A 129006-nucleotide genomic window follows, 5' to 3' on the forward strand; every position below is an offset into this window, starting at 1 on the left:
GCTAGGAGTCCCTTAGAACAGGGTTAAGAACCACTGATCTAGATGGGGCTAGTACCCACAAACATAGACAAATCTCATTTCTATTTGTCTCTACAAAAGAAAATATTCTTAAAAGTATTCCAGTCTTAAAAAATTTTTTTTATGGTGTGTGTGTGGGGGGGGGGGGGGGGAAGGGGAGTGCAGAGGAGATAGCCAGGCATGGCAAAGAAGTTCTCTATTCAGAATTTATTATGAAACCAGCTAGTAACAAATTTAAAAATTAGTACCAAGTAGTGCATTTCTTTTCAAATCTACTAGATCCACTCAAGGTGGATTACTCAAGTTTATTATCTGTAGTTCGCCTTTAACAAGGCAGATTAGGTAGAAGACAGTTCAGGCCAACAGGTTCCAACAAAATTGTCTTTATTCATATCAGTGCGATGACTGGAATTTTCTAATCAAAACACCTGTAATATCCTGAGTATCCAGACAGCATCTATTTATAATTTCACACAAGAGGCAGACAGCTGAAAGGCAGCCCACACGGTGGGGGGCAAATGTTTCTCCTATGCTGTGCTTAACATGAACCATGATGAACAGTTTTGAATGTCATTCACGAAAGGCTTAAAGCAAGGGTGTCAAAGTCCCTCCTCGAGGGCCGCAATCCAGTCAGGTTTTCCCCAATGAATATGCATGAGATCTATTTGCGTGCACTGCTTTCATTTTATGCTAATAGATCTCATGCATATTAATTGGGGAAATCCTGAAAACCCGACTGGATTGCGGCCCTTGAGGAGGGACTTTGACACCCCTGGCTTAAGGGAATTCTCAACAGAAATGAAGTTAAAAAAATCGCACATTTTAGGTTGTTTGCTGACTTTTAATTCTGAAAAGGGACTGGAGCCCGAAAGAGCTTGAACATATCATAAACTTGACCTTACAAGACAAGAAATCCAGGGACAGCCACCGAGAAGGAAGTTCAAAGTGGTCTGCTCTTTATTGCACTAATCTAATATGAGGGAGATTCATAAAGTTAACTGCAAATTGAATATTTTGATATACATCATTTGTATCTCTATTTGATTTTTGTTATTTTTCTAGCTTTTGTGTAGAGCTTTTTTTTTTTTTTTTTTTTTACAACCACACACAAAAACAGTTTACCCAAAAGGTACTTAAAGCATTTTTCCTATCTGTCTTGGTGGTCTCACAATCCATCTAAAGTACCTGGGGCAGTGGAGAATTAAGTAACTTGCCCAGGGCTACAAAGAACAGCGTGTGGTTTGAACCCACAACCTCAGGGTGGTAGCTCTAATCACTGTGCCACCCTTTTTTTCAACACACTTCTCACAAAGCTGCACCTTTTTTTTATTCCTTTGGGGGGGAAAAAAATGTTTTTTGGGTGGTGCCTTTGCCAAGGAATGCACCACTTTTTTGATCCTGTCATCGCTTCCAAATCTTCATCCTCTGAAAGCATCCTTCGAGGGGGTCCAACCACATGATAGATCAAAGGGAGCAAGATCAGGGCTGTACGGAAGATGCTGTAAGATACGACGTCTCAATCTCTGAATTGGTATCAAGAGTTGCAGCGGCCGCGGGAGGGTGTGCGCGCTATCATGAAGGAGAACCAACGCTTTTAGGCCATCATTTTTTTGCCACGGCGCCCTAGTTTTGGCTTGCTCCCTCCGATCATGGGTTTGGACTCCCGAAGGATTTGAGGATGACGACGAAGATTTGGAAGTGATGAGGTCAAAGAAGTGGTGCATTCCTGGCCTATGGCACAACCAAAAACATTCCCCCCCCCCCCCCCCCCCCCCACTGGAATAAAGAAGTTGGTGCCATGGTGTGAGAAGTGTGTTGAAAAAGAGGGCGATGAAGTAGAAAAGTGACATATCGTTTGTATCTCTAACCCCCTCTTTTACTAAGGCGCGCTTGCCGATTTGGCTTTTTAAAGTGTCCTTGTACGTTTGAGTAGCTTTTGAGCGTTAGAAAGGCTTTTAAAAAAAGTTGTATTTGACATCCGTAGCTCTGCCGTTAGAACAGTTAACACTTGCTCCCCAGGTTGGCCAATTGTAAGTCAAAGCAAAAGGTAAAACAGAAAAACTCATTTTATATACGTTGCTCAAACTCTTGAGGATTAGAGTAAACTCGATGTATGGCTGTATTTAAAAAAAAAAAATGATAAAGCATTTCAAGATTTTTTTTTTTTTTTTAAGATAAAAAATAAGGCACAAAATCCCTTTCATTTTTAAGTCATTGCCTAAAATCCATAACTTAAAAAAGTTGCTGGAGGAAGACAATGCACAACAAAGTCGAACAGAAGTTGCCTGCTCAAAAGCATATTGCTAAAAGCTTAAAAATTGCACAGGTATGAAAAATTCAAGGCACTCAATGGATTATTATAAAACGTATTCACATTTTTGTAAGGGAAAATCAGCATAAAATTTTTGGCACGTAATTTGGAAATTATTTCACAATAAACTCCCCCCACCCAAGACCTTATTGCCTAAAACTAAACCCGTATTCCACTTTTACTCTTTATAGTTTTGGTATAGGGGATGCAGCTACGGCTATACTTTCAACGGCACATTCATCAGTACCTCTGCGGATTCTGAAGTAACCTGCTTCACCCCAAGCGGTGCCCCAGCTATTTTTTATCAACCAATAGTTTTCATGTGTGTGTGGTTCACTGCCATATCCTACGAGCAGGACAGCGTGGTTAGTTAACTCAAAGGGGTTGAAGGGGTCCCGCAGACCAGTGCGGTGGTAGATCCCTCCTTTGTAATGCAGGAAGTCGTCGTAAACCTCAAACGCAACGGCCAAGGGCCCGTATTTAACCAGTTCGTGCTTCATGAGGGCCTCATTGCAGCCTCCATAAAACCCTCCAACGTAATGGTATTCCGAAGTGTAGTATCGGTAACAGTCCCTTTTCAGAGTGCATGGAGAATCTGTGCCAAGATATGGGAAGCAATCCTCTTCGACGATGCCAAAGTCTTGAATGTATTTTCCTGCAACAAGGTAGGGAAATCCTCCTTCACAACCTGGAGGAACAAAGATTCATATATAAGTTTATCCATTTATAAATTGATGTAAAAGCAGTGACACAATCATTTCAAAAAGCACCGCTTTCCATGATCCATTTTATTCAATTTTATTTATATTCAGATGGAAATGGGTACTGCAATGCAGTTAACTCTGCAAGAACAAAAGAACATCTATTGAGATACTGATTTGAGAGTCTCTGCTATTAAGACAGCGCTTCTCAATCCCGTCCTGGAAATCGGTTTTCAAAGACCACCACAATGAATGAGAAACATATGCATATATAATATGATATATAATAGAGGCGGTGATCCTAAAACTCTGACCCAGTAAGAAGCGGATTCTTAAAACTTACCGTGCCTTTAATGATGGCAGTGTCAGAGCTTGCTAGAAAGCTGTCTCCCCTCCTCCCAAACAGCAGGAGAGATGCTGATTCTCTCCCGCTGCCACCTCCACCCCACCTGCCTCCGACCCCTCTCCCCTTTACCTTGAATTAGTTGGCTGACCAAAGGGATACCTACTCCCTGTGGTCAGCTGGCCCACCTCTTCAAAATGGGCCTTCCCCTCCCCGATGCATCCCTGAGGCTCTGATTGGCCCAGGTTGTCTAAGACCCCTCCCATAGAAAAAGCTTTTAACAACCTGGGCCAATCAGAGCCTTAGCAAAGCATTTTGAAGAGGCAGGCCAGCTGGCTGCAGGGAGTAGGCATCCCTCCGGTCAGCCAACTAATTCAAGGTAAGGGGGAGAGGGGTCGGAGGGGTGGTTGTTGTTGTGTGGCGGTAGAGAGTGGGCATCTCTCCTGCTGCTGGGGGGTGTTGTTTGTAGTGGGAGAGTGGGCATCTCTCCCGCTGTTGGGGGGTGTCATCTCTCCCATTGATGGGGGGGGGGGGGAAGGTGTTGGTTGGCAGCGGGAGAGATTGAAGTCTCTCCTGCTGTTCTTGTGTTTTGGTTTTTTTTTTTTCCTTTTTGTGCACATGCCCATCGCTTTGATCAGTGATGGGCACATGCAAATTTAGCGAGTCTTTGCTACTCTCCGCCAACCTCATTTGTATGAGCATTTTTGGGAGAATGACTCGCTTTTTTAATTCGTTACCAGAACGGCTGAGGTAGCAGCCCATTTTTTAATGCGTTTTTTTAAAGAATCTAGGCCCGAGTCCCTACTATTAACCCAAACCTTAATATCTGGAGTAAGTCAATCTTGCATTCTCTAGTTTGCAGAACTAAACATACCTTGGGCATACTCGCTACAGGATACAACTTGCTGAGGGCTGAAAACAGGTGTCTGAGTATTGTTGGTCCGGATACGAATTCTAGCCTCCAACATACCCATTGTAGCAAAAGAGTAGCAACTTCCACATGATCCTGGATTTAGGGAAGGGAGAAAAGCAGAGAGAAACAAAATAAATTAATGTACACTAGCATGTATATGTAGTATAATAAAATTACCTGAGTTTGTCCGTCAAGCCCCTTCTCTTATACCTTGTTTAAAAGCAGACTGAAAACCCATATTTTGGATATAGCCTTCAATCCTTAACCCTACTCCTCTGCCCTCCAACCCAGCCAGTTGATTAACCGTTCCCCTTAACTGTATCCATGACATCATGTTTGTCTTTGGGAAGCAGAGCTGAGATTGTGATGTCATAATGCCTCCTTACACCAATAAGAGACAACATCATCAGTGATGTCATAATGGCTCGATTGTCCTGTACTCCCCTCTGTCCTCCAACCCAGCCAGCAGATTAACAATTCCCCTTAACTGTATCCATGACATCCTGTTTGTCTGTCTTGGCTGTTTAGATTGTATGATCTTTCAAGCAGGGACCGTTTTCTTCTTTGTGACTCTGTACAGCGCTGTGTACATCTGGTAACATTACAGAAATAAATAGTAATAGCAGTATATAAGTAAAAAAAAAAAACACACCTCACACATTCCCTATTATTACTATTTCAAGAGCACTACCAGTCACGAAGGACACAGTCCCTGCTCAAAAGAGCTTACAATCTAAACAGACAACAATATAATATAGCTTGGAAATTTGAAAGGGGGGGGGGGTAAACTTTATGCAATTAATAATCATGATTGATTGATGTGCAGCCCTAACCAAAAAAAAAAAATTAGCATGCACAGATTGCTTTGGGGTTATGTTGCAGCTTGGTGAGCGAAGACGAATGGATTCAAGTCAATATCAAGATATCCTAGAAGCTGATGTCTCCAGTAAAGCAGAAACTGAAGTGGAAGTCCAGATTTCAGCAAGACGGTGATCCAAAACATACCTCAAAATCAATCATGGACGAAAGCAGTTTTGAATGACCAACCGTGTGGGGAGACTGCAAGCAAGAAGTACTTGCAAAGAGATACGAATATTCGAGCTGGAAGAGTTCTACAAAAAATTGTGTGGAAAGTAAAAAAAAAAAAAAAAAAAAAAAGACTAGAAAGATTTTTGGCTGGCTACTGGCAATTTTGATGTAACTATTTCTACCAAAATAACCTATCATGATCAGATTAGCTCTACTGTTAAAAAATTGCTTCTTTAAATTAAAAATGATAAGATCTCTAGCAAAAGTACATAAGAACATAGGAATTGCCGCTGCTGGGTCAGACCCGTGGACCATCGTGCCCAGCAGTCTGCTCACACAGCGGCCCTTAGGTCAAAGGCTAGTGTCCTAACTGAGTCCAGCCTCACCTGCATACATTCCGGTTCAGCAGGAATTTGTCTAACTTTGTCTTGAATCCCTGGAGGGTGTTTTCCCCTACAACAGACTCCGGAAGAGCGTTCCAGTTTTCTACCACTCTCTGGGTGAAGAAGAACTTCCTTACGTTTGTACGGCATCCATCCCCTTTTAACTTTAGACAGTGCCCTCTCGTTCTCCCTGCCTTGGAGAAGGTGAACAACCTGTCTTTATCTACTAAGTCTATTCCCTTCATTATCTTGAATGTTTCGATCATGTCCCCTCTCAGTCTCCTCTTTTCAAGGGAGAAGAGGGCCAGTTTCTCTAATCTCTCTCACTGTACAGCAACTCCTCCAGCCCCTTAATCATTTTAGTCGCTCTTCTCTGGACCCTTTTGAGTAGTACCGTGTCCTTCGTCAAGTACAGGACTCAGCATCCCATAATGTGTTAATATACTCTCTGATGCTTTATACAATAGTTTGCCTCAAAAGGAAATACGACGTTTACAAATTATTCAGAGCACAGCAATAAAAATTATTACCAATTCAAAACAGTTTGATCATGTCACACCCCTTCTAAAAAGTGCCCATTGGCTACCAATTCCACACAGGATAACTTATAAATTAGCACTCTTGACATTTAAAATCCGGCAAACTCAACAACCTATCTTCCTTGACAGACTGCTATTGCCCTATGCTCCTTCACGAACACTTAGATCAGTAGAACGGACGGCCACCAGGATGATCTCGGGGCTCAAGGGTCTCTCGTACGAAGAGAGACTGAACAAATTGCAGCTCTATACTCTCGAGGAACGTAGGGAGAGGGGAGACATGATCAAAACATTTAAGTACCTCACGGGACGTGTCGAAGTGGAAGATGGTATTTTCTTTCTCAAGGGACCCTCGGCCACAAGAGGGCACCTGCTCAAACTCAGGGGCGGAAAATTTCATGGCGACACCAGAAAGTATTTCTTCACAGAGAGAGTGGTTGATCATTGGAACAAGCTTCCAGTGCAGATGATCGAGGCAGACAGCGTGCCAGACTTTAAGAATAAATGGGATACCCATGTGGGATCCCTACGAGGGTCAAGATAAGGAACTTGGGTCATTAGGGCATAGACAGGGGGTGGGTAAGCAGAGTGGGCAGACTTGATGGGCTGTAGCCCTTTTCTGCCGTCATCTTCTATGTTTCTATAATCTTTGACAATTCCATCGTTGAAAATTATAAATATGAGAACAGAGATTTTTCTCTATAATAACTCCACAAATTTGGAATCGACTTCCGTTTTTCATAAGGGAAGAAAGACAATTAGATAAATTTAAAACTGCTCTTAAAGCATTTCTATTTAACGATGCTTTTTAGCAATAGGGGCTCCTTTTACTAAGCTGCGTTAGGGCATTAACGCATGGAATACCGCGCACTACGATGCCACGCACGCTAGACACTAACGCCAGTCTAAAAGATATTTGGAGCATCGAGATAAAGCAGATTTCTGCCACTCCGTGGCCACGGATTTGGTCTTGGAGGATGAGACGTACAGCGTCAGCATCTATGAGACAAACTTGGGTTTTTCTGTTACATAGAGTTCTTTGGACCCCAGTTCGTTTGCAGAAGTTAGACAATTCTAAAATCTAATAGATGCTGGCACTGTTAACTTGAAATAGGGACACTGGATCATTTGTTTTATTGTCCTTTTGGAAATCAATATGGGGACAAATGAATTTGATTTTGGAGTCTTCGATTCCGTTATCTTATGAGGTGGTTATCTGTGGTACATTGTTGTCACCTAAACCTCCCTTAGACAGATATAAAAGTAGACTATTTACCCTAATGACTGGGATAGTCATGCAAATGGTTACTAAAAACTGGAAAAATTGGGATAGACTTAGGGCTCCTTTCACTAAGGCGCGCTAGCGGTTTTTAGCGCGCGCTCAGAGCCGGATTTAGATGAAAAGAGGCCCTAGGCTATTCCACTTCTGAGGCCCTTTCACCTCCCATTTTTAAGTTTGTAAATTACATGAGAGATAATAAAATACATCATTACTGTGATATATATCAATATGTTAAATGAAACATGTTGTTATTGGTACTAACCTTTATAAAAAAATGTGGCACGGATAATAAATAAAAAAAAGTCGAGAACACTTTTTGGACATTTATTCTCAGCACCATATATAGTACTTGTAACAATAACTAATCAAACACAACACACAACATTGCCCCCAGTGCATCCTTCCTCACTCTCCCCCCCTCCGATGCCCGCCTGCCTCCCATCCCCCTTCCATTGAACACCCCTCCATGCCATCCTGCCTTCCTTAAACCCCCCCACCCCTCCCCTCCGATGCCAGCCAGCCTGCCTGCCTCCCATCCCCCTTCCACTGAAACACCCCCCCCCCGATGCCAGTTTGGGCCGCCCTGTCCTGACGGATCCACGTTTTGTCTCTCTCCCCGCGGGGCTGGGCTTTGCCCAGCTGTTTCCGGACTGACGTCTTTCCCTCTCCGATCCTCCTCCCAGGGCGAGAAAAAGGGAGAAGCCGAGTCGGCGCCCAGTTGCGGCCGGAGCCGGTTCCAATCCCGAAGCGTAGAATTTCTCCTTATTTTCGGTTCACTGTTTTTAGAATAGTGTAATTTTAATTTTGCTAACAATTTGAATGTAGGCCCCTCTTGATCTTGAGGCCCTAGGCTGAAGCCTAGTTAGCCTATAGGAAAATCCGGCCCTGCGCGCGCTACAATACTGCATGCGCTAATTTTAGTGCGCACTAAAAACGCTAGCGCAACCTGGTACAAGGAGCCCTTTTGGTGGAATTCTTTATGTTTATGCTATAAATATGAAAAAATGAATGCAGAAATTTCATGTAATAATGAGATATTTAAATTAACATGGGGTCCACTGACAAATTTTGCTAACACTGATTAGCTGGATTATCCTATTCGATTTGCGCATCCAGGGAGAGTGGTTGGGGGGGGGAGGGTATTATATTTTATTGTATTAATTGACCAAATGAAAGAGTTTGGGTTCTTGAATAGGAGGGGGGGATGTTTTGTAGTATTTCTTTGAACGATTGAAAGTGCTGTCTGGAAGTCAACTGTATGTATAATTCAATGCACTATTTTCGTACGGAAAATTAATAAAGATTTATAAATAAAAGGAATACTGTGTGTAATTCTGGTCGCTGCCATCTCAGAAAAGATATAGCGGAATTAGAAAAGGTACAGAAACTGGAACTGTTATGACAGACTTAACTACAAAAGTGTGTGTAATACATATAAATATGAAAGAATGAATGCTTGGGTCTTAGCAATACATTTAATAAAGGATGGAGCCCATTGACTGCATTTGTTAACATACAATAATAGAGATATATCTTTTATTTCTTAGATTTCCTTACACATCCAGGGTGGGGGGGAGGGGAAAGTATTTGGAAGAATTTAAAAATATTTAAATATAATATTGTAATAAATAATATGATTTAATATATTAATAATTGGGAGGAGGGGGAAATGGATGTTTTCTTTAATAATGTGTATAATATGGTGTCTTATATGCAATCTGTTAAAGTTATATTCATTGTAATACACTGTCAAAGCTTAAAAATTAAGAAAGAATTATAAAAAAAAAAAAAAAAAAAAAAAGAAAAGGTACAGATTAGGGCAATTAAAGGGATAAAGGGAATGGGATGACTTCTCTACGAGGAAAGGCTAAAGCCTGGAGCCTGGAGAAGAGATGGCTCAGAGTAGTCTATAAAATACCGAGTGGAGTAGAACAGGTAGCTGTAAATCGCTTGTTTACTCTTTCACAAAAATACTAGGACTAGGGGGCATGCAATGAAGCTAATAAGTAGTAGATTTAAAACAAAATAGAGAACGTATTTCTTCACCTAACATGTAATTAAACTTTGAAATTCATTGCAAGAAATGTAGTGAAAGTAGTTAGCTTAGCAGGATTTAAAAAAAAAAAAAAATAAAAAAAAAATATTGAATAATTTCCTAAAAGAAGAGTCTAGAAGCCATTGGACTTGAGAAAATCTACTGTTTATTTCTAGGATAAGCTACATAAAAATTGGCTTTACTCTTTGGGTCTTCATGATAGGCTGAAAACTCTCTGCTCTATGGGCAGCAGCAGCTAAGGAAGCAAATAGAAAGTTAGGCATTATTACGAAAGGAAAGAACAAAACAGATTATAATGCGTATAAACACACCTCAAATACTGTGTGCAATTCTGTTCACCGCATCTCAAAAAAGACCTAGCAGAATTAGAAAATATACAGAGAAGGGTGACAAAAAATATAATAAAGGGGATGCGACAACTTTCCTGTAAGGAAAGGCAAGAGAGGCCAGGACATTTCAGCTTGGAGAAGAGATGGCTGAGGAAAATATGATATAGATCTATAAAATATTGAGTGGAGTGGAATGAGAAGATATGAAATCACTAGTTTACTCCTTCCAAAAATACAAGGATTAGAGGGTACACAAATGAAGCTACTACCTGTAAGTAGTAAATTGAGAACAAATTGGAGAAAACATTTCTCCATGAAATGTTTAAATTATGCTCTTGAATTTGTTGCAAGAATATGTGGAAAAGGCCGTTGGCTTAGCAGGGTTTTAAAAAATGTTTGGATAATTTCCTAAGAGTCCTACAGCTGATTAAGATGGACTTTGGAAAATTCATTACTTACTTCCGGGATAAACTACACAAAATCTGCTTCTCTTTTGAGATCTTGCCAGGTACTTGTGACCTGGATTGGCCACTATTAGAAAAAAAGGATAGTGGTCTTGATGGGATTGATCTGTCCCAGCATGGCAACGCTCAGGTTCTTATGATATTCAGCTTGCTTCTAAGCATTTTTTTTTTGCTTCTTCAGATTGTCTGCGGTGTTCTTTGCTCGCATGTTTAAAGACAATAGACTGTTTTCAGTCCAATTCTTTATATGTGAGTTTGCAAACCATTGGACCCCTGAGGAAGGGCGTGTTCGCCAAAACACGGACCGTATAGGGTCCGGTTGGATTTTTATCACAGTATTTTTTTATCATGGTACTTTTTAAATTGAATTTTCATGGTTTTATATGTCAGCGTTTAATAAATTATCTCCAGAACATCTGTATCCACAGTTTTTGTTTTCATCGGTGGATTGTTTTCATTGTGGATCATTGGGTCTCCCCATTTTTCTTTGTTATTCAGCTTGTACCAATCAGCAGTTTTAAGCCACTAATTGCTGTTGGCTGATCTCACCCAGATATTCATGGACAGGGCCACATGTGTGCTGGCAGCCACACAGCTAAGTAGGCTATCAGGGCCATATAAAAAGCTCTCCTATTTGTAAAATTAGCTACATGGGCACAGGCATCGAATACCAACAGTGACTACCCTTCCCGATTCTGCCCACAGACCACTGCCTTCACTGCATACAAATCTCTCATGAATATTCATTGCGGATATCTGGAAAATCTGAGTGCCTAGGGAGACTCCGGGACCAGGTTTGGAAGCCACTATCTTAATGTGATCCACACAAGAGAATTAAAGACTCTGAAAAACACTTTCCTGGCAGACGAGTAATTAGGGCCGATATGCATGCTCTATCAATCCATATTATTAAATTTTGCATTTGTTATATACCCCCAACATGAACAGAAATATGCTCCTATATAAAGTTGTTTGAACTATTTAAATCACTGCGGCTGATGAACTGTAAATGATTGCTTTACTTTTGACTGGCCCTATAGTGTTTTAGAACAGTTTTATTCACTCTGCAAGTATTAATTGACGCTTATAACCCCTCTACAAAAATAGGTCATATGCTCTTTCCGAAAGGTGAAGTCTAATGAAACATACATTTGAGGTCAGACCTTTCAGGATTGTTGAATAAGAATTCACAACTAGTTGGGCCAGAATAATTGTGAAATCGCACCTTTTCCCCCATAAAAATATGGAGTTGATTGCCATATGAACACACCTGACTGCACATAGCATCCCACACCACAGGTTATTGAACAAGATGGGTTCGATGGGACTGGATTAAACATTAACCGCATGGGTTAGGGACTGGCTTAGAGGTAGACTTCAGAGGGTAGTGGTAAACGGTACCCTCTCCGATACGACGGAGGTGATCAGCGGAGTGCCGCAGGGCGCGGTCTTGGGCCCGATCCTATTTAACATCTTTGTAAGAGACTTGGCTGAGGGGCTTTGAGGTAAAATTACATTATTCGCCGATGACGCCAAACTATGCAACATAGTAGGCAACCGCACAACAGATGAAAGCACAGTGCCCGACAAAAGCTCAATGCCCGACAGTATGACGCAGGACCTACTCCTGCTGGAGCATTGGTCAAAGACTTGGCAACTAAGTTTCAATGCCAAAAAATGCAAGGTCATGCACCTTGACAGCAAAAATCCATGCAGGACTTATACCCTAAATGGTGAGATCCTAGCAAGGACTGTAGCAGAACGTGACTTGGGGGTGATTATTAGCGAAAACATGAAGACTGCCAATCAAGTGGAGAAAGCTTCATCCAGGGCTAGACAAATCATGGGCTGTATCCGTAGAAGTTTTGTCAGCCGTAAGCCCGAGGTCATAATGCAGTTGTACAGATCCATGGTGAGACCCCATCTGGAATATTGTGTACAATTCTGGAGGCCACATTATCAAAAAAGATGTGCGGAGAGTTGAGTCGGTTCAGCGAATGGCCACCAGGATGGTCTCAGGTCTCAAGGATCTCCCGTATGAGGAACGACTGGGTAAGTTGCAGCTGTACTCACTCGAGGAACGCAGAGAGAGGGGAGACATGATCGGGACATTCAAATATGTCACGGGCCGTATCGAGGTGGAAGAGGATCTCTTTTTCCTTAAAGGACCCACGGCAACAAGAGGGCGTCCGTTGAAAATCAGGGGTGGGAAATTTCATGGCGACACCAGAAAATATTTCTTCACTGAAAGGGTGGTTGACCGCTGGAATAATCTTCCACAACAGGTAATTGAGGCCAGCAGCGTGCCAGATTTTAAGAAAAGATGGGATTGGCATGTGGGATCTCTTCATGGAGGTAGTTAGGGGGTGGGCCATTAGTGTGGGCAGACTAGATGGGCCGTGGCCCTTTTCTGCCGTCATTTTCTATGTTTCTATGTCTATGACACGTTATAAAAGAAAGGGGGAAACCCCCCTCCCCACTAACTAGTGCTCTTAGGGCTAGATTCACAAAGCAAACCGATCGGTTTGTGAGCCCTTTGCGACCCGATTTCCCTCCGACCCGATTCACTAACCTGTGTAGTGATCCCATCCCGATCCATGCATGCAAATGAGGGGAATCGGCATGCAAAGCAGGAAGGAAGCAATTCACTAAAATAAAAAAGCAACACCGACTTGGCTGGCCGATCCAAAGTAAGAGACTTCCCTGCCTTCTGCCGCCCTGCTTCTCTGCCCCGTCTCAGCCCTGATCTCCTGCCCTTCCCCGCAATGCGAGCCCGTGGTTTTACCCTGCGGGTTTAAAGCAGGTTAAAACCACAGGCTCGCTGGGCTGTTTAAAAGTAAAAGTTTTTTTTTAAAGTTGCAGCTCTTAGACGCATGCGCAGACCATCTAAAGATGGTCTGCGCATGCGTCAGGATTGCTCTCTAGCGATCCTTGCAGTGGGTGGGGGGGGGGGGGGGGCATGTCAACGATAGTCCCCATTTGCATGCAGGCCTTTTGTGAATTTGTCGGCTTGCATGCAATCGGGCATGGATCGGACACGGAATCGGGGCTTAGTGAATCTAACCCTTAGTTTAGAACCACAAGATTTGTATTGGGACTTTAGCAACAGCTAATCCAAGTTGAAATTTACATATCTAAAAAAGACAGCTGGTTAATGTGGTGAAATCCGTTAGTTTAGCAGGGTTTAAAAAAAAATGGTTGGGATAATTTCCTAAAAGAGAAGTCCATAGGCCACTTTTGAGATGGCTTGGGGAAATCCACTGCTTATTCCTAAGATAAGCAGCATAACATCTGTTTTGCTTCTTGGGATCTAGCTAGGTTCTTGGGACCTGGGTTGGCCGCTGTTGGAACTAGGATACTGGGCTTGATGGACCTTCAGACTGTCTCAGTATGGCAATTCTTAGGTTCTCGGAAATATGTTTTGCCTATTTAGGAGGGCACTTATGCTTCAGAACCCACAAAGCAATCGGTTTCTTTTTCCTTGTTACAGTATATCCTTATAAACTACAGCGAGTACCCAAAACACGGGGGGGGAGGGGTGTAGGGGGGCATCTTCATTTTTGCTAGGGTGAGGTCTTCGGGGGGGGGAGGGGTGTAGGGGGGCATCTTCATTTTTGCTAGGGTGAGGTCTTCGGGGGGGAGGGGTGTAGGGGGGCATCTTCATTTTTGCTAGGGTGAGGTCTTCGGGGGGGGAGGGGTGTAGGGGGGCATCTTCATTTTTGCTAGGGTGAGGTCTTCGGGGGGGGAGGGGTGTAGGGGGGCATCTTCATTTTTGCTTGGGTGAGGTCTTCGGGGGGGGAGGGGTGTAGGGGGGCATCTTCATTTTTGCTAGGGTGAGGTCTTCGGGGGGGGGGGGTGTAGGGGGGCATCTTCATTTTTGCTAGGGTGAGGTCTTCGGGGGGGGAGGGGTGTAGGGGGGCATCTTCATTTTTGCTAGGGTGAGGTCTTCGGGGGGGGAGGGGTGTAGGGGGCATCTTCATTTTTGCTAGGGTGAGGTCTTCGGGGGGGAGGGGTGTAGGGGGGCATCTTCATTTTTGCTTGGGTGAGGTCTTCGGGGGGGAGGGGTGTAGGGGGCATCTTCATTTTTGCTAGGGTGAGGTCTTCGGGGGGGGGGGGGGGAGGGGGGCATCTTCATTTTTGCTTGGGTGAGGTCTTCGGGGGGGGAGGGGTGTAGGGGGGGCATCTTCATTTTTGCTAGGGTGAGGTCTTCGGGGGGAGGGGTGTAGGGGGGCATCTTCATTTTTGCTAGGGTGAGGTCTTCGGGGGGGGAGGGGTGTAGGGGGCATCTTCATTTTTGCTAGGTTGAGGTCTTCGGGGGGGGGGAGGGGTGTAGGGGGGCATCTTCATTTTTGCTAGGGTGAGGTCTTCAGCCACATCCATAGCACCTTTATTCGTGACAAATCCACTCAAAATTCAGGAGGATCAAAGCAGACAGAAAAACATTACATAGGTTCCTCATTGGCCATGTTTTAGTAAACATAACCTCTCAGGACTGTGTTATATAGATTTTTATGAAAAGAGCAATATTTAGCCATGTCTTCTCTTAGATGTTTTTGCACCTTGTGTGGGCAAAGTAATCCTTAATACACAGAACAATCTCACACTGAATACACAATTATCTTGAAGTACAATTGTTTATATCCCAAACCATGCCATTATACAAGCCGTGAACAAAATGTAAAAGAAATATTTTCTATTTCTAAAGATGATGGTTGCTAGCTGAGAACACACAAGTTAGTGAATAGCTTCATTCAGAGAAAGAATTTTGTTCTCTAGTTTATGAAGGCCATGTTTTTAGTTTATATGGTGTCACATACTGACTTAGAGATGAAAAAAACAACAAACTCCTCCATACAAATGGATTCTCACTGAAGGCCCATGACCAGAGCTCTTGCTGCTATATTTCTGATGAGCTTCACAAATTCAATTCTAGGTCAATCAGAAACTAACCTAAATGAGATGTTGCTTGGCAACACAAAGAATCATTGAGAAACATGATTAGGACATGAAAAAACCTTCGGGGGCACTGTTTAATAGTGAGCAGCAGAAAAAAGAAACTGTATTGTGTGTTTAATTTATAATTTCTTATTTTATGTTTTACTTGGATTTTATGTATGCATCTCTGAAACCCACTTAGGTTATTAGGTGGGATATTGGAAGATTAGGTTTTTATCTCATTAATATTCTGTTAGAAGATATAGGATTCTGTACCATAGCAGCTACTTCCCCTTAATCGTGAACTTTGCAAAAGGGTGTCACTCAAATCTTCCAACTCCTCCCCTTCTGCAATGGAAAACAGCATCCTCTTCAGTTCGTACCAAAGCAATCGAACCACACTGAAACAGACAAAAGGAGAAGGAAAGGCATGTGGAACTTCACCAGCAACAAATATATTTTGTCCTGTTCTATAAACTTATAATAAAGAACAATAATTAGCAATAAACAATTAACAGTGAACAACAAATCAAGCAGGAATATCTAGGAAACAACCTGCTAAGTGCAACTATGAGGATCCATAAGAACCCTAAGAATACTGACCTAAGAATGAAGGGAATAAGAGCCCCCAATGCTCCTGTAATTTTGTTACTTCTGAATCTTAAAGACAGGGGAAGTTCTGTGATAGACACTGGCAATGTCCGAGGCAGAAATCAGGCAAATCAAAAGTCTACCCAGGGCGGGCCGTACAGAATCCTATGTCTCAACAGAAAGAAGATTAACGAGGTAAGAACCTAATCTTCCATTCTGTTGCAAAGACATAGGATTCTGTATCATGCTGATTTACCAAGGCAGTGGCAAATGTCTAGGGAGGGACAGATGAGCCTGCTCGCAGCACCAAGAACCTAAAAGCGGTATTCTCTTGAGCTGCCACATCCACTCTGTAGTATCTCATAAAAGTGTAGAGTAGACCAGGTAGCTGCACTGCAGGGAGGGAAACAGCTCAGGACTCCGCCTAGGAAGCAGCCACACTTCTAATCAAATGCGCTGTGATGGAGATAAGAGGTTGTTTACCACAGGCAATGTAGGAAGAAGAAATTGCCATATGAATCCATCTTGATTGACTGGTCAGCTTAAAAAGGTGTCCAGAGAGGCATTCGTGCCAAAAACGGTCAGTGGAAGCTTAACAGAAAAATGTAAAATATTGAAAAAGGGGGTTTTGGAGGTGGGAGAACTTAACCCTACTCCACAAACCCTTGAATCTGCCTTTTTCAGACCCCCTCCCCCCAATTTTCCTGATAGGGAATAATGGGAGTAGAGAATAACACTGGAACACATTTGTACCCGCAGGAACCCATTTTTCCGTCCCCGTGAGTTTTGTCGCTGTCCCTGTCTCTGCCCCATTCCTGTAAGCTCAGCCTTAACTGCACAAACCTCAAACATTTCATGATTTTAAAGTGTTTGAAGCTTGTCAGATGAGAATGGAGCTTGAAGGAATGGGGCAGGGACAGGAAAAGAACTAGCGGGGATGGGATGGGAAAATGAGTTCCCATAGGGACAGAGAAAAATTTGCCCCCGTGTCATTCTCCAAATGGGAGTACTCATTGTGACTTCTGGTGCCTGTAAGCTTGCAGCAGCCTGCCTGCAGGGAAAGGATTTCAGCCTCAGAAAGTATCAGGAATAAGTCAGCCGCTGGAGATCTTCTGGTTGCCGGTCAGGTGGACCCCGACCACCGACTCCAACCCCCAAAAGTCCACACAACACGTTGGTGGGGGGACTTTGCAGCCGGCTCCCTGATACCCGGACAGTTGTTATACAGGAGACACAGCCTGTGCTCAGCTTTTTATAAATCATCAGGCGAGCAAGCTCCCAGGGGAATGGACCCCAAATACCTGAAGAGACACAAAGGCTTGCTCCACAGATACGCTGTGTGAGATTGGCCTGTGAGCAGCAATTCACCCACCGTGTCCTTTCCCCAGCAGAGTAAGCCCAAGAGGACCTCCGAGCATCAAAGTCATGCAGAAAAATTGAAAACCTCAGGATTTCTGTTACAATGCTGCTAAGCAACAATGTTCGCATGGACAACGCGAAGGTGCTGGACTAGGGAACTAGGTCTGACTTAGAACCAAGTGTTAACGTACATGCATATATTTACAGAATACTGCCAAAAGTATTCTATTTAATATGCTGTATTATTTTGGCACTGAAGAGAACAGATCTCCCAAAACCCCAAGAAATGGAACTAGATAAGGGGGAGAGACAATCTGTAGAATGGTTATTCTGCGGACACTCAGAAAACTGAGTAAGATAGTTTCGAATGTTTAAGATTAAGAGAGCCCTCAGTCACACAGCCTCCCTCCGGGAGCCCCCAGAAGTAATGGCTGTCACTGGCTTACACCCAAAAGGGTGTTAACTGTGAAACATCCCCGGGCTCTCTGTGGAATTTTTAGTGATAAATAGCACACATTTTCTGCTCTGCCAAACTGTTGTAGCCTGACAATTTGGGGGCTACAGCTCAGCTCAGCCGTTCCTGAAGAAGGGGGTGTTCACCCCCGAAACGGAGTCCCGTAGGACGAATTAGTTATCTGCTGGCTGCGTTATCCACAGAGAAGCTAAGTACTTCCAGTTGGCTTTTGCACAGTTGGATTTGGACGTTTGAACTTTATGTTCGGGCCCCTTGGATAAGGGGTAGAGACAATTTTATCTGTAGAGTGTGTTTTTGATTAAGTTTTGCACCTTCAGCACTTTTTTGTGTGTTATTTATCACTAAAAATTCCACAGAGAGCCTGGGGATGTTTCACAGTTAACACCCTTTTGGGTGTAAGCCAGTGACAGCCATTACTTCTGGGGGCTCCCGGAGGGAGGCTGTGTGACTGAGGGCTCTCTTAATCTTTTTTTTTTTTTTTAAATCTTTATTTATTGGATTATTCATTACAATGCCTTAGTAACAAACATTCATGAATGAACACAAAAAATGCAAATGTAAATTCCCTACAAGGAACAACAAAATATTTAAGGAAACTAATCAACCATATCCTAGTCCACATTATTGCTAATCGCCAGTATTTTAAAATAAATCATCAAATCAATTCTTTCTATCTACTATCTAGGAACAGGCAATTGGCTTTTATATATATTATACATCATCCTCCAAAAGTAAACTCAATATTAGAAATTAAACTTTTAGCAAAGGTTTCTCTTTTATAAAATCTTCCACCTAGGCTGGATCAAAAAACACATATTTATCACTTCCATATGAAATCAAGCATCTTAAACATTCAAAACTATCTTACTCAGTTTTCTGAGTGTCAACAGAATAACCACTCTACAGATGGTCTCTCCCCCTTATCTAGTTCCATTTCTTGGGGTTTTGGGAGATCTGTTCTCTTCAAGTATTTTTGCATCTCCCATTTTTGGGTTTTGTTACTATTCTGCTGTATTATTTTGGCAGCTACTCTACTGGCCACTAATAATCGTTTATAGTAATCCAGTCTCTGAAATAACCAGTGATATCAACTATTGTGAGTAGTCTGGATATTGCATTTGGAAAAAAAACCTTTTATTCCTGTGTTTAAGACGCCTCAGCCCCACCACTCCACCGCAGAAAAGAATTTTATCACGCGGGAAGCATAGTGTGGTGCTTCATCATTGGCTGTCTATACTTTAAATTGTTGATATTATCTATCGTGTACTATTTACTTTTAACTCTAATAGTGTTAATCTGACATTTGTGATATTAGTACTAAATGGTAAAAATAGTACTTATCTCAGCCAAACCAAGGGAGCCAGACCCGACATGTTTCCCACAGCAATCGTGCTTTATCAAGGGTCTCCCGAGGTCGCCAACGTCATCCGACTCCAAACTTTTAGTAAGTCAAAGATTCTTTTCTGCGGTGGAGTGGTGGGGCTGAGGCGTCTTAAACACAGGAATAAAAGGTTTTTTTTCCAAATGTATTATTTTGGCATGCATCATTTTGGCTTTGTTGGTGCATAATTCTCTAAAGTGTACACAATACCATCGGTAACAGAAGTACTGGGAGAGGCAGCTAATAGACAGTGAAAAGGTCCCTCCCTGCTGTGGTTAAAAGAGCCCCATCGTGTGCTTGAGTATTTGTTTCTACACCCCACATACATATTATGATTAGTGAGCCAGCTCAGCTGCCACTGGTACCCTGTGCAAAATTTTTCGCTACCTCCTACAATTTTTGAATAATTTCAATAAAAGGTTTTTTTGGGCACTGAAAAAAAATTATAATTCTGGCTACATTTACTCATTTTGATTTGATGCTGCGCCTCGTTAACATAAACTGGAAATGGGAGCAGCACGCTTCCAGTCCAAGGACATTCACAGATTTATACAGTATGAAAGATACTGTTGAAAGGAAAAAAGGTTCATGCCTTCCTCTTATTAAAAGGTCTAAAAGCTATTACCGTACTGTGTAGGATAATGAGGTCTGCCAATTTAATTGGTTAAAAGCTTCATAAGAACACATGTTACATGATCAGTGGGATGCCCACATAAAACTCTGCTAAGGATCAGCACAGCAGAATGCCATTTAATTTACACTTCTAATGGCAAGCATGACTAATCATGAAGTGTTATCAAAAGCTTTGATCAGTAATCGCCTGAAAGAAAGTGACAATCGGAATGAAAGGTTGCCATGATTACAAAACAGAATTATATATTTTTTTGCCACCACTGCTGCTTTAAGAGTAATCGGCTCCTGTGAAATTTCTCTTCTTTGTTACAAAATATGTTGGAGAAAGCGTTTGGTGCGACAAAGATTGAGGCTATTTAGGCCTCCGTTCGATAGATCTAAAGAAAAACTGTAAGATAAACTTCTTCAGCGGGTGTTGTGGTTTTCACAGGTAAAATTTTTGTGCCTATAATCCTCCTCCATTTGTGTGTGTAAATGGCTTCACCGAAGCTTTTATGTGCCTCCTGTAGCTTGTGAAAGTCAGTCTGCTTTTATATTCTCTGAGACTGACTTACAAGCAGACTGACTTATATATATGTCAGTCTGCTTGTAAGTCAGTCTCAGAGAATATAAAAGCAGACTGACTTTCACAAGCTGCAGGAGGCACATAAAAGCTTCGGTGAAGCCATTCATGCTCTCTCCGAGATTCTCGGAGACTGACTTATATATCTATCTATCTATCTATATATAAGTCAGTCTGCTTATAAGTCAGTCTCAGAGAATCTCGGAGAGAGCGTGAACTCGCAGGCCTTGAGCATGCGCAGATGCTCAAGGCCCAGCAAAGAAGAGGAGGCAGATCTTCGGGCACTGGCACCAACGCACAGGACATTCCGGTGGCCAGATGGAAGTAAGAAGCCTGTTCGGGTGGGTCTGGGAGATTTCAGATCGCAGGGGGGGGGGGGGGAGGGTTCCGGATCACTTGGGGGGGAGGAAGGGTGGTAGAGCAGTGGCACTGGCCTCGAGGGGTGGGGGTGGGTAGGAATGTATCAAGCGAGTTTCCCTTAGTGCCTATGGGGAAACTCGCTTTGATATACGAGTATTTTGGTTTACGAGCATGCTTCTGGAACAAATTATGCTCGTAAACCAAGGTACCACTGTACTTGGGTGGTCCAGGACCTTGAGCACTTGCGCATTCTCAAAGGTCTGCACTGACTCATATCAGAACCGTCAGTAAAGGTAAGAGGAGGAATACAGTCAATGTATGGGTGTGGGTCATTACTGTAGGAATCTAAATTTGGCTTTTGAAGGTATTAGAGATAATACGGTATAATTTTAAGTATGCATATTACATTACATTTGAGATTTCTATTCCGCCATTACCTTGCAGTTCAAGGTGGATTACAAAAGAGTTATAAATGGTGGGATACAGTAGATCATTGGTGAATTCAAGAGAAGTTGAGAAGAACTGGTAGTATCTGTGGGGCTGGGTGAAGGCAGGAGGATGGAAGGTAATTGATATGTTAAGAGTGATTCAGTGATTTCTTGAAGAGAGTCGTTTTTATTTCTTTTCTGAAGATCTTGTATTCGGGGGTGGTTATCAGTAGGTTGGAGATTTGGTTATCCAGTTTTGCTGCTTGTGTTGCCAGTAGTCCGTCATACAGTTTTTTCCGTTTGACTTCTTTGATTGGAGGGTGTGTGAAAGGGGGGTGTGTTTTTCTATGTCTGGGTGATGTAGTTTATGTAGAGGCGGTTGTTTAGGTAGATTGGGCTGTCTCCGTTTAACGATTTAAATAGCATGCAGTAGAATTTAAATAGTATTCTTTCTTGAATTGGTAGCCAGTGTGAGTCGATGTATGCTTCTGTAATATGGTCATGTTTCTTCAGTGAGTAGATGAGTCTCAGTGCTGTATTTTGGATTGTTTGTAGTTGTTTAGTCATTGATGGGGGGCAGGGGAGGTAGAGGATGTTGCAGTAGTCCAGTAGGCCTAGTATAAGGGATTGAACTATGAGCTGGAATTGTGGTCTTTCGAAGAATTTTCGTACTTGTCTTAAATTTCTCATAAAAAAAAAAATAAATAAAAATAATCTACCCAGATATTTTCCCTTTTGAAACAGGTGCAAAGTCTCAGTACAAGCACTATCCATAAACCTTTAGCTTTTTGAAAAATTTCCCCCGTTTTCTTATGCCAAATTGAATGAAAACGGGCTTGCAGCTGATGAGAGGACAGCTATCTAGGCGGATAAGCATCGGTCCATCAATATTACTTGAAGGACTTTCCTCATCAGTGGCCTAGCCATGGGGGAAGGGCACCCACTTTGGGCTCAGGCCCCTTCCAAAACTGCACCACCGTTGGCAGGGCTTGGGCATCCCCATCGGCCATTCCCATCTGGAGAGATCCATTGCTGCCTGAACGGCAAGAAAGCTGGCGGCATGCTTCAGCTGGTAGTCCCACGCACGCTCAAATCACACGCATTGAGTGCTATGTTGGCGGCTGAGCATGCCATCGGATTCCTAACTGATCAGGCAGCACTAGGGGCTAGGGGAGGCAGTTGGTTTTGGGGGGAGGTTTGGGGGGGAGCAAACAGGAACTGTGTGCTCCACCTGAACCCTCTCACATAATACAAAATATATACTGGGGAAGAAAAAAATAAACTGTTTTGGCATTCTTCCCAATCATAATTTTTCTCCGAGGATGTGAAGCACTCCTGTATTGTAAACCACCTTGTAGACATCTAGAGGGTGAAACCATAGGACATCTGACAAGGCATAAAGTGTCAAACCAGTAGATGCCAAGGGCAGTTCTTTTCTCATAATTATTTAAAATCTCTAGGATAGGCATATACATTTCATACATTTTTCAACTTAGAGCAAGGTATTTAGTGTGTACTGATTAAAACACTATTACCAGATGGAATGCTATTATTATATTAAAGTTACAGCAAACAAAATTGTTTAAAAATAAAAATAAAAAAACCTCTGCCTACACACACCAACTATACACATACTCCTGGTGGAATCCTGCACAGACACTCAAGACCTACCGTCTCCTGCAGTCTCCTGTTCTCCCACTAGGCGGGGGCTGGGCCTTCTGCTCTCCTTCCTACTCCTGACAACCTCCCTCCTTCACATGGGTCTGGCCTCTCACTCTGACCTTGCCCTCCGCCTCCCCCCACACCCCCGCCATGTAGATATGGAACCCTCCTCTACCTACCAGCCCTCTCAAAGCAGCAGTGGTGGTTGGTCAGTAGAGGCAACACTGAACAGGTTGCTTTTAGCTGGCCCCACTGGCTTCCAGCACAGATCGCTCAAAATTGTGTGTATTCTTTTAAAGCTTTTTACGATCAGAATCTTGAAGTTACTTAGTTCTCCATCTGTTAAGGGAGTCCCTTATAAAAGACATTTGCACAACTCTTTCCTTCTTCAAACTATAATCTTTGAAATAGCCTTCCCTTGATCATTAGGCACATAAGAACATAAGAAATGCCTGCACCGGATCAGACCTTGGGTCCATCTAGTTCGGCGATCCGCACACGCGGAGGCCCAACCAGGCCTACCCTTAGTTACTCGTATCCCTCAATGTGTCTTTCAAGAAGATGTGCATCCAACTTGCCCTTAAATCCTTGAATGGTGGTTTCCTCCACAACCTCTTCCGGGAAAGCGTTCCAGGCGTTCACTACTCGCTTTGTGAAGCAGAACTTTCTGACATTTGTCCTGGCCCTGTCCCCCCCACAGCTTCAGTCCATGACCTCTTGTCCGAATCACCTTTGACAATGTGAATAAAGTTGTTTCCTGCTCTATTTTGTCGAATCCTTTCAGTATTTTAAAAGTCTCTATCAGATCCCTCGCAGTCTCCTCTTCTCGAGGGTGAATAATCCTACTTTTCTGAGGCGATCTTTGTAGCTCAAGTTCTCCATACCTTTTACAAGCTTCGTACCTCGCCTCTGCACCCTCTCCAGTAGTATTATATCCTTCTTTAGGTAGGGAGACCAATGTTGGACACAGTATTCCAAGTGTGGTCTTACCATCGCTCTATAAAGCGGCATTATGACATCCTCAGATCTACTCGTGATACTTTATCATGCCCAACATCCTGTTTGCTTTTTTTGCCGCTGCTGCGCATTGAGCCGACGGCTTCAGGGTCCTGTCTATCATTACCCCCAGGTCCTTTTCTTGTTCGCTTTTGCCCAAAGTTACATCAAACAAGGCTCCTTGTTTTTCCTGCCCAGATGCATCACTTTGCATTTTTCTACATTAAACTTCATTTGCCACTTCTCTGCCCATTTCTCTAGTTGTCTCAAATCTCTCTGGAGTTCCTCACTGTCCGTCTGTGACCTGATTGCCCGACATAGCTTTATGTCATCAGCAAACTTGATGATTTCACTGGTCGTTTCTTCTTCCAAGTCATTTATGAAAATATTGAATAAGATGGGCCCAAGAACCGAACCCTAAGGCACTCCGCTAGTTACTTTCTCCCATTCTGAGAACTTCCCATTTACACTCACCCTCTTCTGTCTTCCAGCCATTTTCCTATCCATCTTAGTATGTCCCCTTCTATTCCATGACTTTGTAGTTTTCTGAGAAGTTTCTCATGTGGAACTTTGTCGAACGCCTTCTGGAAGTCCAAGTATATTATATCCACCAGTTCTCCGCTACAAACATGTTTATTTACAGTCTCAAAAAACTGAAGTAAATTCGTCAAACATGACTTCCCCTTCCTGAAGCCATGTTGACTAGCTCTCATTAGGTCATGGGTATCCAGATATTGGACTATGCTATCCTTAATCAATGCTTCAACCATCTTCGCAGGGACCGATGTGAGACTCACAGGTCTATAGTTTCCCGGTTCTCCTCTTGATCCTTTTTTGAAGATTGGGATGAAGTTCGCTATCTTCCAGTCTTCTGGTATCTTTCCAGTTCTAATTGACATGTTAGCGAGGGATTTCAGTAGTTCTCCGATTTCTACCTTTAGCTCATTTAATACTCTCGGGTGAATTCCATCCGGGCCAGGGGATTTGTCGCTTTTTAGTTTTGTCGATCTGATAGTAAATCTGGTCCAGATCCACATTTACTGTGTTGAGGCTCTCCTCTATTACTCCCTTGAATACTTTCACTGTTTCGGGTACAATGTGGTGTCCTCTTTGGTAAAGACCGATGCAAAGAAGGAATTTAATCTATCTGCAATCTGTTTGTCTTCTTTGATGTATCCTTTTCTCCCTTGATCGTCGAGAAGGCCCACTGCCTCCTTGGCAGGTTTCTTCCCTTTTACATATCTAAAGAAAGGTTTGAAGTTTTTGGCCTCCAGCGCTATCCTTTCCTCATAGTTCCTTTTGGCGTCTCTCACTGCCTTGTGACACTTCTTCTGTTCGTCCTTGTGGCTGTTCCAAGCCTCGATTGTTTTCTTGTGTTTCCATTTTTTAAATGAGTTCTTCTTTTCCCTTATTGCATCCTTCACCTCTTTGGTTAGCCAAGCTGGTTCTCCTTTGCCTTTATTTTTCCTTCCCTTGGCTATCTGCGGAATATATAAATTCTGCGCTTCGGTGATAGTATTTTTTAGTAGGGACCATGCCTGCTCTACCGTTTTGATTTCGGCTATCCTTTTCTTGAGCCGTTTTCTTACCATGGCTCTCATGTTGTTGTATCTTCCTTTTTTAAAGTTAAAGGCTGTGGATTGTGTCTTGATTCGCTTTCCTTTCCCAATGTCCAGTTTAAAGTTGATCATGCTGTGATCGCTCGTCCCCAGTGGGACCGTGACTACTACATCTTTTGTCTGTCCAGTTATGCCGTTCAGGACCAAGTCCAATGTGGCGTTCCCTCTTGTCGGTTCCTCTACCATTTGCTCAAGGAAGCAGTCTCCTATCATTTCCAGGAACTTTGTTTCTTTGCCGCAGCTTGTGGTTCCTAGGTTCCAGTCTATCCCCGGGAAGCTGAAGTCTCCCATGATTGTTACATTGCCTGCTTTACATCCTTGCCTTATTTCCTCTGTCATTTCTGTGTCTATTTCCTCCGTCTGTCCTGGGAGTCTACAGTAGAGGCCAATTTTTGTGTCTGCTCTGTTCTATCTGGGAATCCTTATCCAGAGCGACTCCAGTTTCTCTTTCCCCTCTGCGTTCCCTTCTCTGATTGCTTCTACTCCCTCTTGGACGTAAAGGGCGATGCCTCCCCCTTTCTGTCCAATTCTGTCCCTTCTGAATAGCTTGTATCCCTGCAGTACCGTGTCCCATTCATTTTCCTTGTTCCGCCATGTTTCTGTTATGCCAATAATATCTATTTTTTCGCGTCTTTATGAAAACGTTTTTTAGCAACTTGCGGCATGTGTTAGAGAATGACATGGGGACAAATTTTTCCCCATCCCCACGGGAACTCATTTTCTCTTCTCACCCTGGCGAGTTCTTTTCCTATTCCTGCCTCATTCCTGCAAGCTCCGTCCTCATCTGCACAAGCCTCAAACGCTTTAAAATCATAAGTAGCAACATTCTAGAGCTCAGATTGTGATGTCATAATGCCTCATTCCACCAATGCCTAAGCTCCATCCTCATCTGCACTAGCCTCAAACACTTTAAAATCCTAAGTGTCCGAGGCTTGTGTGGTTAAGGCAAAGCGCGGTTAAGTCAGAGTTTACAGGAATGGAGTAGGGACAGCGACAAAACTCGCCAGGACGGGACGGGAAAATTGAGTTCCTGCGGGGATGGGGACAAATTTGTCCCCCGTCATCATTCTCTAACTCATGCCGCAAGTTGCTAAAAAAACGTTTTCATAAATTTTTGTAACCTTAATGTATTCATCATATTTCATTTTTGTTTGTGTTATCTCAGTTGGCTTCTTTTGGTAATATACTGTTCAGGACCTTAGAGGATTAAGTGGTTTGTAAAAATCTAGACTGGATTAGATATCTAAGATTAATAATATTCAGGCCCTGAAAATACGGTTCATAGACAACCCCGCGAAAGACAAAGGCGCGCGCCGAAGAAAATTACAGTTTTAAGGGGCTCCGACGGGGGGTTTTGTTAGGGAGCCCCCCCAGTTTACTTAATAGATATTGCGCCGGCATTGTGGGGGGTTTGGGGGGGTTGTAACCCTCCACATTTTACTGTAAACTTAACTTTTTCACTAAAAACAGGGAAAAAGGTGAAGTTTTCAGTAAAATGTGGGGGGTTACAACCCCCCACAACGCGGCGCGATCTCTATTAAGTAAAGTGGGGGGTTACCCCCACGCCCCCCCCCCCCCCGTCGGAGCAGTAAAAACAGTAATTTTCTGCAGCGCGAGCCTCTGCGCTGTGCTCAATTGACTGCGCGCGCCTTTGTCCCGGCGCGCCTTTGACCTGACACCGAAAATACTATGAAAAGATATTTAATATACCTAGCTTTAAGTAATTTACACAAGTATCTCTAGTTCCTCCAATATTTAACATGGAGGGGATTACAAAGATCCAGAATATAAGAATTGAGCAGTTATTTTTGCAGGATGAATTCAAGCCCATGCTTAAAAAAACAACAACAACTTACAGGATTTATTCCTTATCACAATTATTCACTAAAGCAAATGCAAACTATAGAACATAATTATGAAAGTTGCATGACAAATCAAGAATTGTGAGCAGTCCCAATTCGATGGTTTGTAATTATCATCAAGGAAAGGAAGTCATTACCTGCCTTCTGCAGAATATATTTACCTACTGCTCAATATATTTACCTACCACTTGCGGCAGCCACAGTAGCGCCAACTTCTCACTTACCCGTTTCTAAATACTCTGGACAAGTCTCAGAAGTATTTGTTGGTATTTGTAAGCCTAAAAAGTTCCTAGGTTTAGCTGACTACAGACCGCCGGTTACTCTGACAGTACAAAATCAGTTTTTCCCTTTAATTTTGATGATAAACAAAATCTTCTCTATTACCTTCAATAAGATCATAAATATTTAGGTGAAATGACTATATTGGCATGCATATGCAGTGGCGTAGCAAGGATGAGAGGTGCCTGAAGCTGTGGCGCTCCTCCACAGCCCCCATCCGCTCCTTCCCCACTCACTTACGCCCCTTCCCTTCCCCCCCTAATGTTTGGGGTGCAAGGAGCAACCCCAACTTCTGCTGGAACCAGCGTCTGCTCTTCCTCCGACATCACTACCTAGACGCGGGTACAGGAAGTGATGTCAGAGGAAGAGCTGACACTGGCGTGAGCAGCAGGTTGGGGTTGCTGCTCGTGCCCCGAACGTTAAAGAGGTAGGGGGGAACAGAAGGGGCATGTGCACAGTGGTGGTGGGGGAGGAGGGGGCTGAGAGAAGGATGGGCGCCCGGGTGGGGCACTCCCGCTTAATACGCCACTGTGCCCATGCTACAGTCATTCTATTCTTCATAACATTTTTTCAAATTAACAATCATTGGATAGTGTTTGGAAAGACCCGTACCTTGATTCCTGACGGGGCTTACATAATTGACACCGTTAACGTTTCTCCAGTCCCAACTCTCTGGTATTTCTGAAGGATCAACTTTTTCAGAGGAAATCAAAGGTGAAGGTTTAGGTCTATAAAAAAAATAAAAATAAAAAAAATTTCAATATGTAAAAATATTTAGATTAACGAGATAAATATTTTTGCCTTCAGATACAAACTAAAGTTACTACAGAATTGTAATTCAATTTAAAATGAAAAAATACCATGATAAAATTAATTATACATTTTGGTGGGTGAATGTGTGTACTACATACAGATACGAACGAATTAACGCAGAATGTAGGGGTTTTAGTGAGGTATTTAATAAAATTTGGAGCCCATTGACTAAATTTGTAAAAACATAATAATGTATTTTCATCATATCTCTTCTTTTCTTTGGCTTATTTATCTTTACACATCCAGGGGGGTGGGGAGTTGGAGGGAGGGGAATAAATATTGATAGTGATATTTGGGTAACTTTATTCTTTATTTGTATTATATATTAGGATATATTATGATATTATTATATGCAGGAAAATGAAATTATTGAATGATATTTATGTTACCTGTATAGATAATAGCGGAATATGTGGAATATCTTTTGTTCTTTCATTTGTACGACACTGTTTTTGATTAAAAATCAATAAAGAATTAAAAAAATAAAATGAAATGAAAAAAAAATTCTCTTCATCTGTGATATTTAGTGGCATTTATACTGTTTATTAAATAATCAAGTTTATTTTATCAAAATTAGCATTCAGCTTTTTGATTAGATGAGTTCTAAAAAATACATGTGATTACGCAATGCAGAGCTAAACAAAGTACAGACAGAGGGCTACGGAGTAAGAACCAGTATTTGAGGTCACTTACAACTAGCAAAAAAAAATGAATACATATATTCTTACATTTATAGTAATATGCATGATTTATAGTAATCTGCTTTATATGCTGTTGGAGTGGAGTGTAAAAGGATGTCCTGTGTTTAATATACTCAATCTTCACCTTAATTGCCGACTTATTTCACAGCTGAATTATCCATACTACAAATTTCAGCATATTAACTGGAATTCACTCTTGACTCACGTTGGTGATTCTGTTGCACCAGTAAAATAACTGTGTGACTAAAGCCATCTGGCTCTCTGGTATAACGGAGACATATTTAATAAACCAAAAGATGCCATCAGTAGAAAAGAAAAGAATAACTATGAAAGATTATTTAAAAAAAAAAAAAAAGGGACTGTTTTATGTTCAGACAGTTTCAGTTTTCCCAGATGTGTCCAGACAAACTCGGTGTCGTCATGAAGCCTTTCTCCAGTCGAGACCTCGGACTCCTTTTACAAAGGTGCGCTAGTGGTTTTACGCGCGCGCTAAAATGCCACGCGAGCTAGCTGCTACCACTTCCTTTTAAGCAGGCGGTAGTTTTTCAGCTAGCGCGCGCTAATCGTGTGCGTGCGCTAAAAACGCCAGTGCACCTTCGTAGAAGGAGCCCCTAGAGTCCTGTCCGGAGGAGGTACTTGCAAATGTCTGGTCACCTGGGAAACGAATTCATGCGCGTTTCTGGAACCGATTCATTTAAAAAACATTTCTTTCGGATAAGACTGAAAGTTAATGAAAATGTTTTGTTTTAAATTCTTCCACTGGGTTTAAATGGGATTATGATTATCCTCTGCAGCGGAGGAAATTCTCCCGCTCTCCACAATGTGGGCTTGAAATTGTTGATTTTTCTTATTTTTATTTCTGATTTGCTTTTTGATTTCCCCAATATTTTAATATATGAAGAAATCTCAATAAAAAGAAATAAATAAAAAATAAACAAAAAGATGCACAGGTGGGTCTAATTTTATTCCTGGAAGAATTCTGCAATGCGGAATTCCCCACCTCTGCAGACTGTGCAGCCTGCTTTTGGAGCATCTGTTCTGTGGCGTTTCCGTTTCCCTCCCTGTACACTCACCACTTCAGCCAGCAAGGAGGAGCTGCACTGCTGCAGGATCAGGCTGCTTCCCTCCTCTGCCACCTTGGTCCCTGGTGGTTCCTTTTAAGCTGCACGGCTGTACACAGGCCGGCACAGCTCAAAAGGAACAGTCAGGCCCAGGAAGGCAGAGGAGTAAGAAGCAGTCCAATGTGTGGCTCTGCAGCAGCAAATCTTGCTTTGCTAGAGTGGCGAGTGTGCAGGAGGGAGTGGGGTGGGGGGGCCTGGAAACAACAGATCGGGATGGGAAAGAGTGGGAAAAGGTGTGTGTGGGGGGGAGGGGAAGATGCACATTGTTGAGTGCATGCACCATGGGAGTGGGGTGGAGGAGGAGGGTATTTTATGCCTGGGGCAATGCCAGCATTCACAACGGGGGAAATTATATGAAACTTTCTTTTGCAGAAAATAGAAATATGATGGCAGATAAAGGCCAAATGACCCATCCGCAGCATCCACTCTCTCTTCCTCTCCCTAACAGATCCCACGTGCCTGTCCCACGCTTCCTTGAATTCAAACAGTCTGTCTCTACCACCTCTACCAGAAGACTATTCCACGCATCTACCACCCTTTCTGTAAAATGTATTTTATGCCATATTGGTATTTAAACTACTCTAGCATATCTCCCTCAACAGTATAATTTGTTTTCATTTGGTTGGTTCAAAGTGGTCCGAGAGGATTGCAGATGGGTAGAAGTGGTCCCTCTCCACAAACGCAGAAGCACGAAGAGGTGGAGAGCTACAGGCTAAGAACATAAGAATAGCCTTACTGGGTCAGACTAATGGTCCATCAAGCCCAGTAGACCGTTCGCACAATGGCCAATCCAGGTCACTAGTACCTGGCCAAAACCCAAGGAGTAGCAACATTCCATTCTACCGATACATGGCAAGCAATGGCTACATATATCCAAGCTCGGTGGAAAGCAAAATTAATGGAAATACTTTTAAAACAGAGAATAGTAAAGTTTTTGAAATCCAATGGATTACAGGACCTGAGGCAACATGGCTTTACTTGTCAGACAAAGCTCATTAATTTCTTTGACTGGGTGACTAGAGTTGAATAGAGGGAGTGTACTAGATGTGGTGTATGCAGATTTTAGCAAAGCCTTTGACATAGATTTGCATAAATTAATAAACTGGGCGCCCTCGGTACAGTGAATGGGTTAGGAACTGGTTGAGTTGAAGGCAACAGGCTTGAAGAAAGGGATGTTACCAGTTGTATGCTGCGAGGTTCAATTCTTGGACCGGATCTTTTTAACATTTTTGTAATTAATATTGCTGAAGGGCTGTCTGGTAAAGGTTTAACTTTTTGTGGATGATACCAAAACCTGCCACAGGGTAGACACCCCTGATGGTGTGGATAGCACGAGGAAGGTCCTAGCGAAGCTTGAAGAATGCAGCGTAATCCATTTGAGCTGCAAAATCCGAGGGAATGGTACAGTTTTGTACACAAAAATATGCATGACTTGGGTGTGATCCTATGCGATAATCTTAAGATGACCAAACAGGTAGAAAGATAACATAGTAACATAGTAGATGACGGCAGATAAAGACCCGAATGGTCCATCCAGTCTGCCCAACCTGATTCAATTTAAATTTTTTCTTCTTAGCTATTTCTGGGCAAGAATCCAAAGCTTTACCCGGTACTGTGCTTGGGTTCCAACTGACGAAATCTCTGTTAAGACTTACTCCAGCCCATCTATACCCTCCCCAGCCATTGAAGCCCTCCCCAGCCCATCCTCCATCAAACGGCCATATACAGACACAGACCGTGCAAGTCTGCCCAGTACTGAGCAACGGTAAAAGCTAGAAAGATGTTTGGGTGCATAGAGAGAGGAATGTCCAATAAGAAAAAGGTGGTGATGATAACCCCTGAATCGTGAGGCTTAATTTAGAATATTGTGTACAATTACGGAGACTGCACCTTGAAAGAAGATATAAAAACAGGATGAGTTGGTTCAGAGGGTGGCTACTAAAATGGTCAGTGGTCTTCATCAAAGCACATGGGGAAGACAGGAGAAGAAAGATGGCAGACGTTTAAATACCAACAATAATAACACATAAAGGAACAATAACTACTTCAAACGTCTTTTATCGTAAAGTGGTGCTCAGATTCCAAGATGGAGGATTAAAGAACTCAATAGGGGCAGAAGCCCTCAAGAGACTTTATATGGTATCGATCATTGCACCGAGTTATAAAAGATGTTTCAACGTACTGAATAACTGTAATTTGTAAAGTTCAAAAGTCCATAAAGTGCAAAAATTAATAGTCCAATTTTAAGTAATTACGAATGTTAAAGCTTCAATGAAGTAATGAACTTAGCTGAGATATGAAGAATGCATAGGGGTTACTAGGACCCAGTAACACCTATGCATTCTTCATATCTCAGCTAAGTTCATTACTTCATTGAAGCTTTAACATTCGTAATTACTTAAAATTGGACTATTAATTTTTGCACTTTATGGACTTTTATTCAGTACTTTGAAACATCTTTTATAACTCGGTGCAATGATCGATACCATATAAAGTCTCTTGAGGGCTTCTGCCCCTATTGAGTTCTTTAATCCTCCATCTTGGAATCTGAGCACCACTTTACGATAAAAGACGTTTGAAGTAGTTATTGTTCCTTTATGTGTTATTATTGTTGACATGGCCCCTTAGGAACATTTTTTTGAAATTATACCCAGCTGCTTATATTGAGACGTTTAAATACCTACATAGCATAAATGTAGAGGTGGCAATTCTCTTTCACCTGTAAGGAAGCTCTTGAAGGAGAGGGCATAGACTCAAGAGGTAAACTGGGGCAATAACTTCAGAGAAAGGGTGGTAAATTCATGGGAATGACCTCCCAGTGGATGTGATGAAAGCAAAAACTGTTATCTGAATTCAAGAAAGCTTGGGACAAGCACATAAAATGGAAAGTTAACTTTTGCAAATTTTTTAACAGGCACAGTGGTCTCAGTGCTATGCTGTAGGCAGAGGCCTGTTTGATGTCTTGAAATTCTTCAAATGGAGGTGCCTATTTCCACAAATCTGAAAGCAATCCCTAAAAGCTGGTGTAGACCATGCTATGAATAAGTGGTAGCCAATGTTTCTTGAACTGCTTAATAAGCAGTTTGATGGAAACTAAGTGATTTAATTTTATTTTTTTTTATTCATCCTTGTCTTGATGCAAGCTTCAGCAAAATAAAAAAATTAAAAAAAAACCAAACCCAAAAAAACACCTTTTCAAAAGAGGATAACATACATCTATTTAGAGAATATGATCAACACCATACTTAAATACCTTGGAATCCTAGAGCCAGGACCACCAGCTCTCCGATGCAGTTCCTCAAGAGTGAGTAGCTCATATTCTTTATATTTCTTAGCCGTCCAGGATTTCTGAACTGCATTGATAGCATTCACGAAGTCCGTATTGTACAAATATGGCCTCTTTGATAATCTGTGGAGAGCATAAGCGGACATTTTGTACAAGTTTTGTTATTTTTTGTTCTCACAAGGGATTTCCCCCTTTTTTTAAAAAAAAAGATAGGATAAAGATACACAGTATTTTAATTAAAGGGAAGGGGGGGGTGCATTTAGACTGTCATGTCAGGAAGGGGACAATGGATATGGAACATACACTCTATACCTAAATTAAAATCTATGAAAAAGCTAACCAAGTTGTGTGTGAATTAGGCAGATTTTTCCCCCGTTTTCTTTTTAAAAGTGAATTACTGTCGCGTTACATAACCCTTAATTCTTCCAAAGCAAATAAATATATGTGGCTTAGTAATCATGGAGATTAGATCACTAAGTGCTCCTTTTACTAAGGTGCGCTAGCGTTCTTAGCACACGCAGGATATTACCGCACGCTACGTGGCTAGAACGCCAGCTCAATGCTGGCATAAAGGTCTAGCGTGCGGGGCAATTCAGCACGTGCTATTCCGCGTGTTAATGCCCTAACACACCTTAGTAAAAGGAGCCCTAAATATTTAAAATAGTGTGACATAGTAGAACAAAAATTGAGATTTTCCTTTACAGAAATAATCTTTTTGGAAAAAAATCTGAGATGATATCTGATGAGAGGAATTTTGGTGACAGGTCAAAAGCGCGCGCCGACAACCCAGCGCAAGGCGGAAGCGCGCCGAAGAAAAACAGTATTTTAAAGGGCTCTGACCGGGGTGGGGGCGAACCCCCGCACACACTTTACTTAACAGAGATCGCGCCGCCATTGTGGGGGGTTTGGGGGGTTGTAACCCCCCACATTATACTGAAAACTTCACTTTTTCCCTTTAAAAGAGGGAAAAAGTTAAGTTTCCAGTAAATGAGGGGGGTTACAACCCCTCAAACCACCCACAATGCCGGCACGATCTCTGGAGGGAGGTATGTAGGTCTTGCAGTCGGAGGAGTTCAGAGGGGAGGGAGAGATGGAAGGGTCAGTGGGGGTTCAGCTGTGCAGCGGGGCACAGGTAGGGGGAGCGTTGCGGCCGATGAATCCAGGGACTAAGGCTTATTTTTGGGGTCGTGCTTATATTAAGACCTACCCCGAAAATCACAATAGGACTTATTTTCGGGGAAACACGGTATATGCATTTTTTCCCCCATGAATATGTAACAGCTCCGAGGTTATTAGGAAAAAGTTTGAGAAGCCCTGATCTAGTCCTTTAGCAAACCATAGTAGGGAAAAGAATACTCTGAACCTAAAATAATCCCCTTCTCCAGGAGTCCTACGTGCATATCACAAAAATATCTATGAATTGCATATGCTCACTAGGTGTTCATGTTGGAGGAGAGTTCTCGTCTCCTGCTGTGCCTCTTCAGTTTTGTTAACTCCTACAGCCAGTGTACAATGGACTTGTGAAGAGTTAAGTCTCTTAACTAGGCACCCCTTTTACGCATATAAGCATCTCAAGCACTATTTTTTTTTTTTTTTTTTTTAATAAGGATGCATGTAAGCACTATAGTGAACATGTATGGGGGGGAGTGTGCATGTGTGCGGAGTATGGGCGCCTCCCAGTTACATGTGCAGCTTATAAGGTTCACACACCCTTGTCACATTTAGGCCCATTCAGTTACGCCAGCTCTAAGGCTAGTCTAACAATGGGTGGTACCCTAAAGCACAGTTACTTACCGTAACAGGTGTTATCCAGGGACAGCAGGCAGATATTCTTAACGCATGGGTGACGTCACCGACGGAGCCCTCGGTACGGACCTTTTTAACTAGAAGTTTCTAGTTGGCCGCACCGCGCGTGCGCGAGTGCCTTCCCGCCCGACGGAGGAGTGCGTGGTCCCCAGTTAGGATAAGCCAGCTAAGAAGCCAACCCGGGGAGGTGGGTGGGACGTAAGAATATCTGCCTGCTGTCCCTGGATAACACCTGTTACGGTAAGTAACTGTGCTTTATCCCAGGACAAGCAGGCAGCATATTCTTAACGCATGGGTGACCTCCAAGCTAACAAAGAGGGAGGAGGGATGGTTGGCCATTAGGAAAATAAATTTTGTAACACAGATTGGCCGAAGTGTCCATCCCGTCTGGAGAAGGCATCCAGACAGTAGTGAGTAGTGAACGTGTGAACTGAGGACCAAGTGGCCGCCTTGCAGATTTCCTCGATGGGCGTGGAGCGGAGGAAAGCCACAGAAGCAGCCATAGCTCGGACTCTGTGTGCCGTGACAGCACCTTCCAGTGACAGACCGGCCCGAGCATAGCAGAACGCAATACAGGCAGCAAGCCAATTGGAAAGCGTTCGTTTGGAGACAGGATGACCCATACGGTTAGGGTCGAAAGACAAAAAAAGCTGAGGAGAGGAGCGGTGAGCCCTGGTACGGTCAAGATAGTAGGCTAGGGCACGCTTACAATCCAGTGTGTGCAGCGCCTGTTCCCCAGGATGGGAATGGGGCTTAGGGAAAAAGACAGGCAACACAATGGACTGGTTGAGGTGAAAAGCTGAGACCACCTTAGGAAGAAATTTAGGATGGGTGCGCAGGACCACCTTGTCATGGTGAAAAACAGTGAAAGGTGGATCAGCGACCAGTGCATGCAGCTCACTAACCCTCCTGGCAGAGGTGATGGCAATCAGGAAAAGCACCTTCCAGGTAAGGAATTTGAGCGAAGTTGAGGCAAGAGGCTCAAAAGGAGGTTTCATGAGAGCTGATAAAACCACATTCAGGTCCCAGACGACAGGAGGAGGCTTCAGAGGTGGTTTGACATTGAAGAGACCTCTCATGAACCGGGAAACCAGAGGATGAGCCGTGAGGGGTTTTCCGAGGATAGGCTCGTGAAATGCAGTGATGGCACTGAGGTGGACTCTGATGGAGGTAGATTTGAGACCAGCATTGGACAGAGAGAGCAAATAGTCCAGTACAGATTCCACCGCCAAAGAGGTGGGATCCTGATGATGCCGCAGACACCAGGAGGAGAACCTGGTCCACTTCTGATGGTAACATTGGAGGGTGGCCGGTTTCCTGGAGGCGTCCAAAATGAGACGGACAGGCTGAGATAGATTCTCTGGAGAGGTCAGCCCGAGAGAAACCAAGCTGTCAGGTGGAGCGAAGACAGATTGGGATGTAGTAGAGATTGATGCTGCTGTGTAAGTAGAGTAGGAAACACAGGAAAAGGAATGGGCTCCCTGGAGCTGAGTTGGAGCAGGAGGGAGAACCAGTGTTGTCGTGGCCATCGAGGGGCGATGAGAATCATGGTGGCCCTGTCCCTGCGGAGCTTGAACAAGGTCCGCAACATCAGAGGAAGTGGAGGGAAGGCATACAGGAACCGATCCTTCCAATCGAGCAGGAATGCATCTGGTGCCAGACGATGAGGAGAGAAGAGTCTTGAACAGAATTGGGGCAGCTGATGATTGTGAGGTGCTGCAAAGAGGTCCACCTGCGGAGTGCCCCATCGAGCAAAGATGGAGTGGAGTGTTGGAGGATCCAGTGTCCACTCGTGAGGTTGAAGTATGCGGCTGAGATTGTCGGCCAGGGAGTTCTGTTCGCCCTGGATATAGACCGCCTTGAGGAAAAGATTGCGGGCCGTGGCCCAGGTCCAGATGCGTAGGGCCTCGAGGCAAAGGAGGCGAGATCCGGTGCCGCCTTGTTTGTTTATGTAGTACATGGCGACTTGATTGTCTGTGCACAGGAGAAGAACCTGGGGGCAGAGAAGATGCTGGAACGCTTTGAGAGCGTAGAACATGGCTCTGAGTTCCAGGAAATTGATGTGATGCTGACGCTCTTGTGGGGTCCAAAGACCCTGGGTGCGTAGATCCCCTAGATGGGCTCCCCACGCATAGGGGGAGGCATCTGTGGTGATGGTCATGGAGTGAGGGGGCAGATGAAAGAGTAGACCCCTGGAAAGATTTGAGGAGTTCAACCACCATTGGAGAGATTGCTGAAGAGATGATGTCACAGAGATGGGATGAGAAAGAAGATCCGTCGTTTGTGACCATTGGTTGGCGAGAGTCCATTGAGGTGTCCGGAGATGGAGGCGTGCCAGAGGAAGGACATGAACTGTCGATGCCATGTGGCCCAGGAGGACCATCATTTGTCGGGCAGGAATGGTGGGATGCATGAGGACCTGACGACAGAGATGGAGCAGGGTCCACTGACGATCGGAGGGAAGAAAAGCCCTCATTAGAGTGGTGTCCAGAACAGCTCCGATGAATTGAAGTCGCTGGGTGGGAAGCAGATGCGACTTGGGGTAGTTGATCTCGAACCCCAAGAGATGGAGGAGAGAGATGGTGTGATGAGTAGCCTGTAGCACAAGTTGAGGCGACGGTGCTTTCACCAACCAATCGTCCAAGTAGGGGAACACTTGGAGGTTGTGAGACCGGAGGAAGGCCGCTACCACTATCAGGCACTTGGTGAATACCCTGGGAGATGAGGCGAGGCCAAAGGGAAGCACCTTGTACTGATAGTGATGGTGGTGTACCTGGAAACGCAGGTAGCGGCGAGAAGTCTGATTGATGGAGATGTGAGTGTAGGCCTCCTTGAGGTCCAGGGAACATAGCCAGTCGTGTTGAGAGAGAAGAGGGTAGAGCGTGGCAAGGGAAAGCATTCTGAACTTCTCCTTGACGAGGTGTTTGTTGAGGTTCCTGAGATCGAGAATGGGACGGAGGTCTCCTGTCTTTTTGGGTACCAGGAAGTAGCGGGAGTAGAATCCCTGACCCCTTTGTTCTGGAGGGACCTCTTCGATGGCATTGAAAAGAAGGAGGGATTGAACCTCCCTCAGGAGGAGGGGGATTTGAGATGAATGAGAAGCAGACTCTACGGGAGGGTTGTCCGGTGGAAGAGTCTGGAAGTTGAGAGAGTAGCCGTGGTGGATGATGTTGAGGACCCACTGGTCCGATGTGATGACCTCCCAACGGCTGGAGAAAATGGTGAGACGACCTCCGATTGGTTGTGGAAGAGGTAGCGAAGGTGGAAGACTGGCTATGCCCTGGAGAGAAGAGTCAAAAGGGCTGAGACGGCTTAGCAGAAGGCAGAGGCTTGTTAGGTTGAGTGGATTGAGAACGTGCCTGCGCCTGGTGATGTTGCTGCCGTGGCCGCCGAGACTGTTGGGAAGGCGGGTTGAGTGGTCTGGCTGAGAATCTGCGCTGGTATGAGGTTTGAGGCCTGTAAGGACGTGTAGGCGGAGCCTTCTTTTTTGGTTTAATCAGGGTGTCCCACCTAGTTTCATGCGCAGAGAGTTTTTGGGTGGTGGAATCCAGGGACTCTCCAAACAGTTCATCCCCAAGACAAGGGGCGTTGGCTAGACGATCTTGGTGATTAATGTCCAAGTCTGAGACTCTCAGCCAGGCCAGGCGGCGCATGGCTACAGCCATGGCAGAGGCACGGGAGGTAAGCTCGAAGGAATCATATATCGAGCGGACCAGGAACTTTCTCAATTGGAGGAGACCAGAGATTTGTTGCTGAAAAAGTGGGATCTTCCTCTCTGGGAGATACTTCTGGAGGGCTGACAACTGCTGGACCAAGTGTTTCATGTAGAATGAAAAATGGAAGGAATAGTTGTTCGCCCTGTTGGCCAACATGGCATTCTGATAGAGCCTCTTGCCAAACTTGTCCATGGTTTTACCCTCTCTGCCAGGAGGGGTGGAGGCATAGACACTGGAGCCCTGAGTCTTCTTTAAGGTGGATTCAACCAGGAGGGACTCATGGGGAAGTTGTGACTTATCGAATCCTGGAATAGGGATAACCCTATAAAGGTTATCTAACTTGCGTGGGGCCCCAGGTACTGTAAGGGGGTTTTCCCAATTTTTATAGAAAGTCTCCCGTAGGATGTCATGCACGGGTAGTTTAAGAAACTCCTTGGGAGGTTGCTCAAAATCCAGAGCCTCTAGAAAGGCTTGGGATTTCTTGGAGTCTGATTCCAGAGGGAGGGATAGGGCGGCAGACATCTCCCTGAGAAACTTTGAGAAGGAGGATTGCTCAGGCCTGGAGGTGGCATCAGGAGCTGAGGGATCCTCATCAGAGGAGGAGAGATCTTCCTCGGTACCGGGGGGAGACTCTTCCCACAAGTCTGGGTCCCGGACCTCCGGGTGTGCATGACGCGACACCGGGGTGGAAGGGTCGGTATGGTGAGTCTTGGACAAAGATTTCCCAGAGCGTACCGAAACGGTACCGGGGGAAGAGGACCGGCGTCGGTCCCGGTCCCGGGAAGAATGGTGCTCCGCTCGGTCCCGAGGAGGATCCGCAGTGGCATGTTGGGCCGAGAGAATCGGCATGGAGGTATTAATAGGTACCGATGGGGTGGACACCGGTGGCTCGGTACGGGGCTCGGGCCGGTCTGGTACCGGAAGGAGCGGTGCCAGGATAGTAGGCAACAGTTGCTCGAGCTGACGTTTCAGCTGGTCTTGCAGTTGACCCTGGAGGATGGCCGCAATTCGGTCATCCAGGGGAGGCACCGGAACCGCTTTCTTTTTCTTCGGTTCCTTAGGTGCCGCTCTACGTCCCGGTGATGAGGAGGCCGATGATGAGGCACTCACCGAAATCGGGACGGAGCGCTTTCGGGCTCGGCTCGAGGCCGGCAGGGTCGGTGTCGCCACTGTGGCTGGTGGGCGCTCGAGGGAAGGGGTAGGCTTCTTAGCCGGCTTACCTTGCGCCAGTGGCACCGATGTGGGGTCGGGCGTCGTCGAAGCCGACGGTGCCGATTTCTGTGGTACCGCTGTCGAAGTCGAGGATTCCATGGTCGACCCGGTGCCGAACAACAGATCTTGTTGGATTTTTCGGTTTTTAAGCGTCCGCTTTTTAAGAGTGGCACAGCGGGTGCAGGAGTCCGCCCGATGCTCTGGCCCCAAACACTGTAAACACCAATTGTGTGGGTCAGTGAGGGAGATCGGGCGTGCACACCGCTGGCACTTCTTGAAACCGACCTGCGGGGGCATGAAGGGGAAAACAGCCTCCGCAAAATCGAATCCCGAGGCCTGGATAATGGCAACAGGCCCCGCCGGGGCAAAACGAAAAAAGATAGAAAAAAATCAAAGTTTTTTTTTTTTTTTTTTTTTTTGCAACTAAAAGAAAAGAAACCCGAAGGTGAATACAAATAAAATAAGAAAAAATTCGCGAGCGGGAAGGCAAAAAAGTGAGTTCAACGGCCGTTGAAAAACACACGCGTCTTCTTCGCTCCGCGGAAACGAAAAAACTGGGGACCACGCACTCCTCCGTCGGGCGGGAAGGCACTCGCGCACGCGCGGTGCGGCCAACTAGAAACTTCTAGTTAAAAAGGTCCGTACCGAGGGCTCCGTCGGTGACGTCACCCATGCGTTAAGAATATGCTGCCTGCTTGTCCTGGGATAAATGCAAGATAGGCCGATGCCAGGTTACGCTAGTATTCTAACAGAATCTGCCACCTGAGATGTAATGCTTAAAAAAAAGATGCAGCTTCAACAAGATGGCATTGAACTTGCTTCTTGCTGCAAACATTCCCCCCTAAAAAAAAAAAAGACCCCTCAAAATGCAAAAGTACAAAAAAAAAAGTTGTTCATGATTAATCTCTTTGTACCTTTGGTCCTTCTACAGATCAGCTCTATAAATGGCTCCTAGACTGATGTTAGACAAATTGCATTTGCACCCAACTATTCAGCTTTCCTAAAGAAAAATCAGCAAGTGCTAGAAAGTAAGTTATAAAAGGAAAAAAAAAAAGCTAGCCTTAAAACTTTACAATAGTTCTAGGGCAAACCTAAAAGAATTAAAGTACAGTCAAACCTCGGTTTACGAGTGCTGCGGTTTGCGAGTGTTTCGCAAGACGAGAAAAACATTTGCAAAATCCGCGCCTCAAGAAACCGAGCTTGCCTCAATTTGCGAGCCCCCCCCCCCTGCAAACCGGCATCCTCCCCCCCCACCCACCCAAACACAATTGCTTACCCCGCTCTGGCACCAGCACCAACACACAGGACATGCCGGTGCCCCAAGGATCTTCAGGCACCAGCACCAGCATGTCCTGTGCGTTGGTGTTGGTGCCAGAGCGGGGTAAGCGATTGTGTTTGGGTGGGTGAGTGGGGGATGCCGGATCGCGGGATGCCATATCGCTGGGTGGTGTGGAGCAGCGCAGGTGGCCTCGGGGGGGGAAGGGGGAGGGGAGGTGGAACGAATCAAGCGAGTTTCCCTTACTTCCTATGGGGAAACTCGCTTTGATATACGAGCAATTTGGTTTACGAGCATGCTTCTGGAACGAATTATGTTCGTAATCCAAGGTTCCACTGTACTTTAAACTTTCAATTAAGCTTGGCCATGCTATACTGTTCATCGTGTTCTCCTGTTCCGACGACCTTACCTTTCCTGTTTGTGGAATGATACTGTATTGACACCACCATAAGGGGCCGAGGAAACTTTGTGTCCAACAAAACATGCCCAGTTACGTCCCAGTACATCATGCACCCAACCAGGAAGTGTCTCATGGCAGTAACTCGTCACATTTTCACCATCTTGTTTATACTGCAACAAAACAAAACAGTAGCTTAGTCTTTAAATGATCACAATTCACTTTTTGAAACAAAATTCTAGAGGAATGCATTGTTTGAAATTTAAGTGGGTAAGAAACTGGCTTTATGTACAGTTTGGGCCACTATAAAGAGCGATCAACAACAACTTCGTAACTAATCACCTTTGTGTAACTGCCATAGTCTGCCTTTTTTCTTTTTTTTAAAAAAGGGAGTGGTGTTTAAGAACATAATAGTCTTACTGGGTCAGACCAATGGTCCATCAAACCCAGTAGACAATTCAGGAAACTAGTACCTGGCCAAAACCCAAGGAGTAGCAATATTTCATGCTACCGATCCAGGACAAGCAGTGGCTTCCCCCATGTCTTTCTCAATAACAGACTAAGGACTTTTCCTCCAGGAACTTGTCCAAACGTTTCTTAAAACCAGCTACGCTATCCGCCCTTACAACAAGTTGGCTGCTCCAACAGCAATTGCTACTACATAAGCCTGTTGAGGCTACACCTATCTACTATGACTACAAGGTTAATTGTGTATATTATATGAAGTACCTTCTGTCTTTCGAAGATCATATTGTATGTGACTTATCAAATAATAAAAATGGAATGATCTGTTCTTCTCACAGTCACTTCAACTAAGGCTAACCAAGTATGTAGCTCACCTGTGCTCCTCCGACCATATTCGCACCCATTTTTTTCAGTTTTATCTGAAGTACTGGCGTTAGGTCTTATAGGGGCCAATTCCCATCTTTTGAGCAGGTCAAGATTAAATGGAAGCTTGGACTGTTGTGCTCGGGGGAGGGGTCCCGATTGTACACAGGTACATGTAAGAATCACTGCTCTGTGGAACTTTAAGTACACATTTTCTAAAAGTGCAATAAGGAATGAAGAAGCAACGATCCCTGAACTTTGAGCCGTACTGGTTAATGTGAAACCAAGATTGCCAACAAGTATTACAGAAGCTGCATTCAACCATCTGGAAACTGATTTATTACTAATTTTGCCTATTAGTATAATCTTTAGTTCTGCATCAACTGGACTATTGCAATGTTTTAGACTGCCCTAAATTTATAATTAAAAAAAAAAAAAAAAATGCCAGTGCCGCCAGCAGCACCCTCTCTCTCTCATCCGAGGCAGGCAGCCCCCGGGGCAGTCCCGGCGTCCAGCGCAACGAGGGGGGGGGTCCTTGGAGGCCCTTTAAATCAAGGGAAGCCGAGGTACGCGGCCCGTGGTCGCTTGGCCAAAGGGGCAGGGCACGCCCCCTTTTGAGCCCCTTCGGAGCCCGTGAGGGACTGGGAGCGGACTGTTATCAATTCCTTCCACCATGGGCGAAAATCCATCTACTAGCCTCCGATGTGGGCCCAATGGATCAAGTTTCAAGTTTATTAGAGTTTTTGATTAATCGCTTAATCATACTTCAAAGCGATGAACATACATAAAAAAAACATTAAAAATTACAATATTAAAAAGTAATACAATATTTAACATAAACATAAAAATAAACTAGACTATATACAAACTTAACAAACAAGAGAAAAAGGGTGAAGGGGATTTGAACTACAAATTATTATAGAAAGAATAGTCAGGGAAAAACACAAGGTTGGGGATATAAGATGCATGGTCAAATTCAACATAATTAATAAATCCAAGGTTGAGAATTATTACTCAAAAGCATCTTTGAAAAGGAATGTTTTTAAATTAGTCTTAAATTTATCAATATTATGTTCTTCTCTTAAATAAATTGGGAGAGAGTTCCAGACTTGAGGGGCATTAACAGAAAAAATAAATTGTCGTCTAGTGTTGATGATCTTGAGAGAGGGAATTGTCAATAAATGTTGTTCGTTTGACCATAATGTTCTATTTGAGGAGTAAGGAATTAGTGATTTAAAAATAAATGCGGGTGTTTTAAAGAGTATTGATTTAAAAGTGAGTAGGCATAATTTATAGATTATTCTACGAGATACCGGAAGCCAATGAGCATTCTTAAGAAGTGGTTTCCTCATTGCCACGGTTGGAAGAGCAGGTAACTTTAGGTATACAGTCTGCTTCCCTCTCCTGAGGGGAGCCATCGCCACCTCCCCAGCCATTAAGCTTTGTCGGAAGAGTAGAGACACCCTCCAAGGTAGGAGGATGTAACAAGTGTATTCTGGCTCCCAATACAAGCCAGAATACACTTCAGATTCCTTTGCCTACTTTTCAAAGCCATAAACGGAAACAGCCCTTCGTACTTGAACAATCGACTAACTCGTTCCACCTCATTCAGACGCAGGAGAACCCACACGATCTTCGCACGCCCGCCAACCAAAAAGGTCAAACGGAAAAAAAATATACGACAACCTTCTGGCCACCAGAGCAGCAAAACTAGACTGACAACTCACCAATCTGCTGACTTCAACCACAGACTACAAAACTCTCAAAAAAGAAACAAAGACAACACATCAGAAAACACATAAAACCAATATAACTCTACCAAAGTAGTTCCAAACACCACTGACTTTACCAATCTTCTTCTTAGCAATTTAGAAAATGTTCCTATATAAGCTTATGTATTAAGATCATAACAATTCTTATGTAATCCGCCTTGAACCGCAAGGTAAAAGGCGGAATAGAAGTCACTAATGTAATGTAATGACACTGGACTTAGGGGTCCTTTTATCAAGCCGTGCTAGCGGGGTTAGCCCATCAGACATTTCATCACGCGCCAACCCCCGCGGCTGGCTAAAAAAACTAATGCCTGCTCCATGCAGGCGTTACTGGCTAGCGCGGCAGGCGGTTTAACGCGCGGTATTCTGTGCGTAAAACCCCCCCTTCCGCAGCTTGATAAAAGGACCCCCTTAGTGTTTCAGATCAATCCGGTATGGTGGGAACAAAAGGCTTGACTCCTGTACAAATGGCTGTGGAGCCAAACCTGAAGCCACTTTAAATGATGCCTGGTTGACTGTCAATAGAATTGAGCCTTCACTGCAAAATACAGTTTTGAAATTGTGCCAATTCTCCTCCGATACAGCAGTTCAAATGAGTGAGCATGAAACTCAAATAACAGATCTAGGAAATAAATTGAATAAATCTGTGAATAATTTACAGAGTACTGCCTCTGCTAACATTAAAGATAGCATAACGGTTCATGCCAAGATGGGAAAAAAATGGAGAATTATATGAGAGCTAAAAATCTTCGTCTCTTAAATTTTCCCATCACTCATTACCTATCTCCATTGGAGCTATTAAGAACGTACATGAGGGAGATTTTGCAATATTCTAATGTGGATACCTGAGACTGATAACCTCTTTTACATTCCGAGGACTGCTAAGGAGGCGGTAGATAAGGGGGGAAATAAATAAATGAGTATCGCCAGACAGTTTGGATCCGTCTCATTTTCTTGAGTCCTCTAAGGACCACAATCACAAAACGTGCTACACTCTTGGTAGCTTTCAACACAGAACTAGAGAAACAGGTTATTCTGAAGTTGTACTTTACTAAGAAACAAGCTCTGTTTTGTGGCCAAGGAGTGTTAACATTTCCTGATGTTTCTAAGCAGATTCGGATAAACAGGAAGCAGTTTCTATTGCTTGGGCCTAAGGCCTAAGCGGTGGATGCAACCTTCTTCTTACAATTCCCCTGTAAATGTCTTATTTCATTTGCAAGTGACAAATGTGTGTTTCTGGACCCAGTCCAGTTAGAAGATTTTCTTAGAGATAACCCTTTCCAGATAGTTTCTTAAATTATTTGTTTGCTGGAGAGCGTAATTGATGATTTAAAGAATGTGCCACATCTCTTCGCCTGCCAAGATGTTCAATTTTGTTACTTTACCTTTTTTTTAAGCTTTGGCACTCTCGGCCATCTAATTTGGACTTGATTATTGAAAAACTATTGCCTCTGACGTTATTTGATGAGCATTAATATGCTATGTTTGAACTGGATATACTTGTTTTTGTTATGTAACCATAACAAATCAATCAATTAAAAAAAAAACAAAAAAAACAACTCCAAACGCTACAGAATACAACCCATTAATCTTCAGACTGAAGAAAAATGATAAGATTTCACCTTATTTACGTGAATTACACTGGTTACCTATAGAAGGGAGAATACTTTATAAACTCTATTCTATTTAAAATACAGTTTGGAGAAACTCCCGATTACATTTCACATCTCGTTAAATTTTCTAATAATCCATCTATGAACCTAAGAAATAATGATACTTTTTGGTATCCAGTCATTAGGAATATTAGATACAATAGAACTTTTAACTCCACATGGGCATATCAAGCAGAAAAACTGTGGAAAGCATTACCAACTAACATTAACCAGCAATCTAATTGTAAATGTTTAAAAAAAAAAAAAACCCCAGACCTAATAATTACTAAATATTGTAACACTAGTTTTTAACTTGTATCACCATAATTACTTATGTAAACCACTGTGAACTTCATGGAGGTATTGGCGGTATACAAATAAAGACTGTATTGTATTGATACAAAAAGATTATACTGTGCCATAGATTCACGGCCAAATATTTTGGGTTAATATAAGTGTTGCTCATTATCCACTAGACCAGTGGTCTCAAACTCGCGGCCTGGAGGCCACATGCAGCCCGCCAGGTAATATTTTCAGTTTCTCGCTATGTTTATCATAATCACAAAGGTAAAACAAAACCGTTTCTTGATCCTATGTCTCTTTAGCTATAAATTAGAATATTATTATTAAGACTTAATCAAAAGGAAAGATTTATAAACTATAAAGAGTTTTACCTCATGCAAAATTGTCATTTCTTTAATAAGATATTAACTGTTTTTTTCTGAGGCCCTCCAAGTATCGACAAATCCAAAATGTGGCCCTGCAAAGGGTTTGAGTTTGAGACAACTGGCCTATAGGAAGAGGAGATGCAAATGTTAAGAGCCATAGCCAATAGGGAGAGGAGGAGATAGTGGATGCTGCGGATGGGCCATTTGGCCTTTATTTGCCATCATGTTATTATGTTTCTATAACCATAAAGCTCTATGACCTCACAATGCAGGTGTAAAGAGCCTTAGCCTATAGGAAGAGGAGATGCAAATGTTAAGAGCCTTAGCCAATAGGGAGAGGAGGAGATAGTGGATGCTGCGGATGGGCCATTTGGCCTTTATTTGCCATCATGTTATTATGTTTCTATAACCATAAAGCTCTATGACATCACAATACAGGTGTAAAGAGCCTTAACCTATAGGAAGAGGAGATGCAAATGTTAAGAGCCTTAGCCAATAGGGAGAGGAGGAGATAGTGGATGCTGTGGATGGGCCATTTGGCCTTTATCTGCCATCATGTTACTATGTTTCTTTAACATCACAATGGAGGTGTTAAAGAACCTTAGCCTATAGGAAGAGATGCAAATGTTAAGAGCCTTAGCCTATAGCAGTGGTCTCAAACTTGCAGCCCGCCAGGTACTATTTTGAGGCCCTCGGTATGTTTATCATAATCACAAAAGTAAAATAAAACCATTTCTTGATCATATATGGCTCTTTAGTTATAAATTAGAATATTATTATTAAGACTTAGCTAAAAGGAAAGATTTATAAACTATAAAGAGTTTTACCTCATGCAAAATTGTCATTTCTTTAATAAGACATTAACTATTTTTTTTCTATGGCCCTCAAGTATCGACAAATCCAAAATGTGGCCCTGCACAGGGTTTGGGTTTGAGACCACCGCACTAGACTTAATAATGACTGCACCTTATGTCTGCCCACACTGAACTCATTTCCATCACAAGGGAAAAAAAAAAAACAAACAACCAGTAGGATTTGCCAATATCACTTCTCATATGCACTTTTTTAAAGAGATCATACAGGTCTTATTACCAGCCATCAATAAATTTGGACATTATCTATGGGTAATATGACAGCTAGAAGCAGTTACATGAGTATCTGCCAGCAGGCAAATCCATCCCACTGCAGAGATTTCACTCAACAGTTCTCAAAATTAATCCAGCTCAGTTCTGTGGGTGAGCTCAGGAGCTGGGAAAACTCTATAACAACTTAACTGACAGTAAGCTAGTAAGGTTGATGTTTTTTTAAGTTCAAAAAGTTTATTGTTTTGTAAACAAGAAACACACAACAAGATCAGAACAGCAAAGAAACAAATAACGTCGTAATGTACCACATCCAGTCTGACAAAAGAAAAAAAAAAAAATCAGAAAGTCATATAAACAGTAATACAGTGATAATATCCGAGCGGATGAGCAACAGTCCAATGTGAAACAGTCAAAGAATAGAACATAATTGAGGAGCACATAATAAAACAGAAACGATATCAGCATAAACAATCAAGAGAATATGGTCGCTAATGAGGTCTTAATAATATGCCCCAGATCTCATAAAATTTGTGTAAGGAGCCAAATTTCTCGGCAAAGAGTCTCTCATGCTTTAGGGTAATAATAACAGAAGCCCACCATGCAGAGTAGGTAGCAGCAGAAAAGTTTTCCCAGTTTGTAAGAATCACCTTAATCGTCAAAGTCAGGTAGGCATTCAGAAGCATTGATACTGGTTCAGCAATCGGGCGAGGAATCGCCACTTTGACCCAAAAATGACTATGGCGTAGGTCAAAGGAAGTTTAAAGGATACGAGTTCTTCAATAGTAGTCCAAACATGGTTCCAGAACATCTGGCGGTAAGGGCAGTCAAACAACATGTGTCGAAGGGTACCTGGCATCCCACTACAGGACCAGCAGGGATTGGAGTGAGAGGGGCCCAATTTAGGGACACGAATTGGAGTCCAAAATGCTTTGTGTAACAAAAAGAAAACCGATTGAGTCAAAGAGGAGGAGTGGAGGCCTTTCTACCTCCCACCCAGATAAATGGCCAGCAAGAAAAGGAGGCCGATCTTCGGGCACCGGCACCAACGCACAGGACATGCCGGTGCCGAGGCCCAGATGACAGTAAGAAGCGGGTTCTGGTTGGTCTGGAGGACTTCAGATTGCGGCAGGGGGAGGGGGGTGCCAAATCGCGGGGAGGGTGCCGGATCGCAAATCGAGGCACGCTCGGTTTCAGAGGCGCCGATTTTGCGAATGTTTTGCTCATCTTGCAAAACACTCGCAAACTGGTGCACTCGTAAACCGAGGTACCACTGTATTTGTATGCTGAATGTGCTTTTATTGACTTATTATATGTTATATATTTGTGTCTTGCACTATTGATGTTCGGAAAATCAATAAAGAATTTAAAAAAAAAAACAAAAAAAAAACTGCGATCGAATGAGTGCTAGCATCAAATATGCACAAAAGCCTGAAACTACACCACTTATCACTATCCCCTTGCAGTTCAAGGAATCATCGGCATTCCACACTCTTGTTCAAAAGCAGCAGGTCTGTTAAGCCCATCAGCCAAAAGGAGGAGGTTTTTGAGCCAATGAGCTAGGTCATGAATACAGCCTGCTTGAAAAGTAACGAGCAATGGCGGGCTGGGAGTCTGAGGCTCTTTCCTTATGGTATCCCTTGAGCTGAACATATCATGATCAGGGCTGTGGATTCGGAGTCGAGGAGTCGGAGTCGGAGGAAATTTCGGGTACCTGGAGTCGGAGTCTGAAGTACAAAAAACTGAGGAGTCGGAACATTTATCTACCGACTCCATTTTTGAACTTGGCATACCAATCACGAGCGATTCTTTCAGCTACAGCACCCACTATATACACAGCACAAATGTTGCGAGCAGCTTCTGCGGCCTTAGAACCTTGATTAAAAGCAAAAAGAAGGTGGTGTCGAAAATGCTCATTTCTCTCAACTTGACATTCCATTTTAACGATCTGAAAATTAACCAGAGCTGTGGAGTCGGAGTCGGAGGAAATTTCGGGTACCTGGAGTCGGAGTCTGAAGTACAAAAAACTGAGGAGTCGGAACATTTATCTACCGACTCCACAGCCCTGATCATGATAGTATGAAATTATATTGAAAGTTAATTCCTTTTAATTAGGGAACAAGTGGGTATATCCCCACACGATTTAATAAAGCCTTCTCTCTCATTCTGTGACTGTGAAAAAAAAAAAAAAAAAAAAAAGTTTACTAGACGTGTCTGAGCAGAGTTAAATTTCCCTCTAGGGCTACAACCTGCAATAATTACTGTATGGTCAGCAAGAAGCCACCTGCCCAACTCTCCATGACCCCCATTCACCCAGTACATGGTAAACATTGTTAAAACCAAGCCACAGGGGTTTTGTGTCCTGTCTGTCAGTATATAAGCAAACATGTTTAAAAATTTAACAGCAGCGTAAAGAAATGAACAAGAATGCCACAACCTTTAACTAGCAGCTCTCCATGTATTTAACACTATATCAGGTTTGGATAACTCGATCTATCTTTTGCCGATTATTGCCAATATAAGTTACAATACAATGTTCACAAAATCAGATGCCAGCGTAATGGAAACAAGTTCTTGAAATAGTTCAGTGAAAGGATTAAAAATAAATAAATAAATAAAAATTTTAGGTTATGTTAAATCTGTACACGACTACAGAATCAACACAGACTTTTTAGCAGATTCACTACAGGACTGACTGCAGTGCATGTCAAAACGGAGCCAACGCTTCAGGCTAAGAGATGATTTCTTATCGACGACGGAAAAATGAAAACAGACCTTAATACGTAAACATGCAGTGCTACATGTTATATTAGCAAGCTCACCCAATGCCAAACCATAATTCCCCACAGTCCCGAAGCGCAAGAACAAATTGACTCGCAAAATCAGCGACTTCCTAAGAAAATTGTTACAAATGGGTGAGGTTTGATTTTAGAAAATAAAAACACAAATTCTCTTTCATATTCTCATAGATCATGATTCTAAGAATCCCATTAAGCCGATGCCAAAGACCATCATCCTGTATAAAGATTGTTAGAAGTAGCAGCTAGAATTACTGCAATGCACGTTATTTCTATGAAACCCAAGAGAAGATAGAACAAGAGCCTAAAGAAGCATAACGAGCAGTCCAGGACAAACTGAAACGCGGGTTGCTTGCTCTGCCGCACCAGAAAAGTCTGTGCAGTCTTAAAATCAATCTCACCTCAATTTGCACGTGACATTACAATACTTAAACTTGATATTTGTACATAAAAGCCAATTAAACGCATGTTTCGATTTAGAAAAATTAAATCCCTTTAAATAAGGAGGAGAAGGAAAGCTACGTAAAATATACAGTACTTGTCTTTCTGAAGTTCTCTGACCTACTAGTTGCTAGGATAAAGTGGGGGGAAAAAAATACATGTTACTCAAACTTTAAAAGAGCCGTCTTTGTTGTCTGTCCTTGAGATCTTTTTAGGGCCCAAATCAGACATTCAACAGGAAGATATTGTCAAACGAACAACTAGTTTGTCTGATTCAGCTTTTTTTTTTTTTATGGCACTTTGAATTTTCAGGCAAAGGAAATGCAGTCGCATCTTTGCAGTGGCTATGCTTGGCTCATACTATTAATTACTTTATTGAGCTTGGTCTCACAAGTATGAAGGCTGATTGAAAAGTAATGAGGCTGCCACGGATTTTCTTTCCAAGTAGACACGGTGAACAGATCAGGAAAAAAAAAAAAAAAAAGGGAGAACCTATGTCCCAAAATTGTTGGTGGATCCAAAAACCAAAGAGATGGAACAAAGTCTCTGGATGTCTCAGGAGTCATTTGACTGATAACAATTTATTGACCTAAAAATCCAGACAGTAATATCAAAATAGCCACATGCCACTAAAAGTCTATATAAATAACCATGGAACCTTGTGTCGGACCCAACACAGTCTGTGTTTCGGCCTTCTTAGACTTCCTCAGGGGTCCTGATGTAACATAACCATGTTAAACTAACACTGGACAATAAGGTTTACATTGTACTTGAAACGTCTGCCGTTAAGCACTCTAAAATGATTGCACAACCCGACACCAAATAGCCTTGAGCAGGAAAGTGACACTCTGACCGCTACTAGTTAGACAAAGTAGATATGGCAACACTGTGCTGGCTTTTGTGAAGCTCACACATTGATGTTTCTGAACCTGCAGTTGGACTGCCTTAGTCTTCAGTGTTGGGTAACAGCAAAAGGAAAGAACTTTGTACGCTTCGTCATGGCAGATGAGGAAGATAGAAACATAGAAATAGACGGCAGATAAGGGCCACGGCCCATCTAGTCTGCCCACCTCAATGACCCTCCCTCTACCTTTCTCTGTGAATAGATCCCACGTGTCTATCCCATTTGGCCTTAAAATCAGGCACGCTGCTGGCCTCAATAACCTGTAGTGGAAGACTATTCCAGCGATCAACCACCCTTTCAGTGAAAAAGAATTTCCTGGTGTCCCCGTGCAGTTTCCCGCCCCTGATTTTCCACGGATGCCCCCTTGTTGCCGCGGGACCCTTGAAAAAGAAGATATCTTCTTCCACCTCTGTGCATCTGTGAGAGTACACCAGAGCAACAGGGTAGACATGGCAGACCTAGAAATGCAAAAGTAGCATTTTAAGACGCAAACGTGAAGGTGTGTGTGTGGGGAGGGGGGGGGGGGGGAGGAATATGAAGAAGCTGAAAAAGAGAAGGCTGAATTGCTTAACAATTGTGTCTCACTTCCGGTTCACCACACAATTGTTTCCCACGTACATACCTTTATAGGACCCCCAGGGACCCCTGAAGAAGACTTTTTGTCGAAACGCGGACCGTGTTGGGTCCTGTATCCCTAGCGGACTAGGTCCTTTAAGGCTTTTATGCGGATGATTTACTTTTATGTGGATGGAATTATTTTATGTGGATGATTTTAGTGTACCTTTGGAACTTTGATACTTTCAAATAAAGTCCATTTGGGAACATCGTCACTCCACAGAGTTTTTTTGGTTTTCTCTGGATTTTCTTCTTTGTGGATATTTTGGGGTCAATTCCATTTGTTTTTTGACGGAAGGTAGAGGTCAATGGAGATCAGACCGAGAAAAGGGATGTTGCCAGTGGTTTGCCTCAAGGTTCGGTTCTTGGGCCTGTTCTTTTTAACATTTTTGTAAGCAATGTTGTGAAAAGCTGTCGGGTAAGATTTGCCTCTTTGTGGATGATACCAAAATCTGCAATAGAGTAGACACCCCTGGTGGTGTGAATAACATGAGGAAGGAACTAGCAAAGCTTAAAGAATGGTCTGAAATTTGGCAACTAAGGTTTAATGGTAAGAAATGCAAGGCCAAGCATTTGGGCTACAAAAACCTGAGTAATCTAAGTTTCAAGTTCAAGTTTATTATGGGACTTGATAAATCGCTTAATCGGATATTCTAAGCGATTTTCCTTAGGGGAAAATGACCTTATTTGAAAAACCTCGAACCCTTTTATCAACAGATATCCATTTCTATCCAGAAAGTGAGACACCATCTAAAGCAGTGGTCTCAAACTCAAACCCTTTACAGGGCCACATTTTGGATTTGGAGGGCCTCAGAAAAAAATAGTTAATGTCTTATTAAAGAAATGACAATTTTGCATGAGGTAAAACTCTTTATAGTTTATAAATCCTTCCTTTTAGCCAAGTCTTAATAATAATATTGTAATTTATAGTTAAAGAGACACTTGATCAAGAAACTGTTTTATTTTACTTTTGTGATTATGATAAACATATCGAGGGCATCAAAATAGTACCTGGCGGGCCGCGAGTTTTGAGACCACTGATCTAAAGGGTTCCTAGTGAATAGACCCTAATGGAAATAAGAGCTGTAGTCCACTTCAAAATGATGAAACATTAATTAATATGGGTGCAAGAGTGATCAATTTTGTGACCTCAAATATTTTCTTCTCCTTTGAGAGAGGATACATGATGCAAGATTGTGCATTTGCATACTGCTTTTCCCTTCATAATGACTGATCTCTTCCCTACCCCCTATCTAGAATCTGTTTGCTAATGTTATAACTGATCCAAATCTTATTGTAGGCCACAATGATTCCTTGTAGAAAATTGTGTGATTTAAGAAATGGTATGGTATGGTACCTTGGAACTGAGAGTCAATGCTGCAGTGTTTGAAGAGGGCTGTTATAGTTCTCTACTGAACCCAAACATTCTGGGCTTGCATTAAATCAATTTTATTTAGCTGCAAACCATATTAAAGGTTGGAGAGTTATCACCCCTAATGCCAGCAAATCACAGCACAAAATTCGGTTCATAGACAAAACCGCTGAAGACAAAGGCGCATGCCGACAACTGAGCGCAAGACGGAAGCGCGTGCCGAAGAAAAAGAGTGTTTTTAGAGGCTCCGACGGGGGTTTTTGTTGGGGAACCCCCCCACTTTAGTTAATACAGATCGTGGCAGCGTTGTGGGGGGGGGTTTGAGGGGTTGTAACCGCCCTCATTATACTGGAAACTTAACTGTTTCCCTGTTTTTCCCCACAACGCCCCCACAACGCGGCGCGATCTGTATAAAGTAAAGTGGGGGGGGCTTCACCCCCACACCCCCGTAGGAGCCCTTTAAAACAGTCATTTTCTTCGGTGCGCGCCTCCGCGTTGCGCGCGCCTTTATCCCGGCGCGCTTTTGACCTGATACCCAAAATTCTGATCTATACCCCACCCCCCCAAAAAGAAAGAAAAAAGCCCAAAACTAGTGAGGTAATTCCCCCCCACCCCCCTTTAGGAAGCTGCATTAGGCTTTTTTTTTTTTTTTTTTAATTATTACTGGTCATGGTGATAAACGCTTTGACGCTCATAGAATTCCTATGAGCATCAGAGTTTTTACCTCCACGGCTGACGATAAAAAAACCCTAACACGACTTTGTAAAAGAAAGGGGGGGGGGGGGTTTACTGCATTGCAGGAATGACCCAACAAAATCTTGGGGTCTAAAATGAGTGTGCTACTTTTCTCTTCGCTCTAAACACTTCCACAAGTTAGCTGTAAATATTGCAATTAGTGCAATTCTTTGCATACTATATATATTACGCTTTTAAGCCACTGCAGGTAGTGCTGAGAAGAAACCATGCAGTTTAGAAAGAGATATGCTTTAATTAAACTCTGGATACTGACATCCATTATGCAACTATTTAAAAAAAATAAATAAATAAAAGACAACCCATTGTCCTATTACGTATCAGGGATGCACATCGTTTGCATACATTCAAGGCTCCTTTTAGTAAGGCGCACTAATGGATTTAACACATGCTATAAACATCAAGAAGCCCATAGGAATAAAAAGGGGCTTCTTAGCATTCAGCGCACACCAAGGGCTCCTTTTACGAAGCCGCGTTAGCGGTTTAACGCGCGTAATAGCGCGCGCTAAACCGCCGGCCGCGCTAGCCGCTACCGCCTCCTCTTGAGCAGGCGGTAGCTTTTCGGCTAGCGCGGGGGTTAGCGCGTGATTAAAAGTCGCGCGCGCTAAAGTGGCTTAGTAAAAGGAGCCCTTGGTTTGTTACTGCTCCTTAAAACATTACTGCTTGCGGAATAGATTTCATCTCACATATAACCAATGTCCAGTGTTTCAATCACACTAAATATTATTCCTAAATCTTTTTATTGTAAGATGGACCTTCAGAAGATGATTCATCCACTACAATTTTTTTTTTTTTCAAGAATTGCTGTTCTTTACAATTCAAAAGTGTTATATTATTTTGACTATTTCCTGAATTATAAAGAATAGCGTTGGATATACACATTAAACTGGCTCCACATGCTCCAAAAGCTCTTAGCAGTTCCTTCTTTGAAAGTCATCGGAACTAGAAGATATGATATGTTTTCGGTGATGGCCCCCCAACTTTGGAATACTTTACCCCAATACATTAGAGAGGAAAAGGATCTGAGTCATTTTAAAAATAATTTAAAAAGCTTCCTTTTTAAAGATGCTTTTAATCTTTAAATCATCCTTAAATGCTAAAGTAGTTACCTTCCAGATTTATACTATTCCCTTCCTAATGTTTTTTCCATGGTTCTGTTTTCATTTTAAAGCATCGAATTGTAACTTTACCCCTCCATTCCTTGTGTATCAATCAGTTTATAAACTTGTTGGTCCAACCTATTATTGTTAATTTTAAATAGTATGTCTAAATGTATATTTATTTTATTCTGCTGTAACTCGCTTAGTAATTTGAATAGGCGATTTATCAAATCAAAAATAAACCTTGAAACCTATCTTGCTTTAACTAATGAGCTTGGATAGATGCAGGCGATTGGTGTCTAAAGGTCACATGAAATGATATCAACACAAAAGTATCTGCCAGTTTTGAAGAAGGTAGGACGTGACTTTTGCTGAAAGAGTTTGGGATGTATACAAGAGCTGTTATATTGTATTATGAACTGTATGTTTATTATAGGTGACCGACTATCCTGATGAAGGACGTGTGCTTCATGTCAGCAGCTGGTTACTCCTTACACCGGAATGGCAATGGGGTGAAATGTTCTCAGGGAAAAGTGCATTAATTAATCTAAATGAGGTCTGATTAATAAGTCCAAAATAGGTCGTCACAGGTCCAAAAGTTTTTTTTTTTTAAATGTATGAAAACCTTTTTTGAAAAGTTTCATAAGTTTTGGACGAATGATGAATTGTGATTTGTCCATGACAATTTTTTCAAGAGCGGATAACATCTTCTGAAGGTTCATCTTACAGTAAAAATATTTAGTGTGACTGGAGTGCCGGGCAGTGGTTATGAGCGAATACAGTGTTCCTCCGGTCGTTACCGGTTGGCGGTTCATGGTCCTGGTTATTCGCGGTATTTTCCGACCTCGAACCGCCGACAAGGAGAGGGCAGAGCAGCCAGAGCGCCGGAAATCACTCGCTGTATACCAATCACTCGCTGCTTTGACACGCAGCTCCTGATTGGTAAGACCCGACTTAGTGCAGGAAGAGATGGTCAGAGCATACAGCGAGTGATTTCCTGTACTCGCTGGCGCTCCGGCTGCTCTCCTGCCTCTCCCATGAAAAACCGTATTCGCGGTTTTTCAAGATTCGTGGGGGCTCCTGGAACCGAACCCCCGCGAATATCGGGGGAGTACTGTATAACCGATTCCACCAAATTGATGGAATGGATTTAATGAGCATTAACCCACAAATTAAAATGCAACAAGTTTAATTAGTGCACATTACAATAATCTAACAGGTGCTAATAAAAAAAATCTCAAAATGAATGAGCAAAATGAAAAAAAGGGTCCAAAAATACTGAAATCATGTCCTGTTTAGATCCCTATTACATACAAGACAACCCTGTCCACTTTATTGCTGGTTACAGACATCATTAGATCTTATGCAGTTTTGCATTCATAAAAGGGACCAGGGTGCAGTGGCATAGCGAGGGTGAGAGGCGACCGAGGCAGTGGCGTCCCTCCCCCGTTCCCCCACTCTTTCCCTGATCCTCCCCCACCCTTCCCTTGTACCTATAGTTGTTGCTTGCAGCAGTCAACAACGGGCCCCTCGTGACCCTGACTACTCTCCCCCTCTGACATCACTTCCTATGTGTGGCACCTGGAAGTGATAGCCAACGGGATTGCAAAGAGAGCATGCTGCTGAACAACTTCTCACAGAGGTATGGGGGAAGGGAAGAGGGCACGTAGAGGAGGAGAGATGCCAGTGCCCCCCTCAACATGACGCCCAGGGAGTACCATCCCTCCCCCCCTTCACTACACCACTGCCAGGGTACTGCTTTTCCACCCCCCCCTGCTTGAATATCTAACCTTTATATTAGAGCAGTTGGCAGTGTCAACTTCCAGTTCTGAATCTGATCACTGGAATAAAATCGAGAGTAGAGAATGATACGGGGACAAAATTTGTCTCCAAAGGAACTTAATTTCTCAATCCCATGAGTTTTGTCACTGCCCCATTCCTGTAAGCTCTGCTTTAACTGCGCAAGACTTGAACACTTATAATTTTAGTGTTTGAGGCTTGTGCAGATGAGGACGGAGCTTAGGCATTGGTGGAATGAGGCATTATGACATCACACTCTGAGCTCTAGAATGTTGCTACTTATGATTTTAAAGGGTTTGAGGCTTGTGCAGATGAGGACGGAGCTTAGGCATTGGTGGAATGAGGCATTATGACATCACACTCTGAGCTCTAGAATGTTGCTACTTATGATTTTAAAGGGTTTGAGGCTTGTGCAGATGAGGACAGAGCTTGCGAGAATGGGGCAGAGACAGGAAAACAACTCCGCAGGGACGGGAAAATGAGTTCCCGCGGTGACGTGGAAGAATTTGTCCCTGTGTCATTCTCTAATTGAGAGCATCTGCTGTATGATTTTAGGAGCACTGCTTACAACAGGCATCTTCTCTGACCCTTAATTCAAATACCACACAATGAATGACTATAGACAAGGCTGCCTTCTTACTTCTAATCTGCCATTTTATCTCGAGAGCAACAACACTGTTTGGCCAAGACGTCGCCTCCAGAAGCTTATGGTGATAAGCGAATGCTGCTTTGAGATTAACAGATTCTTTCCCTCTTGCTGTAATGAGACATCACATGAGTCTTGCTCAATGAAAAGGAGGAGCACCCATGGCACTAGGTTTGTTTGTTTTTAAGTGAAAGAAGCAGATTTTGAAATGTAACCTCCAGAGCACTGTTTCTTAACATGAAGCTATTAAGAAGACATTTCAAGGCGCGCTTTATGACCGAACATCTTAAGGCAATAAAATATAGTTAAACATTCCTAGGCTTTCGTGTCCGTCTACTGATATGAACTCAAAGCATTTTGAACGTTGTTAACATCCACCATCAAACATAACTCACCTTAAAAAAGGCAAACCATTTGTAGTCGTTAATGACAACTTCAAAACCTTGGTTGTAAATTAAAGTAAAGAAACCATAATGCCCCAAATCATCCTGAGCCACATCGAGTTTGTGAAGATGGACGGCCACTTTCTTCTCCACAGGACCTTAAGAGAAAAAGCAACAAACATGGTTTATACAGATCCAGATTATTATGCGATGCGTTTGCTAATGCTGTTAGAAAGCTGCTTGCTAACATCATTAATGCATGTGCGATAGGGTCTGTGGGGTTAATAATGCACATCGACAGCGCTAACGCATGCAGTTAGTAAATGATTTCCTTCGTATCCTTTCCCCAAAGAGATTATGAGTTTGAATACAGGAATTAAGCGATTTGAGTTTATATCTTTTTGTTGTCTGCTCAAGGATATCGCATCCTTCACCAGCTTATTTATTTTTAATCTGTTGTATTAAAAGTCAGTCAAGTTCCTCTTTCAAATTCATTAGGGAAAGAGGGAATCAAATGTATTGATTTATTTAAAACATTTTTATTTCGCCTTTATCCAAGGTGGCTCACACTATTACAAACATATTTCAGAATTTGCACAACCTATAAATCCCATATATCAGAAAAAAAAAATATATCACAAGATTATACCATCTCAACCGCTCATTTACTGCATTACTTCAATCAAGCAGTACAAATCTAATAACTTACAGAAAAGATGATATTCAGAAAGTAAAATATTAACTCAAGGAGCAGAATATTTTAGCTTAAAAAAAAGCTTGAACTAACAAAAAGGTCTTAAGCAACTTTCTAAATTTCAATAGATTTCTACAAAACCGTAAATGGTCCAGCTATAGAGAAACATGAATTTTTGGTCCGTACATATTGTAAAATATTCCCCTGTGACCTTCAGTGTCCTTGGCGGATGTCCACATCCCTTAGTTTTGTCAAATCTTTACCACTTCTACAGTCAGTCTCGGTCCCTCTTTTCATCTCCACACAAATCCCCACACCACTAATCCCTTCTAGCTAACTGGCTTCTCCGCTCCCCTTTTGTCATTTGTCCGTTGAGAGAAGGAAGTGCTCCCACATTACAGGATGGCTTTGCTTTTCCCCATTTGTCTACTTTCAATTCCTGTGGCCTTTATGCACCCAGCCTCCACAGCCTTACACTGCGGCTTGTTGACCAAGATGCATCATTCAGGGCCTTGAATGAACGGGTCCTACATTCACAGAGCCTAATGTGTGTTCACTGCATCAGCATACTTTAATAAATTGGCCCCTCTGGATCTTAGCACTTTTTCCTGTGTGCTCAACTTCTAGGGCTACACCACAATTATACGCTACTATATTTCTAAGAACCACCCACCTTATCTTCAATCCAAAACAGAGGCAAAATCCAACAGGAAGGAACAAAGAAAAATTTGGGCCAATGCAGTATGGTAAGTTTCAAGTTTATTTACATTTGATGTATCGCTTATTACAAATTTCTAAGCGATGTACAATTTAAAAACCAGCAGATTGTGGTAATACATAAAATTTTACTAAGTTAGACAATTGACAAGACAAATTGGACAAACATGATTGAGAAGGAAGGAAGGGGAAAGTTACAATTGCATTATTTGTTAAAATTTACATGGAGGGGAGAGTACAATAGGTATAATTAGAAAGAAACAAGAGAAGAGAATCTTAAAAACATATGAGATTATAAAAAAGATCATTTCATAAGTCAAATGCATCTTGAAACAAGTAAGTTTTTAACAATTTTTTAAAAGAGATAAGATCTTTTCCATTTTTAATAAAGTTTGGGAGAGAGTTCCACAATGAGGGGGCCACCACTGAAAACATATCTTTACGTCTAGTGCCAATTATTCTTAATGAAGGGACTGAAAGCTGGTTAGATAAAGATGATCTTAAGGATCGCGGAGGATTACGGTATATGGGACTACTGGTAAGAGTCACTACTGGTCTTTTCTCCAATAAAGCAACTTGTCATACAGCTGTGGTCTGAATTTAATATCCAACTTACTTTCGTATTTTGTTTTACTTCCTCCTATACTGTTTTTCTGAGGTGTAACCTCACATGCTTGCTGTCTACCAGTGATCAGGATGCAATTTTAAGAGAAGTTGAGAAGAGGGAAGGGGGAGGGAAGGGGGGGAGGGGAACAAGCTTGAAATTGGATTGCGTGACCATATAGATTTTGAGGTGGAGAGAAAGAGCCTTATTTTAAACTTCAAACAAACTGTGGTGGCAAGAAACTTTTCAGAAGCTAATCTCGAACATTTCAAAAGCCTACTCAAGAGTCATTTATTTAAAGAAGCTTCTAACATTTGATCAAAATTTTACAGTATCCTTTTTAACTCCCTTAAGGAATTAAGCAGCAATGAGCCCTTTCCTTTTGGTTTTTTTCCTTATTTGTCTTTCGTTCCTATCCAAATAGTATTTCTAACCCTATTTCCTTTTGTCTCCCGTCTGTCTGTCTGTCTCATTTATCCCTTTTTAATATGCCAATTATTAGTTGATGTTTCTTTGCAATTGCTTTCTTTTTGTAAGTATTAATGGTATTGTTAATGGCATTTTTATTATGTTCATACTCTTTTTATATATATTGTAAACTCGCTTAGAAATTAGATCAGCGATTAAATCAAATTTTAATAAAACCTTGAAAACCTTGTGAAGTGAGAATACTAAAGGAGGCCAATGCACTTGATCAGCACATAACTGTATAGTAAAACACCGGAGACGGCCTCAAACTTGGTCAAAAAGTTATCCACAGGTTTGCATATCCACTGCAGTCATTCTGCCAACTTTTCCAGGCGTTACACTAAGTCTCAGGTGGGGCAGAATACCTAGAACCACTTAATGCTTCTTGATGCAAAAACACCTAGTGCGCAATCAAAGTTTAAGAAGTGCTCCAAACACTAACAGATTCTGTGATTAACAGCCAGCTGCTAAACCAGTAACTTCCAGACCTTAAGTGCAGCCTTCTTTGGGGAAACTGCTGCCAGAACCGCCTCCAGAACAGCTGCTTCTGCTTTCTACCTGCATCACCCGGGCTTTCAGCTAGTTTGAGCCAAGGCACGCCCAACTTCCCACTCCATTCTTGCAAGACTAGAACAGCACAGAAGGTCAGGTACCATGCGGTTCAAACTCACTGAGAAGTGCCAGATGAAAGGAGAACAGCTGTTCTGGAAATGGCACTGCCAAGAAAGCCTCCACAAAATATACTGGAAGAGAGCCAGGGGTCAAGACAGGCTAATAGGAGAAGCAGAAAAAGGTCGAGTATAGGTGAGATGGGGTTAGAGCAGTGTTCTTCAACCACCGGTCCGTGGACCGGTGCCGGTCCACAGAAATTTCCTGCCGGTCCACAGGGCCAGCACGTGCATCAGGCCCAAAACAGCGTTGTTCAACTGCCGGTCCACAGTGCGATAGATGCGGTGTTATCTTTGAGCCAGCTCCCTCTTCCTCACCGATTCAGTGCACAAAGCCACGGGCAGTAGCTCCTACGTGCGTCCTGCGCCTGAACCAGAAGCCTTCTCTCTGACGTTGCAACGTCAGAGGGAAGGCTTTCAGATGAGGCACGGGATGCGCAAGGAGCCGCTGCCCGCAGCTTTGTGCACTGCATCAGTGAGGAAGAGGGAGCCGGCCTGAAGATAATACCGGGGGGCGGCATAAAATGGCCAGGCGGGAGCAGGCCAGAAGGTAAGGCACAGCATGGAGGAAGGGAGACAACAAAGGTAGTAGGAGGGAATGATTTTATTTTTGAATTTAGTGATTGAATTATGTCAATTTTGAGAATTCACATCTGCTGTCAGTGTGCTTTGTGTAGTTTAATTTTGTGGTTAACCATTATGTGTTAATAAGATTACATTGTGTATCTGTGAAAAATTAATGGAAAAAATAGTGTTACAACTAGTACTATTATGGGGGCGGGGTCTAGGGTGGAGATTGGGTAGAGATGGGCAGGGTCTGGCCCACGACTTAGCCCCGTGTTCTTCAACCGCCGGTCCACGGACCAATGCCGGTCCACAGAATAATTCTTTTATTTCTGCCGGTCCATAGATGAAAAAAGGTTGAAAAACACTGGGTTAGAGGATTGCATCTGGGGAAAGACAGATTTCTAGAAAGAGTGCGAGCGAGTATGCGGTACTTTAGTTACATGAGCCATTCTGTGTAGGCCACTCAACACTGGACCAACTATATCAAGCAAGCAAGGGAAAATCCCAATCTCTTGCAAAAAAAATAAAAAAAAAAAAAAAAAAAAAAAAAAAGAGTACAAGGCTACTCTGCTTAAAAGACATCTTAGCTCATTCATTGACATTTCTCTAACGTGGCACATGGAAAATAGGTACTATGATCTCCCGTATCAGTTACCCAGAGTTTAATTTAGTCAAAATGATGGAAACTCTGGAGGAAGATAAGATTAAGAACAACAGATGAGGGGCTGGATTAGGGAATAGAGCGACAATTCTCTTCTCTTAAGCTCATCCCCTCTCTTTGTTCCTTCAGGCTGTAGAGCACAACACCCTGACTATCTGAAAAGATTCTTTTTTTTTTGGGGGGGGGGGGGGAGGGGGGTTGGATCTGTTTTCCAGGACCTCCCCCCAGTGCACAAACCCCATAGGTAGCTCAAGCAGATTGGTTAAGTGCAAAATAAGTAACACTGGTTCCAATTCAAAAATTGATTAAACAAATCGAATTATGCTGTAGCCACAGTTCCCAGTCAGCAGATTGTGCAATACAAGCAGCAGATTGGAATTTCCCCCAACAGGCACCTAACCACCAGCTCCCCCCTCCCCCCTCCCCCCCGGAGTAAAACCAGTGGCTTTGAAAGTTTGAAAACTCCCTACAAGAAAAGTTGTTTAGCAACTTTCTTTTCTAGGCAGCAAAAAAAAATGATTAGGATATATGTCACGCCGCAAATATATATATATTTCATACACATGCCAGTCAGAACTTCAAAGGTGAGCTCAAATTTTAAGGTTTTCCTGCTCTGTAGACAGAAAACAGTAACTGGGAGCAAAAAGAGAAGAACACCCTACACCCCCCAGGTTCAAGTAAGGGCTTTAAACACAGCCACTAACTTTCCATTAGCTAAATCTCATTTTATAAGAGGACGATGCTTTTTTTTGGGGGGGAGGGGGTTTGGACATTTCATATGACGGGCAGAACCACCCTGGTCTGGCGAGTGGCAAGGTGAACTAAGGACACCAAAGGAGTCCTCAGCCTAAATAGCCTCTCCTATGGTTACTTATAACTCCAGAAAAGGGGGAGGGGGAGGGCGACGAATTGAGACATCCGGGTTTTACTCCCACTGCTTTCAATGGACGTAAACCCCGGATGTCTCAATCCGTCCCCCCCTTTTTTCTGGAGCCAGATGGTAAACCCCCCCTTCCTCCCTTTCTCGGAATTTCCCCCACTCACCCATCTGCGAGCAATCAATGCTCCGGTCCCCGCCGCTCCACACCTGGAAGAGCCAAGTGCCCTGCAGCTCCGCGAAGGAGCAGTTCGCCGGGGTGTCGGCCAGCGACCGCTGGACCCCGGCCGCGCACAGCACCAGCAGGAGGCAAAGGGGCAAACCGGCCATGACGAGCGGGAGCCACGCGCAGCCACCCCAGCAGAGAACAAGGCGGTGCGTCTCGCGGCTCTCAGTCTCTTCCGGGGAAGTCACGCGCGCCGGGTCTCGCGCCCCTCGCGAGTTGCGCCGAGGCCTCGCCTTCTGGGCTCTGCGCGCGGTTGAGCCAGTGCTTGCGAGCGGGCGCACTGAGTTTGGGCGTGGCTTGAGGCCCAGTTGGTTCTACTGAAGAGGGGCGGGCCGGGGTGAGAAAGAGGTGGAGTTTCTGTCTTAGGCTTCTGAGTGGTAGTTTTTCTTCCGCGCCTGGGCTCTGGCTTATTGTTTTCGTGCGGTTTTAGGAGAGCTGGTGCAGATAGTTTCTGCCTAGAGGTGGGCAACTCCGGTTCTCCAGGGAAGGAATCCAGTTGGGTTCTCAGGATTTCCTCAATGAATATGCATTGAAAGCAGTGCATGCAAATAATCTCATACATATTCATTGAGGAAATCCTGAAAATCCGACTGGATTCCGGCTCTAAGGACCTGAGTTGCCCACCCCTGGCCTAGACAGTTGCGAGTATCCTGAAGGGCAGGGGTAGGCAATTCCGGTCCTCGAGAGCCGGAGCCAGGTCAGGTTTTCAGGATATCCACAATAAATATGCATGAGATAGATTTGCATCTCAAGGAGGCAGTGCATGCAAATCCATCTTATACATATTCATTGTGGATATCCGGAAAACCTAACCTGGCTCCGGCTCTGGAGGACCGGAATTGCCTACCCCTGTTGAAGGGAGATTGGTAAACTGTGACTGCAGAACAGAATTTGAAACTTGCTTGTGCTTAAATCAGTGGTTCCCAACCCTGTCCTGGAGGAACACCAGGCCAATTGGGTTTTCAGGCTAGCCCTAATGAATATGCATGAAGCAAATTTGCATGCCTATCACTTCCATCATATGCAAATCTCTCTCATGCATATTCATTAGGGCTAGCCTGAAAACCCGATTGGCCTGGTGTTCCTCCAGGACAGGGTTGGGAATCACTGGTCTAGAGGGTATTATATATTCCTAAAGATATCAAGTTACACAGTTCCAGGAGGGAGATATTTGGGCCAGTCCTGCTTTTGAACTTGTTCTAAAACAGTGGTTCCCAACCCTGTCCTGGAAGACCAGCAGGCCAATCGGGTTTTCAGGCTAGCTCTAATGAATTTGCATGAGAGAGATTTGCATATAATGGAAGTGACAGGCATGCAAATCTGTTCCATGCATATTCATTAGGGCTATCCTGAAAACCCGAATGGCCTGGTAGTCCTCCAGGACAGGGTTGGGAACCACTGTTCTAAAACAGCTCTACCCAATTGAAATCAGTGCTGCTGGTCCCATAATGCAGTGGTTAGAAATGTTGGGCTGGCTCAAAACCTTCCCTCCAGGCAGTGGGAAACTTGGCAGCTCTATAGTTTCCAGGCTGGAGACTTTGGCCCAATTCTGGTTTTGAAGTTATATCCCAAAACACTCTGGAATGCGTAGTGATTCTGCACAGTGGTGCAAGTTTCATAATGCAACAGGATAGGGTGATCAGAAATCCAGGCCTGGCCAAAATTTCCAGCCTAGAACTGGGTAACTTGGCATTTCTGTATTCCCTTCTTTCTGACTTTGAACTAGTAGTAATAATAATAATAATGACAGCTTATATACCGCAATACCGTGAAGTTCTATGCGGTTTACAAAGATTAAGCAAAGGTACAAATTGATTGACTTTAAGAGGGGAGGAAGAAAGAGGGTTAATAGGACAGGAAATCCATTTTTTTTTTTTTTAGTAGTACAGCTGTCGAGAGGGCCAACTCGCTCAGCAAGAGATTTAGGGTTTGCCCCAGCCTGACCCACTCTGCCCATTGCTCTGTTCGGCTTGCCCAGGCAGAATGATGCATGGTTAAATTCAAATTCTATAATTAACAATTGAATGTGCAACTTCTGGTATAGCATAAATCCATACTTAGGTGTCTAAATATTGGCGTGAGTACTTACATTCAAGGGCTGATATAAATGCTTGTGTCTAAGTGCAGGTAAGTTAAGCATGTCACTGCTAGTTTTTTTTTACAACCTGCACATGTACTAGGCACGCTGCTGACCCAACCAGCCCATTCCCCATCCAGGTCTAAGTCCCCCTTGCTGTTGTGCTTTATAGATGTTGTGCACACATTTTGAAAAATGGCAACTAATTGCAATACAAGTACCAATTAGCACCAAGCCAATTAGCCAATTAGCAATCATAGCTAATTAATAATAATAATAACTTTATTCTTCTATACCGCCACAATCTTGCGACTTCTAGGCGGTTTACAATCAAGGAAGCTGAACGTTCAGCGAGTTACAATATGCAGATGAGCAGAGGAAATACAGAGTGCAGAAATTTTAAGAAAGCAAAAGTATAAATATACAGTTTGCTAAGAAATTTCTGAGAGGACCCGTTAGGAAAAAGGTAACACATTTCAAAATTACAGCGAAAAATTACAACATGATAATTACAGCTCAGTAACATCAATTAACGTACACTCCTAAATGCAACTATTTGATAACATTCTGTTGTAACCCGCTAGGAACTGTGGATCACATTGGACAGAAGTGTTATAAATAAATAAATAAAATAAAACTTGCATGCACAACTTTGGGCTAGATTCACTAAGTAAACCGATCGTGTGCCGGATCAGTTCGTGATCACTTTGCGCCCCCGGCCCGATTCACTAACCTTACTCCAGATCCGATTCCTGCCCGATCCGATCTGCACATGCAAATGAGGGGGAAGGGCATGCAAATGTAGGAAGGAAGCGATTCACTAAAAAACCATCAGGAACACCGACTGGGCTGGCTGATCAAAAGAAGCGACTGCTGGGGACCAGTTGCTCGTGTCCTTTCCGACTGTCCTGCTCTCTGCCTGAAATCCCAGCCCTGCAGCCCTGAAACCATCAAAAAAGCGCCCTGCTCTCTGCCGCTCTCCTCTCTGCTCTCTTCCGCCATGCTGCCCTGCTCTCTTCCGCCCTGCTCTTTGCTGCCCTGCCTCTATGCTCTCTTCCGCCCTGCCTCTCTGCGAGCTCGTGTTTTTAACCTACGGTTTTAACCTGTGGGTTAAAAGCGGGGCTGCACTTCTCGCCACCAGCCCCAGCTGATCTCAAGGGCTGGAGTGTACTCGTCTGTGTCAGCCCTCCCTTACCGGAGGGCGTCCTTGTGCTCCTCCAAGTGTGCCTGTATTTTGAAAACCTCTATGCGCAGACCATCTTCTTTTCTACAGTAGAACACTGTACAACTCGATCCACCCCCCCTCTTCCTCCCACACTTGTGCTGAGAGCAAACGCATACGCAGACCATCTGCAGGAAAAGACGATGGTCTGCGCATGTGTGGCGATCGCTCTGCAGCAATCCGTTCAGTCACTGTGGGGTGTGCCTTCGATTGCATTAATTAGCACGAGGAGGCTTGCTGAATCGATCACCCAGGAAGACTCGGCCACGGTTCGCCCAGCGAAAATAGGCGTTGTGAATCGAACCCTGTGTGTGCTAAGCATAAAAATGAGTTGTATATAGAATTAGGGCGATATTGATCTACAGCAGGAGTGTCAAAGTCCTTCCTGGAGGGCCGCAATCCAGTCGGGTTTTCAGGATTTCCCCAGTGAATATGCATGAAATCTATTAGCATACAATGAAAAGCTTATTCAACTCGCTCTTCAGATATCTTGGCATCAAGACCTGGAGCAACCTCCCAACTGACATCAAGATGGAAACAGTCTACAAAAGATTTTTAAAAATGATTTTTTATTTTTTTTAAACTCTCTTTGAAAGCATGCACACCATAGACAATAACTGGAAATACCTAATGTCACTAAATCCCATACTGTACTCAAGTGATGTACCAATATAGTCATATAACCTCCATTCTCTATTCTCCATTACTCCATAATTCTACCCTCCTCAAATTGCTATAAAATGTAAGCATATACATTCTGCAATTCCTTTTATTGTAAGTCGCCTTGAACCTGCGATTCAGAAATACAAGATTAACAAGCTCTCACATTTTTATCAGCGTCACAAGATGAAACCTACTGTTCCTCCCGTTCTGTTCCTCTGTTCTAGAGACACATACCTTCTGAAATATAAAGCATTAGTTACAAATCGCAAAAAAGGTAAAGAGAGGAGATTTCAGTGGCTGCGGGCTGCAAACCACAACATCCAGCTGGAGAAAAAGGAAAGATTTAGCATTCAGCTGTACCCAGAATGTTACCCTTCTTATCTGTGGCTGCGGGCTGCAAACCACTGACTTTCTGTGGTGATGCACTCACCTCAGGAAGAAAATTTACCGTTCAGCTGGATAAAATTGTAAGCACAATAAACCACATAAATCTGAGCACAAATAAAAACAACACAATTTCCCCACAAAAAGTCCAAAAACCCTTTACTCCCCTTTTAAGTGCTATATCATCTCAGGTCAGGTTTTTGGATACAGGCATCTCCCATGAGTTTCAAGTTTTATTATTTTTAACATACCGACCATCGACAAGTATCTAGCCGGTTTACAATGCTAAAAATAAAAGGTTAAAATAATAATTATAGGTGGGGGGAAGAGTAAACAAAAGACAATTTACAAATACAACATGAACTTGAGGGTAGAAATGGGAAGGGGGGGTCAATAATTATATCATTAAAAACAAAATTTAAAAAAGGGAGGAGGGGGTATAACATCAGGAATGGGGATCGCTTCTTAAAAGCCGTTGAGATAAATTTTGCTAGCTGTTGGAGAGGAAGTATTTAAAGGCTGTGATATGCGTCTTGAAATAAGAATGTTTTTAGCTTTGGTCTTGAATTTGTTGAGATTTTCGTGGTGGAGTTGAGGTGGCATGGTATTCCATAAAGTTGGAGCAGTTCTATGATATAAAAGTAGTATGTTTTTTTCAAGGAGATAACAAGGCAGACCATATTCTTGAGGACAGTTCTCCCCAAATCCCATTCCGCCTTTCACCACACGATGGATTTCTACTCACTCTCTGACATCAGGCTAGCCGCTCTTTGGAATGCGGGGCTTTCCTTAGGCATTCCTCTTCTTCGCCCCTTTGTTCTCGTTGCGCCGTCCCCCGCCTCAGGGAACCGCTGTATATCCAGAGCAAGATTGGCAAGGTTTTCGGCAACGGCAGTGGCTCCATTGCGGTACTGGCCTCGTACCATTCATGACGGGGGCCTCTCGGGTGGTTTTTGTCTCCCGAAGTCCCCCCGCAGTTAAGGGACCTCCCTCCGGTTCTCCTTTAGATGAAGAACTAGCCTGGTCTCCACTGCTACTTCTTTCATGAGTCTTGAAGAGACTTGCCTCACACTTCTGACTGCTGGGAAAAACCGGGTTGGGGTCGTGGCAGTGTTTGCACTCGGGACACCGAATGTGTCCCTTCAACCAACACTTCCTCCAGCACGATGATGGCCTTTCCTTTCAAATCGTAGCTCCTCATTCCTCCATTTGTGCCACAAGGTCAGTTGCAGACTCTGGCTGTGGTATTATAGTCGGGTCTGGAGTCCCTCAATCAAGTTCAGTGGTGGTACCCAGCACCCAAGTCGGTGAAGGTAGCGCTTTGGGTATCTCCTCTAAGATGCATGTGGCTCTGGAACTCAAGAAATTGCACAAGTTGTCCATTATGAACCAGGGAGAAAACGTTATTTTAATTCTTGCATCTGAAGCACACTGAAAAACTTGGAAAGGACATTTTGGATGCATTACTTGTTTCAGGAGAAGATTTTCTCTTTACATATAACAAATTGTGCACCCCTTATACAAAGCTGCGATGGAGAGTCCTGACATGGCAAATGTGACACAGCCCATAGTAACTGAGTGGGTTGCATCACATTTGCCATGTAGGAATCACAACCATGACTTAGCAAAAGAGGTCCTTTATTTATAACATATTACTATCTTTCCAGACTAGTACAAAACCGGTACCTAAAAGCAACAACAACTATAACTATCTGAAAAGTCAGTATATAATCAAGCATTATGTGACTTGCTTGTTTACTCTTTCCATAAATACTGTGACTAGAGGGCATTTAATGAAGCTACTAAATGGTAGATTACAGACTGGAGAAAATATTTCTTCACACAACATATAATTAAACTCTGGAATTCTTTGCCAGAGAATGTGATAAAATCAGTTAGCTTAGCAGGGTTTAAAAAAGATTTGGCTAGAATCCTAAAAGGGAAGTCCATAGGCCACTATTGAGATGGCTTGGAGAAATCTATTGCTTATTCTTACAATGAGTGGCATAAAATCTGTTTTATTACTAGCTAGTTGCTTGGGACCTGGGTTGACCACTGTTGGAAACAGGATGCTGGGCTTGATGGACCTTCGGTCTGTCCCAGTATGGCAGCGCTTATGTTCTTAGGTGAGCCAAGTATAGAACAATCAAGCCATTGTGACATCACTCCTGAATTTTGCTCTTAGGCATTGGTGGAATGAGGCATTATGACATCACACTCTGAGCTCTGGAATGTTGCTACTCTTTGAGTTTCTGCTAGGTACTTGAGACCTGAGTTGGCCGCTGTTGGATACAGGATACTGGGCTTGATGGACCTTCGGTCTGTCCCAGTATGGCAGTTCTTATATTCATATGTTCTTATCTCTATGTCCATATTTACTTATTGTTTTTAATATGCTGGGCACTACCCTGGGTGTTATTTTTTCAATAAGATAATCAATCAATTGCAATAGAAAAATAAATGAAAAAGAAACCCCTGAACAGATTCCCCCAGCTATTCCAGTATTGGGCCTCTCTCTGGGAGACTGTTAGGTGTAATGCCTTTTTAAAGAAAACATTCACTAAATTGAGACTACCAAAATTCATTTTCCTGGAACTCAAGTCCATATTTGATCCTAGTCTTCCAGAAGAGAGAGTACAGATACCTAGTCAAGATAACATGAAAAGAATGTTTGGTGTTGGCTGTGTATTTAGGAAGCTGTCAGGCTGCAACCCATGCAGTGAAGTGCGACTGAAATGTATTATGCAAGTCATAACTTCACAGTCTGTGTTTGCACACATGTCTTTTGACTTGTCAGCAGCATAACAGTAAAGACAGAAAAAGATGCACCTTTTTTTTTTTTTTCTGTGTCAGCATGGGGCGTTATTACAGCGGCCCCTCACTGTCCTAGACAGCAGTGAAATCAGTACAGTGTGATATAATCTGTGGTAAACATGTAGCGTGACAGCTCTAACATGCAAATTTATAGTTTAGGGTTTATTTTGCTTGAAATACACGTCAATGCTCTTCTTTAGGGCAATAACAAAGCCATGTACAACATATGAGGAGTGGCCTAGTGAGGGCTACTAGACATCTGGGAAAAATAGATCAGGTCCTCTTTTTAGAGGACTGTCCGAGTGCCCGGAGGGATTTCCAAAACCCAGTAGTTTGTCTGGGTTTTGGAAGTCCCCGAGCTCGGGGCTGGGTCTGGAGGCCCTCTGCGCCTGCGCCGATGTTGGCGCGATGACATCATATTAGTTCCCGAGACTAATCGGTCAATTGTCTCTAGAACTAATGCTTCCTGTTTATCTAAAGGAGTGATTTACAATATAATATGATCGTGGACATGCGGGCGTGCACTTGACATCTTTACAATCAACGTTCGCACATGCGCTGAAAGCCCTCCAGACGCAACCCCAATCTCGGGGAAGGAGGCCAGAGGTTTGAGTGGCGTTGGGGCTGGGGCGGAGCTGGAGGGTGGAGCTGGGGGCGGGGCCGGGTGTCCTCTTTTATAAAGAGGAAATCTGGCAACCATAGGCCCAACAGTTAGACCTGCTCCCTCATCAATACCCTGAGGTTGTGGAACCAATCCCAGTGCTGCTCCCTATGACCCTGGGCAAGTTATTTAACCCTCCTTTGCCCCAATTACCACAATTAGATTGTGATCCCAACTAGAGAGTTGCGTGGGGACAGAAATCCCACCCGTCCCCGCCAAAATCCCACCCGTCCCCACCCGTCCCTGTGAGGAATCCCTCCGTCCCCACCCGTCCCCGTGAGGAATCCCTCCGTCCCCACCCGTCCCCGCGAGGAATCCCCTCTGTCCCCACCCGTCCCCGCGAGAAATCCCCTCCGTCCCCACCCATCCCCGCGAGGAATCCCCTCCGTCACCATCCTTCCCTTTAAACTTCAGAAATAGTTATTTTATTTAATTATGCTACTGAATTAAAGGCTCTGGTAGAGACCCATTTACAAATAAGCAAAGAGACTTTATTAATTTGGAAATATTAATTGGGAAGAATACATACTTTGTAAATGGGTTTCTACCAGAACCTCTAATGTAAATATAAAATATAAATACTCAGCTGATGAGAACCCACAAACTGTCAGCTGAGGACTTCCTTTGCAGTTGGCCGGGGGTCCCTTTTGCCAAGCTTAGCAGGCAGCAGTAGCGTCCCTGAGTCACAGATGCTGGCACCTCAGTGGCTCATGGATGCTGCCAGCGACTGCTGCGTTTGGTGGAGGGGAGATCTGGCCATCTCTAGAGGAGGTCCTCTGCTGGCGGTGCTTGGGGATCCCCACCAGTCACAGCAAGGGTCAACAAGTACTTCAACACTGTAGAAATAAAACCAGAAATGCATTTCCTTTTCTTTTGAACACAAAACAAAGACATCTGCCATATACATTTCCCAAAGCTAACATATTTTAGTCAATAAATTCCATTTTTTACCTTCGTTGTCTGGAGACTTATTTTTCCATAAAGTTGGTCCCAGTTTCTTTTTTCCGCTTTCCCATCTTCTCTAAATTCTTCTGTTGCTGTCCATTGATTTCCCCTACCATGGTCCAGCATTTATCTCTTTCTCATCTTTCATGCCTGCCCACCAGCCCCATGCCCAACATTTCTCCTTCTATCACCCCTCTCCAACACTATGCCACATCTCTCCCTCCATTCCCTTCACCACTGTCCAATATTCCTCCCTCTTGCATCCCTTTCAATCTGTCCCATTGTTCCCTTGCCACATTTCTCACTCTCATCTTTTTCTTCCCTATCACATTCTGTACCTTCCTCCCTACGACCAAAAATTCTCCTCTTTCTTCCATTTGCCGTGTGTGTGCCGTGAGGGAGTTCTGGTGCCCCAGAGTAAGAGCAGGGGTGCCCACACTTTATGGGCTTGCGAGCTACTTTATAAAGACTAAGTCAAAATGATCTACCAACAATAAAATTAAAAAAAAACACAAAGCACAATGAAAGGCAGAGAAAATGTTAATTATTCATATTCCGGGTTTTTTCAAAGAGGTCACGGCAGATGACTCTATGCAATGTCACCTCGGTAACAAAATACAAAAATAGACAAATACACCCCCTCCCTTTTTACTAAACCACAATAGTAGGTTTTAGCACAGGGAGTTACGCTGAATGCCTCGCGCTACTCTCAATGCTCATAGGCTTCCTGCGCTAAAAAACGATATTGCGGTTTAGTAAAAGGGAGCCATAGTGCAAAATATAGACAGCAGATATAAATTCTCAAAACAGACACATTTTGATCACTAAATTGAAAATAAAATCATTTTTCCTACCTTTGCTGTTTGGTGATTTCATGAGTCTCTGGTTGCACTTTCTTCTTCTGACTGTGCATCCAATCTTTCTTCCTTTCTTTCAGCCTCCTGTATGTTTCCTCTCCTCCAGACCTCATTCTCTCCCCCTGTTCCCCCTTCTTTCTGTCTCCCTGTCTGCCCCCTTTCTTTCTTTCTCCGTGCCCTCCCCCAAGCCACTCGGTTTGCTGCCACCGCCATCGGGGAATAGCCCCCAAGCCACTGCTGTCCCAAGCTTTCCCTGCAGAAGCGACGCGCTGACCAGCATTCCGCTCCCTGATGTCAATTCTGACATAGGAGAGGAAGTTCCGGGCCAACAAGGCATTTCTCCTCATTCCATCCAGCCTGAGCCCCATCTCTCCTTGATCCAGCATTTCCCTTCTGTGTTTGTCAGAATTACCATTCCACCTATTTTCCAGCATCACCCTTCTTTGTGTCCATCTCACCTATATCCCTATCTCACCACTTTTTCAGAATCTTCACTTGTCTCTGTCCTTGTCTTTACCCCATGTTCACCATTTGCCCTTTCAATGTCTTTATCTTCCCCCCCCCCACTTTTTCAGCATTACTTCTATGTCTCTATTTCACCTCCTCTTCATGTCCCCTCTGTATCTCTATCCTTATTCAGTAGGTCCTGCTTACTCTTTCTCTTCTTTGTGTCACTATCTCCATTTTCAGCTTTCCCCCCTTTTCCTTTGTTACTGCACCCGGTAGCCAGAATCTTTCCACCCTCCCTCCACTCCGGCCCAGCCCAGTATGAAATATTTCCTTTTGTTTCCCTCCCCTCTCTCTCTCTCTTCTCCTCCCTCACCCACGAGTCCTGCATCTGGCCCTCTCCCTTCTACCTGCACCTGGCAACACCCCCCTGCTCCGCGGCTCTCTTCAGCAACTCGTCAGCAGCGGTGATCAAGACAAGCTGCCGACATCGAGGCCTTCCCTCTACGAGTCTCGTCTTTGTGGAAAAAGGAAGTTGAAACAAGCGGGACTCGCAGAGGGTAGGCCCCGACATCAGAAGCTTGTGTCGATCGCTGCTGCTGAGTTGCCGAAGAGAGCCGCGGAGCAGGGGGTGTGGCCGGAAGCAGGTAGAAGGGAGAGGGAGATAGGAAGGCTGTAGAAGCTCCGGAGCATGACACCGACCCCAGCCAGGATGATTTCTTTTTCAGGCGTGCAGCTTACAAGTCCGGCGTCGCGGCGGGAAATAGCCATGCTGAGCAGTGAGCTCAGCACGTACACAGATGAAAGCCTTGCTTGCTGATTGGTCCGGCGGCACAGCGGGGCAGGGCCGCCGGACCAATCAGCAAGCAAGGCTTTCAGCTGTGTACGTGCTGAGCTCACTGCTCAGCATGGCTATGTCCTGCCGTGACGCCGGACTTGTAAGCTGCACGCCTGCATCGCCAGAATTTAGGTAGGCTGTTTTCATCCCCGTGGGAGTCCCGTGGGCCAGGGGACATCCCCGTGGGAGTCCCGTGGGTCAGGGGGGCATCCCCGTGGGAGTCCCGTGGGCCAGGGGGCATCCCCGTGGGAGTCCCGTGGGCCAGGGGGGGAACCCGCGGGATCCCCGCGATCCCCGTTCCCGTGCAGACCTCTAATCCCAACTGGACAGAGAGAAATCTCTCAGAGTACCTGATCAATATAAACCACTTAGGTTATAAGAGGTAAATAAATAAATAGAAACAACGGTTGTGGGGCACTCTTAGGCCCCAGGTAGTTTTGGAATCAGTGTGTGCTTTCTATGCACTAAAAAGTAGGCATGTTTTGTGCTAAATTGGTTAGCGCAGCTACAGCGCCGCGTGCTAATTGATTAGCACATGGTTAGCATGTAAGCCCTTAGCACCTAATTAGCGCATGACTATTCATAGGAAAAATGAAAAAAAAAATGGGGCCATTTTACCACCATGCCTCAGCAATGGGGAAGACCTGCGCTGGGGATAGCGCTGGCCAACTTTTAGTGAAAGGACCCCATCATTAAAGATTAAAATCAAAATTTGGGAATGGAATGCCATTTATGGGGGAATTCATTAAGAAGCGTTAGGGCTTAACACATTTTTAATGCGTATTAAGGGAATTAGTAGGCGCTAAATTCTAAAGCCTATTTTATACTTATGGGCTTTTAAGGCCCGATTCTATAAATGGCACCTAACCCCCACCTAACTTGGAGGCACCAGTCTACATGGTTGCTAATCAATGTGCGGCGGTTAAAAGGGCGAACAGAATGCTAGGAATGATTAAGAAGGGAGATCATAGAAACATAGAAAGTGACGGCAGAAAAAGGCCGAGGCCCATCGAGTCTGCCCACACCGCTGACCCACCCCCCCTATTTAATCACTCTCTGATGACCTTTCCCTCCTAGAGATCCGACATGAGTATCCCATCTGTTCTTAAAATCCAGCACACTGCTGGCCTCGATCACCTGCACTGGGAGCTTGTTCCAGCTGTCAACCACTCTTTCGGTGAAGAAGTATTTCCTGGTGTCGCCATGAAACTTCCCGCCCTTTATTTTCAGCGGGTGTCCTCTTGTGGCGGAGGGTCCTTTAAGAAGGAAAATATCATCTTCTCCCTCGATACGACCAGTGACATACTTAAACGTCTCAATCATGTCTCCTCTCTCCCTGCGTTCTTCGAGAGAGTATAGCTGCAATTCGTTCAGTCTTTCTTCGTATGATAGATCTTTAAGCCCCGAGACCATCCTGGTGGCCATCCGCTGTACCGGCTCGACTCTCAGTACATCTTTACGGTAATGTGGCCTCCAGAATTGTACGCAGTACTCCAGATGAGGCCTCACCATGGTTCTGTACAAGGGCATTAGGAGAAGGTTATCACGCCGCTGTACCGGGCCATGGTGCGCCCTCACCTGGGGTACTGCGTCCAGCACTGGTCGCCGTACATGAAGAAGGTACTACTCAAAAGGGTCCAGAGAAGAGTGCCTAATATGGTTAAGGGGCTGGAGAAGTTGCTGTATAGCAAAAGATTAGAGAAACTGGGCCTCTTCTCCCTTGAACAGAGGAGATTGAGAGGGGACATGATCGAAACATTCAGGGTACTGAAGGGAATAGACTTAGTAGATAAGGACAGGTTGTTCACCCTCTCCAAGGTAGGGAGAACGAGAGGGCACTCTCTAAAATTGAAAGGGGATGGATTCCGTACGAACATAAGGAAGTTCTTCTTCACCCAGAGAGTGGTGGAAAACTGGAACACTCTTCCGGAATCTGTTATAGGCGAAAACACCCTCCAGGGATTCAAGACAAAGTTAGACAAGTTCCTGCTGAACAAGGACGTATGCAGGTAGGGCTAGTCTCAGGGTGCTGGTCTTTGACCTAAGGGCCACCGTGGGAGCGGACTGCTGGGCATGATGGACCACAGGTCTGACCCAGTAGCGGCAATTCTTATGTTCTTATGGTAGGCGTCCTTTATAAAATCATGTTTAGCGGTGCCTAGGTGGACTTAGGTGTCGCTAGGCGCCGTTGAGGTAGGCACTTGTATATTAGGCCAGGAGTCTCAAGTGATATGCCCTCCATTAGACATGTCATAATAATTTTTCTAGTGATTTTTTGAAGTATTCAATGTTATCTTTATAATTTGTGTGTGATACAATGGTGGTCAATTATCACACCATTTAACCAATTAAAAAACAACTGAGTTTCATGCAAAATTTACCCCCCCCCCCCCCATTTTAGGCTTTTTTATCGCCAGCTATGGCAGTAAAAACTCCTATGAGCGTTGGAACTAATACGGCCCTGGCCGGTGATAAAAAATAGCCTAACACAGCTTCATACAAGGGGGTCTTAGGCATCGCTAAGCATCCGTGATAAGGGCACCTAATGGCACCTAAACCTAGAATCATGCCCTTAGGGCCAAATTCTCCAAACGGTGTCCCAATCGGGACACATTTATAAAAAAAACAAAGCAGGCATTGTTCTTAGGTGCCTGTCTCATGCCTACCAGAATCAGTGTTGATTCCCTTAACACAAAACCCTAATGCTGCTTGATGAGCTCCCCCCTCAGTGACAAGAAAGTATATGTAAAAGATTAAATACCAAGATAAAGAATAATGTAAAGGTTAAAGACATTCAAGACACTGATAGAAAGGAATCCCAGGAGGAGCCAACTCATCCACCTGGAGATTAAAGGTTGTTGGTTTGTTTGTTTGTTTTTTCAAATAAATGAGTTTTTAGAAGGGATCTAAATCTTTGGTAGGATGATTCTAGTCATAGATATTGAAGAAGTAAATTCCGTAGGGAAGGTGCAAAGCTCTGTTTCTTGTTTTATTGACCGGATTCGAAAGCAGAAGTCATTAAGGGATCAAAGAGAACGTGGTGGAAAATAAACTTGGAGCAGCAGGCCTAAATAGGAAGAGGTTTCAGAGTACAGTACTCCCCCGATATTAACGGGGGTTCCGTTTCAGGAACCCCCGCGAATTGTGAAAAACCGCGAATACGGTTTTTCAATGGGGGAGACTGGAGAGGGCAGCGGGAGAGGCAGGAGAGAGCAGCCGGAGCGCCGACGAGTGCAGGAAATCACTCGCTGTATACTCCGACCGCCTCTTCCTGCACTAAGTCAGGTCTTACCAATCGGGAGCTGCGTGTCAAAGCAACTCCTGATTGGATAAGGCCTGACTTAGTTCAGGAAGAGACGGTCGGAGCATACAGCGAGTGATTTCCTGCACTCGCCGGCGCTCCGGCTGCTCTCTCCTGTCTCTCCCGCTGCCCTCTCCTTGTCGGCGGTTTGCGGTTGGAAAATACCGTAAATGACTGGAACCACCAACCGCGAACGACCGGGGGAACACTGTATAACTAACTATCATGTGTATAACGCTGCTACACATACACAGCTGTACATTAAACTTGTAAGAGACAGTCCCAGCTTGACAGAGTTTACAATCCAATCAAAACAGACAAAAAAGGACTTTCTGGAATTGGACCACGTGTCTACCCGAAAGTGGTAGATGCCTATCAAGTTAGATGCATACAATCCAATAGGTGCAATTAATTTCAATTTAAAGTTGTTAATTCCCAATTATGCACTGATTAAGCTTTTTAAATAATTAAGTTAGGCAGTCGTGCCAACTGAGGCACCTATGGGGGGGGCCGCTGAAAAGTTCTCTGCCCAGCCAACAAAGTTGGGGCAGTGTCCATCGAGGGCTATACACTTAGGCCCTCTTTTACAAAGGTGCGCTAAGCGTTTTAGTGTGCTAAATCAACGCATGCGCTAACTACCAACGCGCCCATAGGATTGCATGCACGTGTTAGCGTTTTGTGCGCGATTAGCGCCTGCTAATATTTACCACGCGTTAAAAAGCATAGCGCACCTTAGTAAAAGAGGGGGGGAGGGGGAGTTAGTCCAGTGATTTGCTTACTTTTTCCATTCTATCAGGAAAATATGGAATGAAAAAACTGGAAAATTGTTGGACTATAAGGGCCAAATTCTATAAATAATGTCCTGTTTGTAAGCATCCAACTGCTGCCTAACCAGACAATCGAGATGCATTTTGTAAAAAAAAAACCAAAAAAACCTCCCGAGGCAGGTCCGGGAGCCTAGGGAGGTGCGTAGGCCCGCCTAAGCTTGCCTAAGGCTAGGCGTGGGCATGCCTTGGCCCAGAAGTAGCCTTAGGCAGGCCTAGGTGGCCCTATGCACCTCTCTAGGCCTGCTGGCCTACATTGTACCATCCTCACAAACGTATAGATTGAAACAAAAAAGTGAACAAAACTATAATTACACTTGAGGTGAGTGAGAACTGGGGTGTCAGATATGACCAGTCTAAGCAAGAACACTTCCACGGTCTGTCAGTTCTTCATGCATCCCCAATCATTATAATGTAATACTTTTTATAGAAAATTTTTTAGCGCACCTTTGTAAAAGATTTTTTCACTATCATATTTATCAGTGCATCTATCTAGAGTTTTAAAGAACTTATCTTTAAAAAGCTGTGTCTTCATTCCATTGTAAGTAATGGTGGAACATATCGTTTATTCCAACGTTCGATTCAATTCAATACTCCCCTCTGCCCTTCGGGAGTATTGAATTGAATCGAACGTTGGAATAAACGATATGTTCCACCATTACTTACAATGGAATGAAGACACAGCTTTTTAAAGATAAGTTCTTTAAAACTCTAGATAGATGCACTGATAAATATGATAGTGAAAAAATCATTTAAAAAAAAAAATTTTCTATAAAAAGTATTACATTATAATGATTGGGGATGCATGAAGAACTGACAGACCATGGAAGCGTTCTTGCTTAGACTGGTCATATCTGACACCCCAGTTCTCACTCACCACAAGTGTAATTATAGTTTTGGCCTACATTGTAAGCAGATGCGGCTCCTGAGTTTACTGCGGCAAGGTATCTCCACAATTCTTGTTTGCCTATTAACATAGAAACAGAAACACGATGGCAGGTAAAAAACCCATCCAGTCTGCCCATCCACAGCATCCACTATCTTTTCCTCTCCCCAAGGGATCCTATGTGCCTGTCCTATTCTTTCTGTTGTGTTGGATGCACTTCTGGGACTAATAGCGATATAGTGAACATACCTTAAGCTGTTTTTAGTTTTGTCTGTTTTCCTAGCATTCCAGTAATGGACTCAATGACAAAATTAACATTCTCAGCTCAGTCCTCTACTGTTCGTTCACAAGTGCAAAGATTTGAGTATCATCTGCAAATAGCTGACAATTAAAGCCTAGATGATGCTTTCCTATACAGAGAGAGACCGAGAAAATATTATAAAGGGTGGAAGACAGCACAGATTCCTGTAGGACCTCACACTGCTCTTCTCATTCTGCCGAGTATTACTACCTGCTATTTTCTGTTCCAAAGATTTGAAAAACCACCCTATAATGCCTATTTCTTTCAATCACTTTCAAAAGGCTATAATTTACCATATTGAATGCCACCAAATCAAAAAAATATTACCGCTACATTAATCCCATCAATCGTGACTGTTAATATTTCTGTGCCTCAGTGCTTTCTGAATCTTGACTGAAGTTTGCCGAGTACAGTCTTATTATGCAAATATCCAATTATGGATCTGCAAGCATCTCAGTTAACATTCCCAAAAATGGGAGATTGGACACAGATCGACAGTTAGGCATAGCAGGATTGTAAGACAGCTTTTTCAACCTTGGTCTAATCAACAACTCCCTCTTCAACAGATCAGCGAGTGAACCTTCCCTCAATGAAAAATGTAGTCAACTACTCATGGCCGAACCACTGCCAGGCTGCTTAGTTGGGACGCTGAATTTCGTAAGTTGCTATCGTCATCTTCATATTTGCAATGTAGAAAATTATTGAAATCTTCATTGTTTACCAAATTTATTGGTAATTGAAAATCTGGTAATTTATTTTAAAACAGAAAATTTTTGCTATTTTAACTACAAATTATTTTCTGCAAATTTTGTAAGTCGCTGTGGTTCTACAGTTTCTTCATTTCTATGTACACCGCAATGAATTGAAAGGTATTTGCGGTCTAGAAATGGACAAGGTTGACACACCTGTAGAGGGTCTCATCCCTAACTAAACCTGCATAGCTGAATGATCAACAAGGTTGAGATCAATCTCAATCCACCTATTACAGTGTTCCTTCGCAAATTCGTGGTTCGCAGACTCAATCATTTGCGGTCTGCTCCAACTGCCTCTTCCTGTAGTAAAGTCAGGCTACACCAATCAGGAGCTGCATGTCAAAGCAGCTCCTGATTGGTGTAGCCAAACTTTACTACAGGAAGAGGCGGTCGGAGCAGACTGCGAGTGATTTTCTTCACCCGCCGGCGCTCTGGCTGCCCTCTCCTGCCTCCCCTGCCTTTTGACAGGTGAAAAACCGCATTTGCGTGTTTTTGAAATTTGCGGGGGTTCCTGAAACAGATCCCCCGCGAATTTCAGTGGAGTACTGTAATTCCATTGGCATACTTCATGATCTGTTAGGGTATTATGTTCAGGTTTGTGAACTTACCCAAAACCATCAGTTCTAAACAACTGTTTCAAATCATCATTAACCACCTTCTCCTCCAAGATCTCACAAACTGGCTCCTCTTTCCTTCTAATGAAAACAGCCTACCCCTTAAAGCCCCATTATTTTCCCTGCCAATCACCGATTTAAACGCTGAAAACAATTGCCTTGACTGGTTAAATTATTTCTCACTCCTTTCCCTAAAACATTCCTGCTTACCCTACTGCAACATTTATTTATTTGGTTGTAGAGCGCTTGATATATCGCTGATCGAAGAAAATCAGTGCTGCTAATCATTTTACAGTTGATCAATAAAATGTTTAAAGGAGGAATAGATAAGAAAGCTGTGTGGAAAGATAGAAAGGAGAGACCATGGGCAAGAGATAGCAAGACAGAAAAAGCGTAGGAAACATAAGTTACTGCAGGAAAGGAATTCAAAGATTAAGGAAAAGGCATTACGAAACAACCAGGCCTTCAAGCAAAAGCAGGAAGAGGGTTCAAAGGTTGGGGGAATTGGTATCATCGGTTTTTTGAACAACCAGGTTTTTGACATATTCCACAGAACAATCCTTCCAAATCTTCAAATAGTTGGTCTTTCAATATAGTATCTTTATCTTCCATAGGTCCCTCGTCAAACCTGTAAAAGACGCCTTGAATCAAGATGCTGGAGCCCCTAGCAAATACTTAAATAGTACCATTTAACCAATTGCAGTTATAAGGATTTTTTTTTTAAGACTCATCCATTAAATCATCCCCAATAAAATGATGTAACTAGAATAACCCAGGAAAGGCAAAAAATGTTTTGGGGCATGAGAGAAGAGACAAGGAAGCTAGGTGCTATTTTTTTGTTAGCCTATCCATGCAAATGTGTTATTAAATTTATGGGTCTAAAATATGTGTTTGTTACACCAGACCATCTATGATCCTTTTTAGATCTCAAGAGTTTATCTAGTGGTGGGAGTGTAGTTCAAAGGAATAATGCTGGGTTGTAGCATTTAAGTCTTTTCTTTCTTTTTTTTTTTGTATATTACTGCAATTTTACTCCCTATAATTTCTGTGTTTTTTTCCTCCTCTTAATTGAGGTCTAAGGAAGAGTTAAGTTTCATAATAACTTTATTCTAAATGCTATATACTTCCCCCTCCCCATTCGCGGTTTCCACGCTCGCAATTTCACATAATCATGATTTTTTTGGGGGGAGGGGGAAAAACAAACAAACCCATATTTTAGCCTTCCCCCCGGCATCCCGGTCTTACCTGGTGCTCTAGCGGTCTTTCGGGGCAAGAGCGATCTTCCTATGCTCCTGCCCCGTGTAGACCGCCAATAAGAAATGACTGTGGGGAGTTCCCGTTGTAGTCTCGAGAGTAGGAAGATTGCTCCTGCCCCAAAAGACCGCTAGACCACCAGGTAAGGCCGGGATGCCGGGGGAAGGCGGGAGGGAGGCGAGGGTGGGTCAGAGCCGGATATTTGCGATATTTCCCTATTTGCGGTCTGGCTCTGCCCCTATCCCCCGTGAATAATGAGGGAGATGTGTAATGCCTAATGATGTTATTCTTGTTGAAACATGATTCTGTATTTCTATTTCAAGTAGTTTATACTTGTAAAGTATGTTAAATTCAATAAAAATTAAAATACAAACAAAAAAATAATCATCCCCAATAAAAGCAGACTTCTGCTTCATGTTTGACACCAAAACTTAAAAAATAAAATAAAAACTAGCTGAGACTATTCAATTGATTTAACCCATATAGGCTACATATCCATCTTAGCCTTATGACCAGACTCCTGGAACAAATGTAATATAAGAATATAATAATTGCATGAGGGATAAAAACTTGATCTATTGTACAGAAATAAAAGAAATAAATAAAACAAAAGGTTGAATCTCAGAAAATCTTAAATAAAAGGGCTCATAGACATAATCGCGGAAGACAAAGGCGCGCGCCGACAACTGAGCGCAAGACGGAGGCGCGTGCCAAAGAAAATTACTGTTTTTAGGGGCTCCGACGGGGGGGTTTGTTGGGGAGCCCCCCCAGTTTACTTAATACAGATCGCGGCGGCGTTGTGGAGGGTTTGGGGGGTTGTAACCCCCCACATTTTACTGGAAACTTAACTTTTTCCCAAAAAACAGGGAAAAAGTGAAGTTTTCAGTAAAATGTGGGGGGTTACAACTCCCCAAACCCCCCACAATGCCCCCACAACGCGGCGCGATCTGTATTAAGTAAAGTGAGGAGGTACCCCCCCACACCCCCCCCGTTGGAGCCCCTAAAAACAGTAATTTTCTTCGACGCGCGCCTCCGTGCTGCGCTCAATTGTTTTCGCGCGCCTTTGTCCCGGCGCGCTTTTGACCTGACATCAATAAAAGAATCAGGCAGAGACAAGAGTCTCAGGCCTGTGATATTCACAAATCCTTTCTGAAGTAGGTTCAGACAGTAATTATCATCCAAAAGCTCCTGTAATTAGTCTAGAAAAGAATCTGTCGCAGTTCTTACAGAAGTAGTCTCATTGGGTCTGAATCATCAAGCCAGTTACTGCATTATTATCCTTCTGAAGGTGCTTGCACGAGTATCTGCCAGATTTATTATCACAGAGCCCACATCCTTTGTTTGTAAGTGAGGGTGTGCAGTTTAAAAAATAAATCAGTTTACTGAATTTTTGTGAGTTCCCCTAGTTTATTTTTATTTATTTTTTTTATGTTTCAGTTCATTGTACTTATCCATGGGTGCAGTTGCAAAAGTCCTTCCTTTGAGAATGTGGCCCTCTGGCTCAAGTAAACAGGGGTGTGGCAGGCCTTTTTGGGATGCACAGTATGAAAAAGTATGAAATACCCCTGATATTTGGTTGATATATGCAAGCATGAAAAGAAACAGCTACTTACTTTCTTACTTATTATTCTTGGGTTTTACGAGCTAGATAAAACTTTTATAGATAAAGACACGCCCATATTAAAGAATATGGAAGGAAGGTTTGTAAGTAATATATAAAAGTGGACATAAGAATACAGAACCAGATAAACAAATTGGAATAAATTGTGGGATATTGGTGAGAATAAATATCTGGTTTTTCTAGAGTTACAGAAGGAATATATTAGGAATCCATTTCTCTTCAAGTTTCAAGTTTATTGGTTTTTTATACCCCGATCATAAAACAAATATCTGACCGGTTAACAATAAAATTTAGATAGGAAAGAAAGAAGTATTTAAATGTGTTTAGAGAAATTAGTGAGAAAAATAGAAACATTTAAGACGTATGGACAGACCTGACAGTGAGGATAAGTGGGAAGGTTGGGAAAAAGTTACATAATCTTAGGAGAAATGAGATAGAGGGAAGGGATATAACACAGGGGGCGGGGGTGCCTGGTATGAGTGATATGCTCTTAGGATGATAATTGGATTGAAAAAGAAAACAACAAGTGGACGAGGAAAAGATTAAGATTTGGTATAGGCGTCTTTAAATAGATAAGTTTTAAGAATAGTCTTAAATTTTGGTAATTGGATTTCATCCCGAAGAATTTGGGGTAGAGAGTTCCATAATGTGGGTGCAGTTATGGCGAAGTTAGTATTCCTGGTGTAAAAGGATTCTTTTAGAGAAGGAATGAAAAGGAGTTTTTGATCAGATGATCTTAGAGAACGAGAAGATAGTTTAAGATAGGAAAAAGCTAGAGTCAGATTCCCATTTCTTTGTCTAGTGTTTAGGGCTATGTCCAAGGGATTAGCTGGTAGACTTGGGCTGGTCTTTGACCTGGTTGCTATAGGGAAGTACCTGTTTTTACACTGGCCTGTCGTAGCCGCATACCAGCGAGAGGCCTCTTTTGAGGAGGAAGTTACATATACAGTAACCTGATGGATGTATATATATCCTCTATAATAAAACCCTAAGCGCTTAGGACGGCGTGTTCCCTGACAGCATGATGTGTCCCTCCATGCCAAATTCCATTTTCGAACACGGAGGCAGGGAACACGCCTGCAACTCCCCCCTCCTGCCCTCACTCACCGCCAGAGAAACCGCTGCCGCCGCTGATTCCATAGGCATCGGAATGGGGGGCGGGGGGTACAGGCGCCCCTGCCGGCATCTACTTCTCACCCTCCTCCCTCTCGCCTGCTCACCCGCTCGCTGCGTTTAGCTTCCTAGAGAAGCGCTGCGCTGTGCTGCCGCTGGCCTCGCCGTCTTCTCTCCACTGTGGCCCGCCCTCTGACAACTTCCTGTTTCCGCTAGGGCTGGCCGCAGTGGAGAGAAGATGCTGAGGCCAGCAACAGCGTGGCGCAGCACTTTTCTTTGAAGTTAAGCACGGCAGGCGGATGAGCAGGCGGGAGGGAAGAGCAGATGCCGGCAGGGGTGCGTTACAGAGTGAGGGAAGTAAGGGGAAGGGAGAAATGGACGTGGAGGAGGCAAGATGGGGAGAGGGAGAGAGATGGACAGAGGAAATAAGAGAGGGAGAGATGGACATGAGGTTCGTGCCGGTGGGCCAGAAGGGGTGCTGCTGGACAGGGGGGGCAGAGAAGAGGTGCTGCTAGACAGGGGGGGGAGGTAAAAGGAAGGGAGAAGGGTTGCTGCTGGACAGGAGGAGCAGGGAAGGGGTGCTGCTGGATACGGGGGAGGTAAAAGAAAGGGTGAAGGGCTACTGCTGGACAAGGGGAGCAGGCAAGGGGTGGTGGTAGAAAGCCAAGGAAAGAGAGATAAAGAAAGACAGACACACACATCTATTCTAGCACCCATTAATGTAACAGGCTTAAAGACTAGTAAATATATATATATATATAACTTTAATAATTCTTGAATGAATGGTTGGGGCCCCAGAATGTGTGTGTGAGTGTATATGTGTGTTAAGAACATAAAACTGTTTTGCAAACTTTATATTTTAAACCTTGAGAAATCCTGAGCGGCAACATATGGAGTTTGCTTTATTTGACCTTTGAGTTGCCATGGAAGCCTTCCAGAGGCCCAGGATATCGGAGGTCAGCTATTTGACCCTGCTCGGTTTAAGAAAATGAAACAGAACTCACTTTAAAACAGAAGAATACGGTTTGTTCGTAAAGCAAAAGTAATGAAGAAGAAATTAGTTAAAGTTATGTTTGTGTAACCTATCAGTTTTCCAGGAAGCAGAGCAGCACATAAAGACCTGAACAGTCTATCTGGTCGGCACATTAGCTATACTCATTAAGGAGGGGCTTTTTTTTGTGTAACCTGGGTTTGTAGATCGCAAAGGCAACACGAGTCTATCACAGAGCCCAGGATGGGCTCCGCGATCTACTCGCTTTGCCTTCGCGATCTACAGGTCGATAATATATAAATTCTGTAAAATTTTTCTTTAAGCCTGTTATCTATTAAAAAAATAAATAAATAAGAAGGTCTTTGTTAAGTGAAAGCCACTCCCCTACCATGTATGGAATGAATGCCTTATATGGTAGGAGGAATATTTTAGCCAATCATGTGAAGGTAGGAACAAAAGGTATATAAGTGATAGAATTCCTATGGCAAATTAGAATTCCTCCCTTCAGCAAAATGGCATTACTCTGCTGAAAATAGATGAATTTCCACTGCACAAATCATAATTATTTATGAGCCTTGTAAGATTATTCTGTTATGAAATAACTTTTAATAAATTTGAATGTTTAATTGGCGATAGCATTTGTACAATTACTAAACAACGGGGACCACCTGTTTAGACAGGATAGTAAAGATTCTTGTATACCTATGAGTATAACAAGGGTGGGGGAAGGGGGCAGTCCACCCCAGATGCAGGTAGTGGAAGTGTGGGTAGAGTAATCATGGGGCTGTGGTCCATATACATACGGACATTGGTTCCACTGGCCCCGCCCCTCTCACATCAATTTCCTGTTCTGGGGCAGGAGACTGGCAGAGCTATCAGCTGCGCACATGCAGACTGTGGCCTCGTGACTGCTCCATGCACCCTCCCCCCACTGCCTGGAGGAGGGGATGTGGGGGAGTGCTCCACCCCTGGTGGCTGCCATGCCAGGTATGCCACTGTATAGGTCAGGACATCTGAGAGGTAAGAAATATGGAGGAGAATTGGTGATATCATAAACTGAGACTGCACCTTAAAAGGCTGAGAATCTCTCATGCTTTTATGACACTGAGGAATCATATACTCAGACTCCTGAGGCAGGCCGAGTGGCCGAAACATGTGTGTGTCGAGTCCCAGTTATAATAAAGAAATTGAGCATCACAGGTCACCTTTTCTGTTCATCTTGTGTCTCCATTGTATTAAAGGTTTTACCATAGGGTTTATTGAGGCATCCTGTAGTAATTTTGAAATATACCGTGCATAAAAAATAGATTTTTTTTTCACCAAGGGAGTGTGCCAGGGTGGGGTGGAGGAGGGGGGGGGAGCAGAGAGTAGGTGCAGCTGTACTTATCAGTTAGCGTGCAAGCATTCCTGAGTGCTAATTGATTAGCATGTGATTAGCGCATGAGCTCTTACCGCCCAAAAAAATGGGTAGCATTAAGGACTCGCACACTAATATGGAAACATTAGTGCATGGAAATTAACGCTGAAAATAAAAAAATTGACCATTTTCCAGGCATGGAAAAAGTGGCATAGGGATAAGCTAAGTCCACCTATGCCGCAGCTTGTTAAAGGGCCCCTGAAATCAGTGACGTAGTTAGGGATGTATATGTCCAGGGTGGTGGCACCCAGCATCGCCATGCCATGCACTCCCTGCTCGTCCCCGCCCCTTGAGCACTTCCCGCCCCTCTCTGCTTGAGTGCTCTCCCCCTGTGCGCCTCTTTACAATGCTTACCGGTAAGAGCAGCATCTTCCACCTGCTGCTCCCACCGGCCTCGGCTCCCTTCTGATGTCACGTCCTGGTCCCGCAACCAGGAAGTGATGTCAGAAGGGAGCCAAGGCCGGTGCAAGCAGTGGATGGCAGATTTTGCTCGCGTCAGAGAACATTTAAAGCAGTATACGGGGGGGGGGAGGGGAGGAAGAGAGGAGGAGAGGGGCCACTGCTTGCACCTCCCGTGAAAACGATGCCCTTGGCAGTTTTCCCCTCCCACCCCTTGAGATCTTTCCTGATGCCAAGGTATGAACTCGGCCCAAATTGCAGGAAGCCCTTCAACTGTTGTCTGTTTACTGTTATTATCCTTTAATTTTGACATTTTAAGCTGGCTTCCATTTTTTTAAAAATTTGTTTTAATAAAAATTAATACTGTATGAAACAGAAACAGCTGCAATATGACTCCTGAGTCTCAGGCTTAATATCACTGAATGCGACTCGTCAGACAGCTGCTTTCTCCTCACAACTGAGGGCACTGTATATGAATTTGATTTTGGAAATTGTTAATTCTTAATCAAACAAGCATTTATCTCAGTATGCAGAAAAAGATTATGCAGCAACCTGTTTTCCTAACCCTATCGGACTACTCAAAACCTTGACATTTTTAAATTATTATTGGGTAATTTCATGCATTTCAAATCCCATGCTCTAAAAATTTAGGGGCCTTTTTACCACTGAGGTAAAAAATGTGCCTTTATGTGGGCCTATGTGGTAAGGCCATTTTCATTGCAGGGGCAAAATGGCCACGTGCTAATTTTCCCAGTAGCATATGGACACTAGTACATAAACCCCTTCCGACACCTATTTTATAGGCAGTAGGGTATCATTGTGTGCTAAATCTGTGTTAGCACACGGCTAACTGATTTGCATAAATACACCCACACAGACATTCCTCCTCTGTAAAAAAATTTTAAAAATATTTTAGTGCACATGTGTGATATACATGTATGTGGATAGTGTGACAAGAGTGCACATGCTTTTACATGATCTGCAAGGAGGCATTCCCAGAAGCACAATTTCACTGGAACCGAGGCAGAGTTCTGATTTTATAAAAATTATGCCTTGTAAGGCAAATGCATGCATTTATACATTCACCCCCCACATTCTATAAAACTGCAGACACAACTTTATATTGTTACATGCTGGGAATTTTAAGTGGAAAAGATTTCTGGTAGAATATCTGTTGGATGCACCCTGGAGTAGGATGGCCAACTCTGTTAGGTAGTTGGGAGCATTGCCTGCTAGAATCTTAAAGGCAGTGATGCCTAATTTAAATTTTATCCTTGTGGTTATGGGCAGCCAATGTAGTATCATATATTAGGGCTGTAGGCGTTCTGATTTCCATAGTCCATATATGAGTTTTACTGCTGCATTTTGAACTAGGAGGGGCCTTATACAACCCGGGCCAATCAGAGCCTCAGGCCCCTCCAGGTCATCTATTTTGAAGTAAGGGGGAGGGGGCAATGGAGACGGGGAGGGGGCCACTTGCCAGCAGGGAAGAGTGGGCATCTCTCCTGTGGGGGGAGGGGGGTTACAGTGGGGATTTTAGGGCAATGGGAGAGTGTGGGCATCTTTCCTGCTGCGGAGGTGGGTGGGTGGGTGAGGGGGTTTGTGGGTTGACAGTGGGAGATATTGAATATCTTTCCCATTGTTGTGGGGTTTTTTTTTTTTGGGGGGGGGTTCTTGATATGTTTTTTCTGCGCATGTGCCCATTGCTCTCATAAGCAATGGGCACATGCAAATTTAGCGAATCTTCGCTGCTGTCTGCCGACCTCATTTACATGTGTGAATTTTTGAGAATGTCTCACTTTTTTAGATTTGCTATCAAACTTGCTGCGTTAGCAGACCGTCGCTTTTTAACGCGGGTTTTTGAGAATCCTGGCCTAAGTGGGTTATGGTGAGGTGTGTATTTGGGACCTTTCATGTGCAGTTCACTTTATTAACTTTCTCCTGGGGATATTAGCTTGTTAATATGTTTGCCAGTGCTCTCAGGGATACTTTAAAAGGGCTTGGTAGAAGTCTCAAAATGGCTTCAAACCCCAATCCCTTGTGAAAAATAGCTTCTCCTGGACTCACCCCACACCCGATCACCAAAATCCCATGCCCCAGACCAGTCTTTCACCCTCCATCCTTTATCCATCATTAAAATGCAATTTTTTCCTCCTGGATTCACCTCCCTGTCCTGAACACCGGGTCTCCCTGGTGTGTAGTGGGGGGACATGAATGATTCATGGTGGCTTCTGCATTGTCTACTGTCTATATACTAATGATGCCTGCAGGCTCTAGTGGCAATGTCACAGTTCTACAGCTAGGGGTCAGGCTAGTCTCAAATATGGGACCACTTTTTGGGTCTGCAAATGCCATTGGAGAAGAGAGTGACTAGGGATCACTCTTGCCCCCATTCCCAGCTCAGAGAGGTGCTGAGGATGCGGAAGGTGATGGGTAGTGGAATTTTGCATGTTAATGGTGGAGACTTAGGTGTGGACTTTGCATTTTTAATGATGGGTTAGGGTCAAATGGGTGAGTCTGGTGATGCTGTTTTTAGTCAAAGGATTGTTTGAGAGACATTTTTAAATCTTTACTAGCTCCTTTAGAACATCCCTGGGATTCGCAAGGCCATGCTCCCAAGAGAAACTTAACACTACTTCTTCAGATGTCAGCTTTCAATGAATAAAATTGCTGCAAAGTTTTAACACAAGCTGGGTTATTCATTTTGCATAATAATGGACTGCTTTGCATGCATTTGACTTGGTTAGTTTTCAGATCAGTTTCCATTTCATTTGGTTCATTCATGTTCAGGGCATCGGAACACATTTGTTTAATTTGTTCCATTCATTTCCATTATAATCAATGGGGGAAGCAATTCTGGACTCTAATAGAAGCCATTCCATCCAATTTCTATCAAATTGTTTGCAACTTGCTAGCAGGGACTAGCACAGGCAACAGCATCCCAAGACAGTAAAGGGGCAATTGCACAAGGAGCTGTGTAAATGGCTAGGTGTAGGATGCCAACTAGTGGGAAAAGTATGTGCTATGATTGAACGGTTTGCTGATGGGCATCCAAACCAGAAAAGGAAGAGAAATAATCCCGACACCAAGTCACAGAAAGGAGGGAGAGGGATCAAAGAAAATTCCACTTGGGATACTCTAAAGCAGTGGTTCCCAAACCTGTCCTGTCAGGTTTTCAAGATATCCCTAATGAATATGCATGAGAGAGATTTGCATACCTGTCACTTCCATTATATGCAAATCTCTCTAATGCCTGCAACGGGCCATTTGTGGAATTCAGGGGTTAATGCATGAGCTCAGCTCTAATGCCTGCATAAGGCCGTGAGCTAGAACATATATGTTTGTTTTTGTTTATTGGTATTTATAGACCCCTCTTCGCTATAGCATCAAAGTGGATTATAAAAATTAAAAACAAAAATAGAAAGGAACTCTATTCTCATAAGAAAAGATTAAAATACATAACTGTAAAAAATCAATTATTAACTATAGTGTTCTATAATTCAAGTGTATTTGTGTGCTGTGCTCAAACTTTACCCATGTGCATGCCCATTGGCAAAATGTTTTCATAGCTGATCCCCTGGACAAAGAGTCAAATTGCAATTTTTTTTCAGAACCCAATTTTATTCTTTACCTCGTTTCCATAATCATGGCACTTACTTAGATGCTGTTTCAATACCCCTGAAGAAGACCTTAGTGCCGAAACACAGGCTGTGTTGGATCCTTATGAGACATGGTAATACATTTTTTAATGGTTTTTTTTGAGACATGGTAATAATTTTTCAAAATACTTTAGAGCAGTGGTTCCCAAACCTGTCCTGGGGGACCCCCAGCCAGTCAGGTTTTCAAGATATCCCTAATGAATATGCATGAGAGAGATTTGCATACCTGTCACTTCCATTATATGCAAATCTCTCTCATGCATATTCATTAGGGATATCTTGAAAACCTGACTGGCTGGGGGTCCCCCAGGACAGGTTTGGGAACCACTGCTCTAAAGTATTTTGAAAAATTATTACCATGTCTCAAAAAAAACCATTAAAAAATGTATTACCATGTCTCATAAGGATCCAACACAGCCTGTGTTTCGGCACTAAGGTCTTCTTCAGGGGTATTGAAACAGCATCTAAGTAAGTGCCATGATTATGGAAACGAGGTAAAGAATAAAATTGGGTTCTGAAAAAAAATTGCAATTTGACTCTTTGTCCAGGGGATCAGCTATGAAAACATTTTGCCAATGGGCATGCACATGGGTAAAGTTTGAGCACAGCACACAAATACACTTGAATTATAGAACACTATAGTTAATAATTGATTTTTTACAGTTATGTATTTTAATCTTTTCTTATGAGAATAGAGTTCCTTTCTATTTTTGTTTTTAATTTTTATAATCCACTTTGATGCTATAGCGAAGAGGGGTCTATAAATACCAATAAACAAAAACAAACATATATGTTTAGCTCACGGCCTTATGCAGGCATTAGAGCTGAGCTCATGCATTAACCCCTGAATTCCACAAACGGCCCGTTGCAGGCATTAGAGCTGAGCTCGTGTATTAGCCCCTGAATTCCACAAACGGCCCGTTGCAGGCATTAGAGCTGAGCTCGTGCATTAGCCCCTGAATTCCACAAAAGGCCCGTTGCAGGCATTAGAGCTGAGCTCGTGCATTAGCCCCTGAATTCCACAAACGGCCCGTTGCAGGCATTAGAGCTGAGCTCGTGCATTAGCCCCTGAATTCCACAAACGGCCCGTTGCAGGCATTAGAGCTGAGCTCGTGCATTAGCCCCTGAATTCCCAGGCATTAGAGCTGAGCTCGTGCATTGGCCCCTGAATTCCACAAATGGCACTTTGAGTTGCATGCGTAAATTTGGGCAGATGCCCAATTTGCATGCACAACTTAATTGATTTTCAAGCCAATTGGCACTGATTAATTGGCTTCTTAACAAATGAAAAAATGGACTAAGTTCTTGTGTTTTTCTGCTTCTAATTATTCAACGTCTGGCTTTCTCAGGGATACAGAAAGAAAGCTAATTTTTAAAAACATTTTTTTTAAACCCAGTGCTTCCTTAATCAGTGAACCATTGTGTGGACTTTAAAAAAAGCCCCAAATATGATATGCATCATATCTGTGCCCCAGTAAATATAGGGCTCCTTTTACAAAGCTTTGTTATGCTTTTTATTGCTGGCCATGGTGGTATTAGCTCTGATGTTCATATAATTATTATTAGCGTTGAAGCTAATACCGCAGCGGTCAGCGATAAAAAAGGCTAACACAACTTTGTAAAAAAGGGGGGGTGGGGGGTTAAAGAGGCCTTTGGAAAGATTACAAATTAAAAATTTATTTGTTCTCTTGCTAACACTGCTTTTCAAATATGAGGTCTGTTCAAAACGTTCCAAGACTGATTTTATAAACATTTATTAAGCAATCTTACAACTTATTCCATTGGGTCCTCTTCAAAGCTGGCAGGTACATTAAATAGATTGTGACCCTGCTGGTACAGTTAGGGAAAATGCTTGAAATACCTGTATGTAAACCGCTTTGAGTGTGGTTAAGTTCAAAAAGGCAGTATTAGAGGTCTGCACGGGAACGGGGATCGCGGGAATCCCCCCTAACCCACAGGACTCCCACGGGGACCCCCCTCTGGCCCACGGGACTTCCACGGGGACCCCCCACTAGCCAATGGGACTCCCACGGGGATGGAAGGCTTTGGAAGCAGGGTTCATCCATATATTATGATGGACACGTCAGCCTTAGTAAAAGAGGGGGTTTATAAGTTAATTACCTGAACAGAAAACAAAAAAAGGATTCCACCAAAGAGATTCCACAAGGAAAACAGTAAAAGAAACTGTGGAATTGATGATCCTGTCAGAAGTAATTGCTGCTTTTTATGGGGACGGGTGGGGATGGAGGTAATTCCTTGCGGGGATGGGGGTTCATAGACAAAATCGTCGAAGACAAAGGTGCGCGCCGACAACTGAGCGCAAGACAGAAGCGCGTGCCGAAGAAAAAGAGTGTTTTTAGGGGCTCTGACGGGGGGTTTTGTTGGGGGAACCTCCCCCCACTTTACTTAATACAGATCACGGCGGCGTTGTGGGGAGTTTGGGGGGTTGTAACCACCCTCATTATACTGGAAACTTAACTGTTTCCCTGTTTTTTAGGGAAAAAGTGAAGTTTTCAGTAAAATGTGGGGGGTTACAACCCCCCAGACCCCTCCACCACGCGGCGCAATCTGTATAAAGTAAAGTGGGGACACACCCCTGTCAGAGCCCTTTAAAACAGTCATTTTCTTCGGTGCGCGCCTCCACGTTGCGCTCAGTTGTCTGCATGCGCCTTTGTCCCAGCGCACTTTTGACCTGACACCAGGATGGGTGGGGACAGAGAGGATCCTGGCGGGGACGGAGAGGATCCTGGCGGGGACGAGCGGGGATGGGTGGGATTTCTGTCCCCGCGCAACTCTCTAGGCAGTATAGAAGTCCTATTTCTGTTTAATTGAGAGGGTTTTCTGAGTATGGTACCAGGCAGGTGGTTGACATCTGAGCATCTCATTCAAAGTCCTTGGCCTCCCCTTTCTTGAAATGCTACATTTGTTGTCAGACTTAAACCAGCTCGATATTTATGAAAATCTAAAGACTCACTATTCAAACTCAGTACAAAACAGAGTCTTATAGATACAAACTTGTAAATAGAAATTCATAAGTAGAATCTTATAGACCTCAGCGGTACCTTCTGTATGAATCCAAACTTTTAAAACATACGGAGTAGCAGCACCCAAATCGTCATCGGTCCCAAATAAATATTATAAATATCTTATAGCATTAATTAAATTTTTTTAAAGTAATGAAATGCTCATCTTCGTCTACGCGGGTGGGGGCATGCACTCCGACATAGAACTATAGGCTCCTTTTACGAAGCCGCGTCAGCGGCTTTATCGCACGCAACTTTTTAGCATGTTCTAGCCGAAAAACTACCGCCTGCTCAAGAGGAGGCGGTAGCGGCTAGCACGGCCGGCAAATTAGCATGCGCTAACGCGGCTTTGTAAAAGGAGCCCTATCGCCCGTGAGGGCTTTTTCAAGGAATTCCCCCCTTAGAAGAACAGACTCATGCTTCCCCGCGCTCATCGGTTTTAGCCATTTGTTATCAGACAGGTCACACAGCTGTGGGGACTTGTGCTTTGGCAGACGAGAAAGGATGTTTCTCCGAGACTGTGGCTGGTTTATTTTTTCATCTTGTCCTCATCTACATCCTTTTACTAGTTCATGTAGAGCCAAGGCTAGGGTTTGGCGCTACAGTATAATCTCGTTATAACGGACTCGCTTATAACGGAACCTCGCCTATAGCGGATAAGGTCCGCTGGTCCCGGCCGAGCACCATTATAAACATACAGAAAATCATCGGATATAGTGGACTCGCATATAACGGACTTTCGGATATAACGGACAATCAATTTGGTCCCCAGAGACGCTTTTAGCTGTAGTTTTCTTTGGCTGTAACAAACATGCAGGCTCCGCCTACAAGGCACGCGGCGTGCCAGTGATACAGTATCAAAATGCAGCCCAGAAGAAAATGACAGAGTATTTTTCTTTCCAGCACAGTGCGACATAATTCTTTAGAACATCTTTTAGTGTTCTGGTTTTGCAATCATTTCGTGCCATACTAATATTTTGCTGAGTTTTGCACTTGATGTTGCTGATATGGTTGTGCAGTGACTGTTGTTCATTGATTGTACGTTGTTTCAAAAAAAAAAAAATTCTTTATTAAATTCTCCAAACGTCAATAGAGCAAGACACAAATACATAACATATAATAAGTCAACAAAAGTTTTAAAAAAAATGCAACTCTGGATATAACGGACAGTTTTTCTAGGTCCCTTGAAGTCTGTTATAACGAGATTATACGGTACTGTATAAGCCTTCAGGGACTATTTTCCATTCATCTATATTCTTCTGCGGTTTGCCTAGGCCGGTGATGCCAATAATAATCTGTGCCCGAGACCCCCATGCATCAAATCTCCGTCTGGAATCCCGCAAATATAGTCCTAAATCCAATTACTCAGGGCTCCTTTTACTAAGGTGCGCTAGCATTATAAACGCTTGCTAACCGCACGCTAAATGAAAAATACTAATGCAAGCTCTATGGAGGCGTTAGCGTTTAGCGCGCACGCTAAAACCGCTAGCACGCCTTAGTAAAAGGAGCCCATAGTGTCATTATTACATGCCAACTGCTGTTTACCTTCTTTCTATGTGTTTTAAGTACTTATATTTAGAATGTAGTTTAGAAATTATTCTCTCACATAAACTGATCCGCTTAATACAATATTTGACTTTTACAGTAGGAACTTTATCGCCTCAGAGAAGCAATTGAGGCCAAACTTGTACTGATTATGAAAGTCTTGCTGCAGCTGCAGTGCAGTTATCTCTAAATTACAAGGTTTAACCAGTAGTTAGTCCTTTGGAGTTGCATGAATAATATTTCCTCTGCTACTTACTGACTAGTTTTAATTATCCGTTTCATTGTGCACTAAGGTTTTTATTTTGTAGTCAGCCGTCTTAAAGAAATGCAAGTGATTTACGTAGTACAAAAATATTTCTTTTTCATTATAAGGTTAGCTTTTTTTTATCATTTTTTTTTCAAATTTTCTTCTCTTAAATAATATGTAATGTAATGTAATGTAATTTATTTCTTATATACCGCTACATCCGTTAGGTTCTAAGCGGTTTACAGAAAATATACATTAAGATTAGAAATAAGAAAGGTACTTGAAAAATTCCCTTACTGTCCCGAAGGCTCACAATCTAACTAAAGTACCTGGAGGGTAATAGAGAAGTGAAAAGTAGAGTTAGAGGAAAAATAAAAATAAAATAAACATTTTAACAAGACAGCATTGATCTAAATACTTTGGAAGGTAGAAGAGAGGAGAGAAAGGAATAGAAGCAGAAGGGGGAGCCGTTGAACAGTAGAATTCTGGAGAAATTTAAATGATAGAAATAGAACAAAACAAAGACAAAAGGCAAAACAATAGATAAGATTAAAGATAAATCATAAGCTGGAAAGAAAAATAAAATAAAACTTTGTCTTCAATCCTCGGTTTCAGCGTCAGTGATGAAGTGGAGCAAGTAAGTTTAGGAGGAGCGATTGACGTTTCCAGAAAGGGCTTCTTCAGACATATAAATGTCTCAAACTGATAATTATATGTAGCCAGGATGAATGGTGTAGCATTCTAAACAAGTTCAGTGGTTTCCAAAACTAGTCGTAGGCATACCATCTGAATGCTGTGAATCTGGGATTAGAACCCCCTGAGATGACTGACTATAGTAGTAGTTCCCATACCAGTCTTGGGGTTCCCCCTGCTTGCTGGGTGTTCAAGGTATCTTCCCTGAATATGCACAAAATACCCTCCCCCCCCTTTTACAAAATTGCGCTAGCGTTTTTAGCGCTGGCTTTGACGGTAAGAGCTCCAGCAATCGTAAAATTCTATGAGCGTCGGAGCCGATACCACCGTGGCTGGTGCTAGTGGGGGGTTTTGTGAAAAGGGGAGTATATTTGCATGCAAATATCTCTTGTACAAATTATAAACCCCCTCTTTTACAATCACGTGCTAAATGCTAATGCCTGCATGTTATCCTATGGACGCGTTTGCGGTTAGCACACGTGTTGATTTAGCGCACGCTAAAATACGCACTAAAACGCTTAGCGCATCTTTGTAAAAGAGGGCCATAGTTTCCTAGTAGAAAATGGTTGAAAAATACTGAAATGTTCCATCTAATCTGCCCAATAATGTGGTTAGGTTTTAACCGCCAGTTTGTGCGGATTTCCCTCCTCCCTCTCCCCCCATCCAGTTTTGCTCGGGTACCCTTAGGTTATATTGTGCCTCTATAAGTCCCTAGTCTACTTCTAAGATGTCAGTTTGGGGGCTTTAATTAATTAATTAATTTTATTTATTTTTAAAATTTCAATACCGTTTTATTCCAGAATGGTTTACAAATAGTTACATACATAAAATCTTAAACAATTCAGAACAAGGTAAGAACAAAACACAGATTCAATCCTTACATAAAATCAATTTCTCAAACAAATGCATATACAAATAGTTGTGTTTTCAGCATTTTCCTGAACGAGCTCTTATCTCTGCATTTTCGGATTTGACCAACCAGGCTATTCCACAACTTAACCCCCTGCACATGTAAAAGTCATGGCACCCGTTTCCACATATTTAGGGTTAGCCTTCGTTTTCAGCAATGCTGAACTTTCAGAGCACAATGATCTCAATGGTTGATACTCGGACATCAAATTTCTTCGTATTGGATTCTGAATGCAACTGGCAGCCAATGCCATTGTCGGAGATATGGAGTAATATGCTCAAATCCTGATGTTCCACTCTGACTACCTTGGTGCTATCTAGGTAATGCCGAGATGACCAGGGACAGATTCATGGAGGAGCTGGGAGTTGCTATTAAATAACTTACGAACCTGCTTTTATAGATAGTTTCTTGATTCCATACGATCCTTCAAGAGTCTTAAGATCCACTTCTCAACAAACACTCTAAACGTTATCAGCACTCGTTGTGCCTCCATTTTCTCTGTCGCAGCACCCATGACCTGGAACTCTCTTCCATTCTTTATTAGAGCAGAACATAATTTAGATAAATTCAAGAGTAGTTTAAAATGCTCTCTTTTTAAGGACGCATATGAGTAATTTTCTTTTTACTATTTGATTCCTTCTTTTCCTCCCCCTCCCTTCCCTTCTTGATTGTCTTTTCTTTTTACTATTTGATTCCTTCTTTTCCTCCCCCTCCCTTCCCCTCTTGATTGTCTTTTCTTTTTACTATTTGATTCCTTCTTTTCGGCCCCCTCCCTTCCCCTCTTGATTGTCTTTTACATTACTATTTGATTCCTTCTTTTCCTCCCCCTCCCTTCCCCTCTTGATTGTCTTTTTTCATTTTCTTTTCTTTTTAATATTGTAGTTCTCCCTCCTCTCCTCTTGTATGCAAGCCTCCTTATGTTAAGTATGTAATGGTTCTCCATTTTGTCCTGTTCGTTTGAGGTTTGTTCCCCTTTTTAAAATGTTTTATTTATTTGTACAACATATGGAGGGGCATAATTGAAAGATACGTCTAAGTCCGTTTTGGGCCTAAGTCGCTAGTCGCCAAAGTCGGCAGTGTCTAAAGTCCATTCTCGAAAAATACGTCCAAAATATTTTTTTTTCTGAAAATCGTCTAATTATACGTCCAGCCGTTTGATTGGCCAGACCGCTAAATCGTCTATCTTTATACTCCATTCTCGTCCAAAAAATCATCCAAGTCAAAAACACCTAGAACAAGACCTTTTGGACGTAGGAGGGGCCAGCAAAGTGATGGACTGGACACCCAGACATGGCAACACAGTAGTGGAGCACCTTACAGGGCACTGCTGCGAACTTCACAAAAAGGGTGCCATATAAACATCTCACCACAACTCACTTATAGGTCATGGTGAGCCCCCTAAAATACCCCCAAAACCTACTAGAGCCACCTGTCTACATCCCCAGTAGCCCTTATGGCTGCAGGTGGCATTTATATGGCAGTACAACAGGGTTTGGGGGGGTGCATATGTTTCACCATGAATGCAGTGGTTAGAGTAGCTTATAGGCCTGGGTCCTCCTTTCTATGGGTCACTAGTCTACCCCCCCAGACTACTTAAGCCACCTCTGTGCTACTCTACTAGGTTTTCCTATGCCAGCTACTGATGTTCTGGAGGCAGATATGTACATTTTTATTCTGTTTTTTATCGAGTGGGAGGTCAGTGATCACTGGGAGAGTGTGTGGGGGTCTGTACTTTGTGTCTACAGTGGTTATCTGCTGACTTTGGAGACCTTCTGGGCACTTAGACCTGGTTTTAAATGGCCTAAGTCACAACGCACAATTTCCGTCTAGGCAGTCTTATTACACTTTCGGTTATACTTACAGCACAACTAAGTCTAGGTCTAGGTCCTCGAGGGCCGGAATCCAGTCGGGTGTTCAGGATTTCCCCAATGAATATGCATGAGATCTATTAGCATACAATGAAAGCAGTGCACGCAAATAGATCTCATGCATATTCATTGGGGAAATCCTAAACACCCGACTGGATTCCGGCCCTCAAGGACCAGACTGGATTCCGGCCCTCAAGGACCAGAGTTGCCCATGTCTGTGCTAGTATGTTTTTGTTTTTCAAATGTCACCCTTCCTGTCAGTGCTCGAGTCAAACACTGCTCGGGCATTTACAGGAACGATGACATTTATTAATGAGCTGTGCCATGCATTAATGTCGTAGTTTTAATGTGGTAGTAATTTGCATTTTCATCGCTTACAGCATGCTGCAGTATTTTTTTGTATGCAGTATTTTGTAACAGAGCTGCAGATAAAAACATTAAAAACATAGAAACATGATGGCAGATAAAGGCCAAATGGCCCATCCAGTCTGCCATCCACTATCTCCTCTTCTCCCTAAAAGATTCCACGTGCCTGTCCCACGGTTCATAGACAAAAATCGCACGAGACAACGGCGCGCAGACAACGGTGCGCCGAAGAAAAGCACTATTTTAAAGAGCTCCGACGGGGGGTGTGGGGGGGAACCCCCCCACTTTACAGACATTGCGCTGGCGTTGTGGGGGGTTTGGGAGGTTGTAACCCCCCACATTAAACTTAAAACTGAACTTTTTCCCTAAAAAACAGGTAAAGTATAATGTGGGGGGTTACAACCCCCCAAACCCCCCACAACGCCAGCGCAATGTCTGTTAAGTAAAGTGGGGGGGGGGTTTCCCCCCCACACCCCCCGTCGGAGCTCTTTAAAATAGTGCTTTTCTTCGGTGCACCGTCAACCTTGCGCTCAGTTGTCTGCGCGCCGTTGTCTCACACGATTTAGTTCCGTCACCCTGTCCCACGCTTTCTTAAATTCAGACTTGCTCCCCCCCCCCCATAAATCCAGAATTGAATAAAAATGTAAGCATTTTGTTGGTAATGGCACTTGCCATTTAATATTTATCATGAGAACATTCATCTTGTATTCTAAGAGGTAGTATATTATACAAAAAAGATGAATAATGCCCAAATCTCCCCCGGAGTGTTTCATGTTTACTTGTATTTGTTCTGGAAACCTAAATGCCTGTTATTACTCTGACAGAACAATTGTGTTCTACTTCTTTGCATCGTTTTGTCAATCATTTATTTTGTTTTATTTTTAACTAAAAGGCAAACAAAGCAAGTGAAAAGCACCTCCCTGCACAATTGAAGTTCCACTGCCATAAGAATTTGTTGAGAAATGAGCCTGAAGATCACAGCCAAATATGAAGGGGTGCTGAAAAGTTCTTAGCCCAGCCAAGAAGAGAATGAGGTGGATATGGTTCAATCAATGGCCTGGAACTGTGTCAAAACATACAATTCCGTTTCTGCGAATTGGCACTTAACAAAATAAGATAACACTCCTTTCAGCTACAGTGGCAAAATAACGCTCAGAATTTAGGACGTTGTTTGGTTGGGCTGAGAGCTTTTCATCACCCCCTCGTATGTAATAAAAGTGAGCCAAGTATAGAATAATCAAGCCATTGTGACATCACCGATGAGGTTGCCTCTTATTGGTGGAATAAGGCACTATGACATCACAATCTCAGCTCTGGTTACGAAAGACAAAGGGCTAGATTCACTAAGCCCACCGATCGTGTACCGACCCGATTCACTAACCTCTGTGCCGATCATCCTCTAATCCGATCCACGTATGCAAATGAGGGGGAACGGCATGCAAAGTAGGAAGGACGCGATTCACAAAACAATTTCAGCAACACTGATTGGGCTACCCGATCAAAAAACAAGCAACTGCTCTCTGCCCCGATTCTGATTCTCCTGCTTTCTGCCCCGACTCCGTGGTTTTAACCCACGGTGCAGCCCCGCTTTCAACCCATGGGTTAAAACCACGGGCTCACCAAAGTTTCCAGCTCTGTGGTAACAACAAAAACAAAAAAGTTTCAAGCTCTATCTTTGTGGCGAACATGCGCAGACCATCTACAGGCAAAGCAGATGGGCTGTGCATGCGTCAGGATCGCTGGAGAGCGATCCTTGCAGTCGGTGGGGGGCGTGCCTACGATCTTTGAGACTGACTAATCATGATGGAGGAGTGGCCTACTGGTTAGATCTGCTATCTCAACACCATGAGGTTGAGGGTTCACTCCCAGTATTGCTCCCTGTTAACCTAGGTAAGCCAATTCATCCTCCATTACTCCAGGTACCATATTGTGACCTCTGGAACAGATAAGGAAAATGTTTAGAGTACCTGACTACTATTCAGTATAAACCACCTTGGGTGAATCTCTTGATAAAGGTGCTTAATAAATCCCAATAAATAAATAAGAATGAGAGGGCAGTGGTGCATTGACAGTAGGCTGCCAAGAAGGCTGCCTAGAAGTGAAATATAGAATAAAATGGATGAGTCCTCATGCTCTGAGATCCTTCCTATTATTGTGCTGAGAAAGTAACTGAGGCCAAGCTCAGGGTGCCCAGACCTTCAGCATTTCAGAAAATGCCGGCTGTCCAAAAATTCAATCAAAGTGGATGGGAAGAGATAGGTGGGGGGAGTCAGGAGCTAGAGAGGTCATGAGGGAAAGCAGCATCGAAGGAAGGAGGGGAGGTGGCTGGAGAAACAGCATGAAGGGAAGAAGGGGGCTGGACAAAGCATGGAGGGAGGGAGGGATGGAGAAACAGCAATGAGGAGGGCTGGAGAAACATCAAGGATGGAGGGAGAGAGAAACAGGAGGGAGGGCTGGAAAAACAACATGAAGGGAAGATGGGGCTGGAGAAACAGCATGGAGGGAGGGGGTGTGGGGGAGAGAAACAGCATGGATGGAGGCAGGGAGGGGGCTGGAGAAACAGCATGCAGGGAGGAAGGGAGGGAGGGAGAAATTGCATGGAGGGAGAACTGATGGCAAATGCACTCAGGAAGCAGCGCGGGGTGGGGCTGGAGATCGAAAAGATCTCTCCTGCCCTGCACAGCCGCGATTTGAGGAGCAGCGAGTCCAGCGAGGGAGGTAAGGGGGTGGATGATTTTTTTAAAAAGTATATAGGCCGCCCCAGTTTTAGGCTTCCTCAGTTACTGGTAAATAAACCACGGCTAATACAATAGGGCGACTTATCTACCAGTTTTAAAACATCTATAGGCATTTTTGCGGCCTATATACGGGGAAATATGGTAGTAGATAAATACAGAAAACGTGTCCTCGCAGTCTGGGTTATTGTTTCTCATGACAGGTTGGTTAAAGAGAAAACAAAACAGCACATCTAAGCATTAGTGTAGTGAGGGCAAAAGGCACCCGAAGCAGTGGCACACCTCCCCCGCCCTTGTCTCCGTTCCTGCCCCTGCTCCTTCCCTGCCCCTCCCCCCACCCTGCGTGCCCGCCTTCCCTTCCCCCTAGTTGTTCACCGACCCAACAACTTCGACATGCTCCTCGCGACCGTGTCCCCTCCCTCTGATGTCATTTCCTAGGCGTGGCGTCGGCGGGGGCTGCTGTGGCTGTGAGGAGCACATTAAAGCTGTTACTCACGGCGATGAGCAACTCGAAGCACGGGGGAAGGGAAGTGGGGCGCCTTAACTTCATGTTCGTGGCCTCGTTGGCTTTCCCTCCGATGCCATTTCCTACGCACAGCCCCCGGAAGTGATGTCAGCGGGAGCCGACGTGGTCACGAAGAGCATGTTGACATTGTTACTCACGGCAGAGAACAACTAGAGCTACAGGGAAGGGAAGGGGGTTTGTTCATTCAGCGGGGGAGGATTGGAAAGAGGCAGAGGGTGTTGGTGCCCTCACCATGATTGGGGCCAGGACGTACCGCCCCTCCCCCCATCCCCTTGACTATGCTACAACACCTAAGTAAAATGAAAAAGAAGAAGTGATAAAGCTACAGATCAGGTAACCCGCCCTCCCCCCCCCCCCCCCCCCCCCGCCGCATAGGATTTCCCACCTGAGGTCCAAATGACAGTAATAACTGCGAATCCAACGTAAGCATAGCCATAACACACCTGCAACTACTCAGCTTGACACTAATTGCCAACCCGTGCTGAATTTACAAGCTGCAGTTGCTTTAGGGCAGGGGTGTCAAAGTCCCTCCTCGAGGGCCGCAATCCAGTTGGGTTTTCAGGATTTCCCCAATGAATATGCATGAGATCTATTAGTATACAATGAAAGCAGTGCATACAAATAGATCTCATGCAAATTCATTGGGGAAATCCTGAAAACCCGACTGGATTGCGGCCCTCGAGGAGGGACTTTGACATCCCTGCTTTAGGGCATTTTCCCCCCCCCCCCCCCCCCCCTCGCTCTGTCTTTCAGCAGTTAGGATATCGCATAATGACATTTGCAGTGTCTGTTTACTAAGGGCCTTCAAAGACACGTCTATCTGAATTTATTAAGATTCCAGCACAATTAAGCTTGTAGCAGGATAACCCGCTAATTGAGTGAACAAAGGGCAGATGCTGTGGGAGCACTGTTAATCTGCTCCATAGAATCAAAGTATTCTTTCACAGGAACTGCAAATGAATATGCTAAATGGCATGCAACCAAGTAAACAGGAATACTAGGACTAGGGGCTAGATTTACTAACCTCCTTTCCGTGTCCGATCCGTGCCCGACGGCACGCAGGCCGACAAATTCAATAAAGGCCTGCATGCAAATTGGGACGATCGTTGGCACGCTCCCCACTAGAAATCCCAACCATCCCCTCCCGTCCCCGCCAGGATCCTCTCCGTCCTCACCCGTCCCCGCCAGGATCCTCTCCGTCCCCACCCATCCCCGCAAGAAATTACCTCCATCCCCGCCCGTCCCCATAAAAAGCAGCAATTACTTCTGACAGGATCATTAATTCCACAGTTTCTTTTGTGTTGCCGCTGCTGTTTTCCTTGTGGAATCTCTTTGGTGGAACCCTTTTTTTGTTTTCTGTTCAGGTAATTATCTAAAACCTATAATTATCTAAAACCCATAATTCTCCCTTAAAATTTTATCTCATCGTTTAATCTATTACTTCAAGTTGAAATGTAATTCTTGTTTTAGTTTGGATGTAATCCGCCTTGAAACGCAAGGTAATGGCGGAATAGAAATCACTAATTAACTTATAAACCCCCTCTTTTACTAAGGCTGACGTGTCCATTATATTAAATAGACGAACCCTGCTTCCAAAGCCTTCCATCCCCGTGGGAGTCCCGTGGACCGGAGGGGGTCCCCGTGGGTTAGGGGGGATTCCCGCGATCCCCATTCCCATTCAGCCCTCTACTCCCCACCCACAAAGAGCAGGGTTTTGAAAAGCCATCTAGACCCCCAGACATGTCCTCAAAAGGAGGACATGTCCGGACATCTGCTAACCCTATGCTTAACCCAATGAAAATTAGACCTCCATGGAGTGTGCCCAATATTGGCGGTGATCAGACACCCAGAACACCTGCAGAGCTGGCTCCTATGACCCTGGTGTTTCATTTCCATCCTTTTGCCTTCAGGGATCCTCTGTCTATATCCTCTGTTTTATTCCATTGCTTCAGACATTTTCAGGGGCTCCCCTTTGTGCCTTATTTTTCTTTATACCATGTCAAGTCATTCATTCATATCACTGATAGAATTATAGCTGAGAATTTGATATTGCGGCATTTACATGCTATGCATTCCGTCTTTTCTTATCAGAGTCTTGCAGTAGTCTTTTTTGCAGGGTTTCATCTATTCTTCTCAGTGGTGATGAGATTTTGGATTTAGCTTAAATCTTTTCAATAGTAGCTCAGGGCGGGAAGTTGCAGTCAGTCAATGCAGGTATTTTCCTGTCCCTAGAATCAATTATAGCACTAAAAGAAAACAATATTTTAAAATGTCTTTAATAATTGTCTCTTTCCTCGGATTAGCCTGACCTGCACACAGCAGGCACATTTTATTGCTCTTTCATTCCTGAATAAAATAATTGATGCCAGCCGAGCAGCTAGCAGTGTATTTGAGGTCAGCCTGTCCCCAAAAACACAGCAGCTAGAACCAATTGCTTTATGGAATAGGGAAATTGACCTAAAATACATGGATCAGTGGATTGGCAGAAAGAGTTGTGAGACTGAGACTAGTAAGCAGAAGTGTAGAGATGGAAATTCTATTTCTGCACCGAATATGTTGAAACACAATCTCTTATCATTAAGACATATAACATTGAAACAAAATGTTATATTGACTAGTGTGTGCTCCCATGTTAATGCAATTTAATGCATGCTGTTTAAGTCCCATTATCCTCAAAGGGACATATTTACTATCAAAGCACAAAACTTACTTTAATATATATATTAATTTACATTAAAACATTAAAGCACATTAATAATCTAGAATCAAATGCCATGGTATCCAGATCTTATAATGCAATTTTGTGCTATTTCAGACTTTTACAAAATGTCCAGTAGGGTTGGGAATCTATGATATCATGCAAATCTATTATGTGTTGCCATGGAATCCTGTAGTCAGTGCCACTGAAATCCATTGCACAGACTACGGGACTATAAGATGTCATGGCAACCTTTGAAATCAATGATACAATACAGGGATGCCACAGTGACTGGGTTTTATGGGTCCTGCAAGCCCCAGGCAGAATCAGAAGAAACTTGTCTTCCCACTTTCTATTGAACTATGGAAGAAAACTTATAGACATGTGAACATTAGAACTTGTTTTTATAGCTTATATGGCCCTCATGCATTGAAAGAGTTTTGCTGAGATATGTTTGAGTAGAGGCTTTGCAATGTTTTAGGAAAGAAGTTATTAATATGAGCTATTGTCAATCCAATTTATTAGTAATTAGATCTCACAGTGGTAAAATAGCCTGAGTTACTCATAATTTATGTTGATGGCTTGAGTATTGTCACAATTAACTGGTCAGATACTCTGGATATTTGAATCTTAATCAAACAATCCAATCAAAACAAAGTAGTCACTCAGTTCTGCTATCATATATAACAAAAATCATAGATAGATTTATTTATTAGGAATTAGGCACAATTCAGCATTCCTATCCTGAGAAAGCATACTGTATTTGTCTCACAAATCTTCCAAAAGTCACTTTTAAGCCTCCCTATAAGGATTAGGGTGAGGAAATTTATTATAGTCCAAATAATTTCAATTCAAAGATAAATCATTGTTCTGGGCTTCAGGCTTTCAGAAATAAATCCTTAAAGGTTACAGTATCTGACTTTAAGCCCTTTTCTTCAACATTCAGCATTATGCATATTAGCCTATATGCAAATTAGGTCTCCAGCTCACCCTGAGTCAGTCAGGGAACCAGAAACATCCTAGGTAGGTTGCCTGTTAAAACACTGACATGATTAGGGGCAAGGGAAAATAAGTCAACACTTGAAATGCTAGTATGTTTCTTCTCCCCAACTTTCCTCTTCCTTCTTCCACCTCCTCTTCTAGCTCTTCTCTTTTAGACAGTTCCTGGGACCTCCTTGTCACAGTATACACGGTTGAACTGTTCTCTTGTAACTCATAACTTCTTGATTTTTCACTGTACATTTTTTTTAGAGAATGACACAGTGACAAAATTCATCACCGTTCCCGTCCCCGCAGATAACCGTGGGAAACCATCTTCATGTCATTCTTTAAGGAGAGAAGAAAGAATCAGAGTATAATTGGGCACAACCACTGACCCTCAAGCTTTGCTTTGAAGACTGCTGGTGTAGAAGGATCGAGGTTGAAATAGACACTAGAAAATGACATGGGATTATTTCCCGCGGTTATCCGCGGGGACGGGAACGGTGATGAATTTTGTCACCCTGTCATTCTCTAATTTTTTTTGAAGAGATTTAAGGATCTCTATTATTTGTGAGTTTAGAATTCTACTTTTCCTAATCTGTCGAACATGAAGCCATGCTTGAAGCACAAGTTTTTAAAACCTGGACCTGTTCCAGGCATAAACAAAACTCCACCTGCCATATCAGCTTGCTAGACAGACACACAAAATCATCCAGGCTGGACAATTAAAAATGTGAGATAATGTTTAAAAAGATGGCTGTCATATGAGACATGAAGATCTTCTGGACTCTTGTAGCCCTGTGGGTCTTCAATTATCCACTGGTGCATCCATGCTTTGCCATCTAGACTTATGGCCCTTGAAGGTGTTCCGTCTAGATACAAATTAAACAGAACATCACAAAAGCTATGAGTACTTATTTTTCTTGCAGTTATAATATAATAAAAAAAATGTTGCTTTTGCTGCTCACTCTTGCACACACATCGAACCCCTTCATAATACTTCATCATCGTCGATCACACTCACAGAATTAAATAATATATAAAAAATTCTATCTAAGGGACCTCATGGGGGGTTTTTTTTGTTGGTTTTTTTTTGTGTGTGTGTGTGGATTCTGTAGTGAATAATAATAATAATTAAAAAAAAAATCCAACAAAACAGGAAAGCATAGGATTAGTCCAGATCAGGGATGCCCAAGTCCGGTCCTCGAGATCTATCGGCAGGCCAGGTTTTCAGGATATCCATAATGAACATGCATGAGAGAGATTTGCATACCAAGAAGGCAGTGCAGGCAAATCTCTCTCATGCATATTCATTGTGGATATCCTGAAAACCTGGCCTGCCAGTAGATCTCGAGGACCGGACTTGTGCAGCCCTGGTCCAGATGATTCTTGGACGTGTGGAAGCGAAGGTAAAGCCTGAGATTTAGGATAGGCCCTGCGGTTTTACAGGGCAGACTTGATGGAACTGTGAACCTTACCTGCTATTGCTGACTACATTTTACCTCTTTGGGGTCCTTTTACGAAGCTCATGCTTACCACAGGTTACAAAGCACTGCTGCAGGATGCACTGAGGCGACCGGTTCATAGACAAAACCGCCGAAAACAAAGGCGCGCGCCGACAACTGAGCACAAGATGGAAGCGTGCGCCGAAGAAAAAGAGTGTTTTTAGGGGCTCCAACGGGGGTTTTTGTTGGGGAACCCCCCCACTTTACTTAATACAGATTGGGGGGTTTGGGGGGTTGTAACCGCCCTCATTATACTGGAAACTTAACTGTTTCCCTGTTTTATAGGGAAAAAGTGAAATTTTCAGTAAAACGTGGGGGGTTACAACCCCCCAAACCCCCCCACAACACCCCCACAACGTGGCGCAATCTGTATAAAGTAAAGTAGGGGGTTCCCCCCACCCCCCCTGTCGGAGCCCTTTAAAACAGTCAATTTCTTTGGCGCGCGCCTCCGCATTGCGCTCAGTTGTCTGCACGCGCCTTTATCCCGGCACGCTTTTGACCTGACACCGAGGCGACCCGCAGTAGTTCCGGGATCAGCATTTACGGGGGGGGGGACGTGTTTGGAGGCAGAGAGTAGGCATGCCCTGTGCTAATCCGGTAGCGCAGGTTAATTGCTGCGCCCTGCCTGATCAGCGCCAAGAGCCCTACCACCTCGAAATAGGTGGCAGTAAAGGCTTATGCATTAATGGCCACATTAATTTGGAAATTAGCCTGTTGCCATTAATAGGAACAAAAGAAATTGTGGCAATTTTACAGCTGCACTAAAAGTGCCCTCAGCGTGTGGGAAACCCTGCACTAATAATAGCGCAGGCTGCTTTTTAGTTCTGCTTAGTTAGGGTTACCAGATATCTGGGTATCCGGATATGTCCGGGAAAATCGGTTCATAGACAGTAACACGGAAGTCAAAGGCACGCGCCGACAACTGAGCGCAAGATGGAGGCGCGCGCTGAAGAAAAAGACTGTTTTTAGGGGCTGCGACGGGTTTTGTTGGGGAGCCCCCTCCCACTTTACTTAATACATATCGTGGCGGTGTTGTGGGGGGGATTTGGGGGGTTGTAACCCCCCACATTTTAGTGAAAATGTAACTTTTTCCCTAAAAACAGGGAAAAAGTTAAGTTTTCAGTAAAATGTGGAGGGTTACAACCCCCCAAACCGCCCACAACGCCCCCCCACAACGCGGCGCGATCTGTATTAAGTAAAGTGGGGGGTTCCCCCCCCCACATCCCCTGTCGTAGCCCCTAAAAACAGTCTTTTTCTTCAGCGCACGCCTCCGCACTGTGCTCAGTTGTCTGCTCGCGCCTTTGTCCCGGCGCGCTTTTGACCTGACACCGGAAAATCCGGACAACTTTTCAAAACCTGGCACTTTGTCTGGGTTTTGAAAAACTTCCACCTCGGGACCGCATAGGGAGGGTGTCTGTGCGTAGGCGGATGCTACGTGGTGATGTCACATGCATGTGTGTGACATCATCGCGTTGCATCCACGCACACGCAGATGCCCCTCCCGACGTCCCGAGGACGAGACTAGGTTGAGGGGGCGGGGCTGGGGCAGAACAGGGCGTGACTTGGGAGTAATGGGGCGGGCCTTGGTGGATCTTGGCAAGCCTGGGGGCGGGGCTATGGGTCCCGATATTACAGGAGTCAAATCTGGGAACCCTATGCTTAGTAAAAGGGTCTCTGTTTCTTGCCTGTTGCTTATGTATGTCTATCACCCATGCTTTGTAACATTGTGCCTTGCAATAAAATATATCATAGAACTGTTTGATATTGAAGTGATAGAGATATAGCCCACACTACCGAAAAGATGTGCTGAGGCCACACTACCGAAAAGATGTGCTGAGAGTAGAGTCGGTGCAACGGATGGCCACCAGGATGGTCTCGGGGCTCAAGGATCTATCGTACGAGGAAAGGCTGAAAAATTTGCGGCTGTACTCACTCAAGGAACGTAGGGAGAGAGGAGACATGATCGAGACGTTTAAGTATATTACCGGCCGTATCGAGATGGAAGAAGAGATTCTCTTTCTCAAAGGACCCTCAGCCACAAGAGGGCATCCGCTCAAACTCAGGGGCGGGAAATTTCATGGCGACACCAGGAAATATTTCTTCACCGAGAGAGTGGTTGATCCTTGGAACGAGCTCCCGGTGCAGGTGATCGAGGCAAACAGCATGCAAGAATTTAAGAGCAAATGGGATGCCCATGTGGGATCCCTTAGAGGGTTAAGCCAAGGGAACCTGTCACCAGGAGTGGGATCCCTAGGATAGTAGACTTAGGGGTGTGTCAATAGAGTGGGCAGACCTGATGGGCTATGACCCTTATCTGCCGTCATCTTCTATGTTTCTATAGTCCTAGATTCTCGCTAGTGCCGTTCACATGTCACTCAAACTACAGCCCCAATATAACAACTGGGTGAAATTCAAACAGAAAAAGTTCCCAAAAGACTATGAACTAACAAAAACAAAAAAGGGAACAAAAAACAAAATGAAAATGCCTTTAAACCACGAAGGTGCTCAGAACCATTGCATGGTAAGAAAGTGACCAAACCAGGGCAGCAACCCTTGCAAGGACTTTCAAAGAGTCTATCATAGCACCGTCCTCAAGCGGTAGAAAGATATTAAAATTTTGGTGAGTGTCTTTTTATACTATTTTTCTTTTTTCTATTAAATGGTCATAGTAACATAGTAACATAGTAGATGACGGCAGATAAAGACCCGAATGGTCCATCCAGTCTGCCCAACCTGATTCAATTTAAATTTTTTTTTTTTTTTTTAATTTTTCTTCTTAGCTATTTCTGGGCAAGAATCCAAAGCTTTACCCGGTACTGTGCTTGGGTTCCAACTGTCAAAATCTCTGTTAAGACTTACTCCAGCCCATCTACACCCTCCCAGCCATTGAAGCCCTCCCCTGCCCATCCTCCACCAAACGGCCATACACAGACACAGACTGTGCAAGTCTGCCTGGTCAACAGGAAATGCAATCGGTTTAGAAGTGAAGATTCAGGAAGTTGTTGAACTTGATGTTCCATCCAGCATGGGGGGGGGGGGGTTCTCTGAAGAAGCCTGTCGGCGAAACACATTAGAACCCACCTGTACCCGCTGTAGCAAGTTGGCTTCCTAAACTCTCACAGCTAAGTTTTGCCTATTTTGAGGATCATAGTTTTCACTTAAGTATTGGACACTTCAAATGGACATTTAATAGAAAAAAGAAAAATAGTATAAAAAGACACCCACCAAAATTTAAATACCACTCAAACTACAGCGCCATTTTGAGAATCGCGGTCTGCACCAAAGATAGATGCTAGGGGGAGGTTACCTGTGAGAGGTGTAGCGTTTCTGGAGGTGTTCCCGTGCCCTGGATAGCAGCAGTGCTCTGATTACATCGAGAGCGGCTGACTTCGGATGCCGAATCTCGGCGGGCACCCGCGGAGACAACAGCCCTGACGTCAGCCGGGTCCTACACTAGCCAGTGAAAAGGACGCCGCTACTGCGGCGTGGCCGTAGGGCACGGCCACAGGGCGTGGCCAAAGGGGCGTGCCCTAAGGGGCACGTTAGGCCTCTTGGGAGCCCCTTGGGGAGACACTGGGAGACACTGGACAATAAGGACTGCTGGAGCTGTATGCTAGTAAGTTGCTTAATTTAAATCAAATGGGGAAAAGGAAAGCTAAACCCAAAGTATCGACTCCAGTAGTAGTTGGTCCTATAGATAGACATTTTATGATGTTGTTAGAGGAGGTAATCAGGATGCTGCATCTTTATCGGGGGCATCGCTTAGCCCTCTAGAAAGAACTCCTCCTCCTCTACCGAAAATTGATGTTGGTTTGGATTCCCAAAGAGGTTCCAATTCTCAAACTGGGGTTCCTATGGAGCAGGAGGTATCTTCTTCATTATTTTATGAGGAGATGCCTAAAGCTATCTCCTTTCAAAGAGAGGCTTTTGCTCCATTAGAAGCCCGGAATGAGCCACAGGAAACTTCCCTTAAAGATTTATGGTTAATAAATGTTAGAGTAGAAGAGTTATTAACATCAGTGGTAACACAAAATGTGAAGTTTTCAAAAGAAGTAGTTACTAAATTAGAAAATATTGATTCAAATTTGAAAACTATTGAGAAACGTTCTCTGATTATGGAATCGCAAGTATCAACATTACAAACTTTGTCATCTTCTGTCCTTAAAGATTCACATATTATTTATACAAAATTTGAAAAAATGGAGAATAAACTTCGGGCAAAGAATCTGAGATTGGTCAACTTTCCAAAAACTCATTTATTGACCTCAGAGATTTTGATTTGTAAGTATTTTAAAGAAGTTTTGGGGTTGGCAGATCCAGATTCCTTGCCCATAACGAATATGTATTATATCCCACAGAGAAAGAAAGTTTTGGCAGAATTGAGAGTAGATCAGTTGGAACAGATAGAATTTGATTTTGGAAGACTCACAAGATGTAATCCAAACTAGGTCTACCCTATTAATAACTTGTGCTAGGGAATTAGATAAATCTTTAATTATGAAAGCTTATTTTCAAAATAAGCAAGCAAAGTTTTGTGGATATAATGTATTAATATTTCCAGATGTAGCCCAGGCTACACAATTGAGAAGAAAGTCATTTTTGAATTTAAAATCAAGACTGCTAGCCTTAGGAGCTACTTTTTATTTAAAATTCCCATGCAAATGTTTAGTGAAATTTAAGGAAAGTGATTATATATTTTGGGATTCTATACAATTAGAACAGTTTCTAAAGCTTCATGAAACACAAGTAATTGCCACTTGATTTAGTTGTAATATGAGTTCAGTAGAATAGTGCACTGTAAAATTGATCTTAGTTCTAAGATCTTGATTATATTTTTAGTTTATAGTTGAAGTTAAGATCAGGATAATCTCCCGTAATGAGGACTAGAGGACAATGACAGTAATGTAAGATTAATTTTATTTTCAAAGATTGTGATATTATGTTCCTTGTATTATTATTTGTATAAATGATAATGTTTAAAATTGATAAATAAATAAAAAAAAAGATGCTAGGAATGTGGACCAGTACATGGCACCTGTCTTCAACGTAGAATCATACTTAGCGGTGCTGAATGCCAGCCCAGCCCATAACCACGCCTCTTTTAACATTCGGCACCAGTTAAGTGTCCGCTTAGATGTGATTCAAGTACCTTTTTTTTTTTTCATGTAGGTGCTTTGCAGCATCCACTTTTTTTCTTACTGCGTTTTTTTGTTTTTTTTTAGAATTTGTCATGAATTTATTATAGAACATAGAAATAGACGGCAGATAAGGGCCACGGCCCATCTAGTCTGCCCACCCCAATGACCCTCCCCTACCTTTCTCTGTGAATAGATCCCACGTGTCTGTCCCATTTGGCCTTAAAATCAGAGACGCTGCTGGCCTCAATAACCTGAAGTGGAAGACTATTCCAGCGATCAACCACCCTTTCAGTGAAAAAGAATTTCCTGGTGTCCCCGTGCAGTTTCCCGCCCCTGATTTTCCACGGATGCCCCCTTGTTGCCGCGGGACCCTAGAAAAAGAAGATATCTTCTTCCACCTCGATGCAGCCCGTGAGATACTTGAATGTCTCGAATCAAATAATCAGTACAATAGGATAATACAAAAATACATTCAATACAATAAGAATTACAATAATATTTCATACAAATTTAAATCATTCAGATGACCTTACTGCATTTTTAATTGATTTTTAACGCCATAGTCAATTACTGCGCCATTAAAACACTTAACTCGGGCATCATTTGTGCGCCTACCAGCACGTTCCGAACGGGACCGTTTTGAGAGTCTGGGCCATATTAAATAAGATAAAAGGAAAGGGATGCGAGTGTCATCCATTATGGAGATTCATAGACACTTTCTTTTATTGACAGGTTCTTATTTCCAACCGATATCAATGTTCTGTCTCAAGCTTGTAATGAGAAAATTCAAGATTATACTGTAAAAGGGTTAAAAAAAAAAGTCAAGCTTTTAAAATATCCTATTTCCAGCTTTACACAGTAACTAGTCAACTAATTCAGTTTGCAATTAAACACTGCATGGTTGGTTTACGCTGTTCCTGCAGACCATCCCTGGGTGGTTTCTGCCTCACGTCTTTCTTTGCACTCAAGGCTTGTTTACGAGGAATATACCGTTTAATCTCATTTACGTTGCTGGATCACGATCTGTCATGTCTTATGGCTTAATTAAATCCCAGTTATGGCATTATCTATAGTATGATATTACTCATGCTTTACTTAACTTGATTTGAAATAGTTAAAGGGGATTGAGGGGTACAGATAGGAGTTGAGGTAGGTTATAGGAATAGTCAGGGACCACAGCACAGGTGATAGACCTGGAGGACCGGCGCGGGAGCGGACCACTGGGCAGGATGGACCTCTGGTCTGACCTGGCGGAGGCAAATTCTTATGGCTGATTAAAAGGGCGATTAAACGGTCTAGACCAGTGGTTCCCAAACCTGTCCTGGGGGACCCCCAGCCAGTCAGGTTTTCAAGATATCCCTAATGAATATGCATGAGAGAGATTTGCATACCTGTCACTTCCATTATATGCAAATCTCTCTCATGCATATTCATTAGGGATATCTTGAAAACCTGACTGGCTGGAGGTCCCCCAGGACAGGTTTGGGAACCACTGGTCTAGACTCAAAACCTTTACTGGACTATACCTAATGCAAAAAAGTGGATCTCATTTTTATTACAGTTTTGTATTAGCTTTCAGCTCCATTTACTAAATAGCACAGGCCAGCTTGATAAATGCTCCAATGCTCGTAGAATTCGTATGAGCATCAGAGTATTTCTCGCCAGCCCACGCTAAGTTAAAAAATTGTGGGCCAGGTTCTATAAATGGCACCTAAGCTTGCCTACATGGTAGGCGCCACTCTGCGCAGCTGTCAATCAACTACTAGGTGCCGGGGTACTTGCTGTAGGCCAGGGGTAGGCAATTCCGGTCCTCGAGAGCCGGAGCCAGGTCAGGTTTTCAGGATATCCACAATAAATATGCACGAGATAGATTTGCATCTCAAGGAGGCAATGCATGCAAATCCATCTCATACATATTCACGGTGGAGATCCTGAAAACCTGACCTGGCTCCGGCTCTCGAGGACCGGAATTGCCAAACACTGCTGTAGGCAATCAGCTGGCACCAGTGGCTCTCCTTCTCTCCGGCCTTCTTCTCTGCTGGCGCCCCCTACTGGCGTCTCAGGGCCCATCTCTAGGGCCTCTGCACATGCTTCGATGTGATGATGTGATGTCCGCGCACTTCTGGGTGCCTCAAGCCATGGCCACTAGTGTGCCCCGGCTCGAGAAAGTTTGAGAGACACTGACTTATTCTGTTTGTGGCTCAAAACAACATGGCAGTCCACAATATCTTGCCTGTGAAGCAGCTTCCCATATAACTCACACCCTAACAGGGGTAGGGAACTCCGGTCCTCGAGAGCCGTATTCCAGTAGGGTTTGCAGGATTTCCCCAATGAATATGCATGAGATCTATGTGCATACAGTGCTTTCAATGCATATTCATTGGGGAAATCCTGAAAACCCGACTGGAATACGGCTCTCGAGAACCAGAGTTCCCTACCCCTGCTCTAACGCAGTGATTCCCAACCCTGTCCTGGAGGAACACCAGGCCAATCGGGTTTTCAGGCTAGCCCTAATGAATATGCATGAGAGAGATTTGCATATGATGGAAGTGATAGGCATGCAAATTTGCTTCATGCATATTCATTAGGGCTAGCCTGAAAACCCAATTGGCCTGGTGTTCCTCCAGGACAGGGTTGGGAATCACTGCTCTAACGTGTCCATAGACCAGGGGTAGGGAACTCCGGTCCTCGAGAGCCGTATTCCAGTCGGGTTTTCAGGATTTCCCCAATGAATCTGCATGAGATCTATTTGCATGCACTGCTTTCAATGCATATTCATTGGGGAAATCCTGAAAACTCGACTGGAATAAGGCTCTCGGGGACCGGAGTTCCCTACCCCTGCTCTAACCCTTCTTCAGATCTGGGTTTTACAGATCCCCTGCCCAATCAATCCCAACTAATCGATAGCACGCAAGAAAACTTTCAGAGGGCAACTTCTTCAAGACTGTGCTCTTGCCAGATTCAAATCGAAAACAGCCTTTCAGTTTTAATACAAAAGAAAAAAAAAAAAAAATTCAACTTGGCAACCTGCCTGCACTGGTCGGCCAGGCCGCATCCCGTCCTACGATGACTATTCCAAACTGCAGCCTTTGTCTTTTAACTTTTCTCCTCGCTAACAAGGCATTGCCACTTCTTTAGACACAGTACTTAAACTTTCACAGCTTTGCTTGCGTTTCCATGTCCTCAGCCACTCTTAATTCATCAGGTTCTGTTTCCATCTCGTCCCCAAACAGTTCTTCTGGCATCATCTACTTCAAGAGTACTATTGGACATCTCACTCCAGAGGTCTCTTACCTGATTGTCCTGTGCAGGGCTGGTTTCTTGTCTTTTAACCTTTGGTGGCTGAGGTCTGTTCCTTCCAGAGGTTTCCAGAGTAACTCTGAGGGTTTCTGGCTGCCTGGAACACATACCCTTTGGGCTAATTACCTCCAGATCCAGCTGAGATCCTAGCTCTCTCTGCTCCTGAGCTCTGGTAGTTTCAAAGCTGATTAGCCCTGATTACAGCTGGGCTAACTGCAGGAACTAATCCAGCCCTGTTTTTCCTTTGCCTGCCTAGTGCCTGCTGGGACTTGTGGTCTCTTTTCCCTGGTGGCTCCTATGCTATTATTAGGCAAGGGTAAGCAGTGCTGCCCTTCTTTTTAAAACAAGGGGTTTCTTTTCCCTGCCTGGTTCTAAGGGCAGGTTCAGGAGTAACCACAGGTAACACTTGCTCAATATTCCATGTCATAGATTTATATTCAGGGCACGGCAGGGTTTCTTCACTTATCACAGGGCTCTCCCTGTGACAATATGTAGCCCTGGCTCTGCCTGCACATGGCTTGCGGCTCCAACCAGCTCTTTCAGGATCAGGCGCCCCGCGACCGGGGCTCAAAAAAAGATGATCTCAGCAGTTTACACAGGTCACACAACCTCACAGCCGCTCTTGAGCTTGGGCATAGGCCAGGACCAGATAACTCCGGTAGACTGAAGGAGCCGAAATCCTGGGGCTCAGTCGAAACCTTCAGTCTCTCCCCCACTGGTTTGTAAGAAGCAACCAGAAGCCAAGGTGTAATTGACACAAAATGAACTCTTTATTTAACTGGGTTTTTTTCCCCCCCATATACAGTAAAACCTTGGATTGCAAGTAACTTGGTTTGCAACTGTTTAAAACATTTTATTAAATTTTAACTTGACATACAAGCAATGTCTTGCAATACAAGTACATACAGTATATACACATCACAACTGAGCCGATGGTTCTTCTCTCTGTGACGCTGCAAGAGTGTAGTGACTTTTCTAAACACGTAGAGTCTTGCAGTATGAATACATACAATATACACGCATCACATTATCATAACTGAGCCGATGGTTCTTCTCTCTGTGACGCTGCAGGAGTATAGTGACTGTTCTAAATGAGCGAGGTCTTGCAATACAAGTATTTTGGGTTAAAGTTTTTGGGTTGTAGAACGAATCATCTGAGTTTCCATTATTTCCTATGGGGAAATTCACTTTGATATACGAGTGCTTTGGATTACAAGCATGCTTCCGGAACGAATTATGCTCGCAAACCGAGGGTTGACTGTATATTTGTATTGAAATTTTGAAATACATAAATAGATACAATATAATAACGTAACAACAAAAAAACATTCACTTACATAATAGGCCTAAGATGTCACACAATACTAAGGATAGAACCTAACATAATATTCACTTTTACTTACTACCCCCCCTTTACTACACTGCGATGGCGGTTATTAGTGCAGGGAGCCGCGCTGAATGCTCCGCACTGCTCCCGACACTCATAGAGTCCCTATGAGCGTCGGGAGCAGCACGGAGCATTCAGCATGGCTCCCTGCGCTAATAACCGCCATCGCAGTGTAGTAAAAGGGGGAGGGTGGGGTAAATTTTAAACGTTCCCATATTTTCTTAAATTTCCTCATATTGCCACTTTTTGTAGCATAAATTTTCTCATATTTACTATATAAGCACAGCAAATTCCACCAGATATTAAAGTCTAATTTAGAAAAGTCTTTCCAGTTATATAAAACTAGTATTTTAGCCGGTTACATTAACGGGTGCTAGAAAATATGTCTGTGTGTCTTTATTTCTGTCTCTCTCTCCTTCCCGCTGTCTGTCTCTCTCCCTGGCCCCCTTTGTCTGTCTGTCTTTCTGTGTCTCTCCTTGCCCCTGTGTCTTTCTTCTTTTCTTTCTATCTATCTGTCTCTCTCCCTGCCTCTTATGCAGCACCATTTCTCTCCCACCACTTCCCTGTGCAGCAGCCACATCAGCATTCCCTCCCCCTCCATTTCCCTCCCCCCACACCACTTCCCTGTGCAGCAGCAGCGTTTCCCCTACCCCCCTTTCCCTTCCCGCGGTCTGGCCGGCTCCCTTAGTCCCTTACCGCCCCCCTTCCCTTCCTGCGGTCCCGACAAATCTTCCAATTCCAGCAGCGTCTGCAGCACTCTATCCAGCAAATCAGGGCAGTAGAAGGCCCCGAAACAGCGTGTGTAGAGTGCTGCAGATGCTGCTTGAATGGGAAGGTTTCAGGACCCACAGCCCTTGCTGGACCCGAAGCGAGCTTTGGGGGTTTTGGGGTTTTTTTACGCGGGCTCAGCTGGAGCAGGAAGAGAAGCCTGGGAGGCAGGAATTAAAGTCCATTCCGGCCCCCGCTGACGTTGCCCTGGCCAGTTCACATCCTTCAGATGGCAAGAGCCACCGCGGCCGACAGGCTCCGCGCCGCCGCACACATGCGCACTCCTACTGTGGGTCCCTACAGCGCACGGAAAACGGGAGCACGCAGGTGGGAGTGCGCATGCGCGCTTAGGGCTTTATTAGATTAGATTGCTTTTACAGATGTCATCAATAAATTTGTTAGTAGTTGTGCTTTATAATTATCAACATTAGATGTTAGACCAGATCCTCCCAATATGATTATTTGATAAGTTAAAGATTCTGAGGAGAGTATAGATGAAATTGTTGACCATACTGTAGCCCAATATGTAGTTACAAGAGGACACTTAGGGCTAGATTCACTAACCCGAAATCCGTGTCCAATTGCAGGCAGGCCGACGAATTCACTAAAGGCCTGCATGCAAATGGGGGTGATCATTGGCCCGCCCCCGACCGACTGCACGGATCGCTGGAGAGCGATCCTTGAGCATGCGCAGACCATCTTCCTTGACTGTAGATGGTCTGCGCATGCGCTGGTCCTTCGTGCCCGTCATTGTTTTTTTTTCCCTTACTACTGTGTTGTTTTTTTTAACTTCGCCAGCCCGTGGTTTAAGCCCACAGGTTAAAACCATGGGCTCGCGCTGCGGGGAAGGGCAGGCGAGTCGGGGCTGAGCAGGGCTAGAGAGTCGGGGCAGAGAGCAGGGCGGCCAGAGCAGGAGAATTGGGGCAGAGGGCAGGGTTTTAGCACAAGCGACTGGTCCTCACCGGTCGCTAGTTGCATGATCGGCTGGCCAGTCGGGGTGCCAGAAGAAAGTTTAGTGAGCCACATCCTTCCTGCTTTGCACACCGATTCCCCTCATTTGCAGTCACAGATCGAGATCGGATCGTTAGTGAATCAGGTCGGAGGGAAATCGGTCGCAAAGGGCTCGCAAACACTTGCCGAGTGAAGGGAGGTCGTAATTGAAACCCGTATCCATTTCGATTCTTTTTCATTTAAACTCTTGCCAATATCAACTTCCCGAGCACTCTGCAACCCCTCGGGCTGTTTGGAGACATTTAACCAATCGGAGTCTCCCTCAGCAGTGGTGTAGCGAAGGAGGTTGGTGCCCGGGACGGTGGTTGCCGGCATCACCCACCCACCCAATCTTTCCTGCCGCTTGAGCGTCCCCTGCACCTCTTGAAATGTTCGCCAGTGCATGCAGCATCTTCCACCTGCTGCTCACGCAGGCCTTGGCTCCCTTCTGGCATCACATCACGGTCTCGCGACCAGAAAATGACATCAGAAGAGAGCCGAGGTTGGCACAAGCAGCAGGTGGAAGACACTGCCCACACCGGTAAAGGTTTAAAGAGAAATGCCGCTGCGGCGAAGAGGAGAGGCACTGATGCCCCACCCTCCCCCGTGAAGATGGTACCCAGGGTGGTCCACCCTCCCCACCCCGCTTACTATGCCACTGTCCCTCAGTACACTGGATTTTGGTGGGTGAATCAGGATCAACCAAAAATGAAGAATCTCCTCTCTCATTCCCTTTCATATCACACCCTCTCCCACCCAGGCAAAAGGCATTGAACTCCATCCACTACTCCTTTCTGTCCACTCACATAAAATCTCAGTGACTCCCTGAAAAATCTAACATCACTGGCCTTGAGGCAGAAGCATTTTTCAAGCAGGCGTGTGTGTGTATTGGGGGTGGGGAGGGAAATCACACATATATAAAATAAATACCTAGTCAAGTAACCTGGACTTGGAGATGGAACATGAATCATAGAATTCCTATGAGCGTCAGAGCTGTTACCGCTGTGGCCCGTGCTAAAAGCCACGCTATTGAGACAGACGTAGGGGAAGCCATAACTTGCCCTAGATAGGTAGCATGGAATGTTGCTCTCATTTGGGTTTCTGCCAGGTACTGTGACCTGGATTGGCCACTGTTGGAAACAGGAGATTGGGCTACATAGACCATTTGTCTGATCCATTATGGCAGTTCTTATGTCCCCCTCTATTCTCTCCTTTCCCTTCCATTCCCCTTGAGTCTATCCAATCCTTGGTCTTATATACTGATTCATCCCGATGATGGAAGAAGTCTAGCATCTCTCCCTCTCTTTTCCCTTCCTCCCATACCACCTCCCTCTCAGGGAGTCAACATTATCCCCTTTCTCTGTCCTCCCTTCTGCCTCCTCATGGGTTCAGCATCTCTTCCCTTCTCTCCTCCATCCATCATGGTCCAGCATCTCTCTTTCTTACTCTCCCCCTTCATGGGCCAACAGCTCCCCTTTCCATGGTTCTTGGTCCCTGCCATGGGCTGTTATCTCTCTTACCTGGTCCCCTCCTCCAAAGTCCAGCATTTCTCTGTCCCCCTCCCATGTATTCAGCCTCTCTTTTTCTTCCTTCCACCCCCCATGGTCCTTTGAACCTGCCTTTATTGACAGCAGTCATTACTAGCTGCAGCAGTTAAACCACCCTGCCTCGATCTGGCCCTGGGTTCTTCTCTCTGTCATGTCCTGCCCCCTCCGACTCAACTTAATGTTTCCTCTAAAGGTAGAACATAGTAGAAGGAAGGTTCTGGGGCCGGCGTGAGGCAGCATGTTCAGTTCTTGCTACTGATCTCTGGTGATCAAAGCAGATTTAAAGGATTGAAGGGGTTGAGGGTGGAGAATGATGAGAGAGAAAGCGAGATGCTGGACTCATAGGGGCAGGAAGGAAGAATACTGGACCTGTAGTGGAAGGGAAGGGAATGGAAGAGAGAGAGAGATGTTGCTGTAAATTTTGCCAAGAAAAAAACACCCAGAGGGTGTCATGGCAGAGCTGTAGATTCACTGAATCATTTAAAGGTCTTGAGTAGATGCCACTGACACTGCTAGAGCGCCATTTGCACAGAACCAGTCTAACCTGGTCAGTAGTCTAATCTAATCTAATCTTCATTTTATATACCGAATCTACTCCCTACGGAGCTCGACTCGGTTTACAGTTTGTTAAAAAATGAAACATAACATAATGAGTAAAAACTGTGGGATAAAAACAGAAATTGGTTAGATTAGATGGTTGGAAAAAGTTAGAAAAAAGTATGTTGAATTGCTTAAAATTACTACATGACAGCTAAGATCAAATTAACTCTTGTGAAAACAATCAGGTTTTTGAGTATTTTAATTCTGAGTAGGTTCAGATTGGGATTTTCAGTTTTACCATGATATGAAATTTCATTTGCTGTGGTAAACCATGTGACAGTAAACATATTAACATAGTAACATAGTAGATGACGGCAGATAAAGACCCGAATGGTCCATCCAGTCTGCCCAACCTGATTCAATTTAAATTTTTTTTTTTTTTTTTTTTTTCTTCTTAGCTATTTCTGGGCGAGAATCCAAAGCTTTACCCGGTACTGTGCTTGAGTTCCAACTGCCAAAATCTCTGTTAAGACTTACTCCAGCCCATCTACACCCTCCCAGCCATTGAAGCCCTCCCCAGCCCATCTTCCACCAAACGGCCATATACAGACACAGACCGTGCAAGTCTGCCCAGTAACTGGCCTAGTTCAATATTTAATATTATTTTCTGATTCTAAATCTTCTGTGTTCATCCCACGCTTCTTTGAACTCAGTCACAGTTTTACTCTCCACCACCTCTCTCGGGAGCGCATTCCAGGCATCCACCACCCTCTCCATAAAGTAGAATTTCCTAACATTGCCCCTGAATCTAGCACCCCTCAACCTCAAATTATGTCCTCTGGTTTTACCATTTTCCTTTCTCTGGAAAAGATTTTGTTCTACGTTAATACCCTTTAAGTAAATTGAGTAAAGAGGAAAAGTTTGAAGTGAAAAGGAGAAATTTGTGGAAACCTTAGTGGAGTGTGAATAGAGAAAAGGGAAATGACAGTGAGAGTGATTAGAAAAAAGAAAAAATGGAATATGACAAAAAAGACAAAGGGGAAGTGACATGAATTCCCAGATAAATAAAGAAATCAAAAACGACATACTGTGGTAAATAAAGGTATTGAAACAAACCATGTGACCTTCCTTTTTTTTTTGACTGAGATAAAGAAATCTTTCTCTGGTGAAAGCCCTCAATAAACATTATAAGAGAGATACATATTTTATCTTTTCAGATCCATAACCTGGGGGGGGGGCTTTTTCCATTTGAAAAACTGCTTAATATAAATAGATTTTTTTTTTCCAAATGAGGTGCTAAACAGTTTGTTTTCCAAGAAGACAAAATATAAAGTTAATTTATGAAGCATACAAAACCATTAACAAGCAGAGCTCCTAGAATTTAGTAATAATGCCATTAATGCCTTCAAAATTAAATTAAACTAGTAATTTATTCATTTCTATGAAATTGCTGCCAAACAAGATTTTAAGCCTTGTGTGTGAACCAGAAAATGAGTTTTAATAGCTTTGTTGCACAGTAGACCAGTAACTCTCTCAGAGCATCAGAGTGGTTTAGAAACAGCTGCCTACATGGATGCTGGTGTGCTTTACTCACAATATTTCTACTAAGGATTTTCTTGGGATTGTTCGATGATACAGATGCCATCCAGATGCGGCCACAAGCTCAGGGACTTCCAAACTAAACTAAACCTTAAGTTTCTATACCGCATCATTCTCCATAAAGATAGAGCTCGACACAGTTTACAGGTAATTCAATAAACAAGGGAAGGACATAATAAGAAATTAGAGGTTATGAAGAGGATAGCTTTACATTTTAAATAGATAGCTTTACGTTTTGGAGAAAAGCCAGGTTTTCAGATGCTTTTGGAATAATTGGAATGAGCCTAGGTTCCGCAGGGGGAAGGGAGGTTGTTCCAAAGCTCAGTGAATTTGAAGAAAAGGAATTTCCCTAGTTTACCTGCATACATGACGCCTTTTAATGAGAATGAGAAAGAGAAATAAAAAGAGAGAGAGAAAGAAGAGAGAGAGAAAAAAAGAGAGAGGGGGAGAAAAAAGAGAGAGAGAAAAAAAAAGAAGGGAGAAAGAGAAAAAAAAAGAGAGAGAGGAAGAGAGAGAAAAAAAAGAGGAGAGAGAGAGAGAGAGGAAGAGAGAGGATGAGAGAGAAAAAAAGAGGAAGAGAGAGAGAAAAAAAAGAGAGAGGAAGAGAGAGAGAGAGAGAGAGAGAAAAAAGAGAGAGAGAGGAAGAGAAAATAAACTAAACTAAACCTTAAGTTTGTATACCGCATCATCTCCATAAAGATAGAGCTCGGCACGGTTTACAGGTAATTCAATAAATGAGGGAAGGACATAAGAAATTAGAAGTTATGAAGAGGATAGCTTTACATTTTAAATAGATAGCTTTACGATTTGGAGAAAAGCCAGGATTTCAGATGCTTTCGGAATAATTGGAATGAGCCTAGGTTCCGCAGCGGGGCAGGGAGGTTATTCCAAAGCTCAGTGAATTTGAAGAAAAGGGATTTCCCTAATTTACCTGCATACATGGCGCCTTTTAACGAGGTGAAAGATAGTTTGAGTTTGTGGGCGGATCTGGTAGTGTCAGGTCTCGAAGAATTTCAGGATAGTGGGATTAGGGGAGGAAGAATGCCATGTAGGATCTTGAAAATTAGGCAGGTACATCACCGGAAGCCAGTGAAGTTTTGACAGAAGCGGGGAAACATGGTCGAATTTGCTTTTTGCGAAGATCAACCTAGCCGCAGTGTTCTGGATCCGCTGAAGTCTTTGAAGATTTTTATTGGTTAGACTTAGATAGATGGAATTACAATAGTCCAGTCTGGAAAGAATGATTGATTGTACACGGACAGCAAAATGTTGTTGGCGGAAGCAGGATCTCACTTTCCTAAACATGTGAAGACTAAAAAAACATTTTTTTTACCAGACAAATTGCTGGGTTTTGGAAATCCCTCCAGGCATCCGGACAGTCCTCTATAAAGAGGACATGTCCGGGTTTCCCCAGACGTCTAATAACTCTTTGCCTTCTAAACCTTACTACCAGACAAAGGAGAACTCAGTCCCCATTTACCTTACCCCCATTCAAAGGTACTCAGCGCAAGAAGATGTTTGACAACCTACTAGCAACGCAAGCAGCAAAACTTGACCACACCATCTCCAATTTACTGACAACAACGAACGACTTTAAATCATTCCGAAAAGAAATCAAAACCCTGCTCTTTAAAAAATTTATACAGCTCTCTTAACTAAAACGCTTAGCGCGCCTTCTTAAAAGGAGCCCCTGGTTTAGTGCCCTGTAGTCTCTAGTATGCATTTTTATAACCTAGTGCAGCTCTACACTCTCGAGGAACGTAGGGAGAGGGGAGACATGTTCGAAACATTTAAGTACCTCACGGGACGTGTCGAAGTGGAAGATGATATTTTCTTTCTCAAGGGACCCTCGGCCACAAGAGGGCACCCGCTCAAACTCAGGGGCGGAAAATTTCATGGCGACACCAGAAAGTATTTCTTCACAGAGAGAGTGGTTGATCATTGGAACAAGCTTCCAGTGCAGGTGATCGAGGCAGACAGCGTGCCAGACTTTAAGAATAAATGGGAGGGTCAAGATAAGGAAATTGGGTCATTAGGGCATAGACAGGGGGTGGGTAAGCAGAGTGGGCAGACTTGATGGGCTGTAGCCCTTTTCTGCCGTCATCTTCTATGTTTCTATGATGGGTCATTTGGCCTTTATCTGCCATCATGTTTCTATGTTTCTATAATCAGAAAGTTCTATGACATCACAATGCAGGTGTAAAGAGCCTTAGCCTATAGGAAGAGGAGATGCAAATGTTAAGAGCCTTAGCCAATAGGGAGAGGAGGAGAGAGTGGCTGCTGCAGACACCAGAAAGTATTTCTTCACAGAGAGAGTGGTTGATCGTTGGAACAAGCTTCCAGTGCAGGTGATCGAGGCAGACAGCGTGCCAGACTTTAAGAATAAATGGGAGGGTCAAGATAAGGAAATTGGGTCATTAGGGCATAGACAGGGGGTGGGTAAGCAGAGTGGGCAGACTTGATGGGCTGTAGCCCTTTTCTGCCGTCATCTTCTATGTTTCTATTATTACAGGATTGATTTTATTATTAGTGTTTTGGAAATTGCTTCCAATCCATCTTTGCGCATGATGTGGCAGTTGTGCCTTTATAATAAGTGCCTTTTTGGACTTTTCTAATGTAATCTAAATGATCCCGTTACTGTCCAAGTTGTGTTTCTTTTCTTGACTAGTCACCTAATGCGCCTCTCAGAGGTCAGAGTGCAGTGACATCATCACCCCTAATGAATCATGAGGTATTTAAATTGTATGCAAATGAAAATGGCTACCCTTTTTTCTCCGTTTCATTGCTTTATAAATTTTAGGGGGTAATACTGTGTACAATTCTGGAGGCCGCATTATCAAAAAGATGTGCGGAGAGTTGAGTCGGTTCAGCGAATGGCCACCAGGATGGTCTCAGGACTCAAGGATCTCCCGTATGAGGAACGACTGGGTAAGTTGCAGCTGTACTCACTCGAGGAACGCAGAGAGAGGGGAGGCATGATCGAGACGTTCAAATACGTCACAGGCCGTATCGAGGTGGAAGAGGATCTCTTTTTCCTTAAAGGACTCACGACAACAAGAGGGCATCCGTTGAAAATCAGGGGTGGGAAATTTCATGGCGACACCAGAAAATATTTCTTCACCGAAAGGGTGGTTGACCGCTGGAATAATCTTCCACAACAGGTAATTGAGGCCGGCAGCGTGCCAGATTTTAAGAAAAGATGGGATTGGCATGTGGGATCTCTTCATGGAGGTAGTTAGGGGGTGGGCCATTAGGGTGGGCAGACTAGATGGGCCGTGGCCCTTTTCTGCCGTCATGTTCTATGTTTCTAATATTGAGCCAGTGGCAGTCAGCGTGTTTTTCGTAAACTTTAGCCTGTGTGAGAAAAAAAATCTGCATATTCAGCGACAAGATAGTCATTGCAACTGAATAACCAGTGTGGTCAGTGCTGTGATATTTATTTAGTTAGTTAGGGGGGTCTTTTACTAAGGTGCGCTAAATGCTAACGCGTCCATAGAATATAATAGATGTGCTAGCATTTAGAGCGTGCTAAATTGGCTAGCACGCCTTCGTAAAGGACCCAGTTAGTTAGTTTTCTCTACCGTTCTACCCAGGGAGCTCAGAACGGTTTACATTAATTTATTCAGGTACTCAAGCATTTTCCCTGTCTTTCCCGGCGGGCTCACAATCTATTTAATGTACTGAAAACACTTAGAAGAAGAGCCTTGTTTCTGTCCTAAGTTATGCTGAAAATTGCTGCTTTCCAGAAATAAGAACATAACGTGTTGGCAAAGGTCCATCAAGCCCAGTATCTTGTTTCTAACAGTGGCCAATCCAGGTCACAAGTACCTGGCAAGATCCCAAAAGAGTAAAATACATTTTATGTTGCTTGTCCTAGAAATAAGCGGTGGATTTTTCCACATCCAACTTATTAACAGCATGTGTACTTTTCTTTTAGGAAGTTATCCAAACTTTTTTTTTTTTTTTTTTTTTTTTAAACCCTGCTAAGCTAATGTGTCAGCTCCTCCCCAGTTCCAGCCACAGACCATCTGGCATTAGCCAGATAATGGTCAGAGGAAATGTTCAGTGGCGCCATCTGGATTGCTTACTGGGACATATTTTGATTAGCAGGTCCTGCCAACTCGATAAGCCCTTTTGAATATTTCTTTCTAATTTTTTGATCAAGAAGAATCAAGATCATTATCAGAACACCTCAGTGACTTAATTTCATGTTATGTTGATATATTCTCTTCATTAATAGCCTGAATGATATTTTAAAATACACAAAGGTTAAGAAATGACCAAATATTACTGGGTGTGGCCTTCAGAGGATTCAGCAAAATCCCTGATTGCGGGCTGGTAACTGCTCACACAAGTTCCTTACTTACCTCTGTGCTGGCTGCTCTCTCCTGGTACCATGCTGCTGGCTCCTGGCTCCTTCACCATATTGGCTGCTTGCTCCTACAGCTTGATGGGTTGTGCTGATG

At 43.6% G+C, this 129006-nt stretch overlaps 1 protein-coding gene across 1 annotated transcript; it reads right to left on the minus strand.

Annotated features, from left to right (window-relative positions):
* Positions 1-385: 385 nt before the first annotated feature.
* Positions 386-64403, minus strand: CTSC (cathepsin C). Its single transcript, XM_033949223.1, has 7 exons — positions 64076-64403; positions 58665-58810; positions 41851-42011; positions 33399-33554; positions 28123-28238; positions 4248-4379; positions 386-3017 (listed from the first exon to the last, which is right to left on the minus strand). Exons 1-7 carry the CDS (start codon positions 64236-64238, stop codon positions 2515-2517), a joined length of 1377 nt encoding a protein of 458 aa, XP_033805114.1. The 5' UTR covers positions 64239-64403; the 3' UTR covers positions 386-2514.
* Between the last annotated feature and the right edge of the window lie 64603 nt (positions 64404-129006).

The sequence above is a fragment of the Geotrypetes seraphini genome, chromosome 6, assembly GCF_902459505.1.
Source record: "Geotrypetes seraphini chromosome 6, aGeoSer1.1, whole genome shotgun sequence".
Lineage (NCBI taxonomy): Eukaryota > Metazoa > Chordata > Amphibia > Gymnophiona > Dermophiidae > Geotrypetes > Geotrypetes seraphini.

What these genes read in the sequence shown, in the direction of transcription:
- CTSC (XM_033949223.1), bottom strand. Translation starts at nt 64,238, where the DNA reads ATGGCCGGTTTGCCCCTTTGCCTCCTGCTGGTGCTGTGCGCGGCCGGG. An exon ending in AAGCCCCGTCAGGAATCAAG is followed by an intron (nt 4,380 to 28,122) that starts GTACGGGTCTTT and finishes CCCTAAATCCAG; the next exon opens with GATCATGTGGAAGTTGCTAC. An exon ending in CTGTAGCGAGTATGCCCAAG is followed by an intron (nt 3,018 to 4,247) that starts GTATGTTTAGTT and finishes TTGTTCCTCCAG; the next exon opens with GTTGTGAAGGAGGATTTCCC.